We start from the raw sequence: 116,376 nt of genomic DNA, 5'->3' as shown, positions 1-116,376 counted from the left end.
TTTAACCTCAAGTCACTGATACTATCATTTAATTTGCAAAACGAGAAATATGCAAGTATCACAAAACTAACCGAGCAGTGTACAGCGACGTCCTATCGGTAAGACGTCCCAAACCGAACTGAACAATGCAAATATTGTCAAATTGCCCAACTACCCTCTTTTTCGAAAATTCTCGAAAAAGAATCATTTAGACAACAGCGCAGGTAGGTAATAAAAAAAACTTACAAATATTATTTTTTTGTACTTCAAATGAGTGACTAAGTTTTTTTTTATACAGGGTGTCCCAAAAACAATGGATAACCCTGTAAACATCGATAGGCCTCGCCATGATCTCCCTAACGTCCATTTTTGACCCCAGTAAAAATATCACCGATTTCAAGATTTTTAAGTTTTTGTGCATTTTTAGAAAATTGCCACCTGCGATTACTTTTTCTCATGCCATTTCTACAAATGAGGATACTTTTCAATCTAGTTTTTTTCCTTATCACAAGGGATAGTTGGGCTATCAAAAGAAAATATCAAAGTTCAACAAACTAGTTTGAAAGTATGAAAATTTTAAGAAATTGCAGAAGAGAAGGAAAAATTAATTCATTGTCTTGCACTTTTGATCAGCCATCGTGTAAAAAAAATGTAGGAAGACCATCGTGCCCATTACCTTAAAAACTTCCTTGGTTAATTGAGATTCTTAAAAGGTATCACAAGCCTATGTATCCTGTATTATTTTTATCTTATGGCTACTTGAATAGCAACTAGTATGAAACCTGCAAAAATGAGTTTTTCTCGTAATAGCTAAACTAGGACTGCATAGTGGCATTAAATACAAATGGATACTTTTTAGCGTAGGAATTTAAATAAAGCAACATTTTATCATCATCATCATCATCATTTCAGCCGTAGGACGTCCACTGCTGAACATAGCCCCTTCCATAGCACGCTGTGCAAAAAATCCACGTTTCCGAGCCGTGTATCATCACGGGCATCTGTCTATAGGCACATTTATAAGGTGTAAAACAAAAAATAAGTAATCACAAAAACGCAGAACGGACGGCCAATGGGGCAACAGGGTTCAAGTGGAGGCTACGTACCGGAAAGCGCATCGTAGGACGTCCACCTACAAAGTGGACCGACGACCTCATTAAGGTAAGCAGGAAGGTGCTGGATGCAGGCCGCTACCAAGCGGTCATTATGAAAATCATTGGGGTACAGGCCTATGTTCAGCAGTGGACGTCCTATGGCTGAAATGATGATGATGATAAAATGTTACTTTATTAAAATTCCTACGCTAAAAATTATCCATTTGTATTTGATGCCACTATGCAGTCCTAGTTTAACTATTACGAGAAAAACTCATTTTTGCAGTTTTCATACTAGTTGCTATTCAAGTAGCCATAAGATAAAAATAATACAGAATACATAAGCTTGTGATACCTTTTCAGAATCTCAATTAACCAAGGAAGTTTTTAAGGTAATGGGCACGATGGTCTTCCTACATTTTTTTTACACGATGGCTGATCAAAAGTGCAAGACAATGAATTAATTTTTCCTTCTTCTCTGCAATTTCTTAAAATTTTCATACTTTTAAACTAGATTGTTGAACTTTAATCTTTTCTTTTGATAGCCCAACTATCCCTTGTGATAAGGAAAAAAACTAGATTGAAAAGTATCCTCATTTGTAGAAATGGCATGAGAAAAAGTAATCGCAGGTGGCAATTTTCTAAAAATGCACAAAAACTTAAAAATCTTGAAAACGGTGATATTTTTACTGGGGTCAAAATTGGACGTTAGGGAGACCATGGCGAGGCCTATCGATGGTTACAGGGTTATCCATTGTTTTTGGGACACCCTGTATAATACATTTGTTTCTACTAAATTATTAACACGGACCATAGACGTCAGGGTTATTAACCTACAAAATAAAACACAACAATGATAAAATTATGTCTTATATTTACTCGCAGTTCATTTTTACACTCATTAGCCTAAATATAAAATCGTAGTACATTCTACAACACAATTCCTTGCGTCATCACAATCCAATATCTGGAACATCTTTCTAGCTTAATAAGCTCGCTCCAAAGCCTATGGAGCAAAATCCTGGAATATCTTTCCAACTCTATTAATAAGTTTGCTCCAAAAGCAAAAGTAAAGATTGTGTATAAACTTTCAGTCCAAGCTAACATTTATTTCTATTGTTTGATCGTTTATCATCCATCGAAAAAGCCGTATTTACACACACATTTTTAACAAATAAATCTTTGAAGGCTGTGTTGACCATAAAAACTTACTTTAACTTACGCCCGTATTCACAAACGATGCTTGCTTAAGCGAAGCAGCAAATCAAACGCACAGCGTTGAATAGAGCTCTGTGATTGGTTCGTGTGTGACCCTGTGCGTCCACGCGCACTGTGAGACCTCATAGTAATGTTTGTGAATACGGGCGACATCTTGAAAGCCGTTGTCCGTACATCTGATATTAATTTAGAGCATGTAAGTTCATTTCGATTAAAATGTATCGTTAAGTTGTATCACATTGATTTTTGATTTACAACTAATTTCATTTTTTATATCCTAAAGTCTAAAAATTAGAATAGTGCCATACGACAACAAAGAGACAAATCGAGTTTTTTTTTTTTTACAAATGAGAGCATTATTCGATTTCCATTTGTGTTTTACACAGGAATAGATAAATTGTATAAAGTTCGGTCGTCGAACATGTCGCCGAGCGCATAGAATTTCGTCCAATGACCCCAAGCTACCCATCCTTATCGCTCGCGCGTAATTGTATTGCTGTCGCGACTGTGCGACGGGCGCCCGCAGTTAGAGTGCGAGCGCGACAGCAATATAATTACGCGCGAGCGATAAGGATGGGTAGCTTGGGGTCATTGGACGAAATTCTACGTGCTCGGCGACCCGACTTTAGGGAGATTTAAAACGTTATTACCAAAGGAATAAATGACTCGACCGTCCGTCCTACTTGACGCGTTTCTGCTGCCGCTGCCGATAGATGACGTTGCGTGTAATTACGCGCGACCGATAAGGATGGATAGCTTGGGGTCTTTGGACGAAATTCTACGCGCTTGGCGACCGGACTTTAGACATTTTATGGAGAAAAGAGATGGTCCAAGAGAAACCCAGAATCGATTGGAACTAAATGTGTATCAGTAGTTTTATTACAAAGCAGATTTTACCCCACTAAAAGCTCAAAGTCCTAAATCAATGGGGTATAGAAGTTATACAGGGTGTTAGGTAAATGGGTATATGAGCCGACACTAGCCCATGTTAACATGGGGGCATATAAATGGTATGGTGAAGTCAGAAATTTGATATCACCATTTTAATTTTTTAATTTTCATACAAAATAAATTTTATAAATTCCGATTTGTATGAAAATAAAAACAATTAAAATTAAGATATAAATTTTCTGACTTCACCATACCATTTATATGCCCATGTTAACATGGGCTAGTGTCGGCTCATATACCCATTTACCTAACACCCTGTAGATTGACAAAGTTTGTAGAATCTGAAGTAACCCATGATGGGTTACTTCAGATTTTTACCAGTTTTCACAATATTAGAAATATATTAACTATAATAACTGGATTACTATGCAGTACGCTCGGTTTTTAGATTATATCCTATCCTACGCTGAGTTTTTTGGCCATTTATGTACCTTCCCTTTTTATATTGGTTTTCAATAAGGTTAAGTCGCTTCTCATTAGTGGAGCAGACAATGGTAGTAAGTTAGTTGAAATAAAGTACAGATCGTTTCATCCACTCGGACGCGCTCCACCATTCTTCCGCGAATGTTTGAGTGTTATCGGTACACGCTAATGCTCCATGAGTGCACACGCACACTACAGTAATGCCTTACGGCTTGCTCGGACCACACTCCCCGCACCCCGCGCGACCGGGACCACACATTGCTGGGGCGCGCCCGAGTGGATGAAACGAGCTATAATGACGGTTATAATACGACAAGGCTATTGGTAATTGGTATGTAGTCCGGTCACCTAGCACGTGGAATTTCGTCTAATGACCCCAAGCTACCCATCCTTATCGCTGGCGCGTAATTATGTTGCTGTCGCGCTCGCACACCAACTGCGGGCGCCCGTTGCACAGTCGCGACAGCAATACAATTACGCGCGAGCGATAAGGATAGGTAGCTTGGGGTCATTGGACGAAATTCTACGTGCTCGCCGACCAGACTTTAGGGAGATTTAAAACGTCATTACCAAAGGTATAAATGACTCGACCGTCCGTCCTACTTGACGCGTTTCTGCTGCCTCTGCCGGTAGATGTCGTTGACTGGTGGCGCGACGCCTAAATCGTCGTCATCCGAATCTTCCCCGGCCTTTCTTCGGCGACCCTGGAATGGAACATGTAAGTCAGTGTCTGTTCATAACTGTTTAGTCTATATTTTTAACATATAGGCGTTTGTTTCAACTCCTTAGTAGTCTTTGTTATAAAATGAAGGTATGGATTGTATAGGTCGCGAAGCGAAAGTTGAGGCGACCATGTAATATTTGAATATAGCACACAAACAACATAATATTCATAATTTACATATTGAATACAATAGCTACCTCGCTCTTTTTGAATGTCTACAAGCGAGACAGAAAGCATTTGTCAATCGGACTATGCAAGAAATCAACACAGACATCGTATAAAATACAAATCTTTGCTTGTGTTGATGGCCTCAACTCTCTGCGTGATCTATGCCCGTTTTCACCATCAATCCCTAATTTTTAAGTGACCCATAAGGTAACAAATGACAGGAATTTTGTTTACATAGGGGTCACTTAAAAATTAGGGATTGATGGTGAAAACGGGCACTAGCCAGTTAGCCAGCGTCATTAGTTCGTGACACCCAAAGTGGCCAAAAAGTTGACAACAATAAAAACACAGAATGTACTTTTTTAAGTTGCCTCAAGACACTTGAGAGGTAAATAAGTAGTTAATATTATTCATGATAATTCATGCTAAATCATGTATTTCCTCCGCCATTTTCTGCAGTATGGCACCTCACGTCACATCATTTTACCGAAGTCAGCCCTATAGCTACGGCGCAGTGCCGATCACTGACGTTTGTCAACAAAATGGTGCTTGACTCTTGAGACAGGCTAAATTACACCATATTGTTAATGACATTGAGCATACATTTTTTTAAATACCTTCGCGAAGTAAAATTTCTGTACGTAGTACTTATTATTATTCTGTGGTAGTACTTATTATTATTCTGTGGTAGTACTTATTATTATTCTGTGGTAGTATTTATTATTATTCTGTGGTAGTACTTATTATTATTCTGTGGTAGTACTTATTATTATTCTGTGGTAGTACTTATTATTATAGTTCCAAAATACTGAACTGTCCTATGCATGACATTGACAGCGTGGCGCCACCGTCAATACCGGATCGCTGGTTCCGATTTTTGCCATGTTGGAAACCATAAAGATGAACGATGGTAGCGCCCCCCTGTCATTGAGTTTGGTGGGACAGTTCAGCGTGGGTCATCTATACCTTGCTGCTGCTGGTGTTGCTATATCTGCGACCATTTAGAGCTCATTTCATCAGTCTGTCTGCCTTCCTAGATGCCTTCTTTCAACGAAGGCCAATACTGTAAAGGTCGTACCTTGCTGGCGACGGTGGTGATGCCGTCGTCGTCGACGATCCAGTGCACGGAGCGCGCCAGGTCGAACAGCTTTGTGTCGCAGCCGTTCTCTTGAGTTGGCGCCGGCGCTGCAAACAAATACACAATTAGTATACAGGAAGTTCCATAAACACTGTGCTGTGCCAATCTTAGGGAAGAGATAAAACTAATGGATAACCATGTTGAATAATTTGACTTTAGACGTATCACTGTTTCAGCGATATGACTTGAAGAGTCGTGTGTTGCATACTGTGCCAACTTCGTCGGGATCATCTTCCTCGTCGGGGTCACCAATTTGTGCCATGTTGGGAGACCGTATGAATGAGACACGGGTTGTAGTTAGTCTCTGATATTAATTTGTTTATTAACGCGGACTACACGTATATTTATACGATATAGATTAAAGATAAATGACGTCACAGCATCAGCACTATACGTGATAAATGTGCTGACACTGTGAACGTGATCAAGATAAAATACGAAGAGATTAAGTATTGTGCATACCGGCACACATACCATTTCATTTTGACGTCCTGAGTGTCATTTTGACTTATTTTTACAAGCTTTATATTGACTTCACTTGTTAGTATGTGTGGGACAAATCTTGCAACTGAAATTAAGACCACTTCTCCTCAACCGATTGAGCTGAAATTTGGTATACTTATGTAAGTACGATGACAATGCAATGTTATGGTACCATTGAGCTGGTCTGATGATGGAGTCAGGAGGTGGCCATAGGAACTCCTAAACGAAACGACGGAATCGCATCGAGTTTGGGTTCGTTGGATTTGTCTTTTCGAGCAGTTTCGTGCTAAATGATGTCCAGGGTCATGATGATGGATTAGGGAGGTGGCCATAGGAACTCCCTAAACGAAACGGCAGAAACTCATCGAGTTTGGGTTCGTTGGATTTTTCTTTTCGAGCAGTTTAGTGCTAGATGATGTTCAGGGTCCTGATGATGGAGTCAGGAGGTGGCCATAGGAACTCCTAAACGAAACGGCGGAATCGCATCGAGTTTGGGTTCGTTGGATTTGTCTTTTCGAGCAGTTTAGTGCTAGATGATGTCCAGGGTCCTTATGATGGATTAGGGAGGTGGCCATAGGAACTCCTAAACGAAACGGCAGAAACTCATCGAGTTTGGGTTCGTTGGATTTTTCTTTTCGAGCAGTTTAGTGCTAGATGATGTCCAGGGTCCTGATGATGGAGTCAGGAGGTGGCCATAGGAACTCCTAAACGAAACGGCGGAATCGCATCGAGTTAGAGTTCGTTGGATTTGTCTTTTCGAGCAGTTTAGTGCCAGGGTCCTGATGATGGAGTCAGGAGGTGGCCATAGGAACTCCTAAACGAAACGACGGAATCGCATCGAGTTTGGGTTCGTTGGATTTGTCTTTTCGAGCAGTTTGGTGCTAAATAATGACCCAGAGATTGAGATACAACTAAAAAGTCTAAAATAAAATTATAATAAAAAAAAAAAACTTTTTTAAAAACAAGCTTTATCCTGAAATGCAGTTGTACTAAAACGAAAAAAATAATTGTACGCTTGGTTCAAAGAATTTCGAAAGCTTGTAGCGCAAACAGAAAAAAAGAGGAATAAATTCCATGCGCGATACAAGCTTTCGAAATTCTTTGAACCAAGCGTACAATTATTTTTTTCGTTTTAGTACAACTGCATTTCAGGATAAAGCTTGTTTTTAAAAAAGTTTTTTTTTTTTATTATAATTTTTTTATTCCTTTGGACAGACTGCCTCACTCCAAGTTCGATTGCCCCCAACCCCCGACTATCTTATTCTGCGTCAACTACCTTTCCCGCGTTAAATTGCCCCTTCCTAGCGTAACATTGCCCCCACACAGGTTAGATTGTTCCCTCTGGGTTCGGCTTGTCCCCCTTTTGGATCAGACTGCTCCCTCCCCCCTCTGAATCAGAAACTGAATGCACCCATTTTTTTTAACGTCGGGAAATGCTTTGCGCATACCCACTACTCGATGGGGACGGCCAGTGGGTTATGTGGGACTCTCCCCGCATCTATTACTTACCCTTTCCTGGACACTTTAAATCCAGCTGCTTCATCTCGACACTATCCTATATAATGTGTATCCTGATGGTATGCCATCAACCCTATATCCAACCCCTATAATACTCACGCTTGTCTGGCAGCGAGATGCGTCCAAACAGATGTAGTAGACGGTCAACCGCCACAAAAGGTCCGCGGAAGCAAGCGGGCGGTGGCATTAACGTGCACACGTGAGCAGCCGCCGCTGGCATCGGGAATGTGCCGCCATTATACTATAGCGATGAGCCGTGGATGTTTTCCCTACGTACCTACTATAAATTTCTTCTTTAAGTGTGATAGCCCTCCTTCTATGTATCATATTCCCCCAAATAAATTATGATGAAAAATGTTATGCGTCTGAGAGGGCACCCTATTGCCCCCTCCCTAGTGCCATATTGCCCCCCCTCCAAGTATTATACTGCCCCCTCCAAATGTAATAATGGTTCCCTCCCAAGTATAATATTGCCCCTCCCCCAAGTGTCATATTACCCGCTACCTTTCTCCAGTGGTGTCATTTTGCTCCCTTTAAGTGTCTTAATTGCTTTTACCCTCTGAGTCATATTACCCTCCTCTGGGTCACACCCCCTTCTGGCTCAGAAGCTGCGAGAGACTATCAAGCTATGACTTACTTTGCTGATGATGGTGGTGATTCTAAAGTTATATTTATCGAAGCAGCAGTCAGACACTGATGTCTAGTTGCTTCCTCTTGATGCCATAAGACTCGGTTTCCTGTGATGTATCCCTAATGACAATACTCACGCTTGTCTGGCAGCGAGATGCGTCCAAACAGATGTAGTAGTCGGTCAACCGCCACAAAAGGCCCGCGGAAGCAAGCGGGCGGTGGCATTAATGTGCACACGTGAGCAGCCGCCGCTGGCATCGGGAATGTGCCGCCTAGAAGGAAATAAACATTATTAAGGTCTACGCTAAAACTTGAGCACTTGAGCTTGAAAACACAGCGTGGGACGTCCACCCACAAGGTGGACCGACGACATCGTAAAGGTAGCAGGGAAGCGCTGGACGCAGGCCGCTACCAATCGATCAACATGGAAAGCATTGGGGGAGGCCTATGTGCAGCATTGGACGTCCTATGACTGAGATGAGGATGATGATGATGAATTGCACCGTATTTTCGGTCTTTAACCAACAATAATACTTATAATAGAGAACATATTGATATTTTCATTCTGAACTGAATATGTAAATAAACTCTTAACACAAGCACGGACTATTTTTTTACATTTATCTTACTTATACAAACTTCACTGTCAGTCAAAATTGAAAATCGTTGAAAGGACACTGCCAATCCATGTATGGAAGTTGGACCAAGTGCTGCCCAGAATGAAACCATAGTGCATTTTGTTCCTCTGGCCAATACTAATTTATAAACCGGAGCGCACTGAAATCTATCCCTGGAGTTAAGAGAAAAAAAGAGTTTTGTTTTGAATTATTTACATACAAAATATCATCGATGTATACCTACTACGCATAAGATTTCGCGATTGTGGCATTAAATAACACTCGCTATGTTGAACTTAACCATACTGCATCCGTACACCTTACTTTAGTACGACTTCGACATTTTTTATAAGCGATCAAGCGCTGTTGCAGTAGTTTGGTTAGTTGACAGAAATTAATTATTTCCAAAATGGAGCAAGAACTTTTAGCTTACAATAACTTCAATAATCGATTGTAACACACCAATAAATTGATTTTTTGAAAGGATAGAGAACTAAAACTCATTGTCTTCATTTTGGAAATAATTAATTTCTGTCAACTTACCAAACAATTAAAACAGCGCTAGATCGTTTATAAAGAATGCCTAAATCGCACTAAAGTAACGTGTACGGATGCAGTATGGTTAAGTTCAACATAGCGAGTGTTATTTAATGCCAAAATCGCGAAATCTTATGCGTAGTACGTATACATCGATGATATTTTGTATGTAAATAATTCAAAACAAAACTCTTTTTTTCTCTTAACTCCAGGGATAGATTTCAGTGCGCTTCGGTTTACACATTAGTATAGGCCTGAGGAACAAAATGCACTATGGGTTGATTCTGGGCAGCACTTGGTCCAGACCCTGGCACTGTCCTTTATTCTTATTTCTTAATTTTTAGTTTTCAAAACAAGCATGAAATGTTAAGGATAAGGAATAAAAACCTAGACGAGCGTGGCATACGCTTTGCAAATGCAAAATGACAGTAATACCACAGAATAAGATAATAATACTCTATTAGAAAGTGAAAACTAACCTGGTATAGGGTGTTCTCCGGGCAAGGGGTTCACTTTAGGCTTGTACGGGATCATTTGGCTCGTGTCTGGACGCGCTATGTCTTTGTTCGGGTCGTTGTCTCTGAAACAGAAAATATTGATAAAATTGCTGCGAAAAAATATTAAGAGGCCTTTGTCCAGCTCTGGACTTCTTTTAGTTGATCAGGTACTATAAAAAAGTCGACGCATGATCACTTTGAAAATTTTTCTATGCACGAAATGACCCCACCCACAATTTTGTTTTTGGTCAAGAATCAAGAATAAATTTATTTGCATTGATTAAGGTACATTCAGGATCTTAGGCCGAGTTGCACCACCTAACTTTGCTATTACAATAACCGGTGTTTTTTGTATGGAGTTTGACAGATTTCTAACATTTGTCAAAGTTAAAGTTATACAGGGTGTTAGGTAAATGGGTATATGAGCCGACACTAGCCCATGTTAACATGGTCATATAAATGGTATGGTGAAGTCAGAAAATTGATATCTTAATTTTAATTATTTTATTTTTCATACAAATCGGATTTTATAAAATTTATTTTGTATGAAAATTAAAAAAATTAAAATGATGATATCAAATTTCTGACTTCACCATACCATTTATATGCCCATGTTAACATGGGCTAGTGTCGGCTCATATACCCATTTACCTAACACCCTGTAGATGACCCACGCTGAACTGTCCCACCAAACTCAATGACAGGGGGGCGCTACCATCGTTCAACTATATGGTTTTCAACATGACAAAAATCGGAACCAGCGATCCGGTATTGACGGTGGCGCCCCACTGTCAATGTCATGCATAGGACAGTTCAGTATTTTGGAACTATACATGGTGCAACCGAGCCTTACGCCCGTATTCACAAACGATGCTTGATTAAGTGAAGCAGCAAATCGGACGCACAGCGTTGAATAGAGCTCTGCGATTGGTTCGTGTATCACCCTGTGCGTCCACGCGCACTGTGAGACCTCATAGTAATGTTTGTGAATACGGGCGTTAGTCTTGTCAATTATTTGAAAAGAAATGAATGATTCTGGGGGTCTGAACTAGTCGCTGCAAAGAAATATAAGCTTTAAGGACGGAGCACACTTATCAACCAAGACACGGATCGTAACCGTATCAACTCGAGGCGGTCAGTATTCTTTGTATGAAACTCCATAATATAACGCACACTTATTCGCACCGTAACGTAAACGCCTCACCACGTTTGACAGCTTGGCAAAAGATTGATTTTTTCTGGGTTGATAAGTGTGCTATGACTTTTTAGGTGTTCAAGCGTCAACTTTGTTGATAGATATTTTTTTATTAATTAATTTGGACCACAAACAGATTCACAATATGTATTCTTAAAAGCTAGTTTTATGGATAGTGCTTATCATGAATCCAACAACGCAGGTCACAATTTAAGATTACGTGTTAAATGTGAGGCTATACGGTGTTGATCCCTTTCCAGGTTGATAAGTGTGTTATGACCTTTTAGGTGTTGATAAGTGTGTTATGACCTTTTAGGTGTTGATAAGTGTGTTATGACCTTTTAGGTGTTGATAAGTGTGTTATGACCTTTTAGGTGTTGATAAGTGTGTTATGAACTTTTAGGTTTAGGAGACCTTTTGTTGATGGGATGTCATTTGAAGGGCTAAATCACTTACTTCTGTCCTAAGATGACGGCTGCCAGTTCAGGCGATATGCCCGCCAGAGGCCCTCCAAGGGCCCACGACTTATTTGACATCGATGCCACCTGAAATAACATAATGGTAAATATTTTATAATAACACCAGTTGCCTTATTCACGTAACAATACTTCAACGACAACAAATCGCTAAGTTGCGATCCTATATGTATCGATATCCATGTGGCTTGTTAAATTAGATTATTATTGTCTACAAATTGGTCTACTATTATTACTATTGCTATTACTGATTTGCATGCTATATTTAAATGGCTAAGTAGTAAAAGGTCTTATTATTCTTAATAACATCACCACTGTGTACATACCCTATTTAAAGCAAATAAAGATATTTGTATTTGTATTTGTATCGAGTAATCGTTCTACAAAAATGACCCTTGTAGTACGGATTTAGAACTGTTTTTCAATGGGGCGACTTCTGAACGTCAGCGAGATCTTGACTGTCAAAATACGTGAATTAGGCCACTGATGAAATATCTGGCAATACTAAGACTACGCAACGTACTTTAAAGACCAAACAAAGCATTTCCATAGACTTTACAAAAGAAAGAGATTCTAAACCACTAATATTAATTTTGTTGTGATCATAAATAAACTTGTGTGAGAAAATTGTTGAGACATTTACACAATAGTTTACGATAAAATCTTGGTCATAACTGAAAAATAAACTTGTCATTTTGACATATTTCTCATAATGAAACTATCAGTGTGCCAAACTTATTCTTCAGTTAAAAGTTATCAGACGATTGAAAAACCGGCCCCTCATGTCATAAAAATAAGGTCTATAATTGGAACAGATGTCACTGTGTAAGCTGATGTGCAAATATCGTCAATTTTATGCTTTATGTCATCGAGATAAGGTCAAAAATAAATTTGTCTATTTATCGTTATAAGCTGTCGTGCTACCGTACCTCAGTGTACCCGATGGACTTCAGCTCGGCGATGCTGCAAGGGTACAGGTCCAGAAACTTGTACCTATCCACCAACTGGGCTGTCTCCTTGCCTTCGAATTCTTTGATCTGGAGGGAAAGCAAAAAAAAATCATGTACCTATTGGACATTTTACACTACGCTTCTAGTCCCAAACTAAGCAAAGCTTGTACTATGGGTACGGATATAAACATACTTAAATACTTTTTGTATCATCTATAAGTAGGCTCTGAAAGAACCATAACGTTAATATACCTAACGGAATAGAGCAACAAAGAACTGAGTGAGCGAGATGTCACTAGCAGCAACACTGTGTGATAAAAACAGATGCGTGATGCCGTTTCGTTTGACAGCTCGTGGTTGTTGCTTTATTCCGAAGGAATTTATTTATTTATTTATTTGTAATAGGTATACAAACAGTTAATTCACTTTATTAGATCCTTGCGAGACGTTTTCGAGACTCAGCTGTGCCGTATCTTCCTTTTTTGTTTTAATCTACAACCCGATCGAGTTAACTGCGCACCTAAAAGCCGTGACGTCACGTTGACACTCTGATATGAACAGGGCGAGCGCGAGGAAGTGTGCGGGTGAGTGCGAGGGAGACTCGCACTTCAGCGAGATGCGCAGTTAGCTCCATCGGGTTGAATGGTTCCAGAATAGGCTAGTTTCCTAAAAAAAATTTTTTAGTCCGTCAATTTTGATATAAAAAAATATTGGACACGTATATTTTGAATTGTCAATCAAACAAATAATTACAAAGTTATAGTGCGTTGAAGTTCCGCGCGACGTCACAAAGTGCTGCACTTTTACGCACTCGCTGACGTCACGGGCCTTTACTTTAGAACTTTGGCACGCTTTATCTCTTTACATTTTCATTAGTTTTAAAAAGTGAAAAATACGTGTCGAGTAGTTTTTGATAAGCTAGCTGACCGACTAATTAAAACTCTTGCTTTTTTACCCAGGAAACATCCTATTCTATTATTCTCTATTAAATGTACCTTTTCCAGCACAGCCTGGCGTCGCTTCTCGACCTTGACTATGGAGACCAGGTCGCCGATGTTCGACTCGAACTCCAGGAAGCGGTTCCAGATGTCCACAGAACTCTCTGGCTTCAGGCTCCCCGATGAAAGCACGCGTTCGAATAGCACACGTGTGTTGTTGTCCTCTGAAAAAGGAATATGGTGTAAATCAGAGGTTCTCAAACTTATTTTGTGCGCGTGAATGTGGTAAAATAATAATGTAGTCTTTTTAGGAATTTAAACACGAGTTAGAAAACACTATTTTGTTTGAAACTTTGAAACTGGTCGCGTCATATGTGGTCTTTAAGGCCCAGAACAGACGGTGAAACGCAACTGCAATGAAACTGCAACTGCTAGTTACTTTTGAGTTGCATCTATGTTTCTGCCATAGCGTCCGTTGACAGACCACACATGCCGCGACCAGTTTGAAACTTTCAGTTTCATTCATCAGAATTATCAGAAAGTTGCAGTTTCGTTGCAGTTGCGTTTCACCGTCTGTTTTGGGCCTTACGCATGATTGATTGAAAGTGCCTAGATAAATTAAGCACTTTTTGAAACTTTAAACTCAAGGAAAAATTATAAAAGTTGATCGTTTATGTATCACTAGCTTTCCGCCCGCGGCTTCGCCCGCGTGGAATTTTGTCTGTCACAGAAAAACTTTATCGCGCGCGTCCCTGTTTCAAAAACCGGGATAAAAACTATCCTATGTTCTTTCCCGGGACTCAAACTATCTCTATGCCAAATTTCATCAAAATCGGTTGCGAGGTTTAAGCGGGAAAGCGTAACAGACAGACAGACAGACAGACAGAGTTACTTTCGCATTTATAATATTAGTTGGGATTGTTGTGAATGTTGTAGTATGTATGCGTCCAGATAAAAACATGAAATGGGTAAATGGACACATTATATTTATTTTTAAACTACCTCCATACTAACCCAAATTTTATATTTGTTTTACTATAGTCTGGGTCATTGGACAAAATTCTACGTGCTCACAGACCGGGCTTTAACACTATGGAAACTTTACGAAATAATTTATTTAAATTGAATTGAAAAAGCGAAAACTCACCGTTCAAATGCGACAGGTAGTCAATATAACACAGCACATACTCCGGTATATGCGAGAACTTCTTGAGGCCCAGCTCGAAGATGCGGAAGGCTATGTTCTTGTCTTTGGAGCAGTAGTATTCCATCAGCGCTGCAGCCACGAACACGTGGTAGCGAGACCTAGGAGCATCATCAATCAATCAATAAATCATCATCATCAGAGGTGGAATTGTGTAAATCAATCGTTCGTAATTATTTGACAGTTCATAACGTACGATAAAGTCAGTTAAACAAAGCGTTTGACAGAATAATCGTACGTTATGAACTGTCAAATGATAACGACTGCTTTACACCAGTCTTTCCCAAAGTGGGCGATAACGCCCCTTGTGGGCGCTGCAGGCTTAAAGGGGGCGGTAAGAGACCCAGAAAAAAAATCGGGACGTTGTGTAGAGGCTTGGGAGGCGTCATCTACTAGGAGGACTCTTAGACACCGACTGAGCTCGACTCTTGACTACAAAAATGGGGGGCGCTAAAAAATAATTTATTCTCAAAGTGGGCAGTAGACTAAATAAGTTTGGGAACCGCTGCTTTACATAATTCCACCTCCTGTCATTTAGTCCCCACTGCAGGAGCACGACCCTCCAATTCACCACCCTTGTGTATAATAATATTTTTTTTACGGATTTAGAACTGTTTTTCAATGGGACGACTTCGGAACGTCAGTGAGATCTGTAGGCCTAAGATGCGCGCCGTGATAACTTTTGTCGACGTCAATTTGTATGGGCAAAATCGATAAAATGGCGTGATAACCGCCTATCACGGCGCGCATCTTAGGCCTACAGGACTGTCAAAATACGTGAATTAGGCCACTGCTAAGTATACCCTGGCTGCTCTGAGAGTATGCCAGGAGTAGGGATGATTATTGGAAAAACATCGATGTTAACATCGAATCAAAAGTATCGATGTACGATAAATTATATCGACTGAAAAACATCGATATTTCTAAAACATCGATGTTTTTGGAAACAAATAAAACTGTCTATTTTTTTTTTTTTTTTTTAATCTCTTGAGAAATGAAAACAGACTTATTCGTACGGCTATGGGCTTACTCCGATTATTTTGATCAGTGTCATCTACAGGGTGTTAGGTAAATGGGTATATGAGCCGACACTAGCCCATGTTAACACGGTCATATAAATGGTATGGTGAAATTAGAAATTTGATTTCATCATTTTTTATTTTCATACAATTTTTTTTATCTACATTTAGTTGAAGCTAGTACACCTACTGCACGCTAGACGGTGCCCAAAAGAATAATTGACGTTTCGATATTTTATTCAGGTAACACCTATGTTTCGATAATATCGAAGTCAACCCACCGATGTGAAAACATCGATGTTTATTCAACATCAATAATTTATCTATCATCCCTAGCCAGAACACTGATAGAGGAAGAAAGAATGGATTCAAGACTTACCTAGCGTCCTCTCTCGCGCGCTTAAACACAGTTCTGGCCGACTTGATGCCCTCAGCACGACGCGCGAATTTCATGTACTGGACGTATGCTAGGGTAGGATCTATGTCTTCCATGTCCAGGTAGCGCGTGTATACTTGGTGGACCTGCGATGAATGGATGACAATAAGCGAAGGGATAGTTAATATGTACAGTGGTGAAAAACCAGGGTTCGAAAATATCCGATATTTATTATAAATATCAAAATATCGGATATTTATGATATATGTATGTATATCAATTTTGTATGAAAGCCATACTATTATTTTATTGTATTATTCATGAATACTATTGCATATGTGTTACATAAACATGTTTTTAATGTTTTTGAAACTTAAAATCAGACAAATAAAACAAAAACATAAAATTTCTTTTAAATACGGCAAAAACAACTAAAAAAATAAAATCTTATGTCAAAAAGTACAAATACAGTAACAAATTTTAATAGTTGATATATATCATTAAAACCGGCTTGATATATATCGGATATATATCCGATATATATCAAGATATACAGGGTGTTAGGTAAATGGGTATATGAGCCGACACTAGCCCATGTTAACATGGTCATATAAATGGTATGGTGAAGTCAGAAAATTGATATCTTCATTTTAATTATTTGAATTTTCATACAAATCGGATTTTACAAAATTTATTTTGTATGAAAATTAAAAAAAAAAGATGATATCAAATTTCTGACTTCACCATACCATTTATATGACCATGTTAACATGGGCTAGTGTCGGCTCATATACCCATTTACCTAACACCCTGTATATCCCTTGATATATTATATCCTCGAACCCTGTGAAAAACTGAAGTCTATCGCCGTTAACAAAAGAAAATAATTAATGTTAATGATTCCAAGACGCAACTTATTGTGAACTTGATTCTAGACTTTATTAATCTAAGATTCTAGCCTTCAAAACCGTGCTATAGTTATCCAACACTGAACTGTCCCAGCTATGACATCGTCAGGAGGGCGCTATTATCAATATAGTCCAGTCAATGAATGCTTTAACGACGGTGTAGAGAGAAATCCCTGGAACACAATTTCTGACCTCGGGACTTTATTTAGACTAGTTAGGAGGTAAACATAGCAAAAGTCCCCGCCCTTAGCCCTTGAGCCGGCGGGGAGAGGGGGGTTGTTTAAAGGTACCACTTTTCGGTTTTTCGCTTAATCCTCGGAAACTATGCGTCCTAGTGACATGGCTACTATGAACCAAAAAAAGCTTATTCAATTTGCTACAGGTGAGACAGTCAAGTTTTTCTATATCTTGTATAGTTTTTGCGGCATCTGCTCTAGAAGGTCTGTAATATTGGTAATTTTAATTTTGTCTTACATGTTCCCATCAAGAGAAAATCGACTAAATCAACATTGAGCAAACATTATAGACATGCGGGAGCATGTTAAGCCTAGTTCCAGGGAGGGGACTGCATCGTGCGTATATTTAGACGAACTAATTGGAGCCACTTTTGACTCCTCATCACTCAAAAAGCACTGTGCATTAACACTTCAAATTAGGCTCATGTGTTGAGACTTGCAAGATAAACATCAGCTTCAAATTTCATAAATATACCTCAAACGGTTAATTAGGTATTGACGTTCAAAAATTTGACGTAAACTCACACTACGCCGCCTGAATGTTGCTATCCCTCTCACACTCAGCGCGAAGCCAACAGGAGCGACTGTGACAGATGATCATAAGATTACCTTGTTATAGTGCAGTCGGCTCTCTTCGTAGTCCGCGTGTGCAAAATGCAGCAAAGTAGAATGTTTCAGTGGACCGCCCGTCGCTCGCTCGTACACCGCCGCCGCTTCGTCTGAGAATAGACGGGCCGCGTTCGAGTCCTGGTGAGGACAGCGGTGTTAAATATCATTAAAGGAGTTTTAAAATGTGTTTATTCCACATTTAATTTTTTTTTGCTAAATTGAGAATTTGTCTTTTGACACTGTTTTTTTGTACAGGGTGGAATTTTGTATTGCCACCTGAAGGGAAAGCAATCATAATTTAATTTTTGTTTAATTCTTAATTTAATTTTTTTCATTTAATTTTATTTTGATATTGTTTGTTTTATTGGATGTTTTAATTTAATTTATTTGTCTGTCCCTTATTTTGTTTGATTTAAAATCTGTTAAAATTACAGCCTGTACTTTTATTACATCGATTGTTAGGGTAAATTTTATGGATGTTTCTCTAACAAACTTGATAAATCAAATGAAAGGAAAACAATAAAATCTTTAGATTTTTTTATGATTTAAAATAATGTATAGTATAGTCGCGTCGCGTTCGAGTCTGTGTTTATGTCGCATGCACGCATGTTTACGTTCACCAGCTTCTGTCGGGTGAATGCACAAGTATACGTCCACCTATGTAAGTCGGGTAAATGTACATGTTTGCGTTCTCTCACCCCTTTCTCCGTGAGCAGCTTAGCAGAATGGTCCAGGAACTGCGCAGCCTGGTGCCACACATCTGGATGGTGTGCTAAGCACAAAAGACACTGCTCTATGGCGAACATGACGCGTCTGGCCACGAGAGCTGTGTCCTCGGAACGGAGAGGGTTCGACCGCTCCCAGGTGATGTATTTCTTCCATAGCTCCACCTGGTGGGAAAGTTACAGAGTTAGTACGGACAAGTAAGTCAAATAGGGGTAGTACTTGGGGTTCTTTAGGAGTTGCCACTGAGTGATAAAAGGTTTTTTTTCTCTTGTCACTGCATCCATCTGCGAAAAGCTCTAATCAAAATCAAAAACATTTTATTCAATTTTGACCACTGGGTGGCACTTATGAACGTCAAATACAGTAAAAAAAATTGGACAAGTGCGTGTCGTGCCACGCGCAGTGTAGGGTTCCGTAGTTGTCCGTCGTTAACACAATATATTTCAGAAGTAAGCAATTACTTCATCTGAAGTAACTTTTAGTATTTTCTTAAGGATTTTTCACTACTTAGTGCCAATAGTTTCCAAGCAGAACCTCGGACAGACAGACAGACATATCGAAACTATAAGGGTTCCTTGTCAGGACTACGGAACCCTAAAAAAGCGAAAGTGCTAAGAGTCACAAATTTTGCATGGAACGCTACATTTCTTGCCGTAATTTTTGCAGTAAAATGAAAGAACAAAGGAAAAAAAGTATTAGTAGTAAGTTAGTAATAAAAGTCGGCATTTTTGCTGTAAAACACTCCATTTTGACTAACTGCAAACTCTCAGCTGTGAAATTTTGTTTTTTTCAGGATTGCTAACAAATTACTGCAAAAATGGTGGTAAACTAAAATCTTGCGTTTTAAGGACACCCTATATTACCTGTTTCATCTCCTCCCGGTCTACAGTAGGCGGTGTTGCGGGCATATTCCTGTTGAGGCCTCGGGTGACCGTCTCCAATTCTTTAGCAACACGTCGAGCGTTCATGTAGTCTCTGGAGCGCTCCATCGCCATTCTCTCGGCTGGTAACATAAACACGCATGTAATCAAATCGAATAAAAAATATTTATTAAATTTTAATCAGTATTTTGACACTTATGAACGTGAAAAATCACAATCACAAAAGCGTTCCTTAAGAAGACCTTACGATATTCAATTACCGTCACCCAGAACCAATTATGGCAAGAAAAATATAATGTACGAGGGGGCACAACTATTTAACGGGCTGCCAAATGATATAAAAAATACGCAATCTTTTTTCTCGTTTAAAAAGAAATTAAAGCACTACATTACAAAACACTTTTTAGAATTCTCGTGAAAAAAAAAAAAAAAATCAATCTGGTTCATTGTACGAGCACATTCATTCATTCACATTCTCGCGTTTTTATTAAAAATTCTACTCGTAATGTAAGAAAAAAAAAAAAAACCGGTCACATACCAACTGTGATAGCAACTGTTGAGCGTTACGTAATGGAAGCCAAGCAGGTTGCTGGTTTTGTAGTTGCAGTGTGGGTAGGTTAAGAATAAAACTACAATTGAATTTGAAAAAATATAGCATTTGAGCGGTTTGTTATTATTTTATTTTATTTTAACTTCATTATTTTCTGTACCTAGTTTCATTTAATACATAAATGAAACGAGCTTGTCTGTTGCGTGCACTTGCTGCTTATTTATTATAAAGTGTATTCTGTATTTTTCTTATAAGTGAATATAATTGTATTCTTTTAGAAAAATAAATATCTAAAACCATAAAAATAAAAATAGATAAAAAAAAGGTAGCCCTTAAGCTAAGCGTCCACTTGTCGGTATCGTACGCATCGGACGTATCGCACGCAACAGATCGTAGTATTATTTATATAGAAACTCATATAAGTGCGTCCACCTGTCCGCATCGTACGCATCGCACATCCGATACGATGTGTTTTGTACGATGCGTCCGTTGGGTACGATACCGACAAGTGGACGCTTAGCTTTATGAAGCATTTCCAATGCGTCCTTATCTTTTGGGCCTTACGAGTAGTAATTCATATTTATATCAGTCATTTGGTCGCACTCACTAGGCTCTCTGTCATAGTCATTGGTCGCAAGCAAAGATTTATATCAGTTGCTAGCCACGTTGACGTTTTGCGAAGTCTGACTAAAGTGCTTTCTGTCTCGCTTGCACATATTTGATACGAGCGAGGTAGCTAATGTGTTCGATATTTGAACTTGAAGGGTAATGTGTGCGTGTGTTTTGTATGCAAATATTACATCAGTATGAGTATGTGGTCGCCTCAACTTTCTACAGCGACGTATACAATCACCCTAAGGAATGTATAAAATCCGGAGAATCTGAGAAAGATTGTGAGATTTATAAAGGACTCTCATAGAGGACATGACTATGACAGACCCTTTCTAACTTACCAGAGGCAAACGGAGGATTTGGCGTAAAAATATTTGGTAACATGTTATAAATCTGCCCTGTATGTATTTAATAATAAATATCGTAATAACATACCGATTATAGTGTTGATGCTTTGCTCAAACGCGATGTAGTCCTTCCATAGCGTCTCTATACCTATGATTGGAGTTATCACGGCTCTCTGGTACACCTAAAACAATTTTACTTGAGTTAATCCACAATTTAGTACCGTAAAATAATGTTTTTTAATCAGACTTCACATATTTACTGTAAAACAGCAACTAGTTTAGATCGTTTCATCCACGAAGACGCTCCCTCATTCTTCCGCTAATGTTTGAGTGTTATCGGTACACGCTGAATGCTCCATGAGTGCACACGCACACTACAGTAATGCCTTACGGCTTGCTCGGACCACACTCCCCGCACCCCGCGCGACCGAGACCAAACATTGCTGGGTCGCGCCCGAGTGGATGAAACGATCTGAAGCCCGGTCTCTTAGCACGTAGAATTTTGTCCAATGACCCAAGCTACCCATCCTTATCGCTCGCGCGTATTTATGTTGCTGTCGCGCTCGCACACTCACTGCGGGCGCCCGTCGCACAGTCGTGATAGCAATATAATTACGCGCGAGCGATAAAGATGGGTAGCTTGGGGTCATTGGACAAAATTCTACGTGCCCAGAGACCAGACTATAGGTATACGCAAAATTGATTTTTTTTTCTCATTTTTCTTATCAGCTACTCACCTTCCTAACAGCGGATATCTTTTGGTTCTCGGCGTAAGATCCCACCGCGTCCACACTCTTCAAGAACGTCACGTAGTCGTTCCATATCGGGTACGCGTGGATATCCAGGCCGATCTTGTCTAGAGCGAAGTCGTAGGCTTGGGCCATCTTCTCTCTGAAAATTAGATAAAGAAGTCATTTTATCATCATATTCGGATGATATTCCAAGACTTATTAGATAGAATTTCGTCCAATGACCCCAAGCTACCGATACTTATCGCTCGCGCGGAATTATTGCTGTCGCGCTCGCACACTCACTGCGGGCGCCCGTCGCACGGTCGCGACAACAATATAATTACGCGCGAGCGATAAGGATGGGTAACTTGGGGTCATTGGACGAAATTCTATCTGCTCAGCGACCGGACTTTAGTAATTCAACATCATCAGATCATTTAGTCTCCACTGCAGGAGCACGAACTAGAAGCAAATGGAGGATGCAAATGCATTTGTTCGGTTTCCGACCGAATCTGTAGTCTGCGGGGTGTCTAAGAATTTACACTTACTTGTAGGTAGGCAGCATACACTTGGTCTCTTTCACGTAGTTGAGATAAAGCCTCCATAGCTCGATGTTGAGGATCTTCATCAAGCAGCGTTGGAACAGCTATGGTGGGAAGCGGAAATATGCGTTATTTTACTAAATACCATAGGTAAACGTTTAACTCAGTCGGTGCCTGGTATAGGAGCGGTATGGGAGGGGTGACCTTGTCATGATGACGTGACAGAGCATAATCTAGCTATAGATGACCCACGCTGAACTGTCCCACCAAACTCAATGACAGGGGGGCGCTACCATCGTTCAACTATATGGTTTCCAACATGGCAAAAATCTGTACCAGCGATCCGGTATTGACGGTGGCGCCCCACTGTCAATGTCATCGACAGGACAGTCCAGTATTTTGGAACTATAAAGCCTGGTCTGTGAGCACGTAGAATTTTGTCCAATGACCCCAAGCTACCCATCCTTATCGCTCGCGCGTAATTATATTGCTGTCGCGACTGTGTGACGGGCGCCCGCAGTGAGTGTGCGAGCTACGTGCTCACAGACCAGACTATAGACAAAATGCACTTTTTGATCGAATCGAAAATCGAATCCGTCAAAACTCCATACAAAAAAAGGCTTTTCGACTACTTTTCGACTGGTTTGCGATTATAATGTGCTCTTTGTCTAGACCCACTGATGTCTCGCTGACGTTACAAAAACACCCTGCCGCTCCCAAACCTCAGGCACTGAGCTAAGCGATGTTCAAATAAATAATTTTTTCTTTGTTTCTTTCTATAAAATCACGGCTTTAATATAACGGGTGTTATAGTTCGTTTCATCCACTCGGACGCGCCCCACCAATGTTTGGTCTCGGTCGCGCGGGGTGCGGGGAGTTTGATCCGAGCAATCCGTAAGGCATTATTGTAGTGTGCGTGTGCACTCATGGATCATTTAGCGTGTACCGATAACACTCAAACGTTAGCGGAAGAATGGTGGAGCGCGTCTTCGTGGATGAAACGATCTATAGGGACTATAGGCCTGTATACTTCGCGCAGAGTGAGTTGAGGCGATCAACACAAGCAAAGATTTGTATCTGCATACGCTGTCTGACGTCTTGCGTAGTTTGATAGACAAGTGTTTTCTGTCTCGCTTGCAGACATTAGCAAGAGCGAGGTAGCTAGTGTATTAGATCAGTGTTTTTCAACCTTTTTCATGACACGACCCCTCCAGTATGAAAAAATATTTTGCGACCCCCCGACCACTCGGTTTTTTTTCATGCATTTTATAATGTTACAAAGATGTTGTAGATACCGCGTATTTTAATCAATACAACATTTATGAATTTGCAAAATTAGATTTCGGATAAATCTACCTATCTCTATAACTTTACCTACTACTGTTTTTTTTACTGAAGTAATTTTAACGACCTCTCGCAACCCCCTTTGTTGGAGGTTGAAAAACACTGTATTAGATATTTGTACTCGAGTGGGCAATGTGTTGTTTGTGTTCTGTATTCAAATATTACATCAGTGTGACTGTGAGTGCGTGTTCGCCTCAACTTTTACTGCGCGAACTATAACAGTGTCGAGTATATTTATGTATCTCTAAGATATAACTTTATTTTTGTTTTATCCTTAGAACTTACCTGGGAAAATTATGGTTTTGGAGATTTGAAGTTAAAACTTAAAAGCATATGAAAGAAGTAAAAATTGACGTTTCAAGAAAAGATTATACTAAATAAAATCTATTAAAATAATAAATTGAAACCAAATACTTCTAAGTATTTTTATTCTGAGGGCTTAGTGTGTTTACATCAAACGTCGTCACTAGTGAGCGCGTAAAAAATGACATTAAATAAACATAAAAAACATTTTTCTTTCATTCTTTCTTAAATGTATGACGGGTTGTACAGCGCCCCTAGCGGATACTTTCAAGAACTAAAATCTTCATAGAATATGTAGATTTTTTAAACGCGCTCACTAGTGACGACGTTTGATGTAAACTTACGCCCGTATTCACAAACATTACTATGAGGTCTCATAGTGCGCGTGGACGCACAGGGTGACACACGAACCAATCACAGAGCTCTATTCAGCGCTGTGCGTTAAATTTGCTGCTTCACTTAAGCAAGCATCGTTTGTGAATACGGGCGTAAGCCCCCTGAACAGCTTTCCTATAAAATATGACATGACAGAGCTTCAATTCTAAAGCACATGACATAAGTCTCACTGACTCAGAAGCTCTAGAGTCTAGACCTATTATAGTACAATTCTTAGAAGTACTTGATTGAAACATTAAAATAGATCGACCATACTTTCCATTGTTCATCATGTCCATTTGTTGGTTGTAATTTCATCAAAATTTCTGTTGATTTGCAGTAAAATTACAGAAACAACATACCCCTAATTAATTCTTGTATTGTATCCAAAACTATACCAACCTGTCCCTTTATTTCTCAAAAAGATACGCATTCCATTCACCCACTGTTTGTATTCGATTGATAGTAAAAAATTCAAATAAATAGTCTAGGAGTATGTTTTATTTCTTCCAGTGTTTTCTAAACGATAAAAAAGTTGTATTTGCTGTTGTACTAAGTATGTGATTGTGATGTTACGGGAACTGTGATAGGAATGGGGATTGTGGCAAAGAAAGGGAGTGAGGATAGATACAGTCATACTTTTATCATAGACTAAAGCCCGGTCTGTGAGCACGTAGAATTTTGTCCAATAACCCCAAGCTACCCATCCTTATCGCTCGCGCGTAATTATATTGATGTCGCGACTGTGCGACGGGCGCCCGCAGTGAGTGTGCGAACGCGACAGCAACATAATTACGCGCGAGCGATAAGCATGGGTAGCTTGGGGTCATCGGACAAAATTCTACGTGCTCACGGACCAGACTATAGCAAAGGAACTATCATAAAGAAACGGGGGTACTATCAAAGAGTGGCGGGAAATAAAGATATTCGGGGTAATATCACATAGAAGCGGAAAAAACTATCATAGAAAGGCGGGGACTATTAGACTATCGCAGGGAGGATAGATACAGATGTTACTATTAGAGATAGGCAGGGTACTATCATAGAGAGGCAGGGTACTATCGTAGAGTCATATCGTTTGCAATGGAGGGAAGTCGAACCTTAATTTCGAACTCCTCCTATGTTCTTCTGATTAATTTCGTTGCGGGTCCAATGACAGTTTAACTTTCCCCCGGGACAAACTTGACCTTCATTGGTTGGGTTTTTGTGGCGGTCAAGCTGTAGATCCTGGCTACACAGGAGTTGCAGTGGTGGGAACGAGAGGTGGGAATAGTCCCGTATCGTAGAGTCAGGGTACTATCATAGACTAGGGGCAGGGTTCTATCATAGAGGCAGTGTACTATCATAGGGAGGCAGGGTACTATCGTAAAGAGGCAGAGTACTATCGTAGAGGCTGTGAACTATCATAGAGAGGCAGGGTACTATCAAAGAGAGGCAGGGTAGTAGTATCATAGATAAGCAGGGTACTATCATGGAGAGGCAGGGTACTAACATAGAGGGGTAGGGTACTATCATAGATGGGTAGGGTACTATCATAGAGGGGTAGGGTACTATCATAGAGGGGTAGGGTACTATCATAGAGGGGTAGGGTACTATCATAGAGGGGTAGGGTACTATCATAGAGGGGTAGGGTACTATCATAGAGGGGTAGGGTACTATCATAGAGGGGTAGGGTACTATCATAGAGGGGTAGGGTACTATCATAGAGGGGTAGGGTACTTTCATAGAGGCAGGGTAGTATCATAGATAAGCAGGGTACTATCATAGATAGGCAGGGTACTATCATAGAGAGTCAGGGTACTATCATAGAGAGGCAGGGTACTATCATAGATAGGCAGGGTACTATAGTAGAGAGGCAGGGTACTATCATAGCCTCGTAAGACCGAAGAGTAAATTGTGTCGACTTCTAAGTATCGCCGAATGTGCTTTCAGAAGAACGAATAATTTGAAGTAGTAAACGCCGAGCACTTCGAGTAAAAAAATTTCTATGTTAGAGATTTTCTTTTGCATTCATATTTTCAGGGGCCCTATATAATAGTGCATAGAGCTTATTTTAAGTGAAAAATAATAAAAAAATGTTTTCTCTTAAAAGAACATTCGGTATTAAAGACTTTAAAAAGGAAAAGTAAATAAATTGTATTTTATACTTTAAAGTAAAACATAAATGTAACCTTATTAATAAATTTATACTACATAAAGATACAATAACGATATTAATAAATGTAACTGAAAAGGAACAACGGTTTTAATTTTATTTAATGTTTCATAATTAGTACTTTTAAAAGTACTATCGGTTTTATAACATACACTAATGATTGGTTAAAATGTACAAGAAGTAAAGTGAATATTCATGTTAATTATAATATTTACTAAACTAAAAATCAGAACGTTCTCATGGTAAATTTTCTCAATCATATCATAATTTTAAAAGTCCAATACTTAATCCCATCTCAATAGAAAAAATATACAAAAATAAAACTTTCACCATCAAGACCGAATGTTCTTTGCAAAGAACTTTTATTTTCAAATGAAAAAAAATATTACAAAACTACTTCAAATTGGGAAAAATATTTTTTTTGCTTGTTTAGCAGTATTTTAACTTAAATTATACTGGTCAGTTTTGCAATTAAACTACGTTTACGTGAAGAAAAAAAATTAATCGCACATCATGTCTTCTCGGACGAACCACCTTGTCAAAGAAAAATGATAATTTGACAGTGACATTTTGTTTTTTTTATATTAATAAGTTCGGATACCTGATTTTGAATACTTTAAGCCATAGACTATCACTCTTTTTTTTCGATAGGCGCGAATTTTTGAACTTAAATTTATCGCTAAAGTTTTAGTTCCTCTGAAGGCACATCCGGCGATACTTCGAAATCACCTCCGAAAATGTCTCGGCGTTACTGACTACAAAGTTTCAGTTCCTTCTGAGGCACATCCGGGCTTACGAGGATAGAGAGGCAGGGTGCTATCATAGAGGCAAGGTACTATCATAGAAGGGCAGGGTACTATTACAGAGGAATGGGGTACAGTCAAAGAGAAATGTGGTACTATCCTACAACAGGTAATTATGCATGCATTATTACTTTTTAATAAGTATTTTTATATCAAGGAGTATTTCTAAAAGGGATAATACATGTCGAAAGTGACCTTACCAAATAGATTTTTAGGTACAATGAGTTTCCAAATTCTATTTTGTTGAAAATTAACGTAATATTAACATCAATATCATATTCTTGATTAATTTATTATTACAGTTTAATATTTTTATTAATAATCCAAATTATCCAATAAAGTCACCTCCAACATGTCTGAACACAGAGACCCTATCCGAAAAAAAAGATTCATTCATTTTGTGCCTTTTATTGAAACTTACAACTACAACTTATGCTATCAGTCTTATCGTTGTTCGGAAGACATTTACTTGTATAATAGTGCTGATCTCCATCACATCCTTATGATCACATTGTTTCTATGCAAAAACCTTTTTTAATAGTCGTAGCATTGTTTGCAAATTATAACCCGTTCCAATTTTAAAATCTTTAAAATCAATCAACTTCATTAGATTGAATGTTACGATGATATTTATATCATTTTTAAACACTATTATATCCGTTTCGAAGATTTTATTTAACCGGTTGATATAAATGTATTTTGTGACAAATTGGAACAGGCTGTTTTATCATGAGAATGCTGGCTACCACATTTATTGTGTAGAAAATCTTCTGTAAGAAGATTCGTCATTAATCAATACAGAATCATTCTGTATACTTAAACGTTAAGTCACAACATCAAGACACTTAACCTGCCGTTTACGAATACTGACCTTTTCGACCTTTTCAAAGTTCCTCGCTTTCATCTGTAAGAGAAGAAACAATATTACTTTCATGAAATGCTTCTTTTGTTGTTTGTTCAATAACACTTGCTATCAATAAGGATTTAAATTTTAATAAAAATAATGATGATACTATTTTTATGATAAAGAAATTGGCATAACGAATGAATGATAATGAATGATCTTCCGGAAGTCGTCAACACGGCTTGCTGCTCTCTGTTCGCGGACGATCTCAAATTGTATATGCCAATAAAGTGTATAGAGGACACTAAAGCACTTCAAAGGGACATCGATGCCGTAACGGAATGGGGTGTTCAGAACAAATTACTTTTCAACACCTCAAAATGTAAAGTGGTTACATTCTCTAGATCTAAAACACCAATTTGGGCAGCATACACTTTGTTAAGTGGTCCTCTAGAGCGTGTAACTGAAATAAGAGACCTTGGACTAAACCTTGATTCTAGGCTCGAGTTCCGTCAGCATATCAAAGCCATCTGCAGTAGTGCACATAAAATACTAGGTTTTGTGATGAGAATTGCGTATCAATTTAATGATAACAGAGTCCCAGTTCTCCTCTACAATGCCTACGTGCGGAGTCAATTAGAATTCGGAGCAATTGTATGGGATAGTCCCGAAAAGAAGTACGTTCTCATGGTTGAGAAAATTCAAAAGAAATTTTCTAGGTTTATGTACAAGCGCCAGTACGGCTACTACCCCCTATTATATCCGTCTCGTTTCATAGCTGGTATGGTAGGCATGGACACATTAGAGCTGCGAAGGAAACTTCTACTCGTGAAACATTATACCCTGATTATGCGAGGAAAAATTGATAGCCCGGCTGCTCTTAGCAGGATAGGTATATCGGTCCCAAAGCTGTGTGTGGACACTGACAGAGGCCTGGTGGCTCCGCGGAGACGCCCTAGGCTATTCAACGTGCCCGTGACGCGCACCCGCAATGCACAAAACTGCCCTACAATTAGAGCACTGACGTCATTAAATGCGCTTCTCGCGAAAAAACCCCATATTGACGTGTTTGTTGACAGTATGGTTCAGTATATTTTGGAGGTATACAATTTTCTGTCGCATAGTATTTAAGCACCTATTTATGTAAATCGTGTATTCTGTACTTCTGCCGCTGATGGACGTCTTGGGTAAAACTGTAAGTCCACAGTGAATTATATAAATAAATAAATAAATAAATAAATAAATAACATGTTTAATAGATAAAAATTGTACCAATATACAGGGTGGAATTTTGTTATGCCACCTGGAGGGAAAGTACTCCTAATACTGTAGATAGAAAATTTTACACAAAGAAAACATTCCTTTATTTTTGAAAAGAAATAGAACTGCATTCAAAGATTTCCAAAAATTTGCATGCCACACCCGGGAATAGAACCAACTAAAATTTGTTAAAAATTTACACCCTGTATTTTTATTGCATCGATCATTCGGACTAAGTCTAAGGATGAAATCTCTCTAACAAACTTGATAAATTAAATGAAAGGAATACCATTAAATCTTAAATTATTTTAATTATTTACAGAATATTGTATGGTATGGTAGTGAATTTACGAAAAATTTTCAAAAATCTTTGAATGCAGTTCTCTTTGTTTTAAAAAATAAAGGAATATTTTCTTTGAGTAAAATTTTCTATCTACAGTATTAAGAGTACTTTCCCTCCAGGTGGCATTACAAAATTCCACCCTGTATAAGAACATTAGCGGCCGACCGCAACTTCGTACACATGGATCCCGTTTAAGGGGCTTAGGGGTGGAGTTTCATTAAATCCGTTCTCAGTGAGCACCTACGTTATAAAAGTAACCCTAATGCAAAATTTGAGATTCCTAGCACTTGAAGTTACTGAGATTTTATGATGAGTGAGTCAGTCAACCTTTAGCATAAACAAATATAGATGTTGAATGAAGGCTTAAGGGTATTAGATATTCTAGCATAAGTACTCATTAGGATTATAATCTACCTGCATTCACAATACTTAAAAACCTAGCTTACGTTGTAAGACAAACTAACAATGGTATTAAAAAACAATTACCTCCTGCTCTATGTAAATCTTCCAGAATCGGCCGGTGGTGGGAAAAGCGCCTATGAGCTTCTCGTACATCGACCGCACATCGTTGATAGGCCTTGTTTGGGCCTCCCTGATGAGTAAAGACCACGAATCCACATCGTAGGTGTTGGCTTCGACGGCCCTTTGAGCTCTGCTCAACCTCTCGTTTCCCCAGTCCTAAAATGGACAAATAAGTTGTTAAAATATAACGCAATAGTGTTACAAAGCATTTCGTTACAGTAAAACTTACAATTTCAGCATTTTCCTCGGTTGTCGTGGTCATTTTCGCAAGCTGAGTCGGCGTATTTAGGTTAGGTTTTTATTTAAACCTAAGATGGTTTATAGAGGCTAATCAAACCATACAAGGTAGATTACCTATCACAATATCAATGCTAATCACAAACCACACGAATAATTAGGAAATAAAATAAAACAATCAAATCAACTGGTTTAGCGTCACCTCTCAAAAATGAGAAAGAACGAATTGAATGAACGACGACCGATGATGAATGGACGAAAGAAAATTACCACGGAAATAGGACAAGGCATTTTCGCCAGCAAATAAGTGAGCTCACTTAATTTGACTAATAAATGCTTTATTTTTGGATTAGGATTGATCATGGCAGAAATAAAACAATGCTCAATTCTCTAATGCATCCATATCATATCCATAATATTACAGAGGAGGTAATGCAAGCTAATGGAATAAATCTGTGAAGTGAGCTCAATTCTATTGTGCTGTTTGAATTTTCTGAACATGAACGCAGCGGTATTATGTCAAGGTGACGTATTTGACGTATTCTCATTGTTTATTTTTGACAATCAAGCCAACCAAAGCGGCGTCAAATAATTTACACGCAAAATTCCCATTTTAACACTCAAAAATGCTGTTTTACTCGTTCTTCAAGTCCCTGGTGGGCAAAGACGTCGTCGTGGAACTCAAAAACGACCTCAGCATCTGCGGTACTCTGCATTCTGTGGATCAGTACTTGAATATAAAGTTGTCGGACATCAACGTAATAGATCCTGATAAATATCCTCATATGTTGTCCGTGAAGAACTGTTTTATACGTGGATCGGTGGTGCGATACGTGCAGCTGCCTGCTGATGAAGTAGATACCCAGCTACTCCAAGATGCGGCCAGGAAAGAGGCCACAGTATCTACTAGATAATCCTAACCTCAAAATGTGTTAATCGTAGAAACAGCAGTGTTTCGTGAACTGGAAGTGTGTGTAAATATTAATTTTAATTTAAGCGAAGGTTTCTCAATAAACTTCTAAGATTAAAAAGTTTTTAATTTTTATCTTCTTTACCACTGAAATGTAATTTGATTTTGCTATAATACAGAATGTATTTATAAGCTATTGCTTTTCTTTATGACAAGATGTGTGCTTTGTAATACTATAACCATTTTTATGCATCACAAAACAACTAGCAACTGATCAATCTCTGTTAATTTACTATTGTCTCCTACAGTTTACACTGATTCTCAAAAATGTTTATTATTTTATTATCTTGTTGACAATTTATTATTCAAGAGTTCTATGAGCTTTGAACATGTTATCATAGGTAGAACTTTTGTAAAAGAAATAACATTCAAGAAAAACCGCATGGCATTTTAAGTGGGCATTAGAGAAGTTCTACCGAGTAACTGCTACAATTTTTTTTATAAAAACAAGCAAGGATTTTACTTTAACCAATTCTTTTATCATATTCATGCTATCATTATCCAATCAAAGCTTTTAAATCCATGTGCATGAACTTCTGAATCAGAGGTACCACTTTATGTGCAGTGCAGCAGTGCAGCATAAAAACATTTAAAGTTATCCCAAAATCGGATTATTACATCAAACTGTACAATACCAGTATTTTCATTATTATCCTCTATTATTTGTGTGACTCACATTCACATGGGAATCGAAGTCTGAACAAAAAATCTTTGATTCGAGTTTACGACTCGTATTTTATTTTGCAAAGACGAAACAAATTCTGCATAGAACGGAACGCCGTGTAGTAAGTGTTGCTATTAAATAACATATTTACTACTTTTAGTAGAATCTATTGTACACAATAAGGTTTTTACCCGACTGCGCCAGAAGGAGTTATGTTTTTTGTGTGATGAATGAAGAGTGCCTGGGAACTGAAAAAAGTTTGATAAAAGATCTAGATCGTCGGTCCACCTAGGCCTGCCCACGCTACGTCTTCCAGCCCGTGGTCGCCACTCGAGAACTTTTCTGCCCCAACGGCCATCGTCTCTACGAGCTATGTGCCCCGCCCACTGCCACTTGGTTTTAGCAATTCTGCGAGCTAGAAGGTCGCGGGAAGAGCCTGGATGCGAGCAGCGCAGGACCGTGCATTGTGGAAAACCTTGGAGGAGGCCTTTGTCCAGCAGTGGACGTCATTTGGCTGAAACGAACGAACAAAAAGATCTAGAAACTGAAAAAAAAGTGTGATTTATGTTTCATAAGTTTTCTATGTTCATACGTAGAGGGAAGAGCATGCATTTATGTAGTACATATTACCTTAATAATAATGTGCTACACAAATAGAAGTTGATTTAAATCTTATAACAAGGCTCACTCAGCCTTTTCTCTTAAACTTTTTTATAGGTACTCAGAAATTATAGTGAATAGTAGGTTTTTTCGACGTAAGCTGGCAACATCGATTTTAACTTCAGCAACTTTTGTTCACCCCAGTCGGACGGCTGAGCTTTTTTCTTCGTTCGTTCATCGCTGTTTGTTGTATGGTTGTATGTGTACAATTACTGAATATAACTATGCTAAACTTATCTCTTCAATTCATTGTATCTTCTCCATAAACTTGCCGCGGGTGATGCTTCGCCTCCTACTCGGACAAAAGCTGCGCGTCTCACAGAAAACGCCAGTGTTAGTGTTAACATGTGATTAGAATGTAAATAATTAATTGAAATTATCGCACAAAATGGACGTGAAAGGTTGTAATCGTGGGTGTAAAGTGAAGTGACTTCTTTTTTTGGTGTTGTTCCCGAATACAGTGCTAAGCCGTCGAGGTATTCGTTGCAGAGATACCATTTCGAAGTCGTCAAGTAAGTAGAGTTTGTTGTTTATTTTATTTCACTGTCGCGGTAGTTCAATTTGAGATGTTGTTTATCAATTTGCGCGATACGGATGGCACATCTGCCGCCAACATGTTTTGAACTATGAGTCATACGAACTTTTGTACATTTTTTGTTTATGTTGGGTGTACGCGAGTGAGTTTTTAACTGTAATTAGCGTCAACTACAATTATTCAAGCTCATTGCGTGCGTTTACATTATATTTCGGTGGTCTCTTTAGTGAATTTACGAAATAAAAACGATTTACAGGTAAATAACGCAGTTTATGTAGGTAAAAAAAGAATTTTCTTCATCAAATTTCCAAATCATAGTAATTTTTTTAAATACAATAACATTTGACCTCTCAAAACCCCAAAGTAAGTAGTAATTATAAGTTAATTACCTGTTTCTTCGTCTCATATTTTACAAACATTATAAAATACCAATACATTATTTTAGTAATTTATTAGGTACTTACATCCCTACCGCTTAATTTGAGTAATTAAGTTCAATTTTATTTATTTTTATACATTGTTAATTTACTGACAATCTAAACATTTAGCAGTTTAGTTAAATATTACTTGTTATTGCAGCTGAACTAATTATATGAACAGTATTATAACTGACTAGCTGTTTCAGCAAACTTCATACCGCCTATGTTCATCAGAAATAATGTAGAATTCTAATTGGTGAAAGAATTTTTCAAATCAGTCCAGTAGTTTTAAACACAATAATACAAATCTTTCCTTTGTATATTATTACATGACAGATTAATCATCATAGTCTTGCTACTGAATCTGTAGTCAAGTAGGTAATTTGATATAACAACTTCCCTGTGCCATAAGTAGTGTGACTCACTGATTATTATTGAAATAGGTAGGTATTCTATGATGCAAAGTTATGGATAACATCATTGTCTCTCCATAAAAATGATCGATAATAATAAGGCTACCTAGGGATAAGTAAACCATTTTAATTTAGAAAGTAATAGAATAGAATTATATCAAAAACAATAACTTAAATGAAGAACTATCAATAAGAAATCAGCAGTGAAAATTATTCATAAGGTGAATGATAAAACTTACATAAACTGTTTACTTATCAAGTATTGTAAAACCGTCTCAAAAAGCCCTAAAAAGGTAATTCTAATTAACTGTATTTTTTTTATAAAAGAAGAAAAGCATTTATGTCTCTTCAGTTTCACCCATAAAGTAGTTGAACAATTTATTTTTAATTTGCTGTGAAAATAAAATTTTACCAGCTTAAAATCAATAAACAGTCCATCAGTTTGCATACTAGTCTTAACATCATAGGTTCCCTAATGTGTTACACAGTCTATAGAAGAGTCAATATGGTAAAAATTGACTACAGGACTATTCCCACCTCTCATTCCCACTGCTGCAACTCCTGTGTAGCCAGGATCTACAGCTTGACTGCCAATAAAACCCAACCATGTAACCGCCTCTGTGGTCTAGTGGTAAGACCACCTGCTTCAGACGCAGAGGTCCCGGGTTCGATTCCAAGTGGGGGCGGATTTTTCTGTTCGGTTTGGTTGGTGGTAGGGCTTGTTCTAAGTCCGCCTGGCTAGCTACCACCATCTTACCTAAGTCTGTCGCCATAACAACAATGTTAACAGCATTGTTGTGTTCCGGCAGTTAGAGGTAAGATAGCCAGTTCCTCCGCGGTTGAGGATTCCGGGTGAAGCTCGCTTCCACCTTCGGCCTGATCATCACTTTCCATCAGGTGAGATACAGGCCAAGAGCTTCTTCGTTGTGGATAAAAAAAAATTGACAATTGAATAGTGATGTCATGTACTCTTGTTCATACACGCAGTTACATAGCAATATTTTCTTTTGAATAAATTATATTATTTAAAACACCTTTGCACAATATACAATTGTCTTAGCTATGACATAACACACAAATTAGTGTTAAAACAAACCAAACTTTCCCCGAAACAAAACAGAAAGTGTGAGAGTAATTACGTAATAATTACAAAGACTGTATTACGGTAATCATCACATTATTAATTAGCATAACTATCTGTTGTATCTTATGTTTACTATTGTTTGTGTAATTAATTAAATCTAATTGTACAATCGGACATTGTTTTTTTATAATAAGATTGCCTCATTATTTATGTTCAGAATAAGAATAAGTAATATTTTTTAGGAAATTGAAACATTTCTTTATTTAGAACTTACATGCATGTAACAATGTGTAAGGTAAGTCGTAATAGATCTCCTAAATAAATATTGCGAGGATTGAAATCAACACCCTGTATAAGGCGCACTTAATGCCACTCGGCATTTTCCTCCAGTACATCTATTAGGGAAGTAGGTAAATAAATTTACAACAAACAATCTATACTCGCGAGCAAAAATATGGAATCACCCATTTGTTTCGAGCGATCACAAAAACTAAATGACTAGTAGAAGACAAATAAAAATGGTACCATTTTAAAGGTAATATTAAAATCTTTAAATTGATACCACAGATACATACATAGTCATTCAGTTCTTAATATTGCTCGGATCAAAACACAAGGTGGTGATTCCATACTTTTGCTTGTAAGTATATATTGCTCTGAATTCATTATTAATGATTGTAAGTCCTTGTAGTTAAAGGTCTCGGTCTAGGAATGGTAAAGGTCGCGGGAAACACCTGGATGAGGGCACTGTAGGGCCTGTCTTTGTGGAAATCCTTGGGGGAAGCCTTTGTCCAGCAAGGATTTTTACAATGACCGGTCCTGCGCTGCCCGCATCCAGGTACTTCCCGCGACCTTCACCAGATCGTCGGTCCACCTAGTGTGGCGCCCACACTACGTCTTCCGGCTCGTGGTCGCCACTCGAGAACTTTTCTGCTCCAACGGCCGACACTCGTCCGTATCCACAAACAATGCTTGCTTAAGTGACGCAGCAAATCGAACGCACAGCGTTGAATAGAGCTCTGATTGGTTCGTGTGTCACCCTGTGCGTCCACGCGCACTGTGAGACCTCATAAAGTTATGCGAATACGGCCGTATCTTTTAATAATAACGTAATTGGAGCAAAGACATTTACCCACTCTAAAGGTTAACCTAAATGATATTATAATAAACAAGTCTCAGGTCACGTTCATCAATCAAGCTGTCCTGCTCTTCCTTCCAAGATGGCTGATAACAGGTCATTGCCATCGCATTCTTAGGTTGTGATAAGGTATAATACCTGTGTGCCAACTGCATGGCAATAACTGTCAAGGAAGATGTACATTTTTATGTATGTACGTACTAGCTTTCCGCCCGCGGCTTCGCCCGCGTGGAATTTTGTCTGTCAAAGAAAAACTTTATCGCGCGCGTCCCTGTTTCAAAAACCGGGATAAAACTATCCTATGTCCTTTCCCGGGACTCGAAACTATCTCTATGCCAAATTTCATCAAAATCGGTTCAGTGGTTTAGGCGTGAAAGCAAGACAGACATGTTGACATCCAGACATCCATACTTGCACGTTTATAATATTAAGGTTCAGTCAAACCAACGCGATCACACGCGATGGCGATGAATGCATTTAAGTCTGATCGCCATTGCTGCACGCCGGCTGATCGCGTGTGATCGCATTGGTTTGGCTGTACCCTTAAAAGATATGAGTGACCATAAGAGATGTTTTCATCTGTTATGTTCATCAAATTGTCGTCTCTTACAAAACAAAGTCGTTATGTGTGTACAATGTTCATTGAATAATGTATCCCTATTTAGTTTATTATAGTTTGCTGGGGCGACTTCGTCCGCCTGGACAACAAGCTTTTGTTTCTCTGAGAGTGAATAGGCACTTACAGGGCAGATATGTATGTACCATCCTAGACTGCATCTCACTTAACACCAGGTGCGATTTCGGTCAAATACCTGCCTTGTCTTGCATAAAAAAAATAAAAAGCTTTGGAGCCCCTTTTCATCTCCTTAGGGGGCGAATTTTGAAAAATCCTCTCTCTTAGTTGATGGCCTACTTCACAATAAATATACGCAGCTTTTTAGCGGAATTCGTTCAGTAATATGAGCTGTGTGTTGATAAAATCAGTCAGTAATGGTTGCCCTTTAAATTATAATACAGACTAGCGGCCGCCCGCGACTTCGTACTCGTGGATCCCGTTTTACTCCCTTAGGGGTTGAATTTTGTAAAATCCCGTCTTAGTGAGCACCTACGTTCTAAAAGGAACCCCCATGCAAAATTTGAGGCTCCTTGCACATGTAGTTTCTGAGATTTCGTGATGAGTGAGTCAGTCAATAAGTGACCTTTCGCTTTTATAGTTAGACTTAGACAAGTTAGATATAGATTAAATATTATTATAGAAATTCACACAGGTGACTTCATGAGCATGAGCCTTCATAAAACAATCGCACAAACATTTCCTCTCATATTATCAAGTGTGATAACATTGTTTATCAGTGCATCATAGTTCCTAGTACTTGTGTTGAATAATGCATTGATAATAACTTTATTTACCCCCTGAGTTACAAATTTACACGAAGATTCGCGTTATCACGATGATGTGTGTAATCAAGTATTCGCGTAAAATAAACTTCCTTATTCGTCGGATTCGTCCATACAATCCTATCCTATTATCCTGTAAATACGAAAGTTTGTATGGATGTCTGGATATCTGTTACTCTTTCACGCAAAAACTACTGAACGGATTTTGATGAAACTATACAGTATTATTGTTTATAACCCAGAATAACATAAGGCTATAATTTATGACGATCTGTGACAAACTAAAATTCACGCGAATCTGATTCCGCGGGAAAAAGCTAGTTATTATATAATTTTTTAGGTTTACTGAACACATTCTGAAGCACAGTTTATAAACACAACAAGGAAAAAAAATGTGTGCCACTGCTCCAATAGGCCAGCTCAGCATTTATCTTAACCCTTAAGTAACACCGTGGGGTAATTTTTTACCCCAGGCGCATAAAAATTTACACATCTTTTTTTCTAGCTAAGCTAGTGCAATGTCATTTTGTGTATTCTCAATGCAGAGTATGCGCTTTAAGCTCGTAGAAGCGGGATGTGAAAATAATCATCCGTTTGGCTTTTACAGGTATGTGGGGTAGAAATTTGCCCCAGGGTGTTAGTTACGCATGCTTTAATTTATCATCACCTAACATGTTATTAAAAGGTTTTTACAATATTGAAACAAAATGAGTAAATATTTTTATGACGATTGAGTAGCACATTGTCTCGAGAATGCAGAGAGATAAATAGAGCTTGATTTACATGATACTCTTCGAACTTTGAAGACATCCTCTCAGAACACAGCGTTCATAAATTCGACACAGAAATAAAGCTCAAAAGTGATAATTACGTAATAATTCAGTGTATGATGTGTTTTGCAAAAAATAATTAGGAATAAAATAAATAAAAAATATTTTTTTCATAATTTTATAAAAAAAAAAGTTTTTTATTATTTTGTTTTATTATAAAGCCAGAAATTTTCGTTTTATTTCATTTTGCGTTTAAAATATGCATAAAACATCTTTTCAATGTTCGACTAGTGTAAGTTTTTGGTTCCCACAATAACTTTCCAAGATTTTTCTAGAAGACTATTGTGGAGACTATTAGTTTCCAATGAAAAATTCTTAAATTTTTGTTATGATTGATTTAAGATGTTTCTTTACGCTAGATAGACGTTATTTTAAAGGAATCGTATAATTTAGTGAGTCCATAATAAATTGTGAATCACAAATTAAATTGATTTTAAATATTTACCTAAAATTTTTCAATTCCGTTTGGGGTTATTTTTTTACCCCAGGGTGTTCAAAGTGTAACCAAAAATAAGGATGTTACTTAAGGGTTAACATGCTCGTAAGGGTATGTCAAGGAGTTGGTCTTCCGCGGAAGCCCTTGTTTTGGCATCGCGAATCCTTTCGGGATTTTTTAGTAATTATAAAAAAAGTCTTTAATTTCTGTTGAAAAAATTTTGTCATTGAAACAATATTTGTAAATTATCACGATATTTCGTTGAATAAATTAGTCGTCCTTGTTGTTATTGCAAAAATAACAAAGCAAAATATATTTGACAGCGGTGGGATTCGAACCCACGCCCTTTCGGACTGGTGCCTAAAACCAGCGCCTTAGACCGCTCGGCCACGCTGCCTCGTGGTGGGGATTGCGAAATTACACAGCACTATCCGCGACTTCTCGCTTCAATTGGCATGGATGAGTCAATGGGGCATGCATGATAATGGTGATAAGTTTGTTTGTATGTAATCACGGAGACGATAATTTTGTATGTCTGTTGTGTGTAGAGATGGGTAAGTGCTAATAATCCGATTAATAGCAATTGGCTAGTAACGGATTAAAAGCAGTTATTAGCCATTAATAGCCAATAATAGCCGATTTCAGATGGTAACCCTGCTATTAATGTTATACTAATGATTAAACATATCCCTTCATAGTTTACAAATTTAGCACTTGAAATTTGGAAGGGATGTAGCTTAGGTACCGTAGAGGTGCATTAAGAAAGGAATACCCGAAATTCCCACGGGCACGGGAATTAGCTGGAAAATCCTTTTGTATGAAAAATCTAAACCGCTTAAGTTAGACGCTTGAAATTTGGCATGCAGGTACCTTAGTAAACTTAAAGCTTAGTTACAAGAGGATATTGCAAAATTCCCACGGAAACGGGAGTTAGCGGGAAAAAAACATTTGTATGAAAAAATCTAAACCACGTAAGATAGACGCTTGAAATTTGGCATGCAGGTACCTTAGTAAAGTCAAAGCTTAGTTACAAGAGGGTATTGCAAAATTCCAACGGGAACGGGAGTTAGCGGGAAAAAACATTTGTATGAAAAAATCTAAACCACGTAAGATAGACGCTTGAAATTTGGCATGCAGGTACCTTAGTAAACTCAAAGCTTAGTTACAAGAGGATATTGCAAAATTCCCACGGGAACGGGAGTTAGCGGGAAAAAACATTTGTATGAAAAAATCTAAACCGCGTAAGATAGATGTAGGGGCTAAAACGGGATCCACGCGTACGAAGTCGCAGGCGGCCACTAGTCTAAATATATAAAAGGAGAAACTGACTGACTTAGTGACATATCAACGCACAGCCTAAACGGCTAAACATAATTATGCACTTGAAATTTGGAAGGGACGTAGCTTAGGTACCGTAGAGGTGCACTAAGAAAGGAATTCCTGAAATTCCTACGGGAACGGGAATTAGCGGGAAGATCCTTTGGTATGAAAAATCTAAACCGCTTAAGTTAGACGCTTGAAATGTGGCATGCAGGTACCTTAGTAAACTTAAAGCTTAATTACAACAGGATATTGCAAAATTCCAACGGGAACGGGAATCAGCGGGAAAAAACATTTGTATGAAAAAATCTAAACCGCGTAAGATAGACGCTTGAAATTTGGCATGTAGGTACCTTAGTAAACTGAAAGCTTAGTTTCAACAAGGAATTCCCGAAATTCCCACGGGAACGGGAATGATCGGAAAAATCCTTTTGTATGAAAAATCTAAACCGCCTAAGTTAGACGCTTGAAATTTGGCATGCAGGTACCTTAGTAAACTTAAAGCTTAGTTACAACAGGATATTGCAAATAGGCGGAACTACTAAACCTATTTTTATCGATAAAAAAAGTCAAAAAATATCTGAGTTTTTATTATTTATTGACATTTTCTGGGTATTTTACGTATTTTTTTAGTATCGCCTGTTATTAAGCACTAGCGGCCGCCCGCGACTTCGTACGCGTGGATCCCGTTTTACCCCCTTCATCTATCTTACGTGGTTTAGATTTTTTCATACAAATGTTTTTTCCTAACTCCCGTTCCCGTGGGAATTTTGGAAAATCCTGTTGTAACTAAGCTTTAAGTTTACTAAGGTACCTGCATGCCAAATTTCAAGCGTCTAACTTAAGCGGTTTAGATTATTCATACAAAAGGATTTTCCCGCTAATTCCCGTTCCCGTGGGAATTTCGGGAATTCCTTGTTGTAACTAAGCTTTCAGTTGACTAAGGTATCTACATGCCAAATTTCAAGCGTGTAACTTAAGCGGTTTACTTTTTTCATACAAAAAGATTTTCCAGCTAATTCCCAATACCGTGGGAATTTCGGGAATTCCTTGTTGTAACTAAGCTTTAAGTTTACTAATGTACCTACATGCCAAATTTCAAGCGTCTGACTTAAGCGGTTTAGATTTTTCATACAAAAGGATTTTCCCGCTAATTCCCGTTCCCGTGGGAATATCGGGAATTCCTTGTTGTAACTAAGCTTTAAGTTTACTAATGTACCTACATGCCAAATTTCAAGGGTCTAACTTAAGCGGTTTAGATTTTTCATACAAAAGGATTTTCCCGCTAATTCCCGATCCCTTGGGAATTTTGGTAATTCCTTTCTTAGTGCACCTCTACGGTATTTAAGCTACGTCCCTTCCAAATTTCAAGTGCCTACGTTTAGCCGTTTAGGCTGTGCGTTGATCTGTCACTAAGTCAGTCAGTTTCTCCTTTTATATATTTAGATTCTTTTTTAACTACAATGTCGTTTATATAAATTACATCGATGTTTTTTAATATTTTAGTTCTTTTTTGTTTCTTTGAGTAATGTTTGATTTTAATATTGATTTGATTTTAAAGGTGGAAGAAAAAACGTAAGAAACTATTAATAGCAGGGTTACTAGCCAGTGGATGGCTAATAATGGCTATTAATAGATAATAATCAGTTATTATCCAAACTAGCTGGCTACAAACCCATCTCTAGTTGTGTGTGTATCAGACGGATCTGTTATGTAAATGCAGATACCTAGATAGAATAATAATTGGCGAATACGATGAATAGTTGGCAGCAGTCAAGCTAAACTCTGTGGCACTTATGTATTTGTAGTAGAGGTTATTTTGCAACTAGAATGTATAGGCTTATGTGCTATTAGATCGTTTTAAAAACATTGGTACAGTCCACCACAGTTTCAGCAAAATCTGACCTAGGTAAAAAGCACTAACTTCAACTGCATAAGATTTACAAAGCTTAGCTTTTTGCCGCCGACTTGTTTTTTATATATTTTTAACACGAACTTTGGTTTTGTAGCCCCCAAAAGGATGGACGGATTTCGATTTTTGTTGGAAGGTGACTGGATAGAGTGCAAAACATCATCAGGTCATTTATTCTGCAAGAGCACGACCCTTTTTAATTTACCAGAGGCTAAATGGAGGAATTAGTTCTTTAGGCGATGCACAATAAAGATGGAACGTTTTTGATTTTACTTATTTTTGTTTAAAAGTTGTTGTAAAAGGTCCACAAGTAATAGCTCCCAAAATGATTAATTGAATTTTCGAACTTTGTTATTGGAATCCCATGTGTCCGAAACTCAGAATAAAAATATTTTAAAACATCCACCTCAATAATTTCGAGAACATTCTCAGATCTCTCAATTTAAGAGACAGTACATTCCCCGTTCACCTCCAGACTATGTAGTTTAGAGTCTAGACTCAATGTCAGTTCATACCTACGCGCATCGATTGCGGACCGACGACCCCTGTGGTTGAAGCCTTAGGCACAAAATATAACAGAAGGTAAACTCCATACCTACTAAGCGCGCTCGTGCCACGCACACATAGACACCGCTCACGTACGCGTTATCAAGACTGTCTTGGACGAATGCGAGGCGCGACTGCGTTCGCTTGAGTGACGCTGCTCACGCGTTTGTGAAATTATTTTGTTTGTGCGAAAATGAGTGAACAACAAAAAAGGGGTAATATAACATTTGATAAGTAGACGGTTGCTTACACTCAACATTAAAAACTAAATTTTCGTTTTTAAACTACCAGTTGATTCCGGGAGGTAATAAGGTATTTATTTTTATTTCAATAGTTCGTTTAACGTTGATAAATTGAAATCCAACTCAATTATTAGGAATATCGAATTGTTTTAAAGAGGTTTTAGGAATTATTGGATAATAGTGTCAACCACTCAACTACATACTACTTCCTTCTCGTGTATTTGTTTGCAAACTATTACTTACTATCATAACGAAATAAACGCAACACATGACAAGACAACCCTAGCGCGACGGCCGAGCGTGCGAGCGAGCGAGGTATGCAAAGCGAGGTACATACATGAGTTTGTGCATGAGTTTACCTTCTGTTATATTTTGTGCCTTAGGGTACTGTCTGCACCCTTAATATAGAGAGATGCCAAGTAATGCGCTGAGTTCAAAACTCAGTAACGCATTAAAAATTCACACACACAAAGAAATCAAAATATATGCTCATTATTCACTGCGGTATCATTACTCAACGTTCGAATAATCTTTAGTACTATGCAAGCAATGTAAACTGTTTACAATATGACGTCGCTTGCTGCCATCATTGCTGTCGCGAGCAATGTGTTCTGTTTTTGGGCATATTGCTGCGACACCGGCCCCGCCCCCTTGTCACATCTCCCTTTAGGTTCTCTGATCTGCACCCTTAGGAGAACTATCAACGATGTTGATTCGATGGAAATGACTGGAAAAATGTCTAGACTTCAATGTCAGTTCACACCTACGCGCATCGATTGCGGACCGACGATCCCTGTGGTTGAAGCCTTAGGGTACTGTCTGCACTCTTACTAGAACTGAAGAAAGATGTTGGTTCAATGGAAATGACTGGAAAAATGTCTAGACTTCAATGTCAGTTCACACCTACGCGCAAACATTCGAACAACATCCGTTTCGATTTTTCCATCCACATCTCTCCAATATTTTGAAAAAGAGGCTGACTGAGTTTCTTCTGCCACTTCTTCTCAGCACAAGCCCATTTTATGTTGTCCCGAAGGGCCCTGGAAAGGGTCTAAGTACTGAATAAAAGATTTATATTTGTATTTACTCGAAGAGGAGGGTTATGTTTTTCACAATATTTATAGTAAGTTAGGATTAGTCTTCATTTTGTACACTGGCCCATCTAGTTAATCTAACCCTTCGTAAATCCATCCCTTCGCTCATCGAGGGTAGTAATAACCTACCATTTGACTCCCTATCATTCGTCAAATACCGTCTGGAAACTTAAGCATATAAAAAAAGTTTGTAACTTTCGTGTTTTAGTTTTCTTCTTATTCAAATGTCTAGTCAGCGATTTTAAATGCGTATTACTATTGCTATCATCATTATGTGGAATACGTACCTAATATTATCATTATTCTCATTACTATAAATTACTATTCTATTCCCACCTCTCGTTCCCACCGCTGCAACTCCTGTGTAGCCAGGATTTACAGCTTGACCGCCATAAAAACCCAACCAGTGAAGGCCAAGTTTGTCTCGGGGAAAAGTTAAACTGTCTTTGGACCCGCAACGAAATTAATCAGAAGAACATAGTAGTTCGAAGTTAAGGTTCAACTTCCCTGCAGTGCAATCTGACACTAGTTAAGTGTCACTTGTTACAACCCATAAAAAGTACAATAAATCGGATCATAATCTAAAAACAACCAAGTTTTTCCCATACACCTATTTACTATTCCAACTATAACCGCACAAACTACCAACAGCTTTTCCACTGGAATTTAATCTTCATATTCCCGGTGTTTTAATTAAAAATTCCACCAGGACGATGCACTAAATGGAAACTAGCTGGAACTGGGCCACCAACTTTACCTGCACTGGTTTGTTCCACGAAGTTGGATCCTTTTCATCCTGCCACGTGTGGAAACTGGAATTTAATAAAGTTATGTTGCACTGGATTTATCTGGAACTAGGTTCTGGGTGTGACTTTACTCGCGTAGATTTCGATCTGTCATAGAAAGTATTTATGAGTCAAAATAACCAATGAGAAATCGGGACATGTCGGGACGCCAAATGTCTCGGTTCCTGTGTTACCAAATCTTAGAAACGGTACTATTCCCACCTCTCGTTCCCACCGCTGCAACTCCTGTGTAGCCAGGATCAGAAATCAAATTGCAGCCTTAGGAATGTATGGGAAACCGGGACACTATTAAAGGTACATCGGGACGCCTACTGTCCTGATTTCGATGACAAACTGGGACACAATGGGGGTTCTGTCGGCCGTTTGGTGTAGTGGTTCAGAACGTGCTACTATGCCAAGAGGTCCCGGGTTCGATTCCCGGCCGGGCAGAAATTGAAATGATGAATTTTAATTTCTGTGACGGGTCTGGATGTTGCTATGTATAATATGTATGTATTTAAAAAAAAAAAGTATACAGGGTGTCCCGTAATGTAACGTCAAGCCGGAACTGGGTGTTGAGGCAAGTTGTGCTGGTTATCAGAAAAATATAAAAAAAAATCTATGTGGCATATTTTAAAAATAATAGGTATTTAAAAAAATAAAAAAATTCTACTCCAGGTGACGGTCCTTTTACTCGTGTTGCCACAAATCTTCACTTTTTCCAAATTTTTTTTTTGTTATGTAACCCTGAATAATGCTTCTCTAAATTGTTATCAAAATTACAAAACCAGCTGCTCCAACTTGGATGAAAAAAATACATTATTCCCAAAAAATATATCAAAATAAAAATTTTGCCTAGTTTAAACTGACTGTACTGAAAAAAAATTGTACTACGCCAGTGTGGCAAGTGACGTCATAATTTGGCGCATTTAGTAAGGATTCCAAAATGGTATAACACTTTGTAAAATCTTGCTGTAATTGTCGACAATTTTTGTTTATTGGAAATAATCCCGTTTGTAACTTTATCTACCTTGGTTAAAAATATTATTCTAATGTGCCCAAAATTCAAGTTTCTGGCTTAAGTGAGGTGGAGAAGCCATTTTAAAAGGTATGAGCGGGACGGAGAGGGCCATCTTACCAAGCAGGGATGTTATGGATATCCGTAACCGTAACCGAAACTATCGGATATCCGAAATAAAAAAATGTCCATAACCGTAACCGAAACTGATTCAAAAGTTACGAATAGTTTCGGATAAAGGCCAAACTGCAAAACTCTATGAAATCTGCAGTATACACGCCGCAGCTGCAATGCCGCGCTGCCGATTTCATAGTTTTGCAGTTTGCGGTTGCAGTTTGCGGTCTGCGCCCCGTCTTGGAATTGTACCTTAAATCTTAATATTAGTTACCAACTTGTCTGGCATTCGCTGGCACCATCTAATATGCCAGCCTGTTTTACCTTTATCATACATAGGTGTCGTCTTAGTTGGTACATAAAGTAGCTATGTGGGTCACGCTCACGCAGCATCTTGCTATTTGTATTATACCTACATTTTTGAAATTCTAATAATTCCGTAACCGAAATTATCCGAGACTTTCGGATAATCTGAAATGATTTCATATCCGTGACCGTAACCGAAACCGGTATAATATTATTCTAATATCCGTAACCGTATCCATAACCGAAACTTCATATCCTTATTATCCCTGTTACCAAGTACAAGTGCAGGCAGAGCAGGTAGTAAAGGCGCGCGCACACGGGTGACTTTTGTCACAGTATGTCAACTACTAATTACTGTCATGGTGACAAAAGTTTATGTGACTGACTGTACGGTAGTCAGTCACAGAAACTTGAATTTTGGGCACATTAGAATAATAATTTTTAACCAAGGTAGATAAAGTTAAAAACGGGACTATTTCAAAAAAACCAAAAATTGTCGACAATTACAGCAAAAATTTACCAAGTGTTATACCATTTTGGAATCCCAACTAATATTATAAATGCGAAAGTAACTCTGTCTGTCTGTCTGTTACGCTTTCCCGCTTAAACCTCGCAACCGATTTTGATGAAATTTGGCATAGAGATAGTTTGAGTCCCGGGAAAGAACATAGGATAGTTTTTATCCCGGTTTTTGAAACAGGGACGCGCGCGATAAAGTTTTTCTGTGACAGACAAAATTCCACGCGGGCGAAGCCGCGGGCGGAAAGCTAGTCCTTACTAAATGCGCCAAATTATGACGTCACTTGCCACACTCGCGCAGTACATTTTTTTTTTCAGTACAGTCAGTTTAAACTAGGCAAAATTTTTATTTTGAAATTTTTTTTGGGAATAATGTATTTTTTTCATCCAAGCTGGAGCAGCTGGTTTTGTAATTTTGATAACAATTTAGAGAAGCATTATTCAGGGTTACATAACAAAAAAAAAATTTGGAAAAAGTGAAGATTTGTGGCAACCCGAGCAAAAGGACCGTCACCTGGAGTAGAATTTTTTGATTTTTTTTAAATGCCTATTATTTTTAAAATATGCCATATAGATTTTTTTTTATATTTTTCTGATAACCAGCACAACTTGCCTCAACACCCAGTTCCGGCTTGACGTTACATTACGGGACACCCTGTATAAGTAGTATATCCGTTAAGCTAGCACCCATAACACAAGCATTAAGTTGCTTACTTTGGGGCTAGCTGGCGATGTGTGAAATTGTCTAAAGATTTATTTATTTACAATTAAAGGTACAGTCGCGGAATAAAAAGGTTCGTCACCTTAGTGTCGGTTTTCGCTTGCACCAAAGAGTCAAACCTGCCAACATAACAGTGCAAGAAACAGTGCTGCTAACATTTAAATAAATATGACGTTTGCTGACGAATAAGGTTTTGCTTGTTTATTTTTCCATCCCATCAGTGCAATGCAATGATGACATTGACCAATTGACAATAGTTTTTTTTATTTAATAGACATAATAATGGCAGGTTGAACCAGGCCTGTTCATCTCCGCGAGTTTACATCGAAAACAAAACACGCACGATTGCCCCCTACAAGAGTTCTATTCGACAAGGCCTCACATACGAGCGAACATTGACTCACGCACGCGTATTCTTGTGTATGATGGAAAAAAATAAAGAAAATGGTGTACTAAATACTGTGCAGTATTTAACTGCCTAAATAATAATAAAAACACAGAATGTACTTTTTTAAGTTGCCTGAAGACACTGAGAGGTAAATAAGTAGTTAATATTATTCATGATAATTCATGCTAAATCATGTATTTCCTCCGCCATTTTCTGCAGATTGGCACCTCACGTCACATCATTTTACCGAAGTCAGCCCTATAGCTTCGGCGCAGTACCGATCACTGACGTTTGTCAACAAAACTTCTGACAAACTTGCTTGACTCTTGAGACAAGCTAAATTACACCATATTGTTAATGACATTGAGCATACATTTTTTTAAATACCTTCGCGAAGTAAAACTTCTGTACGTAGTACTTATTATTATTCTGTGGTTGAACCAACAAGAAGGTTTTAGTTTATCAATCATAATAATCATCTTGACAAGATAAATCGTCAAACAACTTTGATCTGAATAATTTTGAACTTTACTGACGAACAGTTAAAGATTATTTTCTCTAATTTGAGATTATTCTGTAACATAGTTTCAAAAGGTAATATGTGCTCGCGATTCGTTGAAGGAATCAATTTGAAAACTGACGAACCTTTTCATTCCGTGACTGTACATCTGGACGCCTAGTCTCCTGATTTCCATGTCACCAGACCCCTGAAAATCCTCACTTTGCGGCAATCATGACACCTAACTAAATACAAAATTTGCGGCTATAAAAAATCGTAATTGACCGAAACTGGCCTCTTCCAAAACCTCATTAGGGACACAAATTAGGGATTCCAGACTCGCTTCCTAATACAGGCGAAAATACAGTATAATGTGTACAGTCTAACGTACCTACATTAGAATACACTTTTGTAAAATAGCCTGTATTACAACGCTATAAAAAGCCACTTAGTGGCATACAGCATAATTTAAGCTAATCATAGTGGCTGCCACTATGATTAGCTTAAATTATGCTGTAGTGTACAGTCAGTGTCAAATAGTTCGTGACACCCAAAGTGACCAAAAAGTCCGCAACACGTCTTTGTTACAATAAAGTTATTTATTTATTTATTTTATTTATTCATTATTGAGCAATTACATATTTGATCCAAATAGCGTCCTAAATCCTCTTTAGGTTTGTCTAGACACTATTGTTCTCTATACAAATAAAAACAAACGTTTTAGTATAAGCATTCACAACACTTTCAGATATACAACATAAATGTAAAATATGTAAGTTGTGTTGGTGACTGAGTTTGTTGCGGCGCTTCTTCTCAGCTCTTGCCACTTGGTCTCGAAGCGCTGGTAGGGCAAAAAGATAAAAAGATTAGAGACATGTGAAGGCTCCATAAGAGAAAAATATTGTTTTTTTAGACTTGTTGTTTTTTAATTTTAGTACTAGCTTTTGTCCGCGGCTTCACCCGCGTGAAATTTAGTTTGTCACAGATCGTCATAAATTATAGCCTATTATGTTATTCTGGGTTATAAAGAATAATACTGTAAAGTTTCATCAAAATCCGATCTGTAGTTTTTTGCGTGAAAGAGTAACAAACATCCATCTAAAGCCCGGTCTGTGAGCACGTAGAATTTTGTCCATTGACCCCAAGCTACCCATCCCATATACAGTGTGAGTCACGTTAAAGTGTACATATGAAAATAGATGAAACTAGACCTATTTTTATCGACAAAAAAGAGGTCAAAAAATTTTTGAGATTTTTTTTTAATTTTTTATAGAATTTTTTTTCTTCAAATTACTTATTGTAAAGAAAACGTAATAACTTTTAAACTAAGCGGTATATCCTGATAAAATAAAAACAGTAATAATGCTAAATAACAGGCGATACTAAAAAAATACATAAAATACACAAAAAATGCCAACAAATAATAAAAAATGATACTTTTTGAAAAAAATCTGCTTAAAAATTCGTGTTTTTTTGGTTATTTTATAAATTTCTCCAAAAAATTCCCCTATAACCGGTGGTTTTTATTACTTTGTATTATTTTCTATCGTATTATCTTTGTAAAACCAAAAATCGCATGTCTCTATCCCTATTACAACATTTGCTATGATCGTTTGAACAAAGGCCTGCCACAACATTTTTCTCCGCTACAAGTAGAGACAATTTTAATTTTAACTAAAATGCTTATTTTACTTCGAAATCTTTTGTTTTTATTTGAAATGTAACTTGTCTTTATCAAAATTACAAATCTAGAGCCATTTTCAGTTTTGTTGTTAACGAAGCGTTGAATGGCGCGCCCGGAGAGGCTTAGTTCAAACGATCATTGCAAACGTTGTGATAGGGATAGAGACATGCGATTTTTCGTTTTACGAAGGTAATACGATAGAGAATAATACAAAGTAATAAAAACTACCGATTATAGGGGCATTTTTTGGAGAAATTTATCAAATAACCAAAAAAATACACGAATTTTTAAGCGGATTTTTTTCAAAAAGTAATTTTTTTTTATTATTTGTTGGCCTTTTTTGTGTATTTTATGTATTTTTTTAGTATTGCCTGTTATTTAGCATTATTACTGTTTTTATTTTATCAAGATATATACCGCTTAGTTTAAAAGTTATTATGATTTCTTTACAATAAGTAATTGGAAGAAAAAAAATTCTATAAAAAAATAAAAAAAAATCTCAAAAATTTTTTGACCTCTTTTTTGTCGATAAAAATAGGTCTAGTTTCATCTATTTTCATATGTACACTTTAACGAGAACACTATTGCTGTCGCGACTGTGCGACGGGCGCCCGCAGTGAGTGTGCGAGCGCGACAGCAAGCAATAAGGATGGGTAGCTTGGGGTTATTGGACAAAATTCTACGTGCTCACAGACCAGACTATAGACATCCAAACTTTCGCATTTATAATATTAGTAGGATATTAGTAGGATTTGACGATTTGTAAGCACTATTGTTAATTGTCCATTTAAATAAAGGAATCTTTTTGGACACGTTGCGTGTCACGAATATTCGACGCTGACTGTACTTCCCGTTTCCAAACACAGAACGTCCTGTTGCGTAATTATCTTTACTTATTAAGCTCCTTTGTCCATTTTGCGTGTGATTTGTAGTCAGTGGTTGTTCTGCTGGCAACACTTTAGACAAGTCATTGTTCTATTGGATTTTATATGCATCACAGTTTATTTTGAATGCTGACGAAGCCGTGTAGAGAAGATAGTTTTGTGTTTAAGATTTTGCTACTTTTGTGTCTGCTGTCGTTGTGCAGTCAGCGTCAAATACACTCAACATCAAATAAACCGCACCTTCCGCGACGCGAACTTTAAAGATTTTCTTTTGACACCATCATGGTGCCCCAACAATATTGGTTTTATTTGAAAGCCCAATAAATATCCTTAAAGAAAAACACATTTAATTTTTTAATAAATGATTAACATACCATAAATGTGAATCGAAAAAAGACCTCACTTTGGGCTCACCTCTGGGATCAATTAGACCAAATTTTCATTTTTGGGGTAAAAACCTTTCTTTTAATGAAATGAAGTTTAGAACTAGGCTTTTAAATGGTGCCAATATTGGTAGGAAGTGGGGATGCATACGTTTGAAAGTGCTTGTCGCGGAAGGTGCGATTTATTTGATGTCGAGTGTAGTTCGTGACACTTTTGGGTGTCGCTAACTACATATCGACGCTCACTGTACCTTACAAGGAAATGGGCATTACTCATCCTTTCTTGATCTCAATACAGATGAATAGCGCCAATATTCTGAGGTCTCCTTCCATATAATAGATTACATAATTCCACCCGGGGATGTAGAGAAAGAAAAGTGACATATCTGTGAAGCTGAGCATTATTTTCTGTTTTACATATAGTAAGGGCTCCTCTTAAAAAAATATCGCCAAGGGAAAACTAAAATTATATTATTAATAGCTTTGGAGTCAATAAAAAGTTAGACCAATGAGTTCGTGAACTATAGTGAGGAGTACATAGGAGGGGTCCGACGCAGAATGTACTCTTCGCAAAATGTACACTTTTCTATTACAAATCTAATCTTTTGACTGCTCTAAAAACATACAAATTAATTGACTAGCTGTGTCCAATATCTTATATGATCTTTTATCACTCGACTTCCTTATCTTCTGAATCGTATCTCTGTCTAATCGTTTCCCACATTCCCACCAAACATATTACTAAACAGGTGACCCGAAAATGATTAATCGATTAACGGAACATCGGTTCACCTAACATGTTCACCATCAATCTGTCAGAAGTTTGCTAATAATAGTTTATTGTAGGGAGGTTTTAGGGTTACCATAAAGTTCTGAAAATAGATAAAAAATATATATCGGATTAAGAACCTGCTTGCCACAATGTACGGTCCTGCGCTGCTCGCATCCAGGCTCTTCCCGCGACCTTTACTAGATCGTCGGTCCACCTAGTAGGAAGCCTGCCTTTCTGCCCCAACAGCCATCGTCTCTACGAGCTATGTGCCTTTGTTACCTTGGGGGAGGCCTTTGTCCAGCAGTAGACGTCATTTGGCTGAAACGAACGAATGAGAAACCTGCTGCTTTTTGGAGTCGGGCAACGGAATATGCCTGAAAAAATTTATAAAAAATATTACTCCATTATGGTTACAGTCTTCAAAATAAAAATTGACCAGTGCAACTTAAGTTTTTTTCAATCTGAGCTAAAAAATCGGAAAAAGTCCCGACATATCCCGACTTTTCCGGACGAATAGTAACCCTATCCGGGTAGATGCAGCTTGTCCGGAAAACTGGGGGATTATTAAGTAATTGTTTTGCTACGGAGTTTGTGTCAAAGTTGTGTCGGTCCAGTAAGTTACTCGGGGCTTGAGTAATGACTTAACTTACACTTAGGTTCTATGTCCCCTAGAGCAGTGTTCCGCAAAATTTTTGTGTTCAAGGTACACCACACATGAGAAATCAATTTTTAAGTAAAGCCTGGTCCGTGAGCACGTAGAATTTTGTCCAATGACCCCAAGCTACCCATCCTTATCGCTCGCGTGTAATTATATTGCTGTCGCGCTCGCACACTCACTGCGGGCGCGCGTCGCACAGTCGCGCTTGGGGTCATTGGACAAAATTCTACGTGCTCACGGACCAGGCTTTAGGTAATTACCTTTATTAGTCTGATGGTGCGTCCACACTGGGCGAACGGGCTCGCGCGGCAAACTCGACATCCTGCTCACTCAAGAACAAGGTGTGCAGGATGACCAGCGTTCCGCGCGAGCCCGTTCGCCCAGTGTGGACGCACCATTTCCCTTACTTATGTAGCCACCTAGGTCATACGTCATAAGATAATCATATTTTTCCGTGGCACACCATCTAATGACCACGGTAGGTACACCAATGTGCCGCGGTACACCCTTTCTGGAACACTGCCCTTGAGGGTGTTCACAACAGTTCGGTCTGGCGTTTGATCTCGCTCCAAGTCTTGCTGATCTTCTTCGCCTCGTCTGCACAGTGCGCCGCCACGTTTACGTTTTCCTCGGGGGTTCCAATCCAGAGCTTGCTTGGGGATGTGATTGGGGTCCCTTCGGAGTGGCCGATCCAGTTCCACTTGAGCTTGAGTAATATTACTGGATTATTACTTTGTGAATCGGATTGATATGACTCATAAACTTAGAGTTATGAGTATGCCCTTCTGTTTTGTATTAAAAACATCTGTGACTTAAATAAAAATATCAAGACGAATGTCTTTAATGTATTCAGGAAGCTTTGAGCGATTAGCTATTATGATTATTGAAAGTTACTACCGGCCGCCCGCGACTTTATACGCGTGGACCCCGTTTTACCACTTTAGGAGTTGAATTTTGCACTTGTCATCAGGGTTCGAGGATATATATCAAGGGATATATATCTTGATATATATCGGATATATATCCGATATATATCAAGCCGGTTTTAATGATATATATCAACTTTTAAAATTTGTTACTGTATTTGTACTTTTTGACATAAGATTTTAATTTTTTTAGTTCATTTTGCCGTATTTCAAAGAAATTTTATCTTTTTGCTTTATTTCTCTGATTTTATGTTTTAAAAACATTAAAAACATGTTTATGTAACACTTATGCAATAGTATTCATGAATAATACAATAAAATAATAGTATGGCTTTCATACAAAATTGATATATATCAAAGTTGATATATATCCGATATATATCATAAATATCCGATATTTTGATATTTATAATAAATATCGGATATTTTCGAACCCTGCTTGTCATAGTGATTTGAGACTCCTAGCACTTGGTTTCTGAGATTTCATGATGAGTAAGTGAGTCAGTCAGTGACCTTTGGCTTTTATAGATGTATAAATTTATTTAGTCGGCGTTTGAAACAAAAAAAAATCACATTTTCGTAACGCTCAATATTTACCGCAGAGCAAACGACAATGCCTGTGTGTATAGTGTAGTAGAATTGAATTTTGTTCTGAGGTCTTAAAAATCCTGGACATCTTTTTTGACCTTCAATATCTCCAACTCCAACAGTGGAAAACATTTCGTTAAGATACGTAGAATATGTTGTACTCAGCATTAGTTGAATAATATGTTGTAGGTCAACTCAGCTTCCTGAACATAGTTTTTTTACAGCTGTTAATCCCTGAGTGTTGTTCTTTGTATACGTTCCTGTATACTAGGGATGTTATGGATATGTAGTTTCGGTTATGGATACGGTTACGGATATAGGAATAATATTATACCGGTTACGGTTACGGATATTTTTTATTTCGGATATCCGAAAGTTTTGGTTACGGTTACGGATATCTGTGCTTTAGAATGCAATTTGCAATAGTTGTCCAACACGGTTCATTTATAGCCGCATACTTTACATCGAATAAAAAGCAATAAAAAAATAAAAAATGATACTTACTAGATGGCATTATAAAAGTAAATCAGGCTGTTCTGGGGGACACGTGTAAATTAAATTATTTAGTGCGTGCGATGGCCAAGTCAATATATTTATGTAAAACGTTAAAGATTTCCTGGCCTGGACTTGGTATTACATGGATCTCACAACTTTTTACCGTAGAACAACTGAGTTGCGAGACTTGGTTTTTTGACAAGTATTGTTTTTGATGGGATATGCCTTTACATTATGTATAATGCTATACAAAAAACAATGCCTACATCCGAAACTATTGAATCGGTTACGGTTTCGGATATTTTTTATTTCGGATATCTGAAAGTTTCTGTTACCGTTACGGATATCCATAACATCCCTGCTGTATACATACATAATGCAACAGAACACTACTTTGAGTTGCAATCTCTAAAAGCCCATCCGTCGGAACTATGCTTCCGCACAATCGATATCTGGGCCGATGTGTCCCTATTTTTATCCGGGACCGGGACCGGGACTACAAATGGAAGCTTTGTCTTGTTTGAGATAGTGGCCTAGTAAGAACTAGGTTTTTGTCCCTTAGTTGTAAAGTGACTTTTTTTCTATTTCTTGCTTTTTATATTGGTAAAGAGACTTGCCAGAGGGTAGTTGTTCATACTCATAAAACTCATTTTATTTTTGCAAGTATTCTTTTAATAATAAGCACTTTTACACAGTATTAATTAACCCTACCACTGCTTCGGTACATGGGCCAGTGCTGAGAAGAAGCAGCGCAAGAAAAAAATCAGTTACTATTGTTAACCTCATTTTTAAGGGTTTATAAAGATTTAAGTATTTTCCCGAAAAGAATGCCCTATGCGTTCCCATAAACCTAATCTATGTAACATACGAAAATTCATTCAAAACGATTCAGCGATTTAGTGAATACCAGACAGGTTGACAGACTTACTTCCACATTTATAATCATAATAATGTGTATTTTGTGATTAGTTTTATGTATCAGCATCTGGCTAAACACTAGCATCTTATGTCGTTGGAATAGAGACGCTTTTGCTACAAAAATGTTACTCTGATGTACTGTTCACTGTTTTGGGACGGTCCAATCTGTTTTCCTGTAGGCTCAGCTAAGTTGGCGAACGTGACAAGAATTTGGCTGAGAAGATGACCAGTACCATTGTTACGAGATAACTGAATGATTTAAGTAAATAATTAGTTTATTTGTTGTTGATAAACCTCAATAAAATCAAAAATACAAACAGACCTACCCTTATGTGCCGTTCGCTATCTGTCGTGTTAGAGAGCTCTCCAAGAGTCGCAATGCATTGGACTGTCGGCGAACACCGGTGGTATTCTCTAAGCCAGGGTTTCCCAATTTTTTTTTGCCAAGGAACCCTAATTGATTATACTTTTCCTAGCGGAACCCCCGTACTACTCCGCCCGCACGCCCTGCCCCTCCCTTGTACGTAAAGAAGTCGGTGCGAGCGAACAACGTCAGTCACGAAACGTGGGATAATATTTTTTACGGAACCCTTGCGGCCTTTCCACGGAACCCCAGGGTTCCGCGGACCACCATTCGGGAACCGCTGCAGTCTTACCGTCGGCTACAGTCGTCTAATTTGATTATCTGTCGTCGGCATTTATCGGTGACAGACGCAAAGCTTAGCCGTTATATTGTCGCCGGCCCTAAGTTTTTGTAATCGCTATTTTTGCCAGTTACTTTAATACCAAAATTTTATTATTCCGAGTGTAAAAAGGTGAGTTACAATAGTAGAAGCTGACTTAATGAACCCCGTCCTCTTGCGACCTTGCTGACTCTGTTTAGTATGAAACTTCGTAAAAATATATCCGACTAGCTTTTACCCGCGGTTTTGTCCGCTTGAAATTCAGTTTGTTACAGCAAGCAAGACCGACTTCATCATCATCATTTCAGCCATAGGACGTCCACTGCTGAACATAGGCCTCCTCCAATGCTTTCCATGTTGATCGATTGCTAGCGGCCTGCGTCCAGCGCTTCCCTGCTACCTTTATAATGTCGTCGGTCCAACTTGTGGGTGGACGTCACACGATGCGTTTTCCGACCGACTTGATAATTATTTATCGTTGCAATTTGGCCAGTTAACTCGGATGTAACATAATAAATAGTCTAGGAATAAGATTATGTTATTTTCAGGCATTATCGGAATGCGAACGTTTAGATGCGAATGTTGGCTAGAAATAGCTGTTTCTGTTTATTAAACTCAAGTCTCTCAGTCGAAGATCTTTGTAAATACTTAGGAATTTTGGGATTACAAAATCCCAGACTGAAAGAGCGACGAACGAACTGGTGTACGAACTTTACCAATATGTGTACCTGTTAGAACAGAACCCAGAACTTTCAGACTTAAATTCCTACTCCCTGCTCATACGAAATTTATCCCAAGGTAGCGGTCAAGCGATTTAACACTTTATTGAGGAACTAGAAGTGGCTTCTCTTCTTTTTCAGTGAAGTGATTTGAATTCTTTCATCATACAATTACCATTGTTTTTTTTTTTCACTACAAGAACAGAACACAGAGCCTAATGCCCGTTTTCACCAATCCCTAATTTTTAAGTGACCCCTATAGTAACACATAACAGGCATTTTTTTTCCATAGAGGTCACTTAAAAATTAGGGAATGATGGTGAAAACGGGCATGAGTCTTGACTAAAAACCCTACCCCCTACTCATAAAATAAACATCCCAAGCTAGCGGTCAAGCGGGTTAAGACTATCGAGGAGTTCCAACGAGGTGGTCTTGGCTAGACGCCAAGCTGGGAACTCCAGACCCCTAAAGTGGCGCCTTGGCTTGGCACGCAGCCTGAAATAACAATTTATGTGTTGCCATCTTGAAGGTAACATGTAGGTTTGTAGGTATAGTAGGGTAGGTTGTATGGAAGGGCTGATATATCGCCAACTAACTAGCTAGTGGGAATAGCTAGGGACTGGAGTTCGCTGTTTACTGCTGTATGTCCCGAATCCCGAACACTATAATCCGAGCCTCTTAAAGGTGGGGGGAGTGTATAGACATTTACTGGGCTGGTACCATCCTAGACTGCATCTTACTAAACATCAGGTGTATGATTGCGGTCAAATAAGTACCAAGTGCTGCGAACTCCTCCATGTTCGTTTGTTTCATTTATCATTTTGTTGCGGATCCAATGACAGTTTAACTTTCCCCGGACAAACTTGAACTTCACAGGTTGGGGTTTTTTGGCGGTCAAGCTGTAGATCCTGGTTACACAGGAGTTGTAGCGGTGGGAACGAAAGGTGGGAATAGTCCCGTATATCGTCAACAAGCTACTAGCTACCTTCTGCTTACAGAGAGTGTACATATAACGTGGTTAGCGCGTCTCGCGATCGAAATATGCCCCCCTGGCAAAACAACTGCACGCAGGAAGATTTAATGAATGCTACTGACAACGCCACTCTTGCAGCAGTTTTGGGCTGACGCTGTGTAGGTTTGTAGTCGCGATACGACAAGAAGAAAAAGTGGTAAAACGTGACAGTTGTAATTTCGAAATCCTTTTTTTATACAAAAAACTCAGGACTGAAGTAATCGAAATAGGTAGCCAGCTCTATTATATTAACTCTTAACCACTGCACATTATTAGCATAAGATGTTTAAATTAAGCACGCAAAGCAGTCTGTTTGTTTCGCTTATCCGACTAATCAGGAAGACAAAACTTTGTTATGATTTCCTACAATACTCGAGCGAACAATCTCTAGAAATACTTCTTAATTAACCTTAAGTTCAAGGGTTTAAAGATCAGATTGCAATGCGTCAGTCAGCAGACGTAGTCAACGCGTATTGCATAGGTATATAGATAAAGCTGTATAGTTTTAGCACGAAATAGAAGATTAATCTGTCTGTATTTCGTGGTCTTAGGTCTTTTGGCCAATCAAATGGCGTCCATTGTCCAGCATAACGCTTTCCCCAAGGATTTTCACAACGATCAGTCTTGGGCTGCCCGCATCCAGGTGTTAGTCAAAAGTCAAAATTTCTTTATTTGTTTAGACTTTATAGTACTTACAAATCGTCAAATATTTTGCTCATAAGGAGCCTCTACATGTCTCATAATCTTTTTACCCTACCAGCGCTTCGAGACCAACATTTGGCAAGTGTTTCCCGTGACTATCACCAAATCGTCATCTTTTTTTTTTTCGCTTTTAAGTCTACATAATAATGATTAAAAACATTATTTTACTTACGAATACTTCTTGCCATTTTGTTAAGGATATTGCACTGGTTAGCATAATCGAGGTCAACGTGTAATATTAACATTTACTCGTTGTAGCTGTTATAGTTATACCTATAATGTCTTTCCCGAACACTATAATCCGGGCCTCATCAAGGCGAGAGTGAATAGGCATTTACCGGGCAGGTATGGGCACCCTAGACTGCATCTCACTTAACATCAGGTGCGATTGCGATCAAATAACTTTTTTACAATGGCGACCAAATAACTTTTTTAAAATGGCGACCACCCGACCATATGACCAGAAAAGTGCTAGACATCGAAACTAAGCCCCGCGGACGAGGAAGACCCCGAATTACATGGATGTCCGTAATCAATAACGACTTAAAGAAGCCCAAGTTAACAGTAAGACAACCCAGGACCGAGCCGCCTGGAGACGCATGACGCGGAGGGCCGACCCCAAATAAAATGGGAATGGGCCAGGCAAAGTAGTAACTTTTTTAAAATGTCACTTAGCTTGTAGATCTGATGATCGTTTTGGGGAATTTCTCGAGTGGCGACCACGGGCCGGAAGACATAGTGTTGGCCCTACTAGGTAGACCGACGATCTGGTGAAGGTCGCGGAAAGTGCCTGGATGCGGGCAGCGCAGGACCGGTCATTATGGAAAGCCTTGGGGAGGCCGTTGTCCAGCAGTGGACGTCATTTGGCTGAAACGAACGAAAAAGGTCAGATCTATAACAATATGTATTGGAATACTTCCAAATCATTAAGGCCGGGTAGCAGAGAAAATGGCGAAAATGAGGTTTTCATTTTTCATTTTTGAGGTACTAAACAATAAAATTAAAGGCTAAAATTTTTATTGGGCATAGTTGAGGATATTTTCTAGGGCTATTAACGGATGGAAACACGATTTGATGAAGTTGACTCGATAGAATAAATTCCCAAAGTTACCTCTATTCGTTTTCTATTTATGGTTTTATTTTTAAAATAAGCGATTTAAGATTCTAAATCTTTTACTAAACTAAAGTTCAGAAATAACTTGAGGGCTTTTAACGGATGAAATTTTTATATTGCGTCTTATTTAGTTACTATGTTAAAAAATGTGGAAAAAATCGTCCATGACGGCTTGGACAATCTCAATCAGTCGCGCGGTGGCGCTTACGGAGGACGGACGCGTGTCAGTTTTTTGGCCGTGACAGTTCGCGATTTGTCAATATTTTTGACAATGATGACTTTGATGAGTCACAGTATAATAATATCAGTGTTACTGGAGAAAGCTTAAATTTTTGATAATTAAGAATTATCAATTTTGTCTACCTATTGAAATTTAAATCGTTCGCATCCTTTTAAACGAAGACTACTCATGATACATAGTACATTCCTCAAATATGAGACAAAACCAATGAGTTAAAATTACATTTTAATAGTACCTACATACAATCGTCTTACACTCTTTAGAAGAGCACACGGACACAAATAAATAATAAAAAATATTGTCTAAGGTCTGTAGCTAAAGGTCTAAGCTGTAAGATAGAAGAGCCAAAAAGATGGCAGATGCAGCAGATGTCAACGGATTTCAAACTGGAGTTCATATGACTCCTTGTAGACTTGAGTCTCTAGAGCGTCCCTTCCTCCACCATGCGTAAGAATGTTTCAAAAATACTGTCTAAGGTCTGTAGCTAAAGGTCTAAGCTGCAAGATAGAAGAATCTTCTAGCCAAAAAGATGGCAGATGCAGCAGATGTCAACGGATTTAAAACTGGAGTTCATGTGACTCCTTGTAGACTTGAGTGTCTAGAGCGTTCCTTCCTCCACCATGCGTAAGAATTTTCACAAAAATACTGTCTAAGGTCTGTAGCTAAAGGTCTACGCTGCAAGATGGAAGAATCTTCTAACCAAAAAGATGGCAGATGCAGCAGATGTCAACGGATTTAAAACTGGAGTTGATGTGACTCCTTGTAGACTTGAGTGTCTAGAGCGTCCCTTCCTCCACCATGCGTAAGAATTTTTACAAAAATACTGTCTAAAGTCTGTAGCTAAAGGTCTACATCATTTATATTTACTGTGGTTATAAAGGTGTACCAAGGGTACATGCTACACCTTTTTATTCGATTGTAAGAGTAATGGTTTACTCACAAATCCGTTTTATCTGATTTTCTGAAATCTTTTAATTACACTGGTGTTTATCATTCAAATCAAAGACTAATGTTTGAACTAATTTGGACATATCAAGGTCTATCATTGGTATTTTTTTCAAACTTCTGCGTTGAGCCATTTACGAGATCTGGGACATCACAAAACATTACCCCAGCAAAATTCTAAATAACTTGAGAACCGGAACACGAACAAATTTTGCTATTCATGGACAAATTACTACGCAACAAGAGCTATCTATACCATGTATTTGGTTCCGGGATAGAACGACTTTAAAAAAAAAAAAATTGCCAGGGTAATGTTTGAAACGTTACCCCAGCAAAATCTGTTTTTTCCTAATAATTTTAAAACGATAATTTGAACGAATTTTGCTATTAGTGGACAAATTTCTGCTTACAATGGACTAATTATCTGCTATACTTTCGACTCTCTAAAGCATAACATTTATAAAAATTTTGCTGCGGTAATGCACTCCAGGTAACCGTGTGTGATGCTCATTGCTCATAGTGATTTTCGATACAGAGACCCGTACATACGTTATACATAAATTATGGAAAGAAAACACTCAGACCAATACAAACAAATATGTATGCAATTTTAGTATGATATTTTTATTTATTAATAAACAAAAAGACTGAACAAAATTGATGCGTGTACTGATTAATGTAATTAACTACATGCAAAGCTTTGTGAATTGCAACAAGTATAATTTATTATCCAAGCTCTAAGTAATCGCTACTACGAGTAACTGATCATAAAATGTTTTTCCAATCGCTCAAGCTCCCGAGGATCTACCGATAGGTCGGGTGACGTAATCTTGAAATTCTTTTAGCCGGCGCGGAACTTCCGGAAGGTCGGGTGACGCCACGCCTCTTTGAACCGTGTTTACTTTGGCAGTTATATTCTATATTTATTCGATTCTAAAATATATTCCCAAAAATTTTGAAAGTTGTTTTAATTTGTATCACTTGGATATTATTATGATTTGTATTGGAAAGTGCTGTGAGTGTGACGCTTGAACGGAAGGAAGTCAACCTAACCTAACCAACTGCGTATTTCTAAACTGCGTTTTTCTATACTGTGTAGCCGCGAGAGCTCTTTGGCGCGCTGTCTTCGGCGAAGTATTGCGCGCGCAGATTTTGACAGCGCGAAATACCTACTTTAGCAGAAATACCAAGCCTTAAACACTATTTTTAACTATCCATTAGCGAGATTTCGGAAGTTAACTCCTCCGAAAAACACGTCTGCCCCAAAAACGAACGCGGACATTAAAAAAGACCCAATAAAATCAAAACAATGGAGCGACTACAATGGACTATTAAAAGAACCTCGCGTTCGAATTTTAAATTAAATCCCGCCACTCGCGGCGGACATGAGCGCTCATTTCCTTTTGCATTTTTAACGGGGTTGCCAGTATTTAATTGTTTAATGAAATAAGGTTGCCATCGCTGAAATTTACGTGAATGTTGCTGAAAAAAGTCTTATGGGTACACAAAATGTCAATCGAAATGATGCGCTTCGTTGCAATGTCCTGTCCTGCTGGGCTAGGATGCGCGGCGTGATATACTTTATCGACGTCAAAATGTATGGGCAAAATCGATAAAATGGCGTGATAACCGCTTGTCGCGGCGCGCATCCTAGGCCTACTGGTTGTCCTACCACATTTATTACTTACGTATGACGTGAAGCTTTGGTTGTACTAGTTTACTAGTCAACTGGTGCAAATGAAGCTAATATTATGCATTGCTAAAGTCTATTGCGCGGATATACGCGCGGGATAAAAGTAAATAATCCTCTGTGGTAGAGGATTTCGGGTGAAGCTCGCATCCTCCTTCGGCCTGATCATCACATTCCATCAGGTGAGACGCAGCGTCTTTCCGTTCTATACATGGCCAGAACGCACCCATAGGAAACTGCTCGTGTATATTTTGTAGTGCCCGTTTGTAAATCTGTGACTCCAAACTACACGAATTTTGCGTACTGTGTACTTACCATGAGTTTACGTTAGGTGTGCTCGCTAGCGACTGCGTAAAAAAATGACATTTAAATGTATGACATATTGTGCAGCGCCTCTGGCGGCTACTTTCAATAAATAGAATCTTCATAGAATTTTTTGCCGTATTCGCTAGCGAACACACCTATCGTAAACTCATGGTAAGCACACAGATCGTGTATAGTTTGGAAGAGCTTAGTAAAAAAAAATCAAAAAAAATCAAAAAAAAAATCAAAAATATTTATTCAGTTTAGACCACAAGTGGCACTTATGAACGTCAATAGAAAATAATAAAAAAAGAAAAAGGTAGCCCTTATGGGGCACTTTACATGTCTCCTTATCTTTTGGGCCCTACCAGCGCTTCGAGACAAACATATGGCAAGTGCTGAGAAGAAACGCCGGAACAAACTCAGTCACCACTTATTGCCAGGAATTATCTAACGGTAAGAATAGTCAAACTTAAGTACATCAAATATGTGCAGACTGAACTGACCACGCATCCTTGTCATCAATATAGTCTCGAATCTTGTAGTACCCTTTGGACATAAGGGTATTTTTTATATGTATCTTAAATTTGTTTATTGGCAATTCGACAAGGTTGTGTGGTATTTTGTTAAATATGGTAATACATTTCCCCAAGAATGAATTACCTATCTTATGCAACCTAAATGATGAAAAGAAGTCATATCCAAACTATACTCGATTAGTTTCTACTACACCACTTACACTTGACTAGAGTGTGTTTAGTTGATATTGATTTAGTAAAATATGGAATTATATTTAAAATTACATTTATTCGATATTATTACATAAAATATTATTATTTTACTGAATCTATAATAAATCTAGATTTTTAACACTATTGTAAGTGGTTTTTGAAATTAAATTGGTTAGGTAGATTTCAAATTAAATAACAATTATTAGTGTAATCATAAATTCATTTAAAATGAGAGAGAGTGAGATAAGAAAGTTCAACGTGCATTATTAATACATTATGCGAGACTTTAAATGCTAGGTTTGTATTATCGGCCGTTTGGTGTAGTGGTTCGAAGCGGACTACTATTCCGGAGGGAGCGGGTTCGATTCCCGCACAGTACAAACATTTGTGTGCATGAACATATTAGTTTGTATTGGACTGGGTGTTTTCTATGTATAGTAAGTATGTATTTACAAAAAAAAAAGTATTTAAGTATGTATGTTTAATGCTTAGTATTATGTACAAGCTTTGCTTAGTTTGGGACTAGAAGCGCAGTGTAAAATGTCTAAGGATATTTATTTATTATTTATTTTATTTATTAACTTTTATCTCAAGAACAAAATCATTTTGACATAATAATATTTCCATACCTACATAATTCTTAATTTAAGAGTTATTCGAGAATTGGTGAAAATTAAATATCAGCTCCAAAACAAATATCTTTTCTATGGCAGAATACGTGTCGAAAGATGATTCAATGTTTAAAGTAGACACGCAGATATGAATTAATATGTAATAGAAAGAGAGGTCAATAAGACAAAATGACTAGCATGCAACTACTCGCGTATAAATTGTAATCACGCACTTATTACAATACATACATGATTAGTCCGTATGCGTACTGGCGATGTATATTTTGGAGTAAGATAATTGACATAAGTCACTACAAAGTATACGCGAGCAGTACGCAGCATATGCGTACTGGTCGTGTATAGTTTGGAGGAGCTTAGTAAAAAAAGTCATCTCCAAACTATACTCGATTAGTTTCACACCCTTGCGTTTTGGCTATGTATAGAACGGAAAGACGCTGAGACGCAGGCCAAGCGCTTCTTCATTTCAGCCAAATGACGTCCACTGCTGGACAAAGGCCTCCCCCAATTATTTCCATAACGACAGGTCCTGCGCTGCCCGCATCCAGGCTCTTCCTGCGACCTTCACCAGATCGACGGTCCACCTAGTGGGAGGCCTGCCCACGCTACGTCTTCCGGCCCGCGGTCGCCACTCGAGAACTGTTCTGCCCCAACGGCTTCGTAGTTGTTTGTAATAAAATAAGAAAATTTTTGACATTTATTCAACGCCATTTTTGTCAACACAATCTCGTAACCTCAGTTCCAACCTGCGTGGGAGTATCATGTGGGGCCTGCGACATTGCTCGGTCCTCGCCTCGCCTTGCACTTTCTATAGTGGGCGAACAGGCGAGGCAAGCTCGTAAATTGGATTAAAAATAGCCGAGATCATCTCGGAAACTATTATGATTTGATGGCGGAGATGGCGCGGATTTTAACGAGGATTCTGTTGAGTGAATGTGATTTGTTTCTTTCCTAGAAGGTTGTATTTGTGATGTGATTCTTGTTTCAACGGTCAGGACTATTCGCACCTCTGCAACTTCTGTGTAGCCAGGATCTACAACTTGACCACCAATAAAAATCCAACCATTGAAGTTCATTTTTGTTCCGGTTAAATTGTCATTGGACCCGCAACGAAATTAATCAGCAGAAGAACATAGGAGGAGTTAGAAGTTAAGGGTTTATTGGTTTCATCATCATCAGGTCATTTAGTCTTCACTGCAGGAGCACGACCTTGTCCAATTTAGTTAAGTCTGCCTTCACATTATAAAAACGCCGCTGCTGCCTGTCATATGAAATTATGAAAACGCTCTTATGGGGCAATGCATATTTAAAAAAAAAATCCATTAAATATCTGGTTTTGTCCTGGTTGCCAAGTTTTAGGGCCCTTTCCCACGGCAATGCAGTTTAGCAGGCTCCAGCATTACTGGACCCCATATAAACTGGACTTGTGACTTGATTGCTGCGGAAATGTGCCCTTAAGGCGTCAGAAGAAGCGCGACAGCAGCGGATGCTTCTGGGCTTCAAAATCCGCTGTTTCCAGGCGTTATTTTCTGGTTGTCAAGTTTTAGAGAGTGTTCCCCAGTGGACGAAGCACATGATGTCGTGCCCTGCGTGCCTAAACAACTGCACGCAGGATGCTTTAATTAAATTAAGGCTACTGACAAAGCCACTCTTGTGGCAGAGTTTTGGGCAGACACTGTGTAGTTTTGTTGTCGACACGACAAGAAGAAGTTTTAGAGAGGCAACCCTAGAGATGCACCTGTATAGTCGGCCATGTTTGCAGTCCGAGCCACCCTTGACAACTTTCCTAAACGCGCTTACATATTTGATAAGCCGGCAGGTGGTGTGCGCGTCGTCGATTATTAAACCCGGCAGCTTATGAAAAACCCAGGGGTTTTCAGTGTATGGCAGGGTTAGGGTTACCATGTGTTGGATATGAACTTTGGATATGTTGGGACATGGTGGACTTTTTGGTCCTTCGTCCGGATTTTGTCCAGCCTTTGTTTGTAGTCCAACAAGTTTGAAACTACAACTACTTTGGTCAGCCATTTATTTATTACAGGAAATACAATTGTCAATTTCTTTATTCTATCACTAGCTGAACCGGCGAACTTCGTACCGCCAGGGTTCAATAGAAATAATGTAGAATCCTACATGTGTAAGAATTTTTCATGTCCCTTGTATGCCCCACTTAATATGAACACATCAGAGCATGCCCCGCGTATGCCCCACATAAATGTGAATCCACCTTAACGATACACGTTTTAACGAGCATTCCATGGATTTATTACGGAATTTAATGCAATTTGTAAACGACTGCGGATATTTGCTTTCACGAGTAATTTTTACTCGGATGTTTATTTTCTGGAGCTGGAAATTGATGAGATGATTTGTTATGAAGCTCGGTTGTTAACGTTGTTATGAAGTTAGATCGTAATTAATTTTACAGATTTATAGTGTTCTTTGATAGTATTAGGAAATATATTATTGTAATAAATCCATTGAATTTGTTTGAAAGATTTATTAACATATTTATTATGGGAATGTTTATTAGCTTTAGCTAGCTGACTTTAAGACTTCTAATCCTTCCTCATGAATCACTCTATTCTGTGCTATTGGTGAATTATTTATTGAATTTATTACGAAAATATAACGAAACGCATTTGAGAACATTGTTTTATAATTATAATGCCAGTTTAACCTAAGCGCAGAAGAGAGATGTGCTTGAAAACCAATCAAATTTTTTAACCTCTCTCTCTACGCATTGGTGGAAATAAACGAATCTTACTTATGTGAAGCAGCAAATCTATCGCACAGCGTTGAATAGAGTTCTGTGATTGGTTCGTGTGTCACCCTGTGCGTCCACGCGCACTGGGAGACCTCATAGCTAGTAATGTTTTTGAATACGAGTGTAAATGTGTATAATTAGTAAAGGTGTTTGTAAATATGTAATTTTATAGCGAAGTGTATCCAAGGCTTTGGAAACCATTTAATTCTAATCGTTCCCGACCGACTAGGGTATCATTTTAAAAGCCAAATAGCTTACAACCCTTCGAATTCACCTGAAATTCACCCTCTAATCGCCGTACATTTCTTTACACTTAATCATGCATGAACGTTACCCAAAAATGAACTCTACAACCTAAACAATACAGTCGGAATTTCAACTCTAACTTGGATATAAAATTGATACTTGGTAGTCTTCCGGCCATTAGAAATTTAAGAAGGATATTCTCTATATCGTGGCTTCAATTCTAAACACAAATCCAACTCTATGGCTTAAAGTTAAGGTCGAATTTGCAGTGGCAAGTTGAAGTAGATCATGTGGGCCCTTATGATGTCAATCCATTGTTACATTAGGAGCCATTTGCTAATACAATGGCTTGTACAGTCGTCGACAGATAGTTGTGCAGATAAATTACACGCTGTGGTACCTTATGTAGGGGTGATAGATGCGGTATTGCAACAAAAATTTAGGCTGAAAATCTGAAATAATGTAGTAGTAGTGGTACGTATAATATGGTTTTGTTATTAGTCTATTCTAGCATTAAGTTTATACAATAATACTATTAACTAATAATATGTCTTTCCCGAAGACTATAATCCGGGCATTTTCAAGGCGAGAGTGAATAGGCACTTACAGGGCAGATATGTACCATCCTAGACTGCATCCCACTTAACATCAGGTGCGATTGTGGTCAAATAACTGCCTTGTTATGTATAAAAAAAACACATTAAGGTAGGATTTAATTATAAAATGTAAAAGTCAATTTATCCGACGGCTCCAATAAATAGGTAGTACTTAGGCTTTTTAGTTAGAAAAAATAATCTTATCACTCAAAACTTAGTGTATTTCATTGTTTTTTTATGTCGACTGTACAATTACCATGACATGATGGTTTAATTACTACATGCTAGTAGATAGCATGGTGCTACTTGTTATGTGTTCGCAGAATCAGTTGAATGAATAGGCTCACCGATTCTATGGGAAATGTTTTTGTTGATAATACGAAATACCAAATGACGAAGGCTGAGTTGCACCACCTAACTTTAACCGTAACTATAACGATAACCAGGCAGAAGCTAGTAGCTGTATAAAGTAGGCTAGTATACTCCACGCAGTTCAAAAGGCTGTCCAGCGCTCAATAGGGGTTATTCATCACTTTGAGGGGTTCTGAAAGAGGGTTCCGTATGCTAACATACCCTAGTTATAGGTGCAAGGGATGGGGAAGGTTGTGTGAAGCGAAATTTTATGGTGCACAAAATACCTATAGGTATTAGCTGTGCCCGCGACATCGTACGCTAGGTCTACATAAATAAAAATGAATTGATGTTCGTTAGTCTGATTAAAACTCGAGAACGGCTGGGCCGATTGAGCTGATTTTGGTTTTAAAATGTGCGCAAATACGCGCGCGATATTGTTTTTCTGTGACAGACAAAATTCCACGCGGGCGAAGCCGCGGGCGGAAAGCTATTTTGAATATTTTTCCCGTTTTTGTAACATTTTTCATTGCTGCTTCTGCATGGTATAGCCTATAGCCTTTCTTTATAAATGGGCTATCTAATCATGAAACTAAAAGGGTTGATTCTAATCATCATCATCAACATTTCAGCCATAAGACGTCCACTGCTAAACATAGGCCTCCCCCAATGAATGATGAGTTTATTTTATCTTTATTTATACTAAGCAGATTTTTCTTATTGTTACAGATCCTTTGCCACCACCATGCAGCCAACCAGCTATGACGTCAGAGCATAACACGTCTGACGTCATCATCACCTTAAAAGATGGCCTGAATCCCATGACCTCACTAATTGTGATATAACCCCAGCAACAATAGTTCTATTTTAAATACAAACAAACCCTACGTTCCTTTAGCGTTAGTGTCAATTAGTTAAACCAAAGTTAAGATCTAAAGGTTCTACCTCCAAAAATATAGAACTATTTTTCTTACCAAAGCTAGTTTAGTACTTAAAAATGTCGAATCAAATGCCGATATACAGCCAAGTGGTACCGAAGTCTCAGTATAGGGGGAAATCTTCGAAGTCGTACAACCGTTCGCAAATCACTAGGGCGGACTTCGACCCCTTGAATTTCAACAATGGGGGGAATTTCGTGAGTGAGAAGGGGGAAAAAGATAAGAAAGAGAGAAGGGAACGGTCAAGGGATGAAACGAGTCGGTCGAGGAGGAATCAGACAAAAAATGAGGCGAGCGAAAGTAAGGTTGAGGCTTATTTGAGGCAGAACCAGGTCAGCATGAGGCAGCAGCAGCATAGGCACGCTGCGGTCAGGCAGGCTGAGCACAGGGTCAACCTCAGGTGAGTGATCGCCATACTTACTGAAGTCGCTAATAATGACTTTAACTTCTAGATATTTCTATCTAGGGTGACGCTCCTTTACTAACCTCTACTAAGGCCCGGTTTCCACTAAAGCGGAGCAAGCGGAGAAGTGTGTAGCCGTAATTTTTTCTATAGAATTAGACAGCAGCACGGAGCGGAGCTGTGCGGAGCGGAGACGAGAAGTGTAAATAATAATGAAATCTGATTGGTAATTCAAAACACTTCTCCGTTCCGCTTAGCTCTGCTCCGCCTTGGTGGAAACCCGGCCTAAAGGACTGGCTATGGCATATTGCTAAAATGATGATGATAACCAAAAACTGTAATTGAAATACCATACCATGGAGGCCATTAAGATCCCAAGGTGTATTATAACATTCGTAGAAAGCAAAAACCCAAATCACTTGACTTGGATTCTCCCCCCATGCCATTCAAAGAATCTCATTTTTGACTTGGCTTAAAGAACTGCAATAGTCCTCTGATGGTTAATATTAGATCACTATGATTGGTATCACTGACCAATGTAGCTAACTAGATGCTATCTTCAATCAGCTAGATGGAGTGACAATTTAATTTAAGGAAGTTCTCTAACAGGACCTTATTATTATACTCTAAAGCCCGGTCCCCGGGCACGTAGATTTGTTTTTTAATGTGACAGGAGGCAAACGAGCAGACGGATCACAATGTCCAAGTCACCAAACTAGGTTACACCTTTATGTTGACACCTCATTCTGACCCCTAGCTACCCATCCTTATCGCTCGCGCGTAATTATATTGCTGTCGCGACTGTGCGACTGGCACCCGCAGTGAGTGTGCGAGCGCGGAGTGCAAGTGTGGAGCTTAGTAATACGTAGGTTTTAATATTTGATTGAATGAAGGATTTATTATGACCATATACGTTTCAGGTCTCTCCCACTTAACGACGCGGTGACCGCTCGAGGCCACGACAGAACCCCGACTGAGAAGCAGCGCGCCTTTCCAGAAAGGGACAAGGACGGCAATAGGGAGCACCGCCGCGAGAGAGAGCGGGACAGAGATAGAGACAGGGACCGGGAGAACTTTGAGTTTGATGGTGAGTTAAGGCTGATTTACACTTTGATTAGTGTGAGTGCAGGTGAGTAGTGCAGGTGATTAGTGACTAGGTGTGGACAGCAACTGATTAGTGCAAGTGATTAGTTGGCTGTGTAGTAAAGTGAATAGAATAGCGTGTTCTATTTTTTTTCTAGTTACCTCGTCCTGCGCGCCCTCCCTTCCCCCTCATTCGCAGCGTGCCTGCCACTAAACACGTCTGGACAGACTCGCAGTGAATTGGACACTACTCGCACTACACACCTGCACTCCCACTTATCACTTGCACTCGCATTGAATTGGACACTACTCACACTTCACACCTGCACTCGCAGTACTCACCTGCACACACACTAATCAAAGTGTAAATCAGCCTTTATGGTGTACAGTAATATGTGTTTGAGTCACACAGTGGGACCTAGTGGTTTAGCTAGTGGATAGAATTGAGATTCTCATGAGATATTGAGATTCTCATGAGAACCCGGTGGTATCACACCATCTGTAACACTTAACCGCTTTTGTGGTCTAGTGGCAAGCCCACCTGCTTTAGTTCCAGAAATCTCGGGTTCGATTCCTAGTGGGCGCAGAGTTTTCTGTTCTGCTTAGTTAGGTGTCAGAGCTTGCTCTAAGTCCGTCTGGCTAGCTACCACCATCTGACCTAAGTCTGTCGCCATAACAACAATGTTAACAGCATTGTTGTGTTCCGGCAGTTGGAGGTAAGATAGCCAGTTCCTCCGTGGTCGAGGATTCCGGGTGAAACTCACATCTAGCTTCGGCCTGATCGTCATTTTCCATCAGACGAGATGCAGGATACTAAACAACTAAATCATTTAAAAATGCTTTAAAAAGCACCTAAAACTAGCAGTATAAAGTACATTTTTGAATACTAAACTTTCTATTTTCAGGTACTCCGCTCAGCCCCATAGCACCTCGCCACGACAGCTCGCGTCCTGTCCGCAAGTCGTCCTCCGCTCACCGCGTAGCGGAGACCTCAATATCTACAGACAAGCGGAGATTCTTCTGCAGAGAGTGGGCTTTCCAGAAGATAGCTCATTGCTTAGAACAGCGGCCTGTGAGCAAGACTTGCGGAGCGCTGATACTGGGTGAGTTTGTGCGTCCTCCGCTAGTTGTGTTCTGCTTAATGTTTAACGAAAATTTTAATATTGTTTGTTTATAAGTTATCCATCTTGTCTTGTCTTGCTTCGTCTCTGCCTTGTTGAAAAATGGACAGAAGGAGAATTATTACAAAACGTTTTTTAAAGTCCCGTTAGCTCCTCCAGCTAAGATAAATACTGATTGGAGTAGGAGTGGGTTCACCGCCTTCGAATCGGCAGTTCAACACTTATACCGCTGGGCTATTATCGCCTCGGTCATAGATATTATTATCTATGCTTAAAATTGAATCTAGTTTAGATCTCTGTTCGCATTGAATAGTGTATGATATAAATATTATTGCAGGCGATGCAGGCAGCGGCAAGACAGCGCTATGCCAAGAACTGAGCGAGCCGAGCCAAGGTCCTCAGGCGAGGCAGCAGCGAGCGCTGAACAGACGACTGCTGGCCAGGCATATGGTGCAGGTACTGTCACATGAGTCTCTTGGAATGTGGACCTTATCCCCTTGTGTTAAGACAGAGCTTGCTAGGAGCTGACCGGCGACTGCTGGCCAGGCATATGGTGCAGGTACTGTTGCTAAGGCTGTTGGAATGTGAACCTTGTTCCGTTGTGTTTAGACAGCGCTATGCTAGGAGCTGAGAGACTGCTGGCCAGGCATATACTGTTAGAGGCTGTGGGAATGTAGACCTTATCCCCTTGTGTTAAGACAGGGCTTGTCAGGAGATGAGCGGCGACTGTTGGCCAGGCATATGGTGCAGGTACTGTTAGAGGCTGTTGGAATGTGAACCTTGTTCCCTTATGTTAAGACAGCGCTATGGGAATGTGGACCTTATCCCTTTGTGTTAAGACAGCGCTTGCTAGGAGCTGACCGGCGACTGCTGGTCAGGCATATGGTGCAGGTACTGTTAGAGGCTGTTGGAATGTGAACCTTGTTCGGTTGTGTTAAGAAAGCGCTATGCTAGGAGCTGAGAGACTGCTGGCCAGGCATATGGTGCAGGTACTGTTAGAGGCTGCGGGAATGTGAACCTTGTTCCGTTGTGTTAAGACAGAGCTTGCCAGGAGATGAGCGGCGACTGTTGGCCAGGCATATACTGTTAGAGGCTGTGGGAATGTGAACCTTGTTCCCTTGAGTTAAGACAGCGCTATTCTAGGAGCTGAGAGACTGCTGGCCAGGCATATGGTGCAGGTACTGTCACATGAGTCTCTTGGAATGTGAACCTTATCCTCTTGTGTTTAGACAGCGCTATGCTAGGAGCTGAGAGACTGCTGGCCAGGCATATACTGTTAGAGACTGTGGGAATGTAGACCTTATCCCCTTGTGTTAAGACAAGGCTTGTCAGGAGATGAGCGGCGACTGTTAGCCAAACATATGGTGCAGGTACTGTCACATGAGTCTCTTGGAATGTGGACCTTATCCCCTTGTGTTAAGACAGCGCTCTGCTAGGAGCTAAGAGACTGCTGGCCAGGCATATGGTACAGGTACTGTTAGAGGCTGCGGGAATGTGGACCTTGTTCCCTTGTGTTAAGACAGCGCTCTGCTAGGAGCTGAGAGACTGCTGGCCAGGCATATGGTACAGGTACTGTTAGAGGCTGTGGGAATGTGAACCTTGTTCCGTTGTGTTAAGACAGCGCTTGCTAGGAGCTGACCGGTGACTGCTGGTCAGGCATATGGTGCAGGTACTATTAGAGGCTGTGGGAATGTAGACCTTGTTCCGTTGAGTTAAGACAGCGCTCTGCTAGGAGCTGAGAGACTGCTGGCCAGGCATATGGTGCAGGTACTGTTGCTAAGGCTGTTGGAATGTGAACCTTGTTCCCTTGTGTTAAGACAGCGCTTGCTAGGAGCTGACATGCGACTGCTGGTCGGGCGGGCTAGAGGAATTTGGACCTTGTTCCGTTGTGTTAAGACAGCGCTATGCTAGGAGCTGAGAGACTGCTGGCCAGGCATATGGTGCAGGTACTGTTAGAGGCTGTGGGAATGTGAACCTTGTTCCCTTGTGTTAAGACAGCGCTTGCTAGGAGCTGACATGCGACTGCTGGTCGGGCTAGAGGAATTTGGACCTTGTTCCGTTGTGTTAAGACAGCGCTATGCTAGGAGCTGAGAGACTGCTGGCCAGGTATATGGTGCAGGTACTGTTAGAGGCTGTGGGAATGTGAACCTTGTTCCGTTGTGTTAAGACAGCGCTCTGCTAGGAGCTGAGAGACTGCTGGCCAGGCATATACTGTTAGAGGCTGTGGGAATGTAGACCTTGTTCCCTTGTGTTTAGACAGCGCTCTGCTAGGAGCTGAGAGACTGCTGGCCAGGCATATACTGTTAGAGGCTGTGGGAATGTGAACCTTGTTCCGTTGTGTTAAGACAGCGCTCTGCTAGGAGCTGAGAGACTGCTGGCCAGGCATATACTGTTAGAGGCTGTGGGAATGTAGACCTTGTTCCCTTGTGTTTAGACAGCGCTCTGCTAGGAGCTGAGAGACTGCTGGCCAGGCATATACTGTTAGAGGCTGTGGGAATGTGAACCTTGTTCCGTTGTGTTAAGACAGCGCTCTGCTAGGAGCTGAGAGACTGCTGGCCAGGCATATGGTGCAGGTACTGTTGCTAAGGCTGTTGGAATGTGAACCTTATCCCCTTGTGTTAAGACAGCGCTATGCTAGGAGCTGAACAGAAGACTGCTGACCAGGCATATGGTGCAGGTAACCTTGAAATGAGCTCGGCCTATAGTCTGGTCTGTGAGCACGTAGAATTTTGTCCAATGACCCCAAGCTACCCATCCTTATCGCTCGCGTGTAATTATGTTGCTGTCGCGCTCGCATACTCACTACGGGCGCCCGTCGCACAGTCGCGACAGCAACATAATTACGCGCGAGCGATAAGGATGGGTAGCTTGGGTTCATTGGACAAAATTCTACGTGCTCACGGACCGGGTTTTAGACAAAATTAGCGCCCATTTTTTATTGCCAGATATTTTTATTTGATTGCTTGCTCCATAGCTGTCCTAAACTGTGCCCTGCCATGAAAAATGCTATGGTAATTTTCATTCTGCCCCCTTGTGGCCCTTAACACATCGTCCACTGCTGGACAAAGGCCTCTCCCAAGGATTTCCACAAAGAGCGGTCCTGCGCTGTTGCACCCTTCACTAGATCCATTTCCACTAGTGGAAGGCCTAGCCTTTTAATTCCAGTCAGGCAGTCCAGCAAGGCATAATTTTGTTTCAAAGTGTACAGTGACGTCACGGCACTACTAATATCTGTATCTTGACTATTTTTAGAGAGTTTAGAAAAAGAAAAGCACTGGATAATTTGCTAATAAAAAAGCTAAAAATAACGTTTAATGTTTGCTATCTTCTTGCACATTCGCAGAGTAACAACGAGAGCAGCGTCCGTCCATCAGAGTTCATTCGCTCCATCGCGATGCAGATCCTGGGACATTCCTCCCGCCGGGTGAGGAACGATCAGTCGCCGCGCGATCCAGATGCTAGCGATGAAAGGTGAGAAGATTTTTCTTTTTATTTTTCTTTTTCTTTTTCTTTTTCTTTTTCTTTTTCTTTTTCTTTTTCTTTTTCTTTTTCTTTTTCTTTTTCTTTTTCTTTTTCTTTTTCTTTTTCTTTTTCTTTTTCTTTTTCTTTTTCTTTTTCTTTTTCTTTTTCTTTTTCTTTTTCTTTTTCTTTTTCTTTTTCTTTTTCTTTTTCTTTTTCTTTTTCTTTTTCTTTTTCTTTTTCTTTTTCTTTTTCTTTTTCTTTTTCTTTTTCTTTTTCTTTTTCTTTTTCTTTTTCTTTTTCTTTTTCTTTTTCTTTTTCTTTTTCTTTTTCTTTTATCTGTTTCTGTTTCTTCTTCTTCTTCTCAGCCACTTTCGACCACACAAGTGTAGACCTCCTTCAAATTATACCACCTTTTTAAATCACAATAGGGAGAGTCTTACCCTCCTCTAACAAGTAGAAGCTATGATGGAAGGGAGCTTCACCCGGAATCCTAATTTTTTTTTTCAATCACAGAGGGACCAGCGGTCTTACTGCCGAAACCAAAATGCTTTCAATATTGTTGTTATGGCGACAGACTTAAGTAAGATGGTGATGCTGACCAAGCGAACCAAAAGCAAGATATTTATCGGCTAAATGAATGGAATGGACATGTAATTCAGTTCTTTAATGGCCTAATTGGTTAATATGACTCAGTTCAGTGTATAATTTCCGAAGATTTTTATTATTTATAATGTTTTCAGGCATAACTCTGAAGAGGAGAGGCTCGTGAGTCGTTTCCGAGGGCTCGGCGATGATGCTGAAGAGATCTCCAAACCGCTCCTGGCTGATAGCGAAGGTAAAAATAAAAACAAATTATTAATTTACACTAGCTGACCCGGCGAACTTTGTGCCGCCTTAATGGCAATAAATAAGCAAACTTTTTTTTTAATTTCGATGGGATAAAAAGTATCCTATGTCCTTCTCCTGGCTCTAAACTACCTCCCTGACAATTTTCAGCTAAATCGGTTCAGCCGTTCTTGAGTTATAAGTGGCGTAACTAACACGACTTTCTTTTATATTATTTTACATAATATTATGACCTGACTGAGCATACGAATCTGAAGCACATTTTGAAGTCTCGCTGACGTTTGACGTCACAAAAACACCCTCCTGTGCCGCTCTCATACCTCAGGCCCTGACTCAATTAAGCGCTACCGCAAAGTTGTAATTGTTAAATTATTAATGTTATCATTTTAATGTGACTGAGGGCCTATTTTTCAATCGTCAGATATCTTTTAGCTGAAGAATATACTTTTCATTTTGACATATCGCACCTACGGTGCAATAACGTCACTTATGCAATTTTTTCAAAACTTAACTGAATCAAAGTAAACCAAGTAAACAGGTAGATTTGGAGTATTTTCTCATAATCAGTTGTTTTGAAAAAAAATGCAAAAGTGACGTTATTGCACCGTAGGTGCGATATTTCCAATACTGAAACTGTCAATATGCCAAACTTATTATTCAGTTAAAACATATCCGACGCTTGAAAAATCAGCCCTGTATTTACTAGAAATGTTATCATACCATAGACAATAAAGCTCTTTTAACATTTCAGACCAACGCACAGATGAAGAAGAGTGCGGCAGCGGGCGTAGACAACGGACCATAGACCGCATCCACGAACGGGAGGCGTACCTAGACTCTATGGTCGGCGACGCAGCCTTGAGTCGCGTGGAAGACGTGAGTGTAATATAACAACACTAAGCATAGACAATAGCGGGCGCAGACAACGGACCATAGACCGCGTCCATGAACGGGAGGCGTATCTAGACTCTATGGTCGGCGACGCAGCCTTCAGTCGCGTGGAAGACGTGAGTGTAATATAACAATACTAAGCATAGACAATAGCGGGCGCAGACAACGGACCATAGACCGCATCCATGAACGGGAGGCGTATCTAGACTCTATGGTCGGCGACGCAGCCTTCAGTCGCGTGGAAGACGTGAGTGTAATATAACAATACTAAGCATAGACAAAAGCGGGCGCAGACAACGGACCATAGACCGCATCCATGAACGGGAGGCGTATCTACACTCTATGGTCGGCGACGCAGCCTTCAGTCGCGTGGAAGACGTGAGTGTAAAATACATATACAGGATGTTAGGTAAATGGGTATATGAGCCGACACTAACCCATGTTAACATGGGCATATAAATGGTATGGTGAAGTCAGAAAATTGATATCATCTTTTTTTTTTTTTTTTATTTTCATACAAAAGTAATTTTATAAAATCCCATTTGTATGAAAAATAGAATAATTAAAATGAAGATATCAATTTTCGGACTTCACCATACCATTTATATGACGATGTTAACATGGGCTAGTGTCGGCTCATATACCCATTTACCTAACACCCTGTCAAAATCATAACCCTCCTTTTGCTTTGCCGTAGTCGGGTAACAAACTTTTAGCTTACTACGTAAAACTGAGTCATTGCCGGAGGTATGGGAGCAGCACTGGAGGGTATTTTTGAACTTTAAACGTCATTGACCACAAGGTGGACCGACGACCTCACAAAGGTAGCAGGAAGGCGCTGGATGCAGGCCGCTACCAACCGGGAAATATAAAAATCATTGGGGGAAGGCCTATATTTAGCAGTGGACATACTGTGGCTGAAATGATGATGATGCAATCCCGTAAATCCCGGGATAAGTCAAATGTAATACCGAAATTTTCGGGACCAAATATTGTCCAGGAACTCGGGATATCAGGATTGAATTCTCGAAGCGTGGTGTATATATTAGCTAGTCCAAATCGGAATTTCATAATTATTTTTTCCAAGCTTATCACAACTTTTCTGAACGTGTGCCATGGAGCTTATCTTAGTATCAAATGACGTGGGGTTTCTTACGGTCCCCTCTCGGACTAATACACTTCGGACTTGTATGTTCTATCATGTCATATTGCACACTTTCGCCGCTCCCGTATCACAATAATGCGTAATTTGTGAATACAAATGACAGTAATATTCTTTAAAAAAAACCTGTTTTTATTATCTTTCAGCTCCCCGAAATCCTCCCCCGCGCCAACGTCAAGCCCAACAACCCATTCGTAGCCGACGAAGCCGAGTCCGACCTCCGTCTCTACGAGAACCACGAGAATCTTTTCCTTCGCAACATATCCCAACGGCAAAGCAAGGTATACATAAATAAATAATAAGAAAAAAAAATATAATGTGTCATAATATTTCTTTTTTTCTTTTGTTTTCCTGTACCATGTTATATTGTCCTGTGGGTACTTTTTTTAATCCCACTTGAAACTTTCCGTTTGTAATCTGTATTCCTGTTTGCAAATAAACGTTTTAGTGTAAAAGTACCCTAACATTGAAAAAATAAATGCTGTGTATACCTGTAAATGAGGTCATATACGCATCATGTGTAAAACTATGTTAAAATGTATGAACTGTATGTAGGTATGTGACTTTGTTGGTGTACCTAATAAATAAATTAATATATCTATCTATAGTCTGGTCTGCGAGCACGAAGAATTTTGTCCAATGACCCCAAGCTACCCATCCTTATCGCTCGCGCGTAATTATATTGCTGTTGCGCTCGGACACTCACTGCGGGCGCGCGTCGCACAGTCGCGACAGCAATATAATTACGCGCGAGCGATAAGGATGGGTAGCTTGGGGTCATTGGACGAAATTCTAACTGCTCGGCGACCGGACTTCATACCATGTCATATTGTCCTGTGGGAACTTTTTTTAATCCTAATTTCTGTTTGTAATGTGTGTTCCTGTTATGCAAATTAACGTTTTATCTATCTATTTATCCAGGAGCAGAGGAGCTCGCGCCTGTTACGTCAGAGTTCCGAGCCTACAGCGCCCAGCGCGCCGCGAGCGCTGCACAAAAGCGCTTCAGCAGAGAGGGAGAGAGACACGTGAGTACCTCTCGCTTCCACCGCTGCAGTTCCAGTAGCCAGTAGCCAATTCACGTAACAAAACTTCAACGACAACAAAACACTGAGCTGCGATCCTATCGAGTAATCGTTCTATCAAAATGACCCTTGTGAATACGGATTTAGAACTGTTTTTCAATGGGACGACTTCTGATCGTCAGCGAGATCTTGACTGTCAAAATACGTGAATTAGGCCACAGAATCTACAGCTTGGCCTCCAATGAAAGTACATAGCTAAATACCTCCGCAACATACCTTCAGTCGAGACAGAGAGAGACACGTGAGTGCCTCTCGCTCCCACCCGCCATCTCAGCAGAGCAAGGAGTGATTATAGAAAAGTTCCTAAAGCTACCAATAGATGGCGCTGTGCTGAGTTGACTCGCGCATGGAAAATATTCACAGTCACACATGTAGTCGCGTCAATCATTACGCACACACTCACTTCGATTTATTTCACTTTTATATTGTTCCAAACCATCTGCTCAGCGCTGTGTGAGCAAATAAGAACCCGAAATTTACATTTCGTAGTAAAGTCCGGTCGCCAAGCAGATATAATTTCGTCCAATGACCCCAAGCTACCCATCCTCATCGTTCGTGTGTAATTATATTGCTGTCGCGCTCGCACACTCACTGCGGCCGCCCGTCGCACTGTCGCGACAGCAATATAATTACGTGCGAGTGATAAGGATGGGTAGTTTGGGGTCATTGGACGAAATTTGAGCTGCTCGGCGGACTTTACTTATATTTTTCACAAGGGTCTGCATTTCACGAAATGTGAATTTCGCAAAATACGCACTTATCTAGGATATGGCTAAATAATATTCGTATAGAAAAGTTTGACATTTATCCCATACAAAAACTTATTATAGATGACCCACGCTGAACTGTCCCACCAAACTCAATGACAGGGGGGCGCTACCATCGTTCAACTATATGGTTTCCAACATGGCAAAAAATCGGAACCAGCGATCCGGTATTGACGGTGGCGCCCCACTGTCAATGTCATGCATAGGACAGTATTCAGTATTTTGGAATTATACCTTTCGTTCCCATCCGCCATCTCAGCGGCAGAGCAAGGAGTGATTATAGCAAAGTTCCTAAAGCTACCAATAGATGGCGCTGTGCTGAGTTGACTGGCGCAAGTGAAATATTCAGTGACCCATAAGGACCAATATACGCCGTTATAGGTCTAGTTTTCAACTGAGTTAGTGCCTGAAGAATGAGAGTGGCACGGGAGGGTGTTTTTTAGACATCAATCGTCAGTTACACTTCCGAATATGTTTCAAATTTCATAGCTCTGTTACGTCATAAATGTCAGGCAGAGATGAGTTAAGCGCTAGAACTATAATAAACACGTAATTGTACACCACAGGGAAGAAAGGAAAGAAATACCACGTGAATAGTTCAAAGGAATCATAATATTGCACACTACTAGTATTAATAAGTTAGTTCTAAATCTATCAATAGATGGCACTGTGCTGAGTTGACTCGCGCTATTGAAGAATTCTCTCTCAGTGCCCCTTATGAACCAATACAGAGTTATTTGTAAAACACCAGCAATGTCGCAATCGCAGTAGACAAATGACATCATAAGCAACAGCATCTGTTCTCCTATACAAAAACCTACTGTATTTGAGTACCAGAATCATCCCTTCGAATTGTGATTTTTTTTACTTTAAAATTTTCTCTTTTTGTCCACAGCGTAAGCGAAACAGACAGACCAAAAGTCGAAAACAGTCCGCCAAAATCTCGTATCCCAGTCGCGAATTTCCGGTACCCAAACAAAAGCGAGCTACGTTCCGCCGACAACTCTCCCCAAAAGAAACTCGAAAAGGAACCCTCCGCCCCTGAACTTAAGGACGAAACTGAACTACCCGAATACCAGAATATTCTAAAACCGGATCAAGTGGTCCAAACCCCGGAATTAGAGGTTTTATTAGAGAAGAAGAGATCCCAAAATGAGGATGTGCCTCCGCCTATACCAAGCCTACCAGTCAGTCCAAGGACACTAATAGCGAATGCGTACTATGATAAACTGATGTCAGATACAGAGACCCAACAGGCACTTTTGCCCCAGAATTTGGAAAGGAATCCAGATGAGTGCTTCAAAAAGGCGCTGCTGTTTCCGTTACTGGAGATTGACCCGCCGAAGCAGTGTCTGTTCTTGTTGGTCGATGCAATTGACGAGTGCGGCGCAGGTTGGTGAATTGTTTCATTTTAAACTTTATAACGCATAAATTAAGGTGTTGTGTATAAATATCATCATCACTCAGAAATTAACCCTTTAATGTTGCAAAAAGTTAACAGCCATAATTAAAATTGTGGTTTGGTGTAGTGGTTCAGAACGGACTACTATGAAATGATGAATTTAAATTTCTGTGACGGGTCTGGGTGTTGCTATGTATAATATGCATGTATTTACAAAAAAAAAAGTATTTAAGTATGTTTATATCCGTTGTCTAGTACCCATATTACAAGCTTTGCTTAGTTTGGGACTAGAAGCGTAGTGTAAAATGTCCAAGGATATTAATTTATATTTATTTATTTGGAATACAAGCAATAAAAAAATAATTGGTCAATTCATGCAAAGGGAATTTGTTGTAATTTATTATTGTATAGAAAAAGTTTCCGCAACGATTGCTCCTGCGTTGTCTGCATCTATGTGATTCGCTTGACTTTCGCCAAATCGTCGGTTCACGACAGATAATCAGTAATCGCTCGAACATATACAATTTTACGTGCTCGTTTTCAGACGTGTGATGTTTCAATTGACATTTTTACACCACCAATCAATTGACGTACTTTTTAAAACTGTCAAAACGAAACTCTCCCATAGATTTTTTATGGCACTACAAGCAAGTGACGTCACTATTTTGTCAACTCGCTACTTTTTTCAATAAAAATGTGACCAAAAATCGTAATTTATAGGTAATTTAAAATAATTAAGTTTTTAAGACCAGAATGAAGTGTCTTTTTAGAAAAGTTGTGATTTCGAATTATTGGAGAATGGTGTCAAATTGCCCATTGTAGCTGTCAACTTTCAGGCAATACTCAGTTGCTGGAAAATCTGAACACTACCCTCTTAGATAAGGTACAAAACGTGGCAGTTGTATTTCCGAAATCGCCACACTTCGGCGTTTATTTGGATGGAGTTACTTTTAAGAAATGCCCGAAAGGATTTTAAAGTGTTACCATGTCGTTTCAGGTCAACAGTCAGAAGATCGTGACGGATCCAGCTCGGCCACGGTGGCTGCATTACTAGCCCGTCATCAACACCTGCTGCCTCAGTGGCTGCTGCTGGTCTGCACTGCTAGGAGACACTCTGGACTCTTCACTGGTAACCAGCAAACTTTTAGGCGAAAAATATCCAGCTCTCAAAAAGTCCAGTTCGCAAATTGTCCAATTTACAAAATGCCCAATTGGAAAAATTACCAGTTTTTAGAATGTCAAGTTTGCAGAATGTCCAAATCGCAGAGTCCTGTTCGCAAAATGTCCAATTTACAAAATGCCCAATTTGAAAAATGACCAGTTTTTAGAATGTCAAGTTTGCAGAATGTCCAAATCGCAGTGTCCAGTTCCCAAAATGTCCAATTTACAAAATGCCCAATTGGAAAAATTACCAGTTTTTAGAATGTCAAGTTTGCAGAATGTCTAAATCGCAGTGTCCAGTTCCCAAAATGCCCAATTCGAAAAATGGTCAGTTTTCAGAATGTCAAGTTCGCAGAATGACCAATTCGCAGTGTCCTATTCGCAGAATGTCCAGTTCACAGAAAGCCCAATCCTCAAACTGTCCGATTTACAAAATGCCCTTTTCGCAGAATGTCTAACTTGCAAAATTCCCAATTCGAAAAATGACCACTTTTCAGAATGTCAAATTCGCAGAATGTCCAATTCGCAGTGTCCAGTTCGCTAAAAGTCTAACTCGACAAATGACCAGTATTCAGAATGTCCAGTTCTCAAAATGACTAAATCAAGTGGCTTACATACACAACGTCTTCCGGTTTTTTGTCGTCACTGACCATCAGTTAGTTCTAAGTACCTATTCTGCTATGTCGATTACTATGGTAGTGGACTATGGTCCTCCGATGACCAATAAATTTTAAAGTAGCCATATCATAAAGCTCTGTACATGTGTTGTGTGACTATAAGAGTGTTTTTTCCTTTCAGGCTTCAGGAAGATAACCCTGGATGAATTGCAGAGGGCGCACGTATCGGCCGACGTTCAAAGATACGTGCTAGCTCGTCTGGACACTGAACCGCGGCTCAGGTAATGTAATATTAGCTACACCTTATCATGTTTTGCTGAGCCTTGCATCATAGGTTTGAACTTTAGTGAGATATCATAAGGTTTAAAAGCAAAGAAAATTATTTTTCAGTTTACTAGTTAAATACATCTTTAAGATGAGGAAAGATACAATAGCAAATTTTTTTCTTTAGTAATTTGTGTATTAACAAATTACTAATAGTTCTGTTAGCCCCTCGTACTAACCTAAATAATATGCTTGTATCACAATGACGAGCGGCGGCGGGGACCGAATTTACGGATTCATTGCGTATTTCAGACAGTTACTACTCTACTACATAATATATTTAGCACTGCTAGACTTTCAAATTATTTCATAACTTTTAAGGGATTAATCTCACTTTACGTTCCCACCGCTGTAACTACAACTTAATCGTCAATAAAAACCCAACTGATGAAATCAGTTTTTGGGACAACCCAAAAAAATTAAATGACTTGTTGATAACTCTCAATTTTGCTAACAAATATTGATTTGGGACTTAGAAATAGCGCAGAGAAGGCTTGCACCCGTCCGTGCTAATAAAATAACTCTATTTCTGGTGCAAAAAATACACAGTTTAAAAGAATGTTTGATTGTTGTCCAGAGCGCGAGTATCGAGCGATTCCGCGGCGGCTGCGGCGGCGGCCGCGGCGTTGGATCATCTTCGTATCAAGAGCGATGGCTGCCTGCTGTATTTGGAGAAGGTAGGTAACACTCAGAGTTGGTATCATCTTCAGGTCATTTAGTCTCTACTACAGGAGCACGACCCTGTCTAAAGCCCGGTCCGTGAGCACGTAGAATTTTGTCCAATGACCCCTAGCTACCCATCCTTATCGCTCGCGCGTAATTATGTTGCTATCGCGTTCGCACACTCACTGCGGGCGCCCGTCGCACAGTCGCGATAAGGATAGGTAGCTTGGGGTCATTGGACAAATTTCTACGTGCTCACGGACCAGACTATAGTTTACGAGGGACAAGGATTGATTTGTTCTATACTTCCCACGCTGGCGTCTAAAGTCCGGTCGCCGAGCACATAGAATTTCGTCCAATGACCCCAAGCTACCTATCCTTATCGCTCGCGCGATAGACAGAATTATATTGCTGTCGCGACTGTGCGACGGGCGGCCGCAGTGAGTGCGTGAACGCGACAGCAATATAATTACGCGCGAGCGATAAGGATGGGTCGCTTGGGGTCGTTGGACGAAATTCTACGTGCTCGGCGAACGGACTTTAGCTTACGCTGTTTCTCAGCACTGGCCCATTCATTATCCCGAAGTAGTGTTAGGGATATTACCACAGAATAATAATAAGTACTACGTACAGAAGTTTTACTTCGCGAAAGTATTTTAAAAAATGTATGCTCAATGTCATTAACAATATGGTGTAATTTAGCCTGTCTCAAGAGTCAAGCACCATTTTGTTGACAAACGTCAGTGATCGGCACTGCGCCGAAGCTATAGGGCTGACTTCGGTAAAATGATGTGACGTGAGGTGCCAAACTGCGGAAAATGGCGGAGGAAATACATGATTTAGCATGAATTATCATGAATAATATTAACTACTTATCTACCTCTCAGTGTCTTGAGGCAACTTAAAAAGTACATTCTGTGTTTTTATTATTATTTAGGCAGTTAAATACTGCACAGTATTTAGTACACCATTTTCTTTATTTTCTTCCATCATACACAAGAATACGCGTGCGTGAGTCAATGTTCGCTCGTATGTGAGGCCTTGTCGAATAGTATCCTGTAGGTGGGCCATCGTGCGTGTTTTGTTTTCGATGTAAACTCGCGGAGATGAACAGGCCTGATATTACTGGGACGTGTACAAGTGCTTTTTAAAAGACTTGCAAAAATAAAATGAGTTTTATGAGTTTTTGGTCTTTTATTCTTCTTGTAACTGCCGTTTAAGTAAAAAAAATATATTTGTATACTTGCAAACTTCAAAGGGCGACTCTACGCGACAAACATGTGAACAATATTGTCTCATTTGCCTCTGGTAAATTAGAGGGTCGTGCTCCTGCAGTGTAGACTAAATGACTTGATGATAATTGTTTTATTTTATTTTTTATTTTACTATTTTTTGGAAAACTTACAGCTAAATGTTACGTTAAGTGATTTTTATGATTAAAGTAAGGCCAATTAAAAGTTTCCACCTATAGTTACACAATTAATAAATATTATTGCGGACAGAAAACGATGTTAATTTATGAAGTTCAAACTATACTTATTAACAAAGAAAAGATTATTAAATTTTGTTTTAAACTGGTTGATAGGGGTATTGAATAAGTCTAGTTCCATGTCATCACAAACAGAATTAAATCGATCAGGAACTGTAATTACAAACGAATTTTTGCGATAGTTGGTTCGAGTCAAGGGTGCTTGCAGTATTTTAAAGTATCGTGTAACTTTTTTGGGGGTATTAATATGAAAACGACTTAAAAGCTCTGAGGAGTCCACATGATTATGATGATGATGATGCAGATTATAATGAATATTCTGTCGTCAGGTATTAGATGGCGTGGCTGATGGCTTTATAGCGTTACGCGAGATCCGGGAGATCCCCGGCACGCTCAACGGGCTGTATCTGTGGCTGGCCCAGCGGCTGTTTCACGGCAGACGGTTTACTAAGGTAAGGCTCCATGGAATGACGACTGTCAACATAGCTTTTACGTCGAATCGGGCAGATGACACCAATTCCAAGAAATAGCTTCTTAAAAAAGTTCCGACATCGTAACGCGCGAGCGATAAGGATGGGTAGCTTGGGGTCATTGGACGAAATTCTACGTGTTCGGCGACCAGACTATAGACAACTTTTTGGCCACTTTAGATGTCACGAACCATTTGACGCTGACTGTACGTGAATCCGAGTGACAATTTACCGGTTTTATATCCAGGTCCGCCTACTACTAGACGTGCTGCTAGCAGCCAGATGCGGCGTCACCGAGGAAATGCTGTACCGCTGTCTGCTGACCAAGGAATACAGCGTGAGCCGCGAGGACTTCACGCGCCGGCTGCACCTGCTGCGGCGGTGAGTGCTCATGTGTGTCAAGATATTTGTCAACATCTGTGTCAAGATGTTTGTCAAGATATTATCCTAGACTGCATCTCACTTAACACTAGGTGCGATTGCGGTCAAATACCTGCCTTGTCTAGCATAAAAAACAATATATTTGGCAACATCTGTGTCAAGATGTTTGTCAAGAAATGATGCGTTTGGCATTATAACAGATACTTTTTAACATTTTCGTCTAGATCCAGTCACTACAGGCACGCTAAAGTAAGAAACAACAGATATTTGTCGAGATGTTTGTCAAGGTAAGAGCTAGAAGTTATGTGCATGTTACATAGCAGACACATGTCAAGAGTTTTGTCTTGATGTTTGACAAGATGTGTGGCAAGATATTTGTCAAGATCCAGTCACATCAGACTTGAGTGAGCCGCGAGGACTTCACGCACCGGCTGCATCTGCTGCGGCGGTGAGTGCTGACGTCACCACACCACTCTGTGACGTCACCGAGGAGACGCTGTACCACTGTAATACAGCGTGAGCCGCGAGGACAGAGTCAACCCAACAACACCAACAACCTTTAGTCTCAGAATGTCCAATTTGCAAAATGTCAAGTGGTATCAAAATGTCGAAGCCTTAAAAGTTCAGTTTCTTAAGAAATTATGAAATGAGAACTCTTTATTAGAAACTTTGAACTTTTAAGACTTGGACATTTTCCCAACTTGGACATATTGCGATTTGGACATTTTGAGACTAAAATCACCAACACATCTTTCTTTTTCGCTCCGCCTTGGTTGAAACCGGACCTTAACCTTTCAAGCGCAATTAATCCGCTAGAAGTTTTTGGCATCACCAGTTAATTTAGACTTTTTCCACAGGATCCTCGTGATGGAGAAGTCAACCGGCTACCTATCCCTCTTCCACCACTCGTTCGCGGCGTGGCTGGGCGACGTGAAGCACTGCACGCGCCGCTACCTGTGCTGCCCGGCCGACGGCCACGCCGCGCTCGCTATGCACTACACGCTCACCGCCCGCAGGTGAGGCCTAGGGCTCCAAGGGGCAGGCCTAGAAGGTCTATAGGGGCCAGACCAGTTGCTACCTGTCTCTATGCTGTGGGATACACCAAGAGACCTTTGGTTCCACCTTTACTTACCAGCAGACCAAGGGCTCCAGGAGACTTGCTCCGGAGGCCTAGAGGCACTTGGTAAGTCGCTGTCCCACTAGTAGAGCAGTCCAAAGGACCAAGGCATCTATAGGCTACCTTGGAATACACATTGACAGGGACACCCTATAAAGCCCGGAAAAAATCAAATGATACCGCGAACTAACGAAGCACAGCGCCATCTATTGGTCAAATTAGGAAACAGATTGTACCGCTACCACTGTGCTGCGGCACAGACTCGCCATGTAGTTGGATGCGGTCCAACTAGGGATGCTGATACCAGGCTAAGAGGTAAGGTGCGGTCCAACTAGGAATGCTGAAACCTAAACTAAACTATGTGAGCTGAGGTCTGGGAGTCGGCTTAGAAGGGACCTAAGGCCTTATGGTTTAGTTCCGTCTGGCCTAGGACTATAGGTACCAGGTCAGGAGCCGGCTACCTGTCCCTCTTCCACCACTCGTTCGCGGCGTGGCTGGGCGACGTGAAGCACTGCAAGCGCCGCTACCTGTGCTGCCCGGCCGACGGCCACGCCGCGCTCGCCATGCACTACACGCTCACCGCGCGCAGGTGAGGCCTAGGGCTCCAGAGGGGAGGCCTAGAGGGCCTATAGGTGGGATACACCCAGAGACCTTTGATTCCCGCTCTACTTACCAGTAGACCAAGGTCCTAGGGCTCCAGGAGACTTACTCCGGAGGCCTAGAGGCACTTGGTAAGTCGCTACCTGACACTGTGCCATCAGTAGAGCAGTTACTAAAGGACCAAGACCAGTATAGGCTATCTTGGAAACTACACTGACTGGGACACCCTATAAAGCCCGGAAAAAATCGAATGATACCGCGAACTAACGAAGCACAGCGCCATCTATTGGTCAAATTAGGAAACAAATTGTACCGCTACCACTGCTGCGGCACGGACACGCGCCGCTGGATGCGGTCCAACTAGGGATGCTGTAACCAGGCTAAGATGCGGTCCAACTAGGAACGCTGAAACTAGACTATGAGTTGAGGTTGGGGCTCTGGGGAGCCGGCTTAGAACGGCCTAGAGGCTAGAAGGCCTAGACTAGGTCTTCTACCGTCTAGGCCTTATGGCTTAGGACTATAGGCACCAAGTCAGGTGCCGGCTACCTCCCTCTTCCACCAGTCGTTCGCGGCGTGGCTGGGCGACGTGAAGCACTGCACGCGCCGCTACCTGTGCTGCCCGGCCGACGGCCACGCCGCGCTCGCCATGCACTACACGCTCACCGCAAGGAGGTGAGGCCCTAGGGCTCCAGGGCCGGCTGAGGAGGCTTAGTGGATGTCTCTGTCCCGGAGGACACAGAGTGAGGCCTTTGGTTGCCGCTCTACTCTACTTACCAGCAGACCAAGGTCATAGTAGGCATGGAAATGATTGCTATTTTCCGTTCATTTTCATTTCATGAAATGATGATTTTTATTCATGTGATTTCACATGTGAAATTTCACAGGCAATGATTTTTATTCACAGTGTTAAAATATAGCTCTTTCATATAATGTGCTACTTTTAATGAAGTATGAATTATGATGAACGATTGCTAATTAGCTACCTATATTGAATGTGACTTAATATCTGTTTGATTTTATGTCGCACAACAAAAACCAAACAGTTCCACAGCACGGTATGTATGCAACAAAACAATCACTAACCGCGCGACTAGTGAAAAATCATTCATTTCATCTGCCTGCTATCTAATGAAATCATACGAATCATGACAAGGAAATCTAAGCCTTACTCCTTTGAGTTTAAAGTTCATATTTAAAATGCTCAGTTTCGTTCGTCATCACATCTCTTGTCCTTTTCTAACACGCACATGATCAAATCATTCCTTCTTACTCGCTCGGTCACTTAGCAGAGCAGCGCTCACGGACTTCGCTCGAATGAATGAATGAAATTCATGTGATTCGTGATTTCGTTGACTGCGAAATTATAGCAGTCTATGTGAAGAAAAATAGCAGGTGTGATTAATGAAATTCATTTCATATGATTTTTCACCTGCTATTCATGAAATGTTTCATGCCTAGGTCATAGGGCTCCAGGAGACTTGCTCCGGAGGCCTAGAGGCACTTGGCAAGTCGCTACCTGACACTGTGCCATCAGTAGAGCAGTTACTAAAGGACCAAGACCAGTAGGCTATAAAGTCCGGAAAAAATCAAATGATACCGCGAACTAACGAAGCACAGCGCCATCTATTGGTCAAATTAGGAAACAGATTGCACGCGCCGCTACCTGTGCTGCCGCGCTCGCCATGCACAACACGCTCACCGCGCGGAGGTGAGGGCCTAGGGCTCCAGGGGGGAGGGCTATAGGTGGGATACACACAGAGACCTTTCATTCCTGCTCTACTCACCAGTAGACCAGTGGGTCTAGACAAAGTGCAAATTATAATCGCAAACCAGTCGAAAAGTGGTCGAAAAGCCCCTTTTTTGTATGGAGTTTTGACGGATTCGATTTTCGATTCGATCAAAAAGTGCGTTTTGTCTAGGGGGGCAAGGCATCCCAAGAGGTGATGCTTAGGGCTCCGGAGGCCGGCGGAAGGGGCCTATAGGCTCCAGACTAGTTGCTACCTGTCTCTATGCTGTGGGATACACCAAGAGACCTTTGGTTCCACCTTTACTTACCAGCAGACCAAGGGCCTAGGGCTCCAGGAGACTTGCTCCGGAGGCCTAGAGGCACTTGGTAAGTCGCTGTCCCACTAGTAGAGCAGTCCAAAGGACCAAAGCATCTATAGGCTACCTTGGAATACACACTGACAGGGACACCCTATAAAGCCCGGAAAAAATCAAATGATACCGCGAACTAACGAAGCACAGCGCCATCTATTGGTCAAATTAGGAAACATATTGCACGCGCCGCTACCTGTGCTGCCCGGCCGACGGCCACGCCGCGCTCGCCATGCACTACACGCTCACCGCAAGGAGGTGAGGCCCTAGGGCTCTAAGGGGGAGGCCTAGAAGGTCTATAGGTGCCAGGCCTGTCGCTACCTGTCTCTGCGGTGGGATACACCCAGAGACCTTTGATTCCCGCTCTACTTACCAGCAGACCAAGGTCTTAGGGCTCCAAGAGATTGCTACGGAGGCCTACAGGCCAATCGCTGCCTGTTCAGTAGACCAAGGCATCCCAAGAGGTGATATGCTTAGGGCGCCAGAAGCCGGCTAAAGAGACCTGTGCCCGTTTTCACCATCAATCCCTAATTTTAAAGCGACCTTTATGAAATATTAGGTAATACCTAACAGGAATTTCGTTTTCACCAACACATAAGGGACACCTTAGGCCTTATGGGATCACTTTAAAACAGGGGCCCGATTTTCGGCCGCCTAAGTGTTAGGTGACAGTTAGGTATATCAGTTAGGTATATTGTCAATCACGCCTATTCGGCAAAATGGACACTGAATTAAATGATTTTTTTGAAGCTTTTTATGCAATTGAGACAGTGGAAACACTTTTTCACTCAAGTTTATTCAGGCGGCCACATAATAATATTATAGAGTGAGACAGGATTACATACGGTATAGATAGTAGGTATTGGTCACTCATAACTTATCTCATAACCAAGCTATATTTCTGGCTTCGTTTGTAGTCCCTAGAGCCCTAACAATACCTTATAATTAGATATAATAAAGATTTGATAGGAAGGAGGGCCGCACTAAGGCTTTCTTGGCCTCAGTGGGGGTAAATGAAACACAACGCGGACGGTTGATATCTGGTTTATTACTGTTATGCTATTGCTATATACAAGATTTACACAATTCAATGTGCCCTCACAAAACTTATCAGCTTCTATTAAAAGGTAATCTTAAGGTTTTGCCTCGCATTAAATTCAATGAAATAACTGTTAAAAAACGGGAATCTGTTTGCTATCTCGGACTTATTTTAGAGAAAAACTTTAGTTTTGTCGAGCACATTAAACAGATCGGTGAAAAAGCTAAAAATAATTTTTATGCCTTAAGTCACATTTCAACCTCGACGTGGGGTCTAACGTTTAAAATCCTCCGAGTAATATATTCGGCCACTTATTTAAGCTCCATTTGCTATGGTGCACCAGTTTGGGCTGACAGAGCTACTATAGGAGCCGCTCGACGGAAACTACTCCAAAGTCAACGCCTTGCATTGATTTTTCTTTGCAAAGCTTACAGAACTGTGAGCACGGAGGCTCTGCCAGTCCTGGCTGGTGTACTGCCGGTCGACTTAGAGGTACAAAAGCGTGCGGCTATGTACTTCGCATCAAGGGAAAATATAACCTCCGATTTCTTAAATAGCCGCGATCGTTCTAAAATAAGTCGATTATTTGATTCCCGAGAAGTCGTTGAAGAAGATTTACTTAATGAATGGCAAAAAAGATGGGATACGTCAGTCAAAGGACGTCACTTATATAAATTCTTCCCGAATGTACGCGAACGTCTAACTAGGCGATGGTTAGAAATCGACCATTGCTCGTCGCAGTTCCTCACGGGACATGGCAACTTTAAACATAAACTTCACGAATTCAAACTAGTTCCGTCTCCTTTTTGCGAGTGTTCCACTGATGATGTCAGTCATGAGCAGTCTGCCCATCATATCTTGTGGGAGTGTGATCTTTGGAAACATGAACGTGATATAATGCTTAATTCAATACAACATACATCTGTTTCCGCAATTTATTACACCGATCTTGTCGCGACAAGGAAAAATTTCCGTGCTTTTAAGCGATTTTGTGAAAAATATTATTGGCAGGTAGTTGCTAATTGCTCATAAGATAGGCCCCCTTAATTTAATTTAGGCCCCCTTAATTTAATTTATTGTCCGTGGTGCATAATCTTTTCTTAAAGGTTTTAAACCTTCGTTTGTCACCTGTCATCCGCTTTGCAATGGAGGGAAGTCGAACCTTAATTTCGAACTCCTCCTATGTTCTTCTGATTAATTTCGTTGCGGGTCCAATGACAGTTTAACTTTCCCCCGGGACAAACTTGGCCTTCATTGGTTGGGTTTTTGTGGCGGTCAAGCTGTAGATCCTGGCTACACAGGAGTTGCAGTGGTGGGAACGAGAGGTGGGAATAGTCCCGTTTAATTCAATGTGTCCAGTCCAATGTGCTGTCGGTGTAGAGTGCCTATGGTGCACGTTGAGGGTTCATGGGCCAGTCGGCTAGCACGTAGGTCGCGGTCGATGCTGACGTGCTCGTACAGTATCCTTGTGGGCAAGTAAAATTATAACCAATTTATCTTTTTCCTTGAGGGAAACATTTTGCTTCATTTCTTTTTTCCATTGTCGTTTTTATCGTTAAGTCGCACAAAACTACACACAGAACTCAACAAAATATCTATCAAAAGATCAAAATCAATATGTACATTTTTATTTTCATTTATTGTGGTGCAGCAGTCATCTTGACATTTACTTTTTTTAAGGCAAAGGAATTACATTATGCACCCAAACCACAGATTACATAATAGCCCAAATATCTTTTTTGTCTTTAATAATAACTCAAAAATACAAAAAGACATCAGTTTTGGTCAACTATTTCTTAGTTTTACTTTTATTTCATTTGTTTCTGTGAAATACGTAAGATATTCCCAATAAAATATTTTATCGGAAAGTACCGGTTTTTCAAACGTCACTAGGCGCACGAAGAAACGCCACCTGACAAAAGAGTCCCTACTTAGGTTTACTATTGCATGGTGAAAACGAACTTAGGTTAGTGGGCAGTTTAGGCGATCGTTTAACCAAAGTGATATTTAGTTAGCAAACGCTTAAGGGATCGATGGTGAAAACGGGCACTAGAGGCACTTGGTTAGTCGCTGTCTCACTAGTAGAACAGTTATCAATAGACCAAGGCATCAGTAGACTACCTTGGATTCCACACTGACTGGGACACCCTATAAAGCCGGGAAAAAATCAAATGATATCGCGAACTAACGAAGCACAGCGCCATCTATTGGTCAAATTAGAAAACAAATTGTACCGCTACCACTGTGCTGCGGCGCGTCTGGCGCTCGCCATATAGTTTGATGCGGTCCAACTAGGGATGCTGAGAGCAGGCTAAGGTAAGATGCGGTCCAACTAGGAACGCTGAAACTAGACTATGAGCTGAGGTTGGGGCTCTGGGAGCCGGCTTATAAGGGACTAGATGCTAGAAGGCCTAGAATAGGTCTTCTAGCGTCTAGGCCTTATGGCTTAGGACTATAGGTACCAGGTCAGGAGCCGGCTACCTATCCCTCTTCCACCACTCGTTCGTGGCGTGGCTGGGCGACGTGAAGCACTGCACGCGCCGCTACCTGTGCTGCCCGGCCGACGGCCACGCCGCGCTCGCCATGCACTACACGCTCCACAGTATGTTATGAGACTGTATAATCGGACATTCTCATTTATTTGATGAACCGTATAGAGCTCAGTTATACAAACATGATAGTAAAACTCCCGTTTGAAAATTCCAAGTAGTTTTCGCGGTATACAAATTCAAAGTTACCTATTTTTTTACTTCAAAATTATGCAAAAATATTCTCACTCGTTAACTAATAACATTTAATTCAGAATTGTTATAATACTTCATAGAGCTCTTAAAACTACACGTAATAAGCGTATTAAGTGCTTCGTAAACGCATTCAGTTAATTAGGAAAAATGATTTTAGTGATTTTTGTTTTTATTTTTTTTCTCAATTATACCTTAATATATGCAAACATTTTTAATTGCAAGATATAGTCTGATATTTAATCTAATTGTATAAAAAAAAACAGCTTTAAATTCCGTGATATATTTGAGGAAAATCAAATTGAAAATATGCGCCATATAGAATTGTAAATTTCCCGTCACTTTTTAATAGCAATATTTCTTTTGGATGTTTAAATATCATCAGCTCGATTGTACGAAATTATTGTATTGACATCCGATTTACATAGGTTTCAAATCGATGAGAAAATTATTAAAGGTAGGCTAAATTCGACTTCCTAGATTTGTTTACATACTTTTTTAGTTAGTTACTTACATACAACTTAAGTTAATATAAGAGTGTTAAAAAAGAAAAAAGACTCGACTTGAGAACCTCCTCCTTTTTTTGAAGTCGGTTAAAAACAATGTGAATGTGACTTTTTAGAACCTTCAACACTATGCACATAAGAGGCGGGATTTGAAACTTTTTAGACATGAATTATTCCTTCCAAAATTGTCGACTCTAGACGCGTAAAAATTTTATTAAGACGTTTTATGTTTTTTCTCAAATATATCACGGAGTTTAAAGCTGATTTTATTAATACAATTAGATTAAATATCAGACTATATCTTGCAATTAAAAATGTTTGCATATATTAAGGTATAATTGAGAAAAAAAATAAAAACAAAAATCACTAATATCATTTTTCCTAATTAACTGAATGCGTTTACGAAGCACTTAATATGCTTATTACGTGTACTTTTAAGAGCTCTATGAAGTATTATAACAATTCTGAATTAAATGTTATTAGTTAACGAGTGAGAATATTTTTGCATAATTTTGAAGTAAAAAAATAGGTAACTTTGAATTCTTATACCGCGGAAACTACTTGGAATTTTCAAACGGGAGTTTTACTATCATGTTTGTATAACTGAGCTCTATACGTTTCATCAAATCAATGAGAATGTCCGTTTATACAGTCCCATAACACACTGTGCGCTCACCGCGCGCAGGTGAGGCCTAGGGCTTCAAGGGGGAAGCCTAGAAGGTCTATAGGGCTCCAGACCAGTTCCTGTCTCTGTGCGGTGGGAGGGACACAGAGAGAGACCTTTGGTTCCACCTCTACTTACCAGCAGACCAAGGGCCTAGGGCTCCAGGAGACTGCTACGGAGGCCTAGAGGCACCTGGATTGGAGTCACCTCCTCACTGTGTTACCAATGGACTAAGGCATCAGTAGGCTACCTTAGATTCCACACTGACAGGGACACCCTATAAAGCCCGGAAAAAATCAAATGATACCGCGAACTAACGAAGCACAGCGCCATCTATTGGTCAAATTAGGAAACAAATTGCACGCGCCGCTGCCTGTGCTGCCGCGCTCGCCATGCACTACACGCTCACCGCGCGCAGGTGAGTCCAAGGGGGAGGCTTAGAAGGTCTATAGGGCTCCAGACCAGTTCCTGTCTCTGTGCGGTGGGAGGGACACAGAGAGAGACCTTTGGTTCCACCTCTACTTACCAGCAGACCAAGGGCCTAGGGCTCCAGGAGACTTGCTCCGGAGGCCTAGAGGCACTTGGTAAGGCGCTGTCCCACTAGTAGAGCAGTCCAAAGGACCAAGGCATCTATAGGCTACCTTGGAATACATACACACTGACAGGGACACCCTATAAAGCCCGGAAAAAATCAAATGATACCGCGAACTAACGAAGCACAGTGCCATCTATTGGTCAAATTAGGAAACATATTGCACGCGCCGCTACCTGTGCTGTGCTGCCCGGCCGACGGCCACGCCGCGCTCGCCATGCACTACACGCTCACCGCGCGGAGGTGAGGCCCTAGGGCTCCAAGGGGCAGGCCTAGAAGGTCTATAGGCGCTAGGCCTGTTGCTACCTGTCTGTCCGCTGCGACGCACTGAGAGACCTTTGATTCCCGCTCTACTTACCAGCAGACCAAGGTCATAGGGCTTCAGAAGATTGCTACGGAGGCCTACAGGCACCAGGCCAGTCGCTGCTTGTGTCTGTCCAACTAGTAAAGCGGTAATCACAGGACCAAGGAATCACTAGACCAGGGATCCACCGGGTTAAGCTAGGGGTCTTCTAGGCCTGTGTGCATCAGGCCAGGAATCCTCTACCTTCAAATTGAGGACCGCAATAATGAGGGGACGGGCCAAGTATTTTTTATTGGTTTGGCAACCGCCGCAGTCCGGGAACACTCAAGCTAAGGAACCAGACCTAGGGAAGCTAGGGAATCTCAAGACTCAAACCTAGGGTATAAGAATTATAAAAGTATAGAAAGTGCTCTTTAAAACAGAAAATAATTTAATTTAATGAATTTTATTCTTTGGAACATCCATTCTATCCACTCACCGCATCTTTGTCCTTTCAGACTAACGGCGTTAGAGATCCATAACTACGTGTACCACATGACGAACCTTGAGCAACACATGGCTGCACAGAAGAAGAGCAAAACTACGTAAGTGTTATAGCATATGTGTAGATATTCTGTTTCTGTAGAGTCGTAGAGTAAGAGCGCTTTCATATTTAGGCGATTTAGCACGACGCGCTGCCGAAAATTTCATACTATGTGACAGCGGATGCATGCCTTCACATTACAAAAACGCCGCTGCCGCGCTGCTGTCGCGCTACTAACGCCCTAATGTGAAAGCGCTCTAAGGCCGAGTTGCACCATCTTACTTTAACTTTGACAAACGTCAAAAATCTATCAAACTCCATACAAAAAGCACCGGTTATTGTTATTGTTACGGTTAAATTATGGTGGTGCAACTCAGCCCAAGTGTTACAGTGATCGTAGGGGTAATTCCACTTATTGTATGACAATGTTTATTACCTTTTGCATTTTTGGGCCACATAAAGTTTTTGTAATTACCCTATAATATTCCAATCTGGTTATTCCACTTTGTCCACCTGGGTCTTTACATTTATTCACCTGGAAAATGAAGCTGGGTGAAATGAGGACACTAAAAATTCCAGTTTCTTCATAAAGTGGAATAATCCTTCCATCTATTCCATCCTACTTCATTATATTCTATTCCATTTTACTCCATGAACCAGTCTCTTTTCTTCCAGCGACACAGAGGAAGTCCTGGACCTCCATACCCTGATGCTGCTATGGGTGCTTGATTCAGGCTGCGACGTGGAGTCAGCCCTGAAGAGGGAAAACGACGCGCTGCGATATATGGACTCTCTGGCTAACAAGGTAAGTTGCTGATACCTTGAATAAATAGGCAAGTCTCCAGTCAAATTTTTATTTTGGCGTTTCAAAGGGTGGGCTACTTTCTACCCATCTATCTATACTATATAAAGCTCGATTATCTATCTATATAAATAAAAATGAATTGCTGTTCGTTAGTCTGATTAAAACTCGAGAACGGCTGGGCCGATTGAGCTGATTTTGGTTTTAAAATGTTTGTCGTCGTCCAGGGTAGGTCTAAACGGTGAGAAAATAAGGAAAAATTGCGATGGCTTATTTATTACCTTTATGGCGGAACAGAGTTCGCCGGGTCAGCTAGTCTATAATAGAAACATAGGTGTTAGAATTACTATCTTCTTCTTCTTCTTCTTCTTGTTGTGACTTCATTGACTGGTTGCATTCACATTTGCTCTCTAATTTTGAACCATCTGAGAACACCACCTGAACAGATTGTCCTTACTACGGCCGACCTGCGTCCGAAGTCTATTTGAAGACTTCCAGGGGAGCTCATGTCCATTGAATTACTATGATAGCACAAAAAACTTCCCGAGATATCATTCTTCGTAAATGAAATTAATGGATTTTCCCAATAACGTTCATATACGAGTAAAACGTCATATAGTTGTTAGTAGTTATTTTACATACCCGATGGATCGAGGGGGGGAGGGGATACTATCATCTTCGAATCGGTAATCGCCGGATTTCACACTGGTGGCAATTTAAACGCAAATAAATTGAACACGAAAGTTTAAAATCTTATAAAAACAGTATAGAAGTATCGATATAAATATTCCATAGTTCAATATTTCGCGGAAAGGCTACTTTGGCTTCAGTTGTTATAGCTAATATTTTATTTGCAGACGATCAACGAAGGCAATCTCGATGAGAAAACTGGAGAGCCTGATTCGGAAGGCAGGGAGTCTATATCAGGTAAGAATCTTATGTATGGTGATGAACAATAGTTAATATTTTCATAAATTGCGTAAACTAATTTAATTGTACAATATTTGATTCTGCAATAATTACTTCTTCAATGCACTTATCTCACGTTAAGGCTTCAAAAAGACAATGCCGGAAATTGGCGTCTTTTTTTTTTCGCGCGGCCATCGACCAAACTTTGTTTTTTGATTACAAAATAGTGTAATAAATCAAACTTACTATGACATGCATACCTCTAAACTCAGTCTGAACTGAGTTACGAGCATTAGAAGTTTGATGATTTTCATACTAGATTTGCTTTTTGCGCGCAAAGTTTTGTAAGAAATTGCAACAAACTAGTGAGATTGTATGTGTAAACAAACAATACCATCCATTAAAGGCTCCAGACATCAGTATGGAGCAGAATCAGCGCAATAAAAAAATAGCGCAATATTTTGTTGCAATTTCTTACAAAACTTGCGCACAAAAAGCAAATCTAGTATGAAAATCGTCAAACTTCTAATGCTCGTAACTCAGTTCAGACTGAGTTTAGAGGTATACATGCCATAGTAAGTTTGGTTTATTACACTATTTTGTAATCAAAAAACAAAGTTTGATCGATGGCCGCGCGAAAAAAAAAGACGCCACTTTCCATACAAAATCTGGCATTGCCATTTATTAAGCTTCAACCACACCAACGCGTGCAGATCGCCATCGCCGGCGCGATCTAAGGCCAATGACAGGTCGCGTGAACTGTCATGGGTCGCGCGACCTGTCATTCATTGGTCTTTGATCGCGCCAGCGATGGCGATCTGCACGCGTTGGTGTGATTGAGGCTTATGTGAATAGAACTTTTCATAAATTACGTAAACTAATTTAATTGTACAATATTTGATTCTGCAACCTACTTCTTCAATGCACTTATTTCATTTTAAGTACAGCAAATCCCAAAAAAACTATTAATTTAATTGTCACTAGCACATTCAATTAATCATTGTTTTACGCACAACATCAACTTTGTTTAGCGTTTCCTTGAAATGAACAGAATAACAGATAGACAGACCACATTGTCATACTGTAGCTTCATTCTTTTTTACCGGTTTCCTTGTAGTTATATGCGTACAACATTATCTATGGACATGACATTAGGATTTCCCTAATTCCTAATGAATAATTGTTTAAATATGTATTTAACATATTAATATTTCCTTCCTATTACATAACGAATGAAATATGTATTCAATAGGTTTAAATTAGTAACAAACAATATTGATTCCTTATGTTTAATTTTCCATTGATTCTGCGTCAGTATAGCACATGAGGTTACATATTTATGTCACAACTAGCGGTCGCTCACGTCTTCGTACGCGTGGATCCCGTTTTACCCCCTTATGGGTTGAATTTTACCACAGGGTAGCGTACTGGGCCCCACTCTATTTCTAATATATCTAAATGACTTGACAAACCTTAATATTGAGGGTGGTCGTATTTTTTCCTACGCGGATGACACGGCCATCGTATTTGGAGGCTCCTCCTGGAACTCTGTGTTTGATATAGCGGAGAAAGGACTCTTTAAGATCTCTAACTGGCTCAAATCTGCTCTTCTAACCCTAAATATTGCTAAGACCAACTATATTTGCTTTGCTATTAATAAACGAACACAACCATCTATTAACTACGAACTAAAAATTCACTACTGCGATTACAGCAACACCAAATCCTGCGGTTGTGCTGCAATCAAATGTGTAAACTTCACTAAGTACCTCGGGGTAACTCTCGACCAACGGCTATCTTGGCATCATCAAATAGATCATATTGATGATAGAATAAGAAAACTTGTGTGGATCTTCAAAAAACTGAGGCACGTCACTTCTCAAAATCTTCTCTACAGCATCTACATAGCTTTGGCCCAATCTGTCATGATATATTGCATAGCTATCTGGGGAGGTGCCACAAAATCTAAATTCCTCGAGGTAGAGAGAGCACAAAGATGCTTACTAAAGACGATGTTTTTTAAACCGTACAAATTTCCCACAGACGAATTATACGAAACCTATAACATAATGTCGGTTAGAAAACTATATGTCCTAGCATCAACACTTAAAGTACATAAAACCATGACATACAAACCCGACTTGATGACTGGTAGAAGACAAATCAATGTGATACCTATTCCGACTTGTAAAACTGAATTCGCCAGACGGCAATTTTATGTTCAGTCTACTTTTGTATACAATAGATTGCATAAAAGACTTAATATTTATAAATTGCAATACTTTGAATGTAAAAAAATCCTGATAAAGGGACTTGCATCTTTTGGCTACCATGACTTAGAAGACCTTCTTTCAAGGCCTGTACTGTAGGCTTTTATTCGAACTTAACCGTGTCTTGAGTAGTGGTCTTTAAAAACCGATCCCAAGATTAAAATCGTAGGGCTACCCATCGCACACAAACTCACACACACACTCTCTCTCTCTCTCTCACACACACACACACACACACACACACACACACACACACACACACACACATGCACGCACGTACACTTACAAACAGTGAGAATCGACCGTTATTTAAATATTTAAAAATTGTAAGAATTTGCTTCTGTAAAAAACTTCTACTGAAATCTAAAAAGATGATTTTATTTTGCATACTAGTGTTAAAGATTACCTATGTACTTAAATTATCGTAACCAGTGTAAGAAGAGCGGGGCCTCCTGCCACAGGTATATCCATATACTTACTAGGTAGGCCCCAGCCTCAGATTAATGTAAATACCTGCTTGTTAAAGTAAATAAAAAGATTTTATTTATTTATTTATTTTGCAAAATCCCGTCTTAGTGAGCACTTACGTTCTAGAAGGAACTCCTAGCACGTAGTTTCCGAGATTTCTTGATGAGTGGGTTTATAGAATATAGATATCGCTTTTATTACAACTACTTAAGATACAGTTTAGTTTGACGTACCATTGACGGTAAAAAGTACCAGTTTTTTTAGTTTTTTTTGTCAATATTATAACTATTGGTAACATTTACGTTCTATTAGCTTTTGCCCGCGAAAAGAAAATTTGTCGGTCACAAAAAAAACTTTTCTACTCTGTTTCAAAAACCGATATAAATTATGATTAACCGGGATATTATTATCCTGTCTTTTCCCGGGACTCAATATACCAAATTTCATCAAAATCGGTTGAGTGGTTCAGGTAAAGCGTGAAAGCGTAACAGACAGAGTTATTTTCGCTTTTTTTTTATAAAACTAGCATTTGCCCGCGGTTTCACCCGCGTGAAATTTCGTTTGTGACATATCGTTATAAATTATAGCCTATATGTTATTCAGGGTTAAAAACTATAATACTGTAAAGTTTCATCAAAATCCGTTCAGTAGTTTTTACGTGAAAGAATAAGAAACATCCAGTTCCAGACACCCAAACTTTCGCATTTATAATATTAGTAGGATAGGACTAGTAGGGATATCTGTATAGATAGTTTGGTAATTTCTATTGCACATGAAAAGTTATTAACCTTTGACACACGTATTTTTTTCTGTAACACATTTATAGATAAAACATGATGAATAATACGATTTTTAAAGTCGCAGTGAAAACAGGATATTGGTTTTGTTATCCTTAACGGAACGGGTCATAGCTGGTCATTTAATTGTTTGTGCATTGTCTGCCATTTTGATATTATTCTTCACCCATTTGCATTGTATATGTTACGGTTAATGTGATAAATTGAAAATTATTAATAATAACCGGTTATTATGAATAATTACCGACAGTCGCGGTAAAAGTGATAAATTAATCACATTTAACAGTGATTATTTAATAATTCAACCTTAGTAGGTAACAAATTTCATGAAAGAGAACAACATTTTGTGTACGTGCTCGTGTACAAACAAACTTTTGAACGTTTTTATATCATATATTAATATAATTTGGCATAATGAGTTTGGAATGTTTCTTGCATAATATTACTTTTCTATGATGCCTATAACATAATGTTTTGATTTAAAGTGAAAAATAGGTTAAGGTCTGCGGGTGTCTATGGGCGACGGTATCACATAAAAAAAAAAAAAAAAAAAAAGGTGCGGCGGGGGTGGCCCTTGGGCCACCCCTAAGCCGCCTATTTAGTTTTATACACACATAAATGACCTCATATTAATCACATTTACCAAATCATGCGGTAATTATTCATAATAACCGGCGATTATTCATAATTTTCACATTTATCACTAGACAATAAATAAACTATGTATAATGGAGTAGAAAAAAACGGTGGTGTGTGTAACTGAATAATGATAGAAACACAAGATATTATTCATGCATAATCAAATCATGTATTTCCTCCGCAATTTCCCGCAGTTTGGCACTTCACGTCACACATTATTTTACTGAAGTCAGCCCTATTGAATCGGCGCAGTACCGATCACTGACGTATGTCAAGAAAACGGTGCTCGACTCTTGAGACAAGCTTACTTACACCATATTGTTGACGACATCGAGCATACATTTTTTTTAAATACCTTCGCTAAGAAAACCTTCTGTACGTAGTAAAATCAAAATCAAAAATATTTATTCAGTTGAGACCACAAGTGGCACTTATGAATGTCAAAATATAGTAAATTAAAAAAAGAAAAGGTAGCCCTTATGGGGTACTTATTATTATTCTGTGCTTGTATGTTCTCTCACGTCATAATAATATGTCAATGTCACCCCTCCCATACCCCAGGCACTGACTCAATTATGCGCTTGACTTAATGTTTATCAGTTTAGTTGTATTAAGATTTGGGATACATTTTTAACACCCTGTATATTCCACTACTAGTCTTGACACAAGAATGTATGTTATCAATATTTGTAACACTTTCTTTGTAAGTCATTAATAAAATTATCACAGATAACACTTGACATACTCATTTGTTATCTGTGCAGCACTGACCTAACGTTTTCCAGTTATTCAATAAACTAATTACAACTAATTTTACTATCGTATCCTGTGGTGGTATACAACACAAATTACACCCTGTTCTTTAAAGGTTAAGGTCTAGTTTATGACACTACAGGGGCAGGATAATGACATTCAAGTTTTCGAATGCCAGTTATTGTTTTGATTTCGTGCTAAACGGTGCAATGTGGTGTGTGCGCTGTTGTGTAAATGGGAAGTGAGTTTAAGTGTTAGAATTGTGGGTTTTGCATTTTGGCTGCATTTTTATGTGAGTGACAGATTATCTCTTTAGTTTCTTAAAATTGTTTTCTAAAAATTATAATCAGTTTTGGAAAATGACCTACTATGCTAATTATGTTGATATAAAACCATACTAGTGTTAAAAAGGTGAACGTTTATGAGGAATGAGGATGGTTGGATATTTGTCACGTTAACTGCTGAACGGATTTTGGTGAAACTTTACAACTTGTTACTATTTGTTGATGATGATAATGTACCCATCAGTAGATACTTTTTTTATATTTCTTACCTTTTTTAAATAATATGTTAAAGATAAACCGTTCCTGTGACACGGGTAACTCAGGAATGTCGTAATAATCACGTAGGTAGATGATCGGATATTTACGACAAAACCGCGTAATCTTGACAGAAATGCGTGTTAATTTTGAAAACTAATCGCGTTAATCTGTGTATGAATTGTTAAATAATAAAAGCTCATATGGGTGGCCTCCCTTATGCCCGTGTTCACCATCAATCTCTAATTTTTAACTGACCCCTATGGTAATAGGTACAGTCGCGGAATGAAAAGGTTCGTCACCTTAGTGTCGGTTTTCGCTTGCACTAGGTACTGTAAGAGTCAAACCTGCCAACATAACAGTACAAGAAACAGTGCTGATAACATTTAAATAAATATGACGTTTGCTAACGAATAAGGTTTTGCTTGTTTATTTTTCTATCCCATCATCAGTGCAATGCAATGATGACATTGACCAATTGACAATAGTTTTTTTTTTATTTAAAAGAAATAATAATGGCAGGTTGAACCAACAAGAAGGTTTTAGTTTATCAATAATAATAATCTTCTTGACAAGATAAATCGTCAAACAACTTTGATCTGAATAATTTTGAACTTTACTGACGAACAGTTAAAGATTATTTTCTCTTACTCGAGATTATTCTGTAACATAGTTTCAAAAGGTAATATGTGCTCGCGATTCGTTGAAGGAATCAATTTGAAAACTGACGAACCTTTTCATTCCGTGACTGTACATAACAGGAATTATGTTTTCATAGGGTTCACTTAAAAATTAGGGATTAATGGTGAAAACGGGCATTAGAAGTTTAGTGCCAAGTAAAATTACTATCCCTTTTTGAAAATGAAAATGAAATTTATTCGTCATTATCATAGGTACAAAGTTGTTAGGGGTTAGTAGTTTTATACACATGCTCCATTTTTCTTTTCTCCAGCAGACACATCAGCTCTTGAAGCGATAATGCCAGAGTTAGTCGGAGGGGACGCGTCCGGCCGCTGGCCGCGAGACCGGACAGTGTTCCGGACGCTGCTCGAGCTCAGCCGGACGGACGGCGGACACGACGCGGACACTGAGATACATGACTTGGTGAGTTGCTTCTCTAGCAGATGCTTAGAATATGAACTATGAATTTTTCATGTTTTTGGTTGGTCAAATCTGATAAAAGAAGTGGCGAGAAATGCTGAGAAGTATACAGATTGATTTTGATAAACTATACAGATGAAAACTGACGATTGGTGGACTACAAATATGGTTCTTTCTTGCAAGAAAATCGAATGAAAATACTCTTACGTCCGTATTCACAAACATTACTATTAGGTCTCACAGTGCGCGTGGACGCACATGGTGACACACGAACCAATCACAGAGCTCTATTCAACGCTGTGCGTTCGATTTACTGCTTCACATAAGCAAGCATCGTTTGTGAATACGGCGTTAGTGTAAGTATGCTGCACTACCAGCTACCCATTTCTGGTCATGTCGTTCCGTTCTATCGCAAAGAATCTCCATTTGATGAAAGCGAGAGAAAAAGCAGAAATGGGTAGCTGGAACTTTGGCCACCTGTATAAAAAAGTGACAAAATGCATTCCCTGTTTCTATCGATATCATATCTAATTTCATTAATTCCAACCAACAAAAAAAAAGTTATTTATGTAATGTTATGCATGGTATTTTTACCATGAAATTAAAAATACCATGCATTATTTATTTATTATTAGGCATACACAACAAGTAACAATCACAAGTAATATGTAACTTATGCTTAGATCTAGATCATCACTCAAATAACGTGTACACACAGCATGGTTAAAATATTGCGTAAACAGTCTTATATTATCTTAATTATCACTGACTATTCTCTGCCCACAAGCAACATTCCTTTTCAAGATAAGTTTAAATACCAATGATATTTCTCTTCACAGCTCACCACAGAACCTGAGACGGAAGTGAAGACAGAAGCGAGCACAGAGGAGCCGGAAGAACCGGTCATATTGGACCCCAATCTGGTATTCGAGTTGGCTACCAAGGGTGATGATGAAGCGTTGGCTGCTTTGGTGAAAGTAAGTCCATATTAAATTGGGTATAGCTTATTAAAGAGTGTTGATAGGAAAGATGTTTCAGTTATATCAATTTCCACTAGTGTCTACTGCTTTATTAAATCCCCCCTAAAAATAGTCGCAAATTCGCTCTAAAGCCCGGTATGCGGGCACGTAGAATTTTGTCCAATGACCCCAAGCTACCCATACTTATCGCTCGCGCGTAAATATATTGCTGTCGCGACTGTGCGACGGGCGCCCGCAGTGAGTGTGCGAGCGCGACAGCAACATAATTACGCGCGAGCGACAAGGATGGGCAGCTCGGGGTCATTGGACAAAATTCTACGTGCTCGCAGACCAGACTATACTAAATACTAACCCCCTTACTAATAAAACTTGCACGCTCGTTGATCAGTGTTTTAAAGTGACGTTTAGTATGGAAATGTCATTTTAAAACAGTGATCAACAACTGTGTAACTTTTTATTAGTAAGGGGGTAAATGTTTGAATGTTATTAAACATTTAGTGCGGGTAGCACTTAAAATGCCAGTTGGTAAAATTGTATTTAGTTGTAGTCGTCTTTGTATTTTCTCTGTAAATAAAGTATGATAAAACTTTTCACAGGGAATTCGTAAAATGCATCAATAAATAAAATGGCGTCAAAAAACTATATTTAAAAAAGTGTGACTTGGTTTTCGAAATGACGGGTTTATATGTCTTTAACGGTAAATCTGTATTCCAGCGCTATCCGCAACTGGTAGAAGTGACCGACGCATCCGGTGGCACAGCTTTGCACTGCGCTGCCCGCGGCGGCCGCGCTAAAGCCGCTCTCGTGCTGCTCTCAGCAGGCGCCCGCGCTGACGCTGCCGATGCTGATGGCTGGAGCGCGCTGCGGGCGGCCGCTTGGGCGGGACATACCGAGGTGAGCGGGACAGTGGTAATGGGACATGGGTCGTGAGAGCGGGACAAACGCTAAAGTGAGAGCGGGATAGAGGCCAAGGCCGCTCTAGTTCTAGTGTCAGCCGGCATACTGAGGTTAGCGGGACACACTGAGGTGAGCGGGACATACTGAGGCGCGGGACATACTGAGGTGAGCGGGACACACTGAGGTGAGCGGGACACACTGAGGTGAGCGGGACACACTGAGGTGAGCGGGACATACTGAGGTGAGAGGGACACACTGAGGTGAGCGGGACATACTGAGCTGAGCGGGACACACTGAGGTGAGCGGGACACACTGAGGTGAGCGGGACACACTGAGGTGAGCGGGACACACTGAGGTGAGCGGGACACACTGAGGTGAGCGGGACACACTGAGGTGAGCGGGACACACTGAGGTGAGCGGGACACACTGAGGTGAGCGGGACACACTGAGGTGAGCGGGACACACTGAGGTGAGCGGGACACACTGAGGTGAGCGGGACACACTGAGGTGAGCGGGACACACTGAGGTGAGCGGGATACACTGAGGTGAGCGGGACACACTGAGGTGAGCGGGACACACTGAGGTGAGCGGGACACACTGAGGTGAGCGGGACACACTGAGGTGAGCGGGACACACTGAGGTGAGCGGGACAAAGGCTGAGGTGAGAGCAGAATAGAGGGCCAAGGTGACAGAAGACAGAAGCTAAGGCCGCTCTCGTGCTGCTCTCAGCAGGCGCCCGCGCTGACGCTGCCGATGCTGACGGGTGGAGCGCGCTGCGGCCGGCCGCTTGGGCGGGACATACCGAGGTGAGCGGGACAGAGGGTGTGGTAAGAGCGGGAGCTGTGACAGAGGGATAAAGGTTGAGGTGATGGTGGAGACAGTAATAGAGGGACCGAGGTCGAGGTGTTGAAGAGGACAGAGGTCGAGGCCGCTATGGTTCTACTCTCAGCTGGGTCCTGCGCCGATGCTGACGGCTGAAGAGGAGAGTGGGGACAGATGTCAGCATGGAAAATGCGAGCAGCGGCCGCGTCAAGGCCGGTAGATAATGAAATTTTACTTTGCCGCCAAGAAGTTTTGATCTGGATCTTTTCTATTTACAATCATGAGAACCTCTGTACTTCTTCTTTTGAAGAATCTTATCTGTTATCCAGCTTTTCTTAATTTGGGATTAGATAACGCTGTATGTATAACCTGCGTCCCTCTTCCAGTTATTTGATCAGAAATGAAGGTTGCATTATAATTTTATTTTCTTTTTATAGGTTGTTGAAGTGTTGCTGGAGTTTGGATGCGACGTGGATTGCGTTGATGCCGACAACAGAACTGCTTTGAGGTAAAAAATATATCTACTATAGCTATTACAGTGTTCTGACCTAACAGTGTAATAGATTGAACCGGTTCGTATATGCCCTTAAAACGCTAAAGAACACTGTTTCCATTGAAGCAGCCATCACTGCTTATCATGGACACGTATCATCAGTGCTCAACTATGGCCTAATTTTATGGGGAAATTCCGTAGACGTGGAAAGAGTCTTTAAGCTCCAAAAGAGATGCATTCGAGCCATCACAAGTACGTGGTTTACAGACAGCTGCAAACCCCTATTTAAAAAATTAGAAATTCTGCCTTTAGCCTGCATGTATATAAGGAACGTTTGCACATTTGTAGTGTCTCACCCTAATTTATTTCAGAAACTTAATGAAGTAAAAACAAGGAAACTAAGGGCTCAGTATGTGAATCTGTTATATCAGCCTCAATGTTCCACTTACATTTATAGAAAAAATGTATTCAATATGTGTATCACATTGTTTAACAACCTTCCAGACAATTTAAAAACTTTGGACTGTAAGCTATTTAAAATAAAATTGAATGAATGGTTATTTGAGTACTGTTTTTACAGCGTGAATGAATTTATGGATTATAAAAATATGACAATGTAAATGTAGATAAATAATAAATTGACTAAAGTAATGTAATGATATAATTGAATGTAATGTTAATAAGAGTGATCCTACTGACTTACCACTTGACAAAATGTATTTGCACACCTGCATGCAGGTTGAATACTTGTACTAAAAATTTTTTGTAAGAACCTTATAACCTGTATTCTGGCAAATAAACGCTTCTTATTCTTATTCTTATTCTTATTCTAACAAATACGAATACAAACCATCTAGTACCGCTCCACTACCTGTATTTTATTAATATATTTACTAATAACTTATATGCACATAAAAATTTGAACTAAAACTGATATAAAAATAAAGAATTTTAATACATAGTACATAAGGCGAACTTCATGCTATTTATTTAGTATGTATCCTTTCTAATCTGAATCTTTGTAATGAAACTGAAAAAACAGGTTTCTAGTTTTTCAATGAAACAACACTTGCTAGTTTAAATTAAATGAACTTATTGACCTGCTACACGTTATATTGCACAAGACAATAGAGAGTCAAGAGAGAATCAAGAGAGAGAATACGTACAGAAAACTTGCTAAAAGCAAAAAATACAATGTTTTACGTTGCCAGCAGAGCCCTTATTCGTGGTTTTCTGGCGCATATTCATCTATTTATTTATATTCAGAGCGGCAGCATGGTCCGGCCACGAAGCGGTCGTCTCACGCCTACTAGCCGCCGGCGCGGATCCGGACAAGGCGGACGCGGAAGGCCGGACGCCGCTTATTGCAGCGGCCTATATGGGCCACGCGGACATCGTCCGGGCGTTGTTGGACGCTGGGGCGAATGTGGACCACGCTGACGAGGATGGTAAGTGCCGGACACTTCAGTTGTTAGAGCCTCGGACATCGGACAGTCCGTATTATCGGATACTCCGGACGCCGCTTATTGCAGCAGTTTATATGGGTCACGCGGACATCGTCCGGGCGTTGTTGGATGCTGGGGCGAATGTGGACCATGCTGATGAGGATGGTAAGTGTCGGACAGTCTGTATTATAGGACCCTGCGGACGCCGCTCATCGCAGCACCTTAACAAAGAGTTTCCACAACGACCGGTCCTATGCTGCCCTCATCTAGGTGCTTTCCGCGACCTTCACCAGGTCATCGCTCCTCCTAGTGAGAGATCCATTCACACTTCCGTAAAACGGCCATGTTGTAAATGTGTTTTCGTCAAATACTCCATACAGCATTTCCCAATATCGTAGCGGAGTTTCATCAACTGGGTGACGAATAATAACGTATTTTATAGCTTTAACGTTACGGTAGAGTTTGCAATGTTAATATTTTGTCAAGCCACGGGCATGCTTAGGAATACTAAAGTGGTAGCCTACATCGCAATTTCAACCGCAGCGTTACAGTATAAGGCAAGTTTAGTTGTTGCGATTCACGAAGGCGAGTGAGCTTTACATAATTATGCGGTGGATCGCTACTGAGTTCAAAGTTCTTTCAAAAGTTGTAACAGACATTACACTATCGTTATGTGCATGTAAACGCACACACACAAGTAAAACTCACTCGTCGCTATTCGTCATTATTCGTCACTTAAAAATCTCCCTATAATGTGCGCAGTCCCTAAAACATCACTATGTTTTCAGGTCGCACAGCGCTCTCAGTGGCCTCACTCTGCGCTTCAGGCGGCGCGTGCGCATCTCTACTACTGGAGCGCGGCGCTGACGTCAGCGCGGCCGACCGCGACCAGGCCGCGCCGCTTCTAGTTGCAGCTTTTGAAGGGCACACGTGAGTCAAAATAACTGAAGCAACTAAATCTTATTCTTATCATCATCATCATCTCAGCCATAGGACGTCCACTGCTGAACATAGGCCTCCCCCAATGCTTTCCATGTTACCCGGTTGGTAGCGGCCTGCGTCCAGCGCCTTCCTGCTACCTTTATGATGTCGTCGGTCCGTTCCGGTACGCGGCGTCCACTCCAGAACCTTGCTGCCCCATCGGCCGTCAGTTCTGCGTACTATGTGCCCTGCTCATTGCCACTTCAGCTTTATAATAATAGTTATAACTATTACTTCCCCTCTCTCCTCTCTCTCCTCTCCCCCCGCTCTCTCCTATCTCTCTCCTCTCTTTCTGGAGCGCGGCGCTGACGTCAGCGCGGCCGACCGCGACCAGGCCGCGCCGCTTCTAGTTGCAGCTTTTGAGGGGCACACGTGAGTCAAAATAACTGAAGTAACTGACTGATGATCCCTTCCCATGATCCCCCCCCCCCCCTCTAAATGCCCCCCCAATTTGTTGGTACCTATTTGAAGATGGAAGATAGCCGCCTTCGAGGGGCACACGTGAGTCTCTCTCTCTCTCTTTCTCCTCTCTCTCTCTCTCTCTCTCTCTCTCTTCTCTCTTGCTGGACCAGGCCGCGCCGCTGTTGGTTGTAGTCTTTGAAAGGCACACACAGACGTGAGTCTCTCTCTCTGTCCTTTCTCTTTCTATCCTCTATTTTTCTATAAAAATACCTCCTCTCTTTTTGCTTATTTCCCAATTTGTCCCTTTTTTATCTTTCTCCGTCTCTCTCTTTCATTCTTTCCCCCCTCTATCCTATCACTCTCTCCCCGTCTCTTTTTTCATATTGGTCCAGTAGAAAAAGTCGTTGTATTTGAGTAGTAGAATCAAACCTTTCTGTTTGATCAACTGGAAAAATAACATCTGGTATAGGTAATTTCACCATTTTTAGCTCTATAAAATAACGTCTTCCATTCTTCATAGAGTTTAAACTGTCAAACTCATTACTCAATAAAGATTTTGTTCATTTATTCATCCTCCAGCGAGATCTGCGAGCTCCTCCTCGAAGCCGAAGCGGACATCGAGGCGGCGGACGCGCCCGGACGCACGGCGCTGTGGGCGGCCGCGTCCGCCGGACACGCGCGCACCGTCCGCTTGCTGCTGTTCTGGGGCGCTTGTGTGGATACTATGGACGCTGAGGGACGGACTGTGCTAAGCGCTGCGGCCGCGCAAGGTGAGTGACCTTGTCTCTAACGACCTTGTCTCCAGCGACCTCGTCTACAGCGACCTTGTCTCTAGCAGCCTTGTCTCTAGTGGCACCGTGACGAGCGTCTATAGCGGGCTGCGGGACAAGTGTACCGTCCGCTTGCTGCTGTTCTGGGGCGCTTGTGTGGATACTATGGACGCTGAGGGACGGACTGTGTTAAGCGCAGCCGCGGCACAAGGTAAGAAGTGTGCCTAGAGTAACATAGAGCAATTTACATCATACGACAGCAACTGGAGACGTCAAGTGACTAACTGAAGGAGTGTCTAGAGAAGGCTGCAGGACGAGTGTCTAGAGGGGGCAGGACAAGAGTCTAGAGGGGCAGGGTGAGTAGACACTGGCTTTGTCCCTCCAGTGAGATCTGCGAGCTCCTCCTGGAAGCCGAAGCGGACATTGAGGCGGCGGACGCCCCCGGACGCACGGCGCTGTGGGCGGCCGCGTCCGCCGGACACGCGCGTACCGTCCGCTTGCTGCTGTTCTGGGGCGCTTGTGTGGATACTATGGACGCTGAGGGACGGACTGTGCTAAGCGCTGCCGCCGCACAAGGTGGGTGACCTTGTCTCTAGCGGTCTTGTCTCTAGAGACCTTGTCTAGAGCGACCTTGTCTAGAGCGACCTTGTTTCCAGCGACATTGTCTCTAGCGACCTTGTCTTGGAGACGAGTGTTTAGAGAGGGCTGCGAGATGACTGTCTAAAGTCTAGGGCGGTGACTAGACGCCTAGTCTCTAGCAGCCTTGTTTATAGCAACACCGTGACGTGACCGGACGCGCCCGGACGCACGGCGCTGTGGGCGGCCGCGTCCGCCGGACACGCGCGCACCGTCCGCCTGCTGCTGTTCTGGGGCGCTTGTGTGGATACTATGGACGCTGAGGGACGGACTGTGTTGAGCGCTGCGGCCGCACAAGGTGGGTGACCTTGTCTTTAGCGGTTTTGTCTCTAGAGACCTTGTCTACAGCGACCTTGTCTCTAGCGACCTCGTCTACAGCGACCTTGTCTCTAGCAGCCTTGTCTCTAGTGGCACCGTGACGAGCGTCTATAGCGGGCTGTGGACACGCGCGCACCGTCCGCTTATTGCTGTTCTGGGGCGCTTGTGTGGACACTATGGACGCTGAGGGACGGACTGTGCTAAGCGCTGCGGCCGCACAAGGTGGGTGACCTTGTTTCTAACGACCTTGTCTCCAGTGACCTTGTCTAGAGCGACCTTGTCTAGAGCGACCTCGTCTACAGCGACCTTGTCTCTAGCAGCCTTGTCTCTAGTGGCACCGTGGCGAGCGTCTATAGCGGGCTGTGGACACGCGCGAACCGTCCGCCTGCTGCTGTTCTGGGGCGCTTGTGTTGATACTATGGACGCTGAGGGACGGACTGTGTTGAGCGCTGCCGCCGCACAAGGTGGGTGACCTTGTCTCTAACGACCTTGTCTACAGCGACCTTATTTCTAGCGGCATTGTCTCCACCAACCTTGTCTTCTGCGACCTTGTCTTGGGGGACGAGTGTCTAGAGGGGGCTGCGAGACGACTGTCTAAAATCTAGGGCGGCGACTAGAAGCCAAGTCTCTAGCAGCCTTGCTTATAGCAACACCGTGAAGAGCGTCTAAAGCGGACATCGAGGCGGTGGACGCGCCCGGACGCACGGCGCTGTGGGCGGCCGCGTCCGCCGGACACGCGCGAACTGTCCGCTTATTGCTGTTCTGGGGCGCCTGTGTGGATACTATGGACGCTGAGGGACGGACTGTGCTAAGCGCTGCGGCCGCGCAAGGTGAGTGACCTTGTCTCTAACGACCTTGTCTACAGCGACCTTGTCTCTAGCAGCCTTGTCTCTAGTGGCACCGTGACGAGCGTCTATAGCGGGCTGCGGGACAAGTGTACCGTCCGCTTGCTGCTGTTCTGGGGCGCTTGTGTGGATACTATGGACGCTGAGGGACGGACTGTGCTAAGCGCTGCTGCCGCACAAGGTGGGTGACCTTGTCTCTAACGACCTTGTCTACAGCGACCTTGTCTCTAACGACCTTGTCTACAGCGACCTTGTCTACAGCGACCTTGTCTACAGCGACCTTGTCTCTAGCGACCTCGTCTACAGCGACCTTGTCTCTAGCAGCCTTGTCTCTAGTGGCACCGTGACGAGCGTCTATAGCGCGCTGCGGGACAAGTGTACCGTCCGCTTGCTGCTGTTCTGGGGCGCTTGCGTGGATACTATGGACGCTGAGGGACGGACTGTGTTAAGTGCTGCGGCTGCTCAAGGTGGGTGACCTTGTCTCTAGCGGTTTTGTCTACAGCGACCTTGTCTTCAGCGACCTTTTTTCCAGCGACATTGTCTCTAGCGACCTTGTCTCCAGCGACCTTGTCTACAGCGACCTTGTCTCTAGCGACCTCGTCTACAGCGACCTTGTCTCTAGCAGCCTTGTCTCTAGTGGCACCGTGACGAGCGTCTATAGCGGGCTGCGGACACGCGCGCACCGTTCGCTTGCTGCTGTTCTGGGGCGCTTGCGTGGATACTATGGACGCTGAGGGACGGACTGTGTTGAGCGCTGCAGCCGCACAAGGTGAGTGACCTTGTCTCTAGTGACCTTGTCTACAGTGACCTTGTTTCTAGCGGCATTGTCTCCACCAACCTTGTCTTCTGCGACCTTGTCTTGGGGGACGAGTGTCTAGAGGGGGCTGCGAGACGACTGTCTAAAATCTAGGGCGGCGACTAGAAGCCAAGTCTCTAGCAGCCTTGCTTATAGCAACACCGTGAAGAGCGTCTAAAGCGGACATCGAGGCGGCGGATGCGCCCGGACGCACGGCGCTGTGGGCGGCCGCGTCCGCCGGACACGCGCGCACCGTCCGCTTATTGCTGTTCTGGGGCGCTTGTGGGGACACTATGGACGCTGAGGGACGGACTGTGCTAAGCGCTGCGGCCGCACAAGGTGAGTGACCTTGTCTCTAGCGGTTTTGTCTCTAGAGACCTTGTCTACAGCGACCTTGTCTCTAGCAGCCTTGTCTCTAGTGGCACCGTGACGAGCGTCTATAGCGGGCTGCGGGACAAGTGTACCGTCCGCTTGCTGCTGTTCTGGGGCGCCTGTGTGGATACTATGGACGCTGAGGGACGGACTGTGCTAAGCGCTGCGGCCGCACAAGGTGGGTGACCTTGTCTCTAACGACCTTGTCTACAGTGACCTTGTTTCTAGCGGCATTGTCCCCACCAACCTTGTCTTCTGCGACCTTGTCTTGGGGGACGAGTGTCTAGAGGGGGCTGCGAGACGACTGTCTAAAGTCTAGGGCGGTGACTAGACGCCTAGTCTCTAGCAGCCTTGTTTATAGCAACACCGTGACGTGACCGGACGCGCCCGGACGCACGGCGCTGTGGGCGGCCGCGTCCGCCGGACACGCGCGCACCGTCCGCTTGCTGCTGTTCTGGGGCGCCTGCGTGGATACTATGGACGCTGAGGGACGGACTGTGCTAAGCGCTGCGGCCGCACAAGGTGAGTGACCTTGTCTTTAGCGGTCTTGTCTCTAGAGACCTTGTCTACAGCGACCTTGTCTCTAGCGGCCTTGTCTCTAGCAGCGTTATCTCTAGCAACCTTGTCTCTAGTAGCCTTGTGTCTAGCGGACTTGTCCCCGGCGGCCTTTTCTGTAGCGGATTTGTCCTTGGTGGCCTTGTCTACAGAGACCTTGGCTCTAGCGGACTCCCTAGCGGCCTTGTCTACAGATACCTTGTCTCTAGCGACCTTGTCTACAGAGACCTTGTCTCTAGCGAACTTCCTAGCGACCTTGTCTCTAGCGGCGACTGGTGTTATAGGGCGTTAACTGTGACAATTTAATTTAAATGATGACAGATGAGGTTCCGGGGTGACAACTGAAATTCTGGGGCGCATGCATGTATTTTTATTTAACACGCACTTAATACCTTGTAAATGGTATTTCCTGAAATAAATGTGTATTATAATTTGTCACATTAATTAATATTCTTTACGCAGGCAACGTGGAAGTAGTGAGGCAGTTGCTAGACCGTGGTTTAGATGAACACCACCGGGACAATTCGGGTTGGACACCGCTACACTATGCTGCTTTCGAAGGTAGGCTGCTGAATGCTAACGCCCATTTCCTATATTCAATCCTTGTCCAAATCCGGATCACAACTGTCAAATTGAATTCAGTTTTAGATTATATTTCCAAAATTTTCGATGCATTTACACGTTAGTATTGTTTAAATAGTCTTGTAAACAATATAAAAATGTAAAAACATCAAAAACCGCAGATATTTTGGCCAAAAACATATTAAAATTTGACAGTTGACAATCCAAATCCAAATAGGATTGAATATAGAAATCCAGCATTAATCAAA

At 40.5% G+C, this 116,376-nt stretch overlaps 4 protein-coding genes and 1 non-coding gene across 5 annotated transcripts; 3 read left to right on the top strand and 2 right to left on the bottom strand.

Annotated features, from left to right (window-relative positions):
- Positions 1–4,042: 4,042 nt before the first annotated feature.
- On the bottom strand, positions 4,043–30,670 carry LOC135085756 (protein suppressor of forked). Its single transcript, XM_063980556.1, has 18 exons — positions 30,456–30,670; positions 30,191–30,382; positions 28,129–28,161; positions 22,284–22,381; positions 21,742–21,895; positions 21,093–21,186; positions 19,478–19,617; positions 18,587–18,778; positions 17,889–18,026; positions 16,139–16,281; positions 14,684–14,841; positions 13,594–13,760; positions 12,578–12,685; positions 11,629–11,717; positions 9,960–10,060; positions 8,464–8,598; positions 5,636–5,742; positions 4,043–4,369 (listed from the first exon to the last, which is right to left on the bottom strand). Exons 1-18 carry the CDS (start codon positions 30,486–30,488, stop codon positions 4,265–4,267), a joined length of 2,187 nt encoding a protein of 728 aa, XP_063836626.1. The 5' UTR covers positions 30,489–30,670; the 3' UTR covers positions 4,043–4,264.
- Positions 30,671–31,007: 337 nt separating this feature from the next.
- On the top strand, positions 31,008–31,494 carry LOC135085574 (U6 snRNA-associated Sm-like protein LSm2). The gene has a single exon (XM_063980345.1). It carries the CDS (start codon positions 31,090–31,092, stop codon positions 31,375–31,377), a length of 288 nt encoding a protein of 95 aa, XP_063836415.1. The 5' UTR covers positions 31,008–31,089; the 3' UTR covers positions 31,378–31,494.
- A 1,397-nt stretch (positions 31,495–32,891) lies between these two features.
- LOC135085583 (uncharacterized) lies at positions 32,892–81,666 on the top strand. Its single transcript, XM_063980355.1, has 11 exons — positions 32,892–33,269; positions 69,241–69,849; positions 70,773–70,939; positions 71,841–72,038; positions 72,394–72,512; positions 75,400–75,527; positions 76,259–76,353; positions 77,116–77,240; positions 78,564–78,698; positions 79,339–79,442; positions 81,162–81,666. The coding sequence occupies exons 2-11, from the start codon at positions 69,509–69,511 to the stop codon at positions 81,664–81,666; spliced, it is 1,917 nt and encodes a 638-aa protein (XP_063836425.1). The 5' UTR covers positions 32,892–33,269; positions 69,241–69,508.
- On the bottom strand, positions 39,328–39,407 carry Trnal-uag (transfer RNA leucine (anticodon UAG)). Its single transcript has one exon. It is a non-coding gene; the product is annotated as a tRNA-Leu (tRNA).
- A 4,375-nt stretch (positions 81,667–86,041) lies between the features above and the next one.
- LOC135085616 (ankyrin repeat domain-containing protein 50-like) lies at positions 86,042–112,608 on the top strand. The gene is made up of 16 exons (XM_063980392.1): positions 86,042–86,077; positions 86,252–86,374; positions 86,640–86,773; positions 87,631–87,789; positions 96,931–97,017; positions 97,632–97,761; positions 98,616–98,685; positions 105,086–105,237; positions 106,074–106,211; positions 106,929–107,108; positions 108,371–108,441; positions 109,693–109,874; positions 110,660–110,801; positions 111,834–112,024; positions 112,285–112,300; positions 112,410–112,608. Exons 1-16 carry the CDS (start codon positions 86,042–86,044, stop codon positions 112,606–112,608), a joined length of 2,010 nt encoding a protein of 669 aa, XP_063836462.1.
- Positions 112,609–116,376: the final 3,768 nt, after the last annotated feature.

The sequence above is a fragment of the Ostrinia nubilalis genome, chromosome 29, assembly GCF_963855985.1.
Source record: "Ostrinia nubilalis chromosome 29, ilOstNubi1.1, whole genome shotgun sequence".
NCBI classification, from domain to species: domain Eukaryota; kingdom Metazoa; phylum Arthropoda; class Insecta; order Lepidoptera; family Crambidae; genus Ostrinia; species Ostrinia nubilalis.
Note: the sequence above shows the minus strand (reverse complement) of the source record. Positions and strands in the feature narration are given on the sequence as shown.

What these genes read in the sequence shown, in the direction of transcription:
- LOC135085756 (XM_063980556.1), bottom strand. Translation starts at nt 30,488, where the DNA reads ATGACCACGACAACCGAGGAAAATGCTGAAATT. An exon ending in AAGCATCAACACTATAATCG is followed by an intron (nt 19,618 to 21,092) that starts GTATGTTATTAC and finishes TTATGTTACCAG; the next exon opens with CCGAGAGAATGGCGATGGAG. An exon ending in TCACCACCGTCGCCAGCAAG is followed by an intron (nt 4,370 to 5,635) that starts GTACGACCTTTA and finishes GTTCCATTCCAG; the next exon opens with GGTCGCCGAAGAAAGGCCGG.
- LOC135085574 (XM_063980345.1), top strand. Translation starts at nt 31,090, where the DNA reads ATGCTGTTTTACTCGTTCTTCAAGTCCCTGGTGGGCAAAGACGTCGTC.
- LOC135085583 (XM_063980355.1), top strand. Translation starts at nt 69,509, where the DNA reads ATGTCGAATCAAATGCCGATATACAGCCAAGTGGTACCGAAGTCTCAG. An exon ending in GAGCACAGGGTCAACCTCAG is followed by an intron (nt 69,850 to 70,772) that starts GTGAGTGATCGC and finishes TATACGTTTCAG; the next exon opens with GTCTCTCCCACTTAACGACG. An exon ending in TTGCGGAGCGCTGATACTGG is followed by an intron (nt 72,039 to 72,393) that starts GTGAGTTTGTGC and finishes ATATTATTGCAG; the next exon opens with GCGATGCAGGCAGCGGCAAG.
- LOC135085616 (XM_063980392.1), top strand. Translation starts at nt 86,042, where the DNA reads ATGTCATCACAAACAGAATTAAATCGATCAGGAACT. An exon ending in CAGAAGAAGAGCAAAACTAC is followed by an intron (nt 97,018 to 97,631) that starts GTAAGTGTTATA and finishes CTTTTCTTCCAG; the next exon opens with CGACACAGAGGAAGTCCTGG. An exon ending in GGACCACGCTGACGAGGATG is followed by an intron (nt 109,875 to 110,659) that starts GTAAGTGCCGGA and finishes CTATGTTTTCAG; the next exon opens with GTCGCACAGCGCTCTCAGTG.